Raw genomic sequence first — 141,800 nt, forward strand, 5'->3', positions numbered from 1 at the left:
GTCATGATTCTACCATCGTTCATGAGGGCATGACAAAACTGGGTAGCTCGGGACAAAATACCCAATTAAATTTGATCATTAATGTTGTCGTTGACCTTACGTTACCAAATTATGAATTTAGATTCAAAGATTGTAATTCCAAATCTAAGCCTCCAAATTCCTGGTACTAAACACACGCTTAAAAGTCTCTCTGTAATATTAGTACTCCAATTTATGTTTTATATGCATAACTTTGTTTATAATATTTAAAGTTTCTTTCTATTTTAATACAAACTCATTTGCTTTTAAAGCATTATTAACTTTTATATAAAATCTCATCTATGTAATTAATAGTATAACTCATGCTTTATATGCATAACAATCTCATTTACTTTGAAAAGTCTCATTAATGTAGTAATATTTACTTATATAAAAATTAGTTAATCGAAGAATCGAGTCAAATTAAGCCGGATTGACTCTGCCGCACAAAAGTTTGTATATATGGTGGTGTTCAATTTAATAAATTAAAGAGGATTTCATTTATAAATATTGTTCTCAAAATAGTAGAATCAATTTTATCTTATGAGTGTTAGACCTTCCTCCTTAACAAAATTAATCTCTATTAATTTGGGACCAATTTAATCTTTTGTCAATCATGGAAAATCAAATATATACGTGTATATGTGTGTGAATTATTAGGTGTAGATAGCCCACTTGGCATTACAAGTGGAAATTGGAAAGGTATTAAAGCATTTAATTTTAGAAAGTGAAGTTACTGTTTCTAGGATCTGGTGTAGGATCTCTCCTAGCCTGTTGGTTCATATATTGTGGGGGCAGTAATTTCTAATAACTTTATTTTGTAATCACCAATAATACCACATAGATTAGTTCAAACCCTACAAGATTTTAAAAATAGTAAGTGAAATATTCAATTGTACTGCTATTTAACACTCTTTAAATTTTCACATTTTTTTGTACCAAAGGTGAAAATATTGTGCAAGTTACCTCAAAATGTAGAGTTTGTGTTAGTAGGTGTTAAGTTCTTAAGTTTATAAATGGTTTTATGATAATTAACTAATTCTTATATTTGTTGGGTTATTGTTAAAATATTATACTAAAATATGATTAATAAGCCTATTAACAAGAGACACTAAAACCTCTATACAGTCATCCACAACTCTATACCAATTTTTCAATCATAAATATACTAGTCTCTCCGTTTTTTAAAAATAGAAATTTCGGAAATGACATGACTTTTAATGCAAAATTGATAAAGTAAAATAGATGAAGAGAAAAATAGTTAAGTAAGGGAAAGAAAGAGAAAAAATAATGTAACTATGTTAATGAATTATGAGATCCATTTCCTAAAATGGAGAGTTTGTTAGGAAACTAACTAAAAATGAAAGAATTTTTATTTTTAGGAAATGAAGAATGTGTTAACATGTGAATATGTGATATCATCTTCTCATATTCAGCAACAAACACCAACAATCTGACTACAACTTTATTTTGTAAATTATGAATAATTGAACGAAAAATCAATTAAATGCATTTACAATTAATAAAGAAAATACAGCTTCGTTAAAAATAAAAATACATAATTAAAAATTTTAAAATTAAATATTTGAACTTAATAAATTATGGTATCGTTGTATAATTTTTTTAAAAAAATAAGTTTCAAAAGAAAAGCAAAAAAGGAAAGTAAAATGGCTTAGGCCTTGCCACATCAATAACCGCACCGCACGCTACAAAAACAGTCGCGTTGAGGATGCCCTGAGAAACAAGAATTGACAATACAATTTATAATTCCTTAAAAAATCATTTTACATCATGAATATGTTGCCGAGCATTCATTTAAATCGTGACTCATCTTATTTTCATCATAGTATCCAATAAATAGTGCCAAGATAAATCGTTTTCCTCTTTTATCCAACTAATAGTTTCTTTATGGAATCAATCATCATAAGATTTTTTATTTAGTAGGGAAAAAAATATTCGATATGCCAAAAGTTGGAAAGTTGGAATAATTTAATATTGGCTATTTTTCAAAAGATAATATATGTAAGGTTGAGATATGTTTTGTAGAGCCAAAGTCGATATACTTATATACGGTAGCATCTTTTATTCAATAGTTTCTAGAGCGATGCATCAACTTTTTTTTATTTTTATGAATTGTATGCTGTCCTTTTCACTTTTAATTTAAGTTAATGGTTTATTTGAACTAATTAAAATTATGCTTGCATTACGAGCCAATAAAGAAGAAGTTTGTTTTGTTAAGAACCGAAATATGACTAATAATACGTAATTAATAGGTCATGGTCTACTTAAAAAACGCAATGAATCTATCTACTCCTACTCCACTTTGGATTCTTGGTTACCCCTTATAATTTCACTCTCATTTTTTCAACTTTAGATATCAAAATATGAATTGTTAAGGTGAATCAAGGCTAACCTAGAGACCAACAATACCTTCCTTAGAGTCTCTTACTCTTCGGACTCGGATTCTTCTACTGCTCTAAACGCGAAACTCATGAACAAACACAACCAATAAAACGAACAATATAGCAAGACACAAGAAAGTGAACAACAAAGAATCTGGACTCATTGTCTGGTCTAGCAAAAGTAGAAGAATAGAGTCTTTGTGATGACATGGTTGAGGCGACGACAAAGAAAGTCTTTAGACAAAACTTGATAGAGAGTAGGTGAATCGTTTCCTCTCTTATCAACTCGTTCAACAACTGCTTTCTGCTATACCCTAATTTTCACATAGGTATATCACAGTGAGGAGTGTTTTTCCAAGGATATTGATCATCACTAAGAATTTCTCATTTACTCTAATTATGATAACTTAAAACTTTGGATTTATTAATTGAAATACAATTATCTGACCTAGGATATTAAATTGTGATTGATCGTATACAAGCTTCTTCTGTGGATTGTGGGTGCTTTATGGTGCAGAAATGGTAAAGGTAATCATGGCATATGGGGAGTGGCAAAGTGTTGCTAGCCATATAAAGAACATTAGATTTTTGATAAACCAAATAATTTTGGAGTGCTTGTTGGGGGACCAAAATAATATATTTCTGACTTGCTGTTTATGATGTATTGCCATTCCACTAGAATATATTCAACAATGCTTTCAACTTTTGCTCTTGAAAACTCATCCCACCACTACTCAATTATATTCAAGCTTTTCACATAAAGTTTGATGGGATTTGACTTTTTTTCATTTTCTATGATTTATTTTTATCTTCCAAGTGTTTTGTCATATCTGGTGATATGTTTATTGGGTTTCCTATATTCTCCATTGAATTGTTGTGATTGGAAATTGGTCCTATAATTAAGTTAACTTAAGGCATAATTTATGATATTTTCTCTTTAAAACTAATATATAGTCGGTCTATATGAATGGGTGCGTGACACTAAGAGCATCCACAATGGGGCGCTCTAAAGTCCGCTCTATAGGGCGCCCTATGCTCCGCCACATCAGTATTCTATCCTCCTATCATTCCACCTGCAGTTGGACGCCCTAAAGTCCGCCCTATTGTTTTCACTACTATTTTGTTAATTAATTTTTTATGTTTTCAAATATGTCATGCAAAATTATAAAAAAACACTACGATTAAAGGCAAATCCTACATTACTAAATTTTTTTTACAAGAGTTCGAAATAAAAAATAAGTTCACTAAATCGTACTCCCTCCGTCCCGCACTACTCGCACATTTTCTTTTGGGCACGGAGATTAAGGAATGAGTGATAGACAAAGTCAACAATTACGGCTGTAGGTATAAATTGTTACTAAAAATGGAAAGAGTGCAAATAACTTGGGACGCCCAGAAAGGAAATAAGTGCAAGTAGTGCGGGACGGAGGGAGTACATTACTAATCCTTCATTTCCAGCTTGCGGCGCAGATCATCGATCATCTACTTGAGGTATTTAGCTTTGCCCGGGTCCTCGCACTGGATGAGGGCGTGGTGCGTGTCCAACAACGTCCTCCGGTTGGCGGCCGCCACCAACTCCACGTAGGCATGTCCCGCAGCCGAAGTCGGGGCCGGGGTCGGGGTCGCGGCCAGTGAGGATGTCGCATTCGCCTTGCCCTTGTTCTTGGCAGCCTTGAGCCCAATGGGACGCCGGGAGGACATCGGTGTGCTGAAACTCTCATCCTCGTACATCGGCTGGTTGAGGTCCATCGGAGGTGCACCGCTGTCGCTGCTCGTATAATCACCGGCGGCGGTTAGGGCTGGCAATTTTTGACACGACACGATAACACGACACGAACCGGCACGAAAATAATGGGTTTGGGTCAGAGCTTATTGGGTTCGTGTCCTTATCGGGTCGACCCGTTAAGGACACGAAAATTTCGTGTCGTGTTCGTGTCGGGTTCGTGTTATCCGTTAACAATACGTGTCCGTGTCGTGTTCGTGTTATCCGTTAACAAATAATATTTTAATATTATTAATTCTTATTATTTTCATTTTTAATAGGTTTAACCGTTATCAGGTCGTGTTGTTATCGAGTCGTTATCGTGTCATCTCGTGTACGTGTTGTTATCGTGTCGTGTTGACCCGAATTGGTTCGTGTCGTTAATGGGTTCGTGTCGTGTTCGTGTCGTGTTCGTGTCTGAGGGTTTCGTGTCGTGTTCGTGTTCGTGTTTGAGGTTTTCTTAACGGGTCGTGTTCGTGTTTGTTGTTATCGTGTTCGTGTCGTTATCGTGTCGACACGATAACGACCCGACACGCACGATTTGCCACCCCTAGCGGCGGTGTTTCGTCCTCTTCGCCGCAGCCGATAGGGGCATAATCTCTCCTTTGAACTTCTGCTTATCCTTCAAGAGGAGCCAGGAGTTGTAATGCTTGAAATCGCCGTACAATGAAATGTACGAAGCAAGCGCTTTATCGCGCACATCAGTCAAACTCTCGCCGCTGCCCTGCTCCCTCAAGCACTTCTCGTACTCCGCCGAGAACAAATTAACCTGCTTCTTCACCTGATCTCAGTGCTTGCGGAGCTGCTCCATATGGCGCTTGTAGGCGGCCGCCGGCTTGGCCTCGTTGTAGCGATCAACGATGCGCTCCCAGTACGCGATTTGCTTTTGGTTGTTGGCAAACATTAGGTTCTCCGAAATATCAATCCAACACCTAACCAAGACGATGGTTTCATCCTGGTTGTAGTTCGTCCTCCCTAGGGTGAACTCTTCATTCTTCTCCGGAGGGGGCAACCTCTGCGCCCTTTGCCTGTTCTGCTTCTTCTTTGTGGCTGAGCCCGAGGCGGCGCGGCGGGGTGGGGTGGGGCGTGGGCGCGGGTGGGAGACGGCTCCATGTCTGACACCCCGTACGAATCCGTACTGAAATTGAGATCGTACTGAGTGTTGGAGTCAAAGGGCCGATATTCATCAGGGTCTGTACTCGGCCACCGTGCACCACCACTGCTCGGACTTGGGTAATAACCGGGATTCATTTTTAGTGTATGGAAGAGTGAGAATGGAAGAGTTGAGTGAATGGAAGAGTGAAGTGATGGAAGAGTGATGTTGGGGTGTATATATATAATAAATTTTAAAGAATAAAAAAAAGAAGGAAAACGCGTTGTATCGTCGCGATATCGTCCGCGTGACCCGCAGTGGGGCGAACAATACCGCAGACGATGCGTGGTCGAAGCCCTATCGTCCGCGGACGAAGCATAGGGTGCGGACGATGGATCGTCCGCCAATCCGCCCCACTGTGGATGCACTAATTTCCATTTTATAATTTTAATTTAGGTTTAAATAAATAAAGGATGATTTTCTATTGTAATTAATTCAAAATTTTACAACTTGCAAGAAAGGTTACACCAATTATTTTAAAATTAAAATCATTCAAGATTAGAGTCTTTATGTTTCCTATTTGTGAGTTTTAAGTTTTTTTTTTTGGTTATTTGTGATCATTAGATCTTTTGGTAAATGAGGATGGCGGATAATGGTAGAACTCGTGCTGCAACTTATTTTATTTTATTTTTTGTGTACGTTCATAAATGTGATTTTACACTTAGTAGATTTGGATTGAGCTCTTATTCTATAAGTTGATTTTATTATTATTTTGTTGTTGATTATGTTGTGAATTGTTTTCGTGCTACTATTTTGTTGCTCGCTAATTTTTTTATTAAGAATATTTTTTATGGAGTATGCTCTTTCAAATTGCAATAAAGAACAATTTTTGGTGTTATTTCAATACAGTGTGTAATTCATCCTAAAAATACTTCAATTTTATTTTTTAAAAACTCTAAATAGTTAGATACTGTTGAACATGCTAATTCCCAGTGTCAATCCCTTGCAGCTCCATCTCTTATATCATGATTAGACATCATCATATCATTAGCAGTGGTCAAAGTGAGAAAAATATTAGTACACGTCAATATCTTATTTAACCCAATGTTAATTTAAGATGATAATTGTGAATTAGGCACATTAATACTTTGGCCTAGCTAGTGTGTGACTGATTTGATTGACAAACTATTTCCCCCACTCATAAATGTCCTAATTCCACTTCTTCTGGTATCTATTAAATCAGATTACTACTATTTTAATTGCGGTAAAAAAAATAATTGATGGGCAAAAATTGTCAATTTTTATTGCTAAGAAGTCCGATCAATTAATGTGTTAGGTAATACATATATTTCTAGAAAGGAAATAAATAGTTGGATTTGTTTGAAGGCATTTAGATTGCATTAGGATGCTTTTTCCTTTTCATTTGTCATTGAATAAAGTTGAAGTTTGATTGAGCGAAGCCAATAATGATGTAGAAAGGAACCAAATCTCACTTTTGCCCATTCAAATCCTAGAAAAGATCCCATTGTAGTGCAAGGATCTTTTTTCGAGGATTAGCGTAACGTATGATACATTTAAATTCTAAAAAAAAAACGATCCATGACATAGTTTAATGCTATAGTTCAATTGTTGTTATCATATTCCTATGATGGATGAGGATGGCGGAAAACACAAAAAGAAAAAAACAGAAAGGAATCAACATATATCATCGCGCTATCCGCCAATCTAATCCACCTAAAGAAAATGATTTAACAACAACTTTAAGTCGAAGGAAAAGTTCCAAACAACAATTACAAAATACACAACAAAGCGCCCACCATCCAAATCATATTTTGTGGAAGAAAATACCACAAACGCAAAAGATATAAAAGAGTAACGAAAATACACAAAAGATCGGATAACGATAAAAGCAAGAAACAGAAAACCCACAAAGATAAACAACATATTATAGTTAAACATTAAATCGCAAACTAAAACATACAGTAAATAAATGTAAACTAAATTAGAGATGATAGCAATAGCATGGCTTTATTAAAATCTCGCTAGCCATGTTTCTCCCACCATATAATCCAACTTCATTACTATTATCTAAGTATAGCTACATGTCAATTTTCTTTGGCCATGAAACATGATTAAGACGCCCAATAAATTGATTTAGTAAAATTACTATGAAAATTAGAGGAGTGTTAGGTTGCATGAATGATAAAATTTTGCTAGCAACATAGAAGTTGGCATAATTCTTGAGTTTAACCAAAAAATTCACTTTCATTAAATGTTCCTTTTAGAGAGAGGAGAAATAAACATGGCCCATATATAGATATTAATTCCCAGTGAATCTTTGTATTCTAGCCTTTTTGCCCGGCCTCGTGGCTTAACCATTACCAAGGGTTTACATATATGTACAAAATATACACATTTATAATGTTTCTTTCTTTTTTTTTCTTTTTTTTAATTAGCAAGGGTATACATCGGTGAGCTACTGACTATTTCCCATGCTAATTTGTAGGTGAGCTACTGACTATTTCCCATACTGACTTGTAGGATTTGTAGGTACTTCAATGGGTGAGACAGCTGGCTCTAGGATTTAAAGCTGCTCCATACGTCATACTTGGCTCTAGGATTTAAAGCTGCTCCATACGTCATACCCAAGAGTATGAGATCGATCCCCTGACCATTTAGTTGAGGATGGACGAGTCTGCCACTCGACTACACTCCTTGGATTCATAATATATTTCTTTAGTTACATCACACACACTCCACAAACACGCCCTGGAGATGACTTGAATCCCTGACATATTAGTCGAAGAAAAAATATTTTACCAACTAATTTAGACATCACCGTCAGAAGCCGTGATACCTAGAAATTTAATTATGTAATTCATATTTTATAGTAATATATCTTAATAGTACATATTGATATCTAGAAATTTAATTATATACGTAGCAATACATCTATAGTATAAAATTCGGTAACTTAACACACAATTCATTCAATTTGTATGATCTAGATGTATGAGATTTAGGCTAAAGAATTTAGCAAACAACTCTTTATATATTAAGAATAAGTAAATTTGGACCGTTGGATGAAACTGATGAAATTTGCGCGATTTGAGAGAAAATGAAATCCCGTAAAATCTACTGTTCCATATTGAACTGTATATTGAGTTATATTGAATTGTATATTTATCCCATAGTAAATTTGTATATTGATCCATGTTAGAATTCTAAATCTATAGTTAATGATTTTAAACTTTTTTACAAAACCTCAATTGCCACTAGAATTCGAATCCAAAAGCATTCATCCATCAAGGAAAATCATTAACTATGGATCTTGACAATTCAAAAGATGAAAATGATTATCACGATAAAAGATTTTCATTGACCTCTCCCTATATATAACAATACTATTTCTTTTATGATATTATTAAGTTAAACGCTCGAACAAATTAAATGTAACTAATTAGTACTCCCTCCGTGGCTCCATCTCACGTTACTCGCACTTTTCACTTTAGGCAGTAAATTTGAAATTGATTTTTTAGTGTAATTAAATTAGAATTCTAAGTGTAATGAGACATACCGTAAAAAAAATGCTTGATGCCGACTTGGCGACGTGTGTTGATCGAATAATTTGATTTTCAAGAATCGAATTATACGTAAAAAGATAATAGTGGGAAAAGAACCTCAAATACTTTTGACATGAGAAGTCGGTCTATTCTTGGGCAAACATTTAACATATTTATGAAAAGGAATTGCTAAAAGAAATCAAACATAGATTTATCAAAACGAATTGTGATGTTATAATTGACCCTCATGAAAATGTTATTAGTGGCCACCAACATTTTCAACATTCCTTTCAATTTTCTGGCTGAAAATTACTTCGCACCTAATGTTTTGATTATTATTATTAGTATTATTAGTATTATTATTATTATTAGTATTATTATTATTATTATTATTATTATTATTATTATTATTATTATTATTATTATTATTATTACGTACAGTGCGACGTTAATCTTTATTCAATGTCTTTCTTGCTATTGTTAAGAGTGTTGCTCATTTAATATGCATTATTGATTTTGTTTCGTTTAGATTGTCACTGTTTTTAATGGGCTTTGTTCGTCAGCTCCTGACTTTTATTATTTTTACACTCGTTTAAAAAAGAAAGTGACGTCAATCTACATGATTTTTATCACAGATTTTGAAGCGTTTGTCCGCAAATCATAATTATTATATTAACCATGATTAGGAGATAACTGGAAATTAGTTAGTTTATGAAAATCAATTATTTACAATAAAAATAAAGAATTATATAAGATTGAAATAATGTGTGATGTAATGATATATTTCCCATGTTTTTCACTCTAAAAAACATGAGATTAAGACGATAGTGTGATGATTATTTTTTTTGATAATTTACAATTAAAGAGAGATAATTTGTACGAGTAAATGAAGATGAAAAAGGTCCATCAAGGATTAATCAATAAAGGTAGAAATTTAGCAAATTAGTGACAAATGGTGGTATCCACAAATACCCACTACACACAATTTGTAGAGAATTTTTCCACTTGTGCATATTTCCTAAATATCATACCAAAAGAGCAATAGTGATTTTTCTACTATTACCCTTTTTCTTTAGTCAAAGTCATGATCAATAGCCTAAAGGCCAAATAAGATGAAAACAAACAAAATGGAATGGGATCAATGAATCATCTAAAATAAGGTTACTTGTAGTTTATGGTCTGAACTTTAAACAATTTTTTTATTTGGGGTTTCAACTTTTAGGGATACTTTGTCAAAAATACATTCAAAATGATACCAATTACAATGAAATCAGATCCTAACGCATTATACACTTCAAAAGGATTTCGAACCACATGTTGCACATTGTCATCGACCACCAATATAGTCATAATCGCACACGTTAGGTGCAATTCTGATCACATCGGTGGGTCAATGACAACATGTTGTTTGATTGTTAAAAATTCCTTTAGTGTAGAATACATTAGACACTAGTCATGTGGTGATTGTTGTCGTTTGAGGCTAGAATGGAAGTTGGAACCCATGTGGACTAAGAGATTAGTGATTGAGTTGGGTTTCTTGGTGTGTTTTGTTTGAGTGCGGATTGTTGTTTTGCTTTCGCTAGGGCTTTGGTTAGAGGTGCTTTGAATGTATTGTTGTTACTATTTTTGTTATTGGATGCCTCTAGTTCTATCTTTGTTTGGTCTTTAGTTCCTAGCCTCTTGCGTGGAGATGTTGTTTTCTATTTGCTATCTATTGTGGATGTTAGTTATCTAGCCATTTTAGCATTTTTTTTCATATTTCAGAGGCAAATTTTGCTTGAATTTGTGATGACATGTCTTGTGGCTTTGTCATCCTTGGTTTGAGCATTTTTTGTTTCATACATATGATTACATATAAGAGCATCTACAACGGTGATCACCGCCGCTGTCCGCCGCTGTTAAGGCGCTGCTCGATGCATCGAGCACGTCCGTGCCAGCGAGCAGGCGACGTGGCAGCGTCTAATTGGCAAACGGCTTATCCGTTGGAAAATCTTTTTTTTTTAAAATTTTTTTTAAAAATAAAAAATTATACCAAAAAATAAAAAAAATATTTTCCCAATCCCAAAAAAAAGGCCGTTTTTTCCCGTTTTTCTGTATTTTTTTATTTTTTTTTTAATTTTTTCCCCAAAATCATCTATTAATACACACATTCATCATCCATTTTTCACATCAAATCATCTCTCATTCATCTCTCATTCATATTTTTCATACAACTTATCTACACCTTCATCTCTCACTCAAAACCTCAAATGGATTTCACCCATCTTATTGCGGAAGCGGAACGCGAAGAACAAGAATACTACGAACAACATCGTGCCGCTTATGAAGCATATGTCGCAGCGAATACCCCCGCCCCTCCTCATCAACCAACTAGATCAACTCGCCGATACATCCATCGTGACCGGGAGGGAGCCCACGAAAGGCTCGTTGCCGACTATTTTGCCGACCCGCCGCGGTTTCCGGAAGATTACTTCAGGCGCCGTTTTCGCATGTCAAAGCGCTTGTTTATGCGTATTGTCAACACATTGTCCGCCCGTGTTGAATTCTTCCAAACAGGTCCAAATGCAACCGGTCGGCAAAGTATCTCGGCGTTGCAGAAGTGTATGTGTGCCATCTGACAACTCGCTACTGGGCAAACGGCCGACCTCTTCGACTAGTATTTACATGTCGGTGAGTCCACTCGAATCCTTTGTCTTAAAAATTTTTGCGAGAGCGTTCGTACAGCTTTCGGTGATGAATTCCTTCGGGCACCCATCACCGATGATTGCCAACGGTTGCTTCGTCTTCACGAATCAATCCATGGCTTTCCCGGAATGCTTGGCAGCATTGACTGCATGCATTGGAGGTGGAAGAATTGTCCGACTGCTTGGAGGGGGCAGCACTTAGGCGGCGGCCCAACACTTATCCTTGAAGCGGTCGCCGACTACCGCCTTTGGATTTGGCATGCATATTTCGGCGTTGCCGGATCCAACAACGACTTGAACGTGCTCTATTCTTCACCCCTCTTCAATGATGTGTTAAATGGTGTAGCACCGGCGATCGACTTCACTGTCAACGAAAATACATACCACATGGTTAGTATTGGTTACTATCTCGCCGATGGTATCTACCCAAGGTGGTCGACTTTCGTGAAGACGCTCAGCAACCCGCAAGACCCGAGACGGGTTCTTTTTGCGCATCGTCAAGAGTCCGCGCGAAAAGACATCGAAAGAGCCTTTGGGGTCCTTCAATCCCGATTCAACATTGTGAAGACCCCGGCTCGGCTGTGGTACGTGAATAATATCGTCGACATCATGTACACGTGTATATCTTACACAACATGAATATAGCCGATGAAGGACCGAGGGCGGCTAGCTTCTACGACAATGATGAAGCCGGAAGCTCAACCGCGAGGTCTCCCCCACGCTGATGTGTGCATACGACGGTGGGTGAGAGAATCGAAACAAGGCACACAATGCGCGATACCCGAACCCATATTGAGCTACAAGAAGACCTAATCAAACACATGTGGGCGAAATTCGGCAACGAGTAGTGGGTTTTTTAATTTTACGAATTTTATTATATAATTTTTAATTTTTAAGAGTTAAATTATGAAAATTTTAATTTTATAATTTTTAATTTTTAGGATTTTAATTATGTAATTTTTATTTTTTAGGATTTTAATTATGTAATTTTTAATTTTTAATGTATTTTGTAATATTATTCCGGGTATGTTTAATGAATTTTAATTTTATGGAAATGTTTTTATTTAAATTGAATAATGGAATGGTGGAACCCTTGTGGTCGTCCTTGCGGAAGAGCACGGCTGTGGATGTTGTGCTCTTGCCTAAGAGCAGGCAGAAAAAGTAGGATCGGGCCCACAACCGTACTCATTGGCAAGAGCACGGTTGTGGATGCTCTAACCGTTTTAAATAACAAGGTACATAAAGGGGAAGCTTTTCTTCTGTGGTAATTTTGAATAAAGCATTAGTTTTTATCTATATGATGATTTCATTTGTTGCAGTTTCTATTATGTTTATATTGCTTATATTTGTTCGAATATTTAAAAAAATGAAAAATATATTGAAATCCTAACAATATAATGTCATGGGTGGTTTGGAAATGACGTGTGGGGAACTATGTCTCTAGGTAATAATAAACCTATCTTTGTCCTATACTACTTTCGACATTTATTAATAGTGGCCGAATTTTTTTTATTTAATTTAATTACACAATTTTGTGTGTTGCTGGTTTGCTATGTGAAATGCAATAATTGAGATGTGAACAAAATAAGTGGATTTGAAGTTGAAGTGATATAATTAGGAGAGGTGGTAAGTTTCTCCTTAGACTATACCATAAATAGTAATCTATTTTTAGTGGGGTTTATGTTCAATGCACTGCGTTTGCTCCCCAGTCAACATGCATGCTTAATTTATTCTTCAATTTTATTTACTTCAATTTTTACTATATTAATCGATAATTTTTTATCGTGTTATGTACAACACGAGTTTTAATAATATAATTGGAAGATACATATTTAAAAAGATGGTTGGTAGTAGTAGTATTATAAGCAAAGCCATGGGATATTTAGGAGTGGCGGCTAACTCGTAGACCGGCAGAAGAATCTAATTTTTCCTTAGGATCATTAAAAAATGGCATTATTGCCTCTTTGTTTTGAAGAAGAAGAAGACGTCAAATAATGTCATTTTGTATGTTTTTAAAATTTACATTGTGAAATTATAATTTTATCTCGCTTTATAAAGTATTATTAGTAAAAACCTTTCTCTTTAACTTCTCTGATCATTTGCAAATAATGGATTCCTCAAAATTATACTTCTGGATCCATCACATAAGTCGAGTAAGAGCCTCACTTCAAATCTCGTGCCGAGAAAGAAATGGTTCACTTGTATGAGAGGGAGTATTATCAAAACGAAACCACATTGTAGTTTTTCCAAATGAGGCTCTAAAGGTAAGTCGTACAGCCCATTATGATTAAAAATATTAAAGCCCAAGTTACATTATAACCCATATTCTGTTGGGCCAATAAGTAATTTTTTAATGTTGCAAGGAAAAGATCTTATTAACAGTTCAGATCTCTTTTTTTACAATTGATCTTAACTTGTTGATTCGAAACCAAATTTAATTATTTTGATTAATGATTAGAAGTCGAATATAAAACCCTTCAACAAAATATATTCCATCCATCGTCATTACAAAATAAAATGCAGGTACTATTGTCGAAGCTTAGTTGTTAAGAACAACATTCAAAAACAAGAAAATATCTAGAAATGGAGGTTTTCCGATATGATTTTCCACAATCCTTCATCGACTCTTGCCTTGATTTTTGCCTTCAACGAAATCTCAACGGCGGAGAAAACGCCGTTATTCGATTCGTCACAAGGCTTAACGGGCTTGATGTAAAGCCCGATTCCCTCAACATATTTGCCACAGCGGCCGTGGAATCCGGTCACGACGGCGTCGTTTGCGTTGACGGAAAAATGGGTGCCACAAATGGTTCCGAAAGGGCCATACTGAGTCTTGTTGGTGATGAAGGTGAGAGACGTGACGCTGTTTGGGAAGGAGCAAGCTGAGCCGTGGGTCCCGCTTATGCCGGTAAGATATTCCGACGGAAAATCGATGTTGATCTGTGTAACAACATCATATCCTTAAATTTTAGATGATATGTAGCAATAAGAAAGAAGTTAGAATATGCACGTACAATTATATTTGAAATTTGTATACCTTGAAAGTTTTATCACCGCCGTTTCCACCGAATTTGGAGGTGTGATCTTCTTCGGTGTGTTTGAATGTGATGGAGTCGATGATTGAACCGCATTTTACGATGATTTGTTTGATGACCATTTCTCACCGGTTTGGTATCCCCACGGACCCAAGCTGATGTCTGCTGCGCAACGGCATTGTTTTCCTGCATACAAGGGAGAGAGCAAGCGATGAGGGTGGAAGTAAATTGGAGATGTAAAATGTAATTGTGATATTTAAAGAGATACTCCTATGTGAAAGGATTTGATAGATTGTTGTGTGAAGTTAGATGAGGTTACTTTTTTATTAGTGCATGCATTGGTGTGGCAGTGACCTTTCAAATGCTGCAAACCAAGCCCGCCAATTGGATACACTGCCATGCAATAAAGATCAATAAATTACGATTTCTAATCATTACAGGACTAGTACTACTTTGCCAGCTCTTGCCTTGTTTCATGCAAAGATCATCTATATACTACTACCATGCTACTAGTATTATTTTAGATCATCCACAATGGTTGCCCGAGTGAATTTACCAAAGTGCCCGATGGATCGGGCACTTATTTCAGTGACGTGCCTGAGCCCAATCTCGGGCATTTTGCAATTATTTTAATTTTTTTATTCTTTATTAAATCAATATAAATACCCTATAAGAGCATCAGTAATGGCGGACGTCCACGCGGAATTCCCACCGGCATGCGGGAATTCTGTGGCGGACGTCCGCCATTGAGCGTCCCAGGCACGGATACGGAATTCCGCGAAGGAATTCGCAGTTCTGCGGCGTTCCGAGGAATCCCGCGGGGAATTCCGTGCGGACGTCCGCCATTGCGTTGACGCCTGCGGAATTCCGCTTTTTTTCATTAAATATATTTTTTTTTCAGGAATTCTGCATGAAATTCCGCTACTGTGCAGTGGGAATTTAGTATGACGTGGCATGGCAGTGGGAAGTTCGTATGACGTGGCAGGAGGTGTTTTTGGGAATTCCGTAGGGGATTCCGCTCCACTGCTGATGCTCTAAACCCTAATTCACTTTTCACACACTTTAGTAATTTAGTTTAGTAATGTAGTTTTTTTAAGCTAAGTATGATGTAGTTTTTTTTAATTAAGTTATGTAGTTGTTTTTAAAAATTTGTGGTGTTTAATATAATATATTTTTGTATTTTAGTAATTAAAAATAAAAATAAAAAATAATAATATTAAAAATTAAATGCAAATTGAGTTTAATTGATACGACACTCACCAGGGCTCCCATTAGGGCCAAACCATTGCAGAAAGAAGGGGCATGCTGATGTGGCAACTACTAGGGCTAGGGCTCCCACTAGGGCATCCATTGTGGATGCTCTTAGGGCATCTCCAGTGGCTTTCGTCCAGCAATAGCCCAGCCACAAACTCCTCCTGCCACATCATCAGCACTAAAAATCGTCCTGCCACATCATCAGGACAAGCAAATAGCCCAGCAATAGCCTAGCCACATCACCCCTAATTATATAAAACAAATAATTGACAATCACACAAAATACGGAATTAAATGCACAAATATTAATGCCCAAAAGTTCAATTATGGCCCTAGTGTTTTTGGGCCGATGAGTAACACTATCTAACTTTAAAATTGAACATTATTCAAATAATTTTTTCCAATATAGGAGTAGAATTTATAATGCTATAGTAATATTTTTTTCAAGTTACTATACAAAATTGAGGAACAATTCAAGTTAAGTTTATAACAACTACTACTAAAAAGCAAATGGGCTAATGAATATGTTTGGATCAAACTTTTGGCTTTTCATGATTTCAAAAATAACGTCAAAATTAATCAATAATTTTTTTATCAACTTTTTAGTTTTCTCGGAAAGATCTGATGAAAGTTGCAAGTTTTAAGAATAGATTCGATCAAACTAAAGGAAGACCCCAAATTTCAAGGTTTTTACCAAGTTAGGTGAAATAACAAGAACTAAAATTGCTCATTTTTACATAAAAATATATATTGAGCTTTTAGTTGGGGATCGAGCCATAAAGGGTGTGTCTGTGTAAATCTCAAAATAATAAGTTCATTTTAATAAGTTTTAGAAATATATTTTCCACCCTTCACATAATTTCAAATTGAAATTTGTCTGCACCAATAATCAGGGGCGGATGCAAAAATAAATAACGATAAGGGCTATGATTTCTAAATTTTATTTTAAAGTATACTTTTGCGTGTTTTAGCTTATTTATAAGGGCTTTTATATACTAATTTGCCTTAAATTTAGATAAATTTTAAATATTTATAAAAGAAAAAAGATTAAAAAACCATTTTGCTAAGGGCTTTAGCCCCACTCTAAGTATATATGGGTCCGCCCCTGCCAATAATATTGATGTCGAATACATCCAAGATTTGTATCTCAATGACAAAAAAAATATAAGTGGAGTATTAAATTAAGGTGATACAAAATTTTTAATGGTGCTCTATTAGGATTGTGATTGAGATACAAAATTTTTAATGGTGCTCTATAGACCATCTGCAACGCTGTCTCTTAACCGTCTCATCTCTTAACTATTCATGGGCCCCATTGTACTTTTCACTCCATCTCTTAACTAAGAGACAGCACCTGCAACCCTCCATCTCTTATCCGTCTCTTAACCATCTCATCCCTTAACTATTCATTCAATTTCATTTTCTATTTTTATTTCCAACAAATTCAATTAATAAAAACACACTTCATTAAATAAAATAAAATTACAACTTAAAATCCTAAAAAAAATACATAATTAAATTCATGGCAAAATAAATAAAAAAAGACATAATTTAAAATACAAATTTATAGAAAATATAAAAATTACTCCGCCGGCGAATCATCCCCCAAAGGCGGTGGCGGTGCACCGAATGGAGGCGGAATACCAAGTTGTCTCGCCAGATACACAATGCCGGCATGATGGGCTTGATATTGGGCGGACATCATCCGGGAAGTGTCCGCCATTGTGGCGGTGAAGTACATGGACATTAAGGAGAAGGGCGGCCCTTGGGAACCCGCCTGGCTTGATTCGTCTCGGCCCATCCTCCCTCAAGCCGCCTTCGCCGCCTTGGTCCCTTGCGGCCGACGGCGCCCACGGGAGGACCCCCCTGCATCGTCTGTCGTGCCCTCAACCTCCTGCGAGGCAACCTCTTGTGCAGCGCTGCCTGAACCGCCCCGCTAGACGAGTATTGGTCACCCGCCTTGTGCTTCATGCGTTTCGAGGTCGAGCCCGTGCTGGACTGGACACCGCCGGCCCACCTTTCGACGTCTTTGACGGCCTCCCAGACATCGACATGTTTGAATTCTTTGCCGTTGTCGTCGAAATAGACTCGCAAAGCCGATCTCAGAATGTCGGCTCCAGTGGCTCCGCTTTGGTAATGAGCCGCTTCATTCTCATAGATGCCGCAGAATTTTTTGACCTCTCTGTCGACTCGGTCAAAATGACTTCGGAGCATCTTCAATGTGCGGCGGGGGGACCCCTTCGGCTTAATCTCGTTGTAGGCCTCAGTGACCTTTTCCCAAAAGCACTTCCGGGATTGTTGATTCCCGACGATGGGATCGTACGAGACACTGATCCAGGCGTTGTACAGAGCCATCGTGTCCTTACGGCTGTACGGATGATTACCTACATCCTCCTCCTCCTCGGCCGCCTCCTCCTCTTCCTCCACGGCGTCGAATGTCCTGGAACTTTCACCACCTCGTCCTCCTTCCGGATTGGATTCATCCGGATAATCCTCCCTAATTTGGGATAATCCCTACGAATACCTCGGGGCGGAGGGACGGGCGTATGCATCCACATCAAAATGGGGAGGTTGGTACCCTGCGTGCGTCGACTAGCCTTGGGTGCCCGGCGTCGACGAACCGGAACTGGAACCACCCAAGACATTGTACATGCCCCCCAGTCGCCAAACGCGTTGATGTCAAACCCGCCGGAGCCGCCAGAGTTTCCGTCGTCTGACATTTTGTGATGAAAATTGGAGAGGTTAGATGAAAATTGGAGAGTAAATGAAGGTGATTTGGGAAGAATAGATGTGTGTTTGTGTGTATAATGAGGATGAAATATGAGTATTTATAGAGTAAAAAAACGGTCGAAAACGGTAACATTACCGTTTGAATTTTTAATTTTTAATTTTTTTTAATTTATTTTTTTTTAAAATGATTTATTGCGTCAGCGTAACGAAGCCCACTCGCGGGTCGGCAAGTGGGCGTCACGCCTAGCGCCAGCGCGCGCCAGCCGTCTCGGTGGGACGGGCGTCTAGGCGAGACCGGGACGAGACGGGACGCTGCAACGCGTCTCGCTGCCGCCTAGTCTCGGAGGTACGAGATACGAGACACCCGCGCGACGCGTTGCGGGTGCTCTTAGGATTGTGATTGAGATAAAAAAAATTTTATGGTGCTTTATTAGGATTGATTGAGATACAATTCTTAGATTAATCACAAGGGAACTTTTTCAAGGATTAAAAAAATAGAATATTTGTTTAATTGAGATAGTGAAAAAAGTTATTATTGACGTCCAATGGAAGAGACGGTGTGGCAGTCGTTATTGATAATACAACATAGATGAAGGACAAAATGAACCTTAAAGAGTTAGGGTGGAGTTGCCGCACTGTGGAGTCAAGTGAAGTTGAATTTTTGGAGCTCGGCCAGTCCGATCTTTTAAATTTCACACTAAATTAATTAAAGAATAAATACTTATAATTTTAGGGTAAAGCTATGTGGCCATAATGTGGCTGGCCATAAATGGCATTTCAGTAAATATAGGTATATTTGGATATTAATAATTTAATTGTCTCATTTAATGCTTAATTCAGTTGACAATACTATCCTTAGTCTTTAATTGTAGTTTCTTTTTAATTTATTTATTCCATTCTTTTTTTAGAGTAATTTGTTACTCAACTTTTTTTACTACTTTGTTTTTATTTTTATTATAGTATAGCATATTTAGGAATAAAGAGGGAGAAATTAGTGAGTAGGCTGTGATGACTATGTGGAATTACATTTTCTTATTAGTGAGTAGTCTGTGATATAGTAACACCAAGGTTAAATGTATATGTATTATATTTAAAATTAATTATAAATTTTAAAATATAGTAAATAATTATATTTGAATTATTTTGACAAATTATTATTATTATTATTATTTTTTTATTATTATTATTATTATTATTATTATTATTATTATTATTATTATTATTATTATTATTATTATTATTATTATTATTATTATTATTATTATTATTATTATTACAGTATCAATTTCACAATAAATTAATCTATAGTATAACTATTTGAATTGCTTTTATATCAATACACTGTTGTATTTATATGTAGTCCTAGTTTTACCACCCGTGCTATGCACAGGACAGAAAATTTTTAAATAATAAAGATATATTAATAGCTAAATATATTAAAATAAAGTATATAAAGTAAATAATCACTAATAAAGTATATAGAGTAAATATTTCGGCTGCCATATAGAGTAAATAATATATAGTATAATTAAATTATTTTATTAAACAAGTGAATTTAAACATAAATACTCACTAATAATAGAATTAAAAATATCAGGAATATATTTATTATGATTCAAATTTAATTATTCAGTACATACTATTAAATAATCTGAATAATTTTTGTTACCTCATTTTGTATAATCAAAATATGTACGTGTTTGATTATAAATAAGTGCATGTTGATTACTAAATAATTTTATAATAATTAAAGATTAGAATAGTTAAAATTGATAAAAATAATTAAATTACGTAAGTAAAGTGTATTGTTAAATACTCCATATTCTACTACTACATAAGTAAATAAATACTCCATATTCTACCACATAAAGTATTTAATATTTGAGGATAGATTAGTCTTTAAAAAATTGTTACTCTCTAGATGCATCAATTTCAACTATTAAGCATTAATTGCACAAAAGTTTAATAATATTTTAAGATTATGGCTGGTCATAATATGACCATTTAGCATCACCCATAATTTTAAGCCCCAAAATAATTAACAAAAACAATTTATGCTCGAGTACTTGATCGACAATATAATAATGAAACGACAGGGGAAAAGAAAAGTGAAAAGGACTTATGGTCCAACAATATATATGTCTGTCGAACTTTTTTATTTACTAGATTGTTGAACACATGAAAAAGCAGCTTCAACAAAAAGTAAAAGGGAAATTGTGAAAAAATAAAATAAAATAAAATAAAATTTGAATGAAAAGTGTTATGGCTTAGCAAAGGGTGGGTCGTCATAATAATGCATGCTCTCGTGAAAAGTGGGTTGCACCATCAATTCAATCATTTTGCTTCAAAACATTTTTCAATTTGGTACACAATGGTCAAACAAAAAATGTACTATCAAAATAAGAGTATAATGGTACAAATAATCTATCTAGATTCATTATGGAAACTATATATGATTATTGGGTGTCGTATTATAGAGAGTAGATCAAATCATTTTGTCAGTCCTTTAATACTTAGTGCACTGATCATTGGAACCAGGGATTAGTCATCAAGCTATTAGCTAATGCTTAGTGCACTAATCATTGGAACGAGAGATTAGTCATCTAGCTATCGGCAGCATGAGGGCCACCTTGAGAAACCAAACAAAAAAAAACTAAGAAGAAAATTGGAATTATTTTTAAAATGACCCAAAAAGTTGGAACATATTCTACATGTAACACTATATGCATTTAGATATTAGTAGATCTTGACGTGTTGATTCATAACACAAATTGACCATAGATTAGGTGATTCTGATTAAGGATGGGAGGTCGGATAAAAACCTTTGAACAAGAGGTCCCAATGCAAAGTTGCAAACAAGAATAAATCGATCCTTGATTGTGATAGATTATATTCTTTTTGTATGCTAATAACTATTCTATCATGATCAACAAGAGATTTAAAAAATTTGAAGAAATGTACATGAAAAAAAGCAATAGAATGTGGACTTAGATCTCTGTAGAGTAGTATTTTATATTATATTAATAAAATACTAGTATAAGTTAAAAGAATTGATGGAATTTAAGATCTAATTATTAGTAAAAGTGAAATAAGACCCGTAACAACGAAATTGCAAAGTAGTAGTAAAAATAGGGGAGTATCATACTATTAGATTTTTTTTATTATTATTGTGTTGCATCTCGTTTTCAATTATTGTATAGTGTTGTCTAATTCATAACATGACATTAATTCAATGCACGTAGTGTATGCTAGCCACTAATCATAAAATAGGGATGCAAAAGGGAATGATAATAGAAAATTTGGAATCATTTATGCCTAAACATTGACTAAAATTACGGTAGAATAGGTGGAATGATGTTTTGAGGTGCTTTTGACTTTATTCGACTTATTTAGGGTGAATATTTAACAATCAAGTAAATTACATGTTTTATAATTGCCAATTACATCCTTATAATTACATATAATTGGCGATTACATGCTAAAAACTACTACTCCATGTTTATAAGTGGCAATTACATGCTCATAATTACATACAATTGGCAATTACATGCTAAAAACTACTTCATGTTTATAATTGGCAATTACATGCTTATTTAAATACGAACAGAATGAATTCAGGCATCAGAGTTGTTTCGTGTCCAAATTTATTGTTTTTTAATGAATAATAATATTGTGAATCTAGAAGAGTCTAACAATAATTATCGTATGCAAATTATAACCATTATATTGTATTTTAAGATTAGGAATATGGAGCGGTTAAGTAGATACGCATTAGACACTCTAGACTTAAAAGCAATGCATCCCACAAAAATACTATGCTATTTGATAATTGGTAGGAAAATAACACCACAATCAACTAATTAAATATATGTGTGTATATAATTATTTTAAAAAGAATTTGTCAGTTATATACAAATGGATATTATTGAATTGTACTCCCTCCGTCCCGGACTACTCGCACATTTCCTTTTCGGCACGGAGATTAAGGAATGAGTGTATAGCAAAGTCAACAATTGCGGCTGTAGGTGATAATGTTTACTAAAAATGGAAAGAGTGCAAATAACTTGGGACGCCCAGAAAGGAAATAAGTGCAAGTAGTCCGGGACGGAGGGAGTATAAAGAATGAGACAAAAGAATAGGAAAAACTATATGATCTTATTGTAAGCATTTTTAAATTAGATAGTCTCACTAATCTAGTAATGTAGGAGTTAGTTTTGCAAATTAATCTTATTTAAAGTTTTTCATCTTTCTTTAAAAAAAGTACTTAGTATTATTGTCTAGTGATACAATGGTATGAAAAGAATATTAATAGAGAGATAACACTAGTAATTTGATACGATTATTATTATTATTATTATTATTATTATTATTATTATTATTATTATTATTATTATTATTATTATTATTATTATTATTATTATTATTATTATTATTATTATTATTATTATTATTATTTAGTTAGTTAATTATGGATTTGCATATCTTTTTCATATCTTTTGTCTTGCTCATTAAGTTAGTATCCACTATTATAAATAGTGGACATTGTTCTTTAGTTCGATCATTCAAGAAATATCAATTATCCTTCTATTTTATTTTCTCTTACTCTCTATCCTTTCAAACGTGCAAAACGCACAAAATCATAATTTTGACGCCGGATTGATCGACGGGCAAAAGCTCCCGCGACGTTCGACGCAAAATCTACGAGTTAAGGAACTTCATCCTTAACATAATTAATGAGCACCAACCTTATAGATTCCAATCTTTATAGCATACCCCAATACTCTTATACTCCTATAAAGGTTTTGGCTTCATTATAAAAATTAATCAATATGCTAAAAAAGCAATAACATATATGCTTTGTTAATGGAGTATGCATGTCGTTGCCATCAACCAAATTATTGAATCATAAAAAAATCTTAAATTTATTACAGCTTTCATTTTGTACACCAAAATAATAATCATCAATAATGGAATAAAGTAAAAGTTCATTACTCTCAACCCATTTAAAGAAAAAATAATACTCAATAATGTTTTTTTTTCTTTCTCCTATTGTTGTTTACATGGGAAACTATAATTTTAAGAAATCGAATTTATAAGCAGGGTATGGCTAAAATAAAATATTTCTTATTGTTAGAATCTTATTATCTTGTATTGATCCAATAAAATTATTGAATTCGTTATCAAATTTACCGTAGTAAATTAAAAAATCTTGGCCCACTTCACGAACTCAGATGGTGTATTTATTCAATAAGATAGATGCATTCATTGATCCTTGATACAATAAATTAGCAGAAAAATTAAAAAATTCAATCAAATTCTGGTTCAACCGTATAATTTTATAAATCAATAAAAAATATAAAACGGATTTATTCACAATCATCACGTAACGAAACAATCTAATCATCTATACGTAATACTACTACTTACGTTGGTGTTTTTGAACCGAACAATGTAGTTTTCTCGTATATATGAATAGTCGACATCGATCAAGTCATTAACGGTATCGTCCGCATACAATTTCTGATCACCAGCCACGTTAGATAACGTCCGCATATGATTTTTCATCTCCAATTTTTTCAATTAATTTTAAAAAATACGAGATACACCCAGTTTTAACAAAATTCACCTTTTTCTATAATTGCCAAAATAGAAACAAATAAAATGAAAGTAAAAGTTTGTAAAGTTAAAGAAAAAAAGAGCAACCTACCTAGATTCATACAAATCTTCCATAGCTATCAAAGTTTGCAAGAAGATATCTTTCCCGTTGGCTTCTACTCCCTCCGTCCCGGATAATTCGTCTCACTTTGTCCAGGTACGAGTTTTAAGAAATATAATAAAAAGTGAGTTGAAAAAGTTATTGAAATGTGGGTCCTACTTTTATATATTAGTTTTAGAGTAAAATATGAGTAGGAATATGGAGCCCCTGCCAAAAATGGTAAAAGCGAAACGGGACAAATTATATGGGACGAACCGAAATGGAAAATGAGACAAATTATCGAGTACGGCGGAAGTAATTTACAGCAGAAACAGAAAAAGAAACAAACAAACAAACACCTCTCTCCCTCTCTCTCAACTGTATATATATATATTTAGACAGAGAGAGAAGAGAGACACGGACATGCAAAGGCCAAGTGCTGATGATCAATGTCCTACTTTTGACCCACTCCATTCCCATGAACTCACCGCTCTCTCTCTCTCTTTATCACTCACACCAATTAATCCATCTCTCTTGAATTCAATCTCTCCCTCCCTTCTCATGGCGGAGATGCACCTCGACGCCGTGCTTCAATTCCTCAGGAGAAATGGCCTCTCCGCCTCCGAATCCGCCCTCTTTCAAGACATCACCGACCAGAAATCCACTCACGGCGGCGCCGGAAGTCCAGAGGCCTCCTCCGATGATGATGAATTCGTCAGCTTCGGCTCTTCCGGTAGTAAAGTTTTCCTTTTTTTTTGAAATGTTCGATTGATTTAATTCGAATGCTGCTTTTTTCATCTTGTTTCAGTTTGAAAGTTTGAACTTAGTGTAAAGTTTGTATCTTTCTTGGTGGGCATTTATTGAATTTTTGAATTTGAATGTATTTTTTGAATTTCAAGATCATGTTTTTTTAGAAGACATTTTCCTATGATTCGGTGTGACGAGGCTTTCTGCAAGGGAATTTGAAGAAAAAAGGGGATATTTTGGCGATTTTATAAGAGTTTGTTTTGTAAGAATGCTTCTTTTATTGGTGGGGGCTTGAGCCCCCTCATGTATTAGTTATAAGAAATGTCATTATTTGTATTTTGCATTTATTTGGGTGAATGTTTTCTGTTTTCTTTTCCTATTCTTGATTGTTGCTTCTTCTGTTTTTTTTTAAAAGCAGAGTAATTTGGCTACTAGATTTGTCTAATTAAAGTTGCAGAAAGCCCGATATTTTCGACGATTTCTATTGGAGAAAAAAATGCTTCTTGTGGTTGGTGGGGGCTTAAGCCCCCTCACCTCTGAGTGAACTGCATACATTTTGTGTTGGTGTAATGTGGATTTTTTGCTTTCTTGGATATCTGTGAGCTATTCCGAATTATTCTGTGTTTTGTTGATGCAAATTAGTATAGTAGTATTAATTTGATTGTTAGCTAAGGATATCTACTTGTCTGTGTTGATATTCGACGTATACGAATCCCAGATTTTACGAATCCGTATGCCATACACACCACGCGACCGGGTTCTCAAGCCTCATCGGATAGGCTGTCCCAGTTTGGAACTGCTCGAGACTCCCGTGATTTCGATATGCAGAACGATGCGTTGTGGTACAAGGAGGACGACGGGGACTATGTCATGCCGCCCCTCTTTGATGGTAGGGACTTTGATGGCGACCCCAGCGAAGACAAGTTCGTGATGAGCATGCAAGCAGAGGAGCCCGTTGAGGATGAGACGAAGCGTAGTGTAGTTTATGAGGGAAGAAAACGATGGGGATTGGATTTCGAGGAGCACTTCAAGTGTGAGCCTGATCATGACTGTGATGAAGTGAGTGAGAGCTTTCAGCTTGAAAAGGTTAACAAAGAGTGTGACGAATATTGCGATGGCGTTGAGACGGTCTACACGGACGTATGCAAGGAAGAGAGTCCTACAAAGGCCGGGGTTGTAGGCGTGAACGACACCTACAACATTAAGAAGGAGTCTCGAATTGATGATGATATAATCGGTGGAGCTTCATTGGACACAACGGCTGAAGGGGCTCGTGCAATCCCGGATGAGCTTCTGACCTATGAGAAAGAGGATGATTATGAGATATTCGACCTAAGGATCGTGCACAGAAAGAACCGGTTGGTGAAGCATATCTGAGTAAGTTCGTTTCCGATTTATTGAATCCCTTTTGAAAAAAAAAATTATGCTTAACGCAGGACGGGTTTTGAAGAGAACAAGGAGTTTCCCATTGTTCTGAACAGCGTCATTGCTGGTCGATATCATGTCACGGAAGTTCTTGGATCGGCTGCTTTCAGCAGAGTCGTCCAGGCTCGTGATCTTCACTCGGGGATCGATGTTTGCTTGAAGATCATCAAGAACGACAAGGACTTCTTCGACCAAAGCTTAGACGAGATCAAACTTCTCAAGTTCGTGAACAGGAACGATCCTGCTGACGAGCGCCATATTTTACGCCTCTATGACTACTTCTATCATCAGGTATGATCGATTCTATCGTTTTTAAACTGCTTATTTGACATTTTATAACATATGTATCGCGCTATATATGTGATAGGAGCATCTCTTCATTGTGACTGAGCTTCTTCGAGCAAACTTGTACGAGTTCCAAAAATACAACCGGGAATCGGGAGCAGAGCCCTATTTTACAATGCATAGGCTGCAGGTACTAGTTTTTGAAAACCTTATCTTCAATTCAAATGAAATAAATTTGATGAAAATGGTAATTTGTAGGTAATAATTCAACAATGTTTGGAGGCATTAGTGTATCTTCATGATTTAGGAATAGTTCATTGTGATCTAAAGCCCGAAAACATTCTGATCAAGAGCTACCGAAAGAGTGAGATTAAGGTTATCGACCTTGGCAGCAGTTGCTTTCAGACAGACAATCCGTCCCTGTACGTACAATCGCGTTCGTACAGGGCTCCGGAGGTCATGCTAGGCCTTCCCTACGACCACAAGATCGACTTGTGGTCGCTCGGGTGCATCCTGGCCGAGCTATACTCCGGGGAGGTAATGCACACACGCTTGTTTTTGGCTCGCCTAGTTAGACATTATGCATTTTTGTGTCGATAATTTGTCAAAAATTATGCAGGTGCTATTTCCGAACGAAGAAGTTGTGTTGCTTCTTGTGCGGATGGTGGCAATGCTCGGGCCGATTGATGCGGAGATGCTCCGAGATGGGCAGGAGACGCACAAGTATTTCACGAGAGAATACGATCTTTACTATATAGACGAGGTATGTGGTTTAACTAGTTTTGCACCCGTGCGATGCATAGTAAAATAAATGGTTAAAATTTGAGTAGGAGACGAACGAGGTGGAGTACATAATCCCGGAGGAGATGGCGTTGGAGGAGCATCTGCAGATACCGGATGATCCGGTGTTCGTTGATTTTATGAAGTGCTTGCTCGAAATCAATCCGGCGAGACGGCCTAGTGCTCGGGAGGCGCTGAAGCACCCTTGGCTTTCCCAGATATGAGAGAGTTAGATTTTTGTAGGAGGTGATAGATCATCCTTGATTGTCTTCTCTAGAAATATGAGTATATAACATTTTTATTCAATTGCATTTGAGCCTTATTATTTGTATTCTATCCCATTGTTATAATATGTCTATTCACCAAAAATTCTCTCATTTTTTTTATTTTGAACTTTCCATGAAAATTAATTCAATTTCTCTTTTATGGTACCATTTTTTTTTCTTTTTCCTACTTTACTTATTTTTTTTCATTCAATCTCATATTTTACCAGTTGTATCTTAAAACTTGTCTCCGATGAACTATTTTTATGAATGAAAATAGTATATAATTGGAATGTAAATGTTTGTTCAATCCGAAACCCGTGAGTTGACCCGATTTTTTTTATATAACTGTCTAGTGACCAAGTCTTCGATCAAGTCTTTTGTGTGGGGTAAAACAGACTTAGACCTGGTTTGTTTTTATAATTGACTTTGTATTAATAGAATATGCAAATCCTAGCTGGGATGAGAAATTTCTAAGCTACACTCTCCACGTCAGTCATCTTTATCCAATCCAATTTCATTTAATTTTTGAGTAACATATTCATTTCTTTCTTTTATCCATGGAGTTCATACAATATCTCAACAATTAAAAATATTTTATTAATATATCTGTAATGATACATAGGATTTATAGTCAGTTTAATATATAAAAATTATGTGTAATTATTAGTATTATATTCTTTAATATATATAAAAATTATCTGTGGTTAAATTTTAAATAAAATCCCGAGAGAGGAAAATTGTACTATGAAATGTTGAAATATTGAAAATGATATATTTATATATATAGAGAGAAAAATCCATAAAAATTGAAATGTATATAATTTTTTATAAATAGTTAACTAAATTTTGTTTAAGTGAAAATCTAAACAAGCCATTAAAAATGGTGTAAGCTAAGGAATGTTGATAAGCACAAAAGAAAATAAAAAGCTAAGTGAGTGATAAAGACAAGTAGGAAGGGCTGAGTATGTGTGGATGCTGAGGAAATCTATGCTACTGGCAACTATAAAATAAATTAATAATGTGGGTATATTAATTTATATGTTGAGATTGGTATCTACTAGGGCTGGCAAATCGTGCGGATTGGGTCGTTATCGGGTCAACCTGATAATGACCCAACCCAATAAGGCCTAACCTGAACCCGACCTGTTAAGGAAATTGTAAATCCGAACACGAACCCGACCTGCTACCTTCAAATCCGAACACGACCCGCACCCGACACGAACCCGTTATCGACACGATATAATATGGGTTGACACGACACGATAACAACCCGAACCTGATATTACACGATTAAAACCTAATATTACACGATTAAACCTTATTTTTTAACCTAATTTACACAATTAAAATTCGTTTTATACTATTTAAACCTAATTTATAAGAAATTAAAAAATTAAAGTAATATATATTTTTTGAAATAATAATAAAAATAATAATATTATTTCTTAATGGGTTACCCGTATCCGACCTGCATCCGACCCGAACCCAACCCGAAATTATCGGGTTTTTAATGGGTCAACCCGATAAGAACACGGATCCAATAAGACTTGACCCCAACCCAATAATTTCGTGCGGATTCGTGTCGGATTATCGTGTCGTGTCGAAAATTGCCAGCCTTAGTATCTACATAGTTTAAAAGTATCCACTAGCACGAAAAACTGTCTCTTCTGATTGGCAAAATATTCCTCTTTTTTCTTACTTTTGTTTCCTTCCTCTTTTTCTATTCTTTGGCATTCTTTCTCTCTATTTTACATAGCACATCCAATCCATTATTTGGCTTTTATTATTCCTCTTAATAATCAGACACAATAAAGAAGATCGCCAGCCTTGCTAGAAGGCTTTGCGGAAGGCCAATGGATGAAGAACGGAGCGAACCCCAACCCCAAAGGATGAAGGGAGCTATGCACAATAGGGTTGATAATAGCTTTAAAAATCGAATTTAATGAAATTTTCGGCCATATCTGATAGACGAAACTCATGTTTGGATTCAAAATCATATCAAACACTAAATTTTACATATGACACCCGATATAGATTTGTATCATACCAAGATTGACTTGTGTTACAATCTTAAAGTTGCACATTTTAATTTTTGTAGTGTCTCAATCGTAGTTACACATTTATAAAAATGGAAATATCAATCTATATACTTTATTCTCTCGCCACAAATAACACTACATTAAATTATACTCCATGTTGGAAAGAATACTTCAATTTAAATGGAACAAAAGGAATTGAATACAATGATTTAGATATTGTTTGACTGATAGTAGTGGGGTTAAGAGTTTTAGAATTGTCAAGCAATAGTAAAACTGGTGTTTGTTGAATTTGAATGTCAAATAATGTATGCTAAAGTTGTTGGAAAAATGAGTAAGAAATAATTAATACTATTGGATTTTAAAGAAATTAAACTTGCTCAAGTTATGCTAAAGTTAAAACTCATTGTAATTTGTCATCGTGTTAATAAAAAATATGGCGGATCCAAGTAAGATCGAGAGGGTTGACGACCCTACCGTTTGCCAATGAGGTCCCAAGAGTCTAATTAAATGGCCTACATGAAGATTGCATGTACATCCATTCATAATTAATGGTTATTCTCTATTGCATTAGTTAAATAAGATACCAAATTACCATAGTAATTTGAGAATGGATACCTTGCTATGGAAAGGCATAACTTAACCACCACTTCAACAATAGTTCAATCTAATCAAGATTGCATAAAAACATCAACTTTTTTGTTGGAAAAATAATTTAAGGTATTTTAAAATCATCAACATAAACACATTGGATTGTCGTTGTTAGATGACCCACCACTCGAACAGCATCCAGAGTTTCTTGAACATTATGATAATTTATATTGAACATATCATTAAAAGCATCCTCAACAATGACTATTCTCGCTTAACAGTTGGGCATTTTGTGTGGCTCGTCCCGCTGTGACGAGATGGCCGCTAGCTCTTGCTGCAAGTGCATCTCGTGAATCTTATTTTAACATCGATGCCGAACCCATTTTCGATTGTACCCTAGTCGAAAAAGATGGTCGGGTATATAAGAGGATTTTGTAAAAGATTGTAAACTCTCCTTAAAGATAGAATCATAAATTGCAAATAAATATACAGTAATACATAGCCTATAAATTTTTAAATGAATTGAATCAGTTTTATTATTAATTAGTACAGTACTATATTATTTCATTACTAAATCGCATCTATTTATTTTACTATAACATGACATTAAAAGAGATTTGATTAAAAGATTTATAATAAATCTTAAAATCAATGAAAAAGTTATTCATTTTCTAAATCTGCACATATTTATTTCAAAATTTTAAAATTTTAAAATTATTACAAAGGAGAATAAAAATATATTAATTCAGTTTAAATTCATTAATCTTAATAAACTAATTTTAAATACAATTATAGTACTACAATTTTTATATATTTATGATTTTCGAATTTGAGCTTCCTTACATGACATCCGAATAGTCAGCATTATTACATTGAACACTGATTTATTCTTATCCCAAAGTCTTAATTACAAAAAACTTTGAAACAAACGAAAAATTAATTAAATAATTGAATAATCCCTCCCTAAAATTAAGCACAACTGTATTCATAATGGAGGGAACATCTTTTTAGGTACACAAACTCTACCGAAGTATCATTTTAGGTTCGTAAACTTTAAAAATATCACTTTAGGTCCGTCAACTATAAGTTAATATCATTTGAGGTATTTTGAAATTTTTCTGGACGAAAATGCCCTTAAGGCCTTCAAAGGACAATTTGGACAATTCTTTCGCCACTCATCTTGCGCCAGAGACCTATTGTCCAACAATTTTTAATGGCAAGTTTTTATATTTAAATTTAATTTGGATGGTAATTGATCTCATTCTAAAATTCATATAAATAATACTCCGAATGACAATTCAAATTAATAGCTATCCAATTTTAAAACAAATAAACTAAATATAATTCACAAATCACCTATAGCAAGTTCTTAAAATGCAGTTTAGATTAAAAAAATAAAATAAAATATCTAAGTTTCAATTCACTATCCCTATATAATTGGTCATCTAATAATTAAAAAATGTACTCCTACTATTTTTTACAGCAAATTTTAATTATATTTAAATTCAATTTGGATGGTAATTGAATTAAACAATAGGAAAAAAAAATTGTTGGACTCTAGGTGTTTGACGCAAGATGAGTGGCGAAAAAATTGTTCAAATTGCCCTTTGAAGGCCTTAAGGGCATTTTCGTCCGAAAAAAGTTTAAAATATCTCAAATGATATTAACTTATAATTGACGGGCCTAAAAGGATATTTTCAAAGTTTATGGACCTAAAATGATATTTCGGCAAAGTTCGTAGAGACAAAGGTCGTGGACCTAAAACGATGTTCTCTCTTCGTAATAATACAACTCAATCTCTCCTTTTATGTTTCATCACTCACCCCACTCTCACTCCAGCCGCGTGCCTCCACTCTCTCCCTAAACCTTTTAATTTCAATTTCAATTTCAATTTCAATTTCAATTTATGTAATCTGCATTTTGATCGCAATCGCCATCGCCTCCAATCCTGACCACTCCTCTCCGTCGCCTCTCCGTCGCCTCTCTCTCTCTCTCTCTCTCTCTCTCTCTCTCTCTCTCTCTCTCAGTCTCACGAATTCCGGCGGTTTAATTTCGTCAGTATTCCGTAGATTTTTTGATCGGTGATGGCGGAGCTGGCGGCGGCTGAAGTGTACGCGCCGCGGACGCTGCAGGTGTGGCGCACGCTCCTCAACTGGCTGGTGTTCTTCTTCCAGATCTTCGCGCAGATCCTCCGCGGCACGCCGTCGTTCAACCAGGTCCTGTCGTACGTAGGCCTGCGCCAGGGGTCGCTGCTGTCCTCCGCGCCCCACGCGCCGCCGCAGTTCAAGCCGCTGCCGGTGCTTGAGCTGTCGGATTACTCGGAGGAGCATGAGGAGGCGCCGGGGGTGACGAGCCCTGGGGCGGTTCCGGTGCGCGGCGGCGAAGAGGGGACGGCTGATTCTCTGCCTTTCGGGAAGCTAACGGTAACTTTTATTGTGTTTTGATTTGATTGTGAGTTAATGATGGATGGATATGCAGTTCGTTGCTTTAATTAATCGTGGTTGACTTTGCGAAGTGCTTGCTAAGTGTGTTGTTGTAGATGTAGATTTAGTTTGTTCAGCCGATTTTATGTATATAAGCTTGACGCATAAGAGAAAGCGAATTAAAAGGAAAGATTAAACATAAATTTTAGGATTCAGTTACTATGTTATTGATTGTTTTTTCCTGAACAAGAGGGATTTGACAAAATAGTTTCAAGTCAATGATTTTTTATGAATATGTTGTGCTATTTTGTAACAAAGTTGAAAAAATAGGGATTGGAAGGATTGGATGAAATAATATTACATGGTAGGTTTCTTTCTATCACTAATGTTGAGATTGACTTTATGGCGCTATACTTGTTCCTACAATTTTTTGTTATTGCTAAATTTTTATTTGAGTAAACTTTGATCTTTTGATAAATGGGATGAAAATGATTTTGGATGCATTCAGGTGGTTTTAATCCTTTAGGCAGTCATAGCACTTACTAGGAGTTTACTTCTGCCGATGTCATTTCTTATCATGAGATATGCGATAGTCTGCTAAACTCGTGCTGATGGCATTAGCATATCATAGAGTTAAAAAGTTATTAAGGATCTGAACTGAACGAACCAGTGTGTAGTGGCTTCTGATGTGAAATACCCTACAAGTTGAACTTCAGTTGCTGAGTTATTTGCTGAAGTCCATTTCTGGTAATTATGACCGAGCACAGTTAGGAGAAGTGGAAACAATGAGAAATGTAGGCGAACAAGTTAACTGTTTAGATGTTAATTATATCATGTGCAAGTGCTGCTGTATAGGATAAAAAGAAAACTTGGGATGTTGGAAGAAGTAAAACCCATAACAAGAGTAGGTTAATAAGGTCAAGGAGTATATATTAAACCAGTCTAGTGAAATTGCTTCCTTTAATAGACAAGAATGGAACTTGGGGCATTACTTGAATGATATAGTAATGATTTATTTACTTAATAAAGGAACATAAAGTTTGGATGAAATTTTAACAATCATAGCATATGTTGCCTGCCTTACAATTTTTAAAACTGTTCCTGTATCAGGCTATGAGGGATAAGACTTCATATTTCTGTTTATTTTGCTACATAAAGGTTTATTTTAATTCAAAGCATTTTCATGATCATTTGTGCTTTGGATGCAGGTTGTTCTCGATTTGGACGAAACTCTGGTATGTGCATATGAGACGTCAAGCTTGCCAGCCATGCTACGTAGTCAAGCCACAGAAGCTGGTATAAAATGGTTTGAATTGGAATGCATATCTTCTGACAAAGTAAGTTTCTTGTTTGGTTGACATTAAACTAGTACTTAAGCTATCTAAAGTAATACATTTAGTATTGATTTGCATTGTTTATTTCTCAATGGAACTCCTAGGAATTTGAAGGCAAGCCTAAGATCAACTATGTGACAGTGTTTGAACGTCCTGGACTTAAAGAATTCCTGAAACAACTCAGTGAATTTGCTGATCTTATACTATTTACCGCTGGACTTGAAGGTGTTTTTTTGTTACCTTATTATGATGACATACTTTTCTTGATCTCCAGCTGGAACTTTTTATAATATATATGATATTTACCGGTTGGAGTAAAATTATTTTGTGTTTACAGGCTATGCTAGACCTCTCGTAGATAAAATAGATTCTACAAATCTGTTCAGCCGTAGACTTTACCGGCCTTCTACCATTAGCACGTAAGTTATCTGTTAACTTTGGTGGTACATGCCAGAATATATTAAATCTCTGAAGTGACTGGTTTTGCATTTTCGCTGTTGTTAGATGTGTGAGCCTGTACCTTGTTTCATTTCATTGTGGGAAAGGAAGCTAAAGTACTAATGTGGGTGATATAAATAAAACTTAATGAAGGTAGATATTGTACCCCACTTAATAACAGTCCACCAATACACTCATTACCGAACTCTGTGGCATGAACCTGATGGGACTAAGTAAATGCTAAAATGATGAAGTATGTAATAGATTCTAGAAAGAAATAATACTATAATATTCTACTGATGGGGCTAAGTGATAAGCTTGTTGTATGCATTTTTCTACTGTTACCAATGACTCTTTGGTAGGTCTTGGTATGCTTCCCTTTTTAGCTATATAAGTTAAATTTAGAGTTTTTCTCTTTTTATCTATGCTCTTTTGCCCTCCACCCCGACTCAGTGAAGAAGTTTGGCAGAGTATCAGTAATATAAAGAACTTCCATGTAATAATTCTGAAGCTTTCTTCAGTGCTAATTCTTTTCCAATTCTGTTGTCTGAAGTGCTACCATTCTGCCCCAACTTTTAGAATGTAATACAAGAATGACACAACCTCTTACTCATCGGTTTATTTACATAACTAATTTTACAATATTTAGGTTTCTTTTAATCATGTATTTTTTCAACCATGTTTTTTGATGTTTAGGAAGGTTGTGCGTTGTAAGATTTTTCAGTATGCTGTTCTGCTGTTCATATAATAGCTACTCTCATTTATAATATTTCTTTGCCATAAACAATCTGGACTTATGTTTTGTCTTTTTTTTTCATATATGTTAGCATCTTCTAACTCAACCTCCATGAACTGAAAAATAAGAGAAAAAAATATATAAGAAAGAAAATAGAAATGATCACCCTTTGGTGTACAGTTTGATGACATGCTATATCTGTATCCTGATTTTGAGTGCTTTCCTCAAATTCATCCACCAGAACTCAGCCATTCATTAGTGTATGTTTTGCATAAATCACAGGGAGTATCGTGAACATGTGAAGGATTTATCTTGCTTGTCGAAGGACTTCTGCCGAATTGTTATTGTTGACAATAATCCATTTAGTTTCTTGTTGCAACCATTGAATGGCATCCCTTGCATACCATTCTCTCCTGGGCAACCTCATGATGAACAGGTACGACTATAACCCGACATATAAGTCACTTGCACCGAACCATTACTACACCTTAACTTTTTATCACGATGCAATAAGTGCAAATACTTTATACTTTCAGTTCAATCAGTTCTCACTTGAAAAAGGTTTTTGCTCGAACCTCGTTATCTTCTTTTCCATCCGAATTAATTTGTGAATTCATCTATACAGCTTTTGGACGTCATCCTTCCTTTGCTCAAGAATCTTTCTCAACAAAAGGATGTAAGGCCTATTCTCTACGAAAGGTTCCATATGCCCGAGTGGTTTCAGAAACATGGAATTCCTTCTTCGGGATGGACATAGGAAGGAAACTGTCGGCCGTCATGCATGTCTTTATGTAATATAATGCTTAGGATAATTATATTCTTTTCACAAGGCAGCGTCTCCAACTCGAGAGCCAACAAGTTTTGTACAGCATCGTTCGGTGCAGTGAAGCAGCCGTTGACGAAGCTTCAGCCTTATCACCACCCGAGCATGATCAGAATCATACAATTGTGAAAAGTAAAGTTCTCTGTGTAACGTCGTTGTTCATAGATGCAAAATCATGACGTTGTATCATCCTAGTATTTCATATCTCGATGATACGATCAATTATTTGCAGCGACGGCCGGACCTTTGTTGCTTAATTATATGATAGGTTTGTGGAATGTGAATTATTTGTTTCAGCATCGTTTTGACTATGCTTCAATAGAGAATTTTATAGGTGTTAATATTGTTCTATTTTCCTAATCAAATTAATCGTGTATGTTGAGATCCTCACATCATTTGAGTCTTGAGAGAATCGATTTGAAATATCTTTGATATATTAGTATAGTATTTTCATTGTCCATAGACAATGTCTGGAGTTCTCCAACAGAAATTGAAATTGAAAAACAATATGATCCAAATTTTTGGGACATCCCAAGTTAATACCAGTCGTTTCACCTTTTGGGAGAAATCAACTCTTTTAATTTGCTGCTACTACTTTATTCTGCTTTATTTTCTTCTTGTTTGTCGAGTTTCGAGTTGGTTCATCCAGTCCGACAACCACAACAGACCTTTATACCCGAAATATGCAGAGACGACGACAGCTGCTACAACGATAATCACCAAAAGGATCCGTCGAGCCACACCAACTATTCTCTGCACGACGAAGAAAAATATTCACTACCTATAATTTATCGGCTATAAATGCTACAACCAATCTACCTATTAGCCCAAGAATAGAAGCCAAACCTGCAGCCTTGATGCATTCTCCTCTTCGTGTACCCTTTGCCTCCGTCTCCTCCTTTTCGATACGTTACTAGCCTTATCCGACTCCTTTTCCTTCAAAAGAGAAACAACATAAGCATGTACCGAGCTTTCAAAAAATCATCGTATTGATTAATGAAGTAGAAAGAATTACCTCCTGGGGCTTCACTTGGCGAAGATGCAACTCTGAGTCGGGGGCCTTGACTTTGCTCTTGCAGTCGGAACCACAAGGAAGAAGTCCGACTCCAAATTGATTCTTTGGTATCTCTTTGGGATCACAACCACTACTAATATGTGCCGCTTGTACATCCTTGCATAGCCACTCCTTCTTTAAGGTTTGACACCCACAACGAACGGTTACCTTGCAAAAGATCGAGAAAGTTAACAGAGGCCAATAGATGGGGTGGTAATGAAAACATTCAATTCGAGTTGTCGGATTCCAACATGGTAGATGTTTTTGGTACCTTCTTAGAGCACTTGTCAGGTGATGGGCAGGGGCCGGGATGGCACGTCTCTGGGCATAAGTGTGTACAATTTGGCAACTTCCTGCCAATCAAAAATATTAAAATTGGGGATATGTTATTTAACATTTCAAGATATCAAGATATAAAATAACTCAAAGAATATAACATACAACATAAAAGAAGGATATTCACTACTTATTAGATCTTCTCAGGGAGACACTAAAAAGAGTGATATCGAAAGCATCTAAAGACGAAATGTTCGAAATATTTCGATATCATGATCAGATGGGTATGACATAAGCCGAAACTATTCACACAACTTGAACACAAATTCATAGAAAATAATTAAAAATAAAAACCAAATAGTGTTAGCAAGACTAGCCTCTCCTTGAAGTTATAATCATCAGTTTTCTTTTTCGTTTTTTGGATAGCATTAAGTCAGCTAATTAGGAAGATACTGTATGAAGACTTTTCGAGATTACCTATGGCAAGGCCCTTTGCACGAACGTACAACCATTTGCTCTTTCTCGGACAGGCAGTTGTAATATTTACACTGGAAAACATGCACCATGGACCCACAGTGACACGAACGCTTAATCAGAGTCTTGCAAGGGGGGCATTCTCCAGGATGACATCGCATAGGGCAAGGATGAGGACATTTCGGATCTCTATTCTGAAAGAAGATCAAGGACAAAGAGAAGAAACCATGTGAATTTCACCAACCAACGCCACCAAATTAAAATATTTCATGAATCTGAGTTTTAGATACATTTAAAGCTATTCGAACAAGGCTTGAAACGTACTATTGAATAAGAACAAGTAACCAAAAGCTTTAAGATTTAAGAAATGAAATGGATGAGTATTTACCTTATCACAAGGGAGATTGCAGACTTCGCAGGACTCACCTGTTTTCGAAGAATTATCTTTCAAGGGGTGACATACGTAAGTGCAGTAATGGTTACCACATGGAAGAGGGTTTCCACACAAATTATCACAAGGAAATTCGGGACTATTCGAGCATACCATCTGAGAGGACAAAAAGGTAAAATATTCATCTTTATACGACAGAACAATATAAATATGACGCCCATAGAAAAGGCCTATTTGCTGATGAAGAAACTAACCATCCTTTCTGCTCCTATGTGACGGCCAAAGCACGACCTCAACACAACTTCTGGGCAAGGTGGACATGGGGAGCCAGGTGTAGCTTCACTCAGATAATTTCCCTTCTTCTTTTTGGGTTTTAAAGTAAATTCGGGACGTGGAGGTGGTACAGGTCCATGGCACCTATATATAACATTAAACAATTGAGTTAGAGACCGAGCGGCCTGAGGAGGAGGCAGTTACCAAAGAAGAATTATTTGAGGCAAACCTCAATTGGCATTCATGGCCACATGAGTATTTTTCACCACAAGTTAGCCGACATGGGGGGCAAGCACCATAGTGGCACCGGTGTGGCTGGAGATACATATATGTAAATCGTCATTGGAAACAATTTCTTGTCAAAGTTTGAGCTATATAGCAAAGATCTAGAAAGAAAACTAAATGTCGAATCAAATAAAGCATTTTTTGCTTACTTAACAGTCTGCTATTATCAGTCATGAATTAGATTATTACATTGAGAGGCCAGCCATACCTTAGATTGTGCAGCATGCCTGCATAAAGGAGCTACGGGACATGGTTTGTGACACTTAGGAGGCTTTTGTTCAGTTTCAGTGCCACAAGGAACCTGATTACAAGTTAAAAGACTGAGCAGAACTCTTGCGGAGTATGCAATTTTCATATCAGATAATTGGATAACTTTCAAATTTTGTTCTTAAATCCTCCGTCCACATTCTCCCCGAAAAGCATGCATCGTGATTGAAGTATAATCAGCTTTAAGTTTTTCTTGCTCACAACAGAAGCAAGCAATCAACAAATTTATCAAAATCCTTACTATTTAGTGAATGACATGTCCTTGAATAAGTATAAAATGATATTTTTGTGGGACAGCCACATAGACTCATCTATTAAACACGCGGTGGGCACACTAGTGCCAATTATCCCAATCATACGAGAGATAAAAAGACAAATTTCTAGACTCAAACAAAACAATGCTAACCTCAAAATGTGTGTTGCCACATGCACATGATATCCTCACCATCAGTGGGCAAGGAGCACAAGCACCTCTACAACAACAACAAAAAAACAATCAGCAACGTCCATATGGGTCGAAAAGATCTTAGGTTATACAAATACATTTGTAAATGTTCAATGTTCCCACATGTGTAGATAAATGTCTACGAACCCAACAAGACCTATAAGGTTCTACCAAGGAACCTCTGGTCCACACATTGCACAAAACAATGGCAACAGAATTACCTATGACATGGAGCTGGGCACTTGTGATTTCGACACCGGAGCTTCCGGTCACATATCTGAACTCCAAGATATGTACAAAAGTAAGAAGAATAGTCTCCATTTACAGTACATGTATTAGAGTATAGCAAAAGGCAAGAACCTCTGAGCAAGGAGGGCAGTCCCCATCGCAGCAGCGGCGCTTACAAGCATGCCGACCACAATCCCTAAGCGTTTGGCATTTCCTCTCACAAGTCAACTCTTGATAGCAAGGGACCTATTCTAAATCCAATGAGCCACTCTCCTTATCACAAACATCATACACAAAGACACTAAACACAGAAACACCACAATTAAAAATAAACCATCCAATCCAATACAAAATGTACCTGTTTCTTGAAGCTCCCACACCTACACGGCTTTGTCACGATCATCCTACAATTCTCAACGCAGGGGCCGTGATGGCATCTCTCGGGGCACCTGTGGAAGCCACAGCTCAGCAGCTTATTGCAAGTTGACCCACACAGAGGCAAAGAAACATCACATGCCATCCCTTCATACACTCTCTTCCCACAAGGGCAACTCCTCTTCCCTTGAAACGGGCAATCCCCACACCCGCCCTCGTGGCACCCCTTCTCACAAACATGCCTCCCACAGCTCAACATCTTCTTGCATTCACCATTACACCTAAACTCCCTCTCACAGCACTCCCTCACCATCTCCTCCTTCCCACATTGACATCGAAAACTCCCCTTCGCCCTACACGGCTGGCACGATCCATCATGGCAAACTTCACCACATCTATGAGCTCCACACTCCAATAACTTCCCACACACACCTTTACAAGAAAATTCCTTCAATCCACATCTTCTCACATCCTCCAATTTCCCACAAAAGCACTGATTTTTAATCAATTTCGGGCAGGCCGGGCATGGCCCGGGATGGCAAAGCAGCAGACAGAAATGGCCACAATCATATTTCAACGATCTCCCACAAATCTCGCCGCAAGAATGAGGCAAAACCCACGGATCACGAGGCGGGTCCTCGACCTTCCCACAGAAGCAATAGTAATTCTTGGGGGTTTGGGGCTTGAGATACTCGACGCGGCATTTGGGGCAGGGCCAGGCGAGGGAGCTCTCGTCCGGGGCGACGGCGGCGCGTGCGGAGGCGCGTGAGGCGGCGAGGGTGGTGGACTGGTGGGCCCATGACTGGATGCAGAGGAGGTGGAAGATGGCGAAGCAGCGGGAGGAGCAGGACCAGGTGGGGTCGGTGGGTTTGATGCGCTCGAGGCAGATGAGGCAGGAGAGGCCGCCGGCGCGGGAGGAGGTGAGGAAAGATTGGATTTTTATGAGATCTTGGTGGTGGAGATCGTCGCCGGCAGCGGTGGTGGTGCGGGAACTGGAATGGGAGAGGTAGGATTGGAAGATGGAGGCGGAGAGGTCGGGGTGGCGCTGGTGGGAATGGGAGGGGGAGGATGAATCGGAGTCCGAGTCGGAGGAGAGGTGCTGCGGCAGTGGGGCGGCGGAGGAGAGCATTTTGCGCGGTGGGTTGGGATTTTGACTGATAAAATCTTCGATTCGAGCTGACAAAACTCTTGAGAATTTTGCACTTGTAGTTGTTAGGTTGTAGGAATTATTTTACTTTTGTAATGTTGAATAAATTTAATTTATCATGCAAAGATATGGTTGAATTTACTAGTGTGATTATATAAGAAAATACTTATGTTGGTAAAATTAGCATTATTATTCTATGACACAATTAGCAAGTGATATTGCCAGCCTTATTTTTGGCAAACTATATTATTAACCATATGGACATAGTTGATGGACAAGGCTTGTGGGAGGTTGAACAAGAGGATTGTCGTCAGCGTTGGAAGGTAAAAAGGATGCAACAATCGTTAGTGACAATGGATAGTGGACAAAGAATAAAAGAAAATTTCGAACACTAAAATTTAATGGAGTTCTTTGACACTTGTAAGTTATGAACAAGAATATCAATTATACGAACAAACATAGCTGATGCGGACACAATTTGCCATATAGTTCATTTCAAATTATTCTCTATGAAAAGGGTCTTATTTCCTATGACGATTTCATTCGATATCTTACATTTATAATGTCTCTTATCATTACCTTTTAAAACATTTTTTCCTTAATTATTCATATAATGTCTCAAGTAAAATAACACTAATATGTACTAGTACTACAATTTATACTAGTGAAACAACATAGTGAAGAAAGTTGTTGTCAAAATCAAGAGATAACGTTGATACAACAAGTACGCAACTATAGTTTACAATGAATAGCGGACTGAGAATGAGAATAAACCTCAACCACAAAAGATTAGGTCATCGTTGGATCGGTGTCAACCCCAAGATCCAAATTTAATATATAGGTTTTCAACCGCTACACCTAGACCTGCCATTGGCGGTGGAGGTGGTGGCGGCTGCAAAATTGAGGAGAATGAAGATGGTTATAGTTGACGGGATGTAGTGGGACAATCCCAAACCCTAGAAAGAAGTTTCGAGAATTCAAGAGAAGGTCACGACAACACAATTTGTTTATCATTACGATAGATACAGTAGAAATCAAACGCATCGTGTGATATTTTACATAGATATTCATCACTCTCTCTCTCACACACACACACACACACACACACTCTCACACACTCACTCTCACTCGAGAGTCATGTACATGAATCGACAAATGAACATAAATCAGAGTTCAACAAGGAACTAAACCACGCTTTTCATTATATATACAAATGCATGGTTGACTAATCCAGACCCCAAAGAAAAAAGAGTCATTGCATATCACACAAACTCGAACCGCATAAGAAGCTTCACAGAGTTGTACTTCACCCCCTTGCGGTTGTGCAGTGGAACGGCTCGGATGCCTTTGCAGAGCTCCGTCACCGGCAGGCATGTCTGACCGGCAAAATCATCCTTCTCAGACATATCATACTCGTGGACTTCAATTCGCAGTAATGCCAGTTCCGGAACTCTTAGTGGGAACTCAAACACCTCATCCCAGTTCGGTATCCAGTTATCTTCGAGCGTCTTTGTTTTCTTCATGATGGTATCAGCAGGCACTCCAGCAATTCCAACCTTACAATACAGATTATTGCTGCCAATTAAAAAATTGATACAACAAGGCTTGCTAACTTGCAGGGGAAGATCCAGTTTTCCGGAAACATTGTTTTCAGTTTTATCTACATCATTAGTAAATCTCACACAGAAACAGAGGAAACGACTACGAGAATAGCATATGAGAATACAAAATAATATGGAAGGCCGAATGTAATTAAATCAGACGCAAAAAATAAAGATGGTTGTAGCTGCTTACCCTAGCATAGAAATCTGGGGGAGAATAAGTATCAAAATGCGTATGACGGAAGTCATAGTACCATCCTTCACCCATATAAACAGTCACCTGTTTATGCATGTGCCAAATGTATAAAGCTTCAGTCAATTTAGTAACTAACCAACAACGCGCACACGTACAGTCAAAAGCTATAAGCATTTTCAGCCTACCCTCAAAGTTGTTTTGACAGGTAATGATGCATTAGGATCAAAGACCTCGCCGTATGCATTAGGTTTCAACAAAATGTCAGGCTTTTTAACATATCCGCAACCACCATTGGCCCTGAACATGCCATGCATCACCCAAAGGGATCTTCCATAACCCTGAGAGACAGTAATAATATGTCAGTGATAGAACCAAAATATTTTACGAGTATTCTATGGTTGCTTCTGAAGATATCTTGTGGCTGCCATAGCTGTTGTATTGTTCACCAGAATTTATTTTTCATAGATATCTGTTTAAATCAAGACTAACTACATAGCAACAATAAGCACTTAAGTCTTTCAGCTGTGAGTTGGACTTATTGGTACTACCCATGTATTGAAATTATTAATACGCTATTAAATGTATACATAGTATATTCATCTTGATCTGCGTAAAAAAAGAAGAAATAACAATAAACAAAAAACTTAGGGGATTGTAATTGGAGTTTCTTGTGATTCAATAACCAACCTGCATGTTGAATGCAACCATTTGGGCTCCATGTGACCATGCAATTAGGGGATTGTAATTGGATGAATCAAAACGTATACCCTTAGGGTATACCCTAAGCAAGTTCCTTTGGGTAAACCTGAAGAACAGAAATATGATAAATTAGGTTCAGAAAATGCCTACGTCTGTCAGATACACATTAGCTTTCTCTGAATTAATACCTTGGAGGAGGCTATACATGAGACACCATTGGAGAGGTTAACGTCAGGGGGAGAGTGGTTTATTAGCTCTTTCATGCAAAGACTTGCAGACTTTATATATACCAGTTTAGTTATCAATTGGTTTCAATCTCATGTGTAACACACCATTGTAGAAATCAATGGATAATTACATTTAAATGGTCACACTTGTTTGCCAATATGAACTCTATAAACATCAAAGAGCAGTCTATAGGGAGAGTGAGGTGAAAACTATGCTCAAGGCAATGTATACATCCTACCATGGCCTTTGCCTGCATTACTTGTTAATTTAGAATGGGTACTAGAAAACACGCACTATAATGCCCTATTTTTAAGTGCAATCACCTGACAATGTCTCTTCCGTAATCTACAATGGCCTTCTCAAGTTCTTGCTCGCTCAAGCTAAGACGTCTCACTTTATCAGGGTCAACCCTCAGCCAGTCCTGCATTCCCCCCTTCCCCTTTCCAGCATGAATAGCAATCAACTGCCGATATTCTGGGGCTTCATTTTGCTGTTCCTGAGTATCCTCTTCATCATCTTGATCGTCCTCCCCATCTTCATCATCCTACAAGAAAAGGTATGGCCTACTCAGAAATATACAGGACGGACCTTACTCAGTCTTGAGAGATAGATAAGTTTATAAGTACCTTGTCATTTTTAGCATAGTTTGGCTCACTTCCCCATGCTTCTTCATCCTTTTCCTTTTTTAAACCACCCTCCTGTACTTTAACATCCTTGGCTTTTAAGTACTCTTTTGGTGGTTTGGTCGATATAATAACCCTTTTCTTCAGAAATTCTGGGGAAGGGAAATCTTTCAAGCATTCTGAACCAGGGGCAAACAGGATGTCGCCAAAAGTTTCATTGATCATCTAGATTCAGTAAGAGGAGAAGTGATTACACACAGAAAAATTACTGTACTTAATTTCCCATAAAGCTCCACACACATACCTCAGCCACTTTAGCCTGAAGATCTGGAGTAAGATGATCTTCTAATGTTATTACAAGAGGATATTCAGACGCAACAAACGCATTTTCCTTGATCGACCTCAAACATTTGATGAGCTCAACAGGAGTGGTTAGCGTCCTTAACAAGTACAAAAAAAAGGAAGTATAAGTGTATAACAAGGTGATAACAATACATATCACTCAGATAACAAAAAGATAACAATACATTACAGCTTTTTCAGCACATATAATAACCCTCTAGAGAATGAACGGAAATGAACTATCTGTATCCCCCTTTTCATGGAATTCTACAATTTTCCAAATGAGAAATAATATACTGGAAATGGATATACTTGCTACAGCAGTTTGAAGAAAACTTTGCAGATAATACTGACAGTTACATAGCATCTGTTTACATCCAAATTATGTTAGTTATGCAGTCTGAACCATTAGAACATTTCAATAAAAAGTTGCAAAAGTACAGAGTACAACAATATCCTATTTTCCTTTCCATCTTTACAGAAACAAAGCTTATGTTTCGTATTTATTCTCAGCATTTTTGTATATATGTTTCACTGGTTGATACAGTGCAATTCAACTGAAATATTCATAAGATTTCTAAACCATGCGATCAGCATGGAATTCATGTTAAAAGGTGTAAATGCCCTCTATCATTTCAAACGAGATAAAACTTCAATCAGTTAAGCCATTTTTTGAACTAAAACCTCAATCCTCAATCAATGGGCTTGTTTTTTTCATGTATGTAAATGATTAGTACATTTTGAATTAAGCTTATTTACAGAGTTCTATACAATAATAGGAAAACCTAAACGAGATGTGTAAGTAATGCATACCTTCCATGAAGAACATTGACATTATCACCAGCAGAATTTGGCCATATGTCCAATTCAATAACTCTGACGCCTCTATGCAATGCATTTATGATGGGAACATCACTACAATCACTACTTAGTTGATTCCCCGTCAAATAGGAATTATGGCCCGTGTATATAAAATAATGAGAAAGAGGACCAGTCATATCATGGTGCACCTGAAAAAATGGCAAAATTGTCAAAAAGCAAGGCTAATAGGCTATCACAAAGGACGCTCATAACAGAGGATATCATGAAAACAACTAATAATCAAACTATAAAGTAGAAACTGAAAGATGGTTTAAAGTCCCAATTTGGAAACTGGAGCTCAAATGGTAGTATGTTATTCACAGTGCGAAGACCATCATAGCCCCTTAAAGATGCAGAGGAGCAAATAAATCAAACATTTTTATATAAAAACAAAAATATCCATTTGACTGCTTCACCCATATCTATCTTAAGTAAGAGAGCACTATAATTTTTTTGTTTCAGGCTATCTTTCAGTGAAAAATCATGAAGGTATAGCTAAAAAAGGGTGTAAAAATTGACAGGATGAAATTCATTCAACTTATCAAATTATATTGCTCATTCGATTGCCTAAAAGCACCATCTTCTCCGATATAATCCTTCGACAAGCCTCGTCATTCCAGGCACAGAAAATTACAGTGTCAATTTCTCAAACTTCATAACTTAAAGCCTATCATCACAGAAACGCCTAAAAAACTACCTCTATCGAAACAAAGCTAAACTAAAACCAATTCTCAAAATCTTCTGAAAGTAAAACACCTCATTAATGGCTCGAATCAAAACAAAACCACAGCGATCACTTCAATTGCCTCAAAAACAGAAATTCAGCAATCAGCGAATCACTTCAAAGCTAAACTATAACAAATTCTCAAAATCTTCTGAAAGTAAAACACCTAAATAATGGCTCGAATCAAAACGAAACCACAGCGATCGCTTCAATTGCCTCAAAAACAGAAATTCAGTAATCAACGGAACAAAAAAAGAGAGGCGAAAATTTACCCCAAGCTTGGTGTTAATAGGCTGATTGTCATCAGCAAACAAGTACTTGAAAAAACCCTCGAGATTGAAGCCGCGGCGATGGAAAATACTGAGGTGCTTGAGGCTATCGATAACTGCCTGCGCGTCCTCCACAGTGGCGTCCTTCTGCTGCTGGACATTCTCCATGAATCGGCGCAGGTGCTCGGCGTCCATGACGCCGTTCTCGGAGTACTCCGCGAACAGCTTCTTGACGTCGGGCGGCGCCTCGGAGGCGGCGAGGCGGAAGCGGCGGCGGAAGCAGAAGCACACGCGGTAGGTCTGCTTGGACGACATTTCGGATTTGGGAAGTCGGTTGTTGCGAAAATTGGAAATGAGAGATGAGATGTGATGTGAGAGTGAGGACTATCAGTTGAAGAGGAAAGGATTAGATGCATTGATTGGATTTTGGAAGATTGAGAGGTGGGGCCATCGCGAGGAGGAGGAGGAGGAGGTCAGCTCACCGCGGATTGGCCACGTCTTTGTGATCATCGCCATTGATGTGAACACGTTGCCTTCTTTAACAGTAAATTGCAGTTGTGATTTTTTGAAGAAAAAAATACTACCTCCGTCCCCCAAAATTCGTCCCGGTTTGACCGGGCACGGGTTTTAAGTAATGTAATGGAAAGTGGATTGAAAAAGTTAGTGGAATGTGGGCTTGACTTTTATATATTAGTTTTATAATAAAATGTGAGTAGGAATGAGTTAGTGGAATGTGGGGTCCACTACCAAAAATGGTAAAAGTGAAATGGGACAAATTTTGGGGGACGGACGAAAAAGGAAAGTTGGGACAAATTTTCAGGGACGGAGGGAGTAATAATTAATTGTTTCATTACTATTTCTTCTGTTAGGTAAGTTCAAATAAATAAATGAAGAACTATAGTCTCATATGTCTACACATTAATAAAAATAAAAAGTGATTGATGTAGGAATAATGTCTATAAATAAGTTGAAAAATTTCCGCATCAAATATAGTATTGATAATGATTATAAAATGATTGTGAATAGAGAAAGTAGAAAACAATGTAGTGGATAATTCGGATATTTGACTTATATTAAACCATTTTACATAAATTTTCGTAATGATATAGAGGATTAATTCTTTCAATAAATTGTAACTTGAATTCATTTTACAGCTATCATTTCACGAATCAAATTTTGTTCTTTGACAAATTCGAAAGCTAAGTACAGAAACAAATTAATTAAACAAACTAAATACTCACGAAAAGTATAAGCACATTAGAAGCCGTGTAATATTCATAATACAACAAAGTTAGGTATATTTGAAACGGAATTTAGGTATTAATTTATTATACTATGTTATTTTATGATTTTATTATATTATTGAATCTCTAAAGCAACCACACACAAAACACCATAATAGAATAAATACACTATGGATCAAACAAATTCAAATCTGAGAAGAAGCTTGACACACTTGTATTTTTCTCCCTTGCGTGTGTAGAGTGGGACGGCTCGAATACCTTCCCTGAGCTCCGACACGGGGAGGCACGTCTGGCCGGCAAACATAGTTTTACCAGATACATCTTCCTCAGAAACCTGGAGTCGGAGGAGAGCTAGTTCAGGAACTGTCAATGGGAACTCGAACACCTCATCCCATGACGGGATCCAGTTGTCGTCTATTGTCTTTGTTTTCTTCTTCTTCTTGTCAGCCGGCACTCCCACAATTGCAATCTGCAGTTGAAAATTGTGTAAATCATCAGCAGCAACAGCAACGAGTTTAAGATGTGGAACAACTAGTCGAAGCTTACCTTTGCACGAAAATCCGGGGGAGAGTAGGTATCAAAGTGTGTATGAGAGAAATCATAGTACCATCCTTCACCCATATATACTGTCACCTGTTTCGAAGTAAAGAACTAAGCAAGGGCAAATCATGCATCATCTTCCATTATAGTAGAGAAATTCACTCACTCTCAGAGTAGTTTTGACAGGCAATTCAGCTTCCGGATCGAAGACCTCATCAGCATCCAACAGAAAATCTGGCTTTTTAACATAGCCACACCCGCCATTCGCCCTGAACATCCCGTGCATCAACCATAGTGATTTTCCATAACCCTGTCAAAATTTGTTTTATGCGTGTCAATAGCAGCCTGCATAGCTAATAGGCGAACTATATTGAGTTACGTATCCAGTTTGCTAAGAAATGAAAAGCCTTATCCACATCTGTAGAGTTACATTCCAATGTAAATATGTGTAACAAACTATCAACTAACATCATAGTTTCCATAATATTACGCAAAAGAAAGGTGTTGTATCATCTACATCGCTGTAATAACATACTCTAATACTCTACTATTTTGTACTAGAACAGAATGAGCTAGCACAAGTTGGTGACTGTCAAGCATGATTCACACACAAGTCCATGTCAAGAACATTTTTTCCACATATCAATATGAGTAAGAAAAGATTTGTAATAATAGCAGTATGTTTTAGCTAACCTGCATATTTAACGCAACCATTTGAGCTCCATGCATCAATGCACATAACGGTTTATAATTGGAGGAGTCCAACCGAATAGCTCTGGGGTATATTCTCAATATGTTCTTTTGTGTGGACCTATAAAAGTATCACAATTGGTTCATATTCAAATTGGGTGAAGGAAAATTGTGACATCATGTTACCTCAACACAGACAAAAAGAGAAATATGATCAACAAATTATGGTATATCTGTACCTAACAATGTCTTGTCCATATTCTGAGATCGCATCTTCAAGTTTTTGCTCACTCAAGCTAATACGTCTCACTTTCGTAGGATCAACCCTCAGCCACGCCTGCATGCCTCCCTTTCCCCTTCCAGCAGGGATAGCGATCAAATCCCTGTATTGGGGCGCTGCTTGGCTCCCTACCTTTGGATCCTTCTCATCATCTTCATCTGTTTCCGTGACATCTCTGTTTGCATCATCATCAGCATCATCATCCTAGAGGAGAAGTTTTGGTCACTTAAACTGACAGAAACAAACACATTTTTGTTATAGTGAGGACCTATATAACACCGATACGCCACCCTGTTGCCGTATCACGTATCGGATACGTATCCGATACCGATACGCGACGGATACACCGTCGATACGTATCCTGGGCGTATCCGCGAGCTGGGCCGTATTGGGCCGGGAAACCTCAGATTCGATACGTATCCTTCGGCGTATCCGCGAGCTGGGCCGTATTGGGCCTTCATCCTCCTCTATCTGCAAAGATCTGAGGTTCTCCTCTTCGAAATCAACGTCCATCTCTGTCGAAGAACTTCGCAACTTTCAATTTACGAACTTCAATCCGATTTGGGAACAAAATTGACAGTTAATCGGATATGAAGAAGAAGAAGAAGAAGAAGAAGAAGAAGAAAGGGGAGGCGCCGCTATTGCCTCAACTAGGGATTGAAGAAAATTGGAAATGGGAGAATGAATTGGGCAAGAAGTAGTCACGATGGAAAAGGAGTATATTTGGGGCTCATTTTTTGGGCCAATTTATTACTCCATTAACTTTGTCTAATTTTGTAACTATAAATAAATATTTTGATCAATATTATTGGTAATATGGATAAGTATAACCAAAAAATCGATGTGGTGTAATCGACCATAAAAGAAATTGACTTTAGCTTTTAATATTTTGTAATTTTATTATTTTTATTTGTATAATAACATTAGAATATCTATTTTGTAATTTATTATGCACTATTATTATTTATTAAAAAAATAGTTAAAACGTATCCGCGTATCGGGTTGTTTGGGAAAGAGCCGTATCCGCGTATCCGTATCCTTCGGATACTGATACGCGTATCCGTATCCGTGCCGCATAGGTGAGGACAACTCAACAAGACACCTTATCGTGATCATTTCTTGGTATAAGATCGGGAACTTCTCTAGGATGAGCTCCATCCTCGGACGAACTGTCTGTGCAGCTTTTCTTCGCTTTATCCTCATTTCCTTCTAAGTATTCCTTAGGCGGTTTAGTTGATATGATAATCCGCCTCTTGAGTGATTCCGGGGAGGGAAATTCTCCTAAAAGGCTTGAACCAGGGTGGGTAAACAACATATCTCCAAATGTTTGAACGATCATCTAGAATTAATCAAACAACACTTTAAGCCAAAGATGCACATAATCAATCCCTACAATATAGATCATTTCAATATACCTCAGCTACTAGAGCTTGAAGATTAGCAGTTAAATGATCTTCAAGTGTTATTATGACAGGATACTCCGACGCAGAAAAAGCATGATTCTTAATTGACCTCAAACATCTGATCAGTGATACAGGAGTAGTCAGTGTCCTGCATCATAGATCCAAATTTAACAAATGTGCTAGGGCTAAAACAGCATTCAGATAAATAAATGCATCTAATTCCAAGTTCATACCTCCCATGAAGAACATCCACATTATCTTTTGTAGAATTCGGCCATAAATCCAGCTCAATCCCTCTAACACCGAGCAGCAGCGCACGTACAATAGGAATATCGCTGCTGTCGCTACAGATTTGATTCCCAGTTAAATAGGTATTGTGGCTAGTATATATGAAGTAATGAGAGAGTGGAGCAGTCATGTCATGGTGAACCTGAGAGACAGTGGCATCGCTTCACCGATTCATCAATTAGGTTTTAAACAAGCACGAATCGGTACAATCATACGACAGAAACTCAGAAAAGCTTAATAATTACCCCAATTTTGGGGTCGAGAGGCTGATTTGCATCACTGAACAGATACTTGAAGAACGCCTCCAAATTGAGCCCCCTCCGGTGGAATATGTGGAGATGCTTTAGGGAATCGATGATGCCCTGCGCCTCCTCCGCCGTGGCGTTCGGCTCCGCCTGAACCTCCACCAGGAACCGCCGCAGATCGTCCGCGCTCATCACGCCGTTCTGCGAGTACGCGTCGAACAGCGCCTTCACATCCGGCGGCGCCTCCGCGGCAGTCAGGCGGAACCGGCGCCGGAAGCAGAAGCACACTCTGTAGGTCTGCTTGGACATGGAATTGATCAATTGAGCAGGATTGGATGTGATGGGGTGCGTACTAAACAAGCCCAACAGCAATGACGGCCTATCAGCCCGAAGCCCAAGGAAGAGTATGAGTTCGGCATTACCAAAGAGTTCGGAGGAGTTCGGCATTACCAAAGAGTTCGGCCTCAGCCTACAGCTCGGTAAAAGCCAACCAATCAAGCTCTGCTCTCAGGTCGGCATCAAGCTCTACTCTCAGATCGGCAACCAAAGCAGTTCGGTCTCAGTTTTCGACCGAACAAGGAGTTAGTGGACCCATGCAGGATTTCCACGATTTCCAACATACCCACTACCACGTGGCGTCAACTCAGGCCACGATCTTAGGCCATGACCTACACGACCTCCACGACCTAGAGTGATGATGTAAGCCACGATCTTAGTTCAATGTATAAATAGAACTTAGATCTGATAGAAAAGGGTTAGAATCTCTCTAGAGAAATAATCATATAGCAAGTCTGTGTTGTAAGCTGTAATTCGCAGATCAAGCAATACAAACCTGCCCCCATTTCTCCCCGTGGACGTAGATTTACCTCAGTAAATCGAACCACGTAAAATTCTCTGTGTCGTAATTTATTTTTACGAGCATTTATCATCATCAAAGATTCGCGGAATCATCACTGGCGCCGTCTGTGGGAAACAGAGAACCAAATTTGTGATAAAGCGAATTTTTGACCATTTTTTCAACCCAAAAAATGCATACCAGATCGCAGAGTACCCGTATTCCTGCCCGTGAGAACCAGGAGGAAGCCAATCCACCCCATAGGTCTGGAAAACAGCCTAGGGATAAATCCACCACCAGTTCTCATGGCGGAGGAACAAGCCGCTCCAAAAGCCGTCACACCGAGTCTTCCCAGCAGCCCGATTTGAACGAGGCTGTCAAGCTGTTTCTGGCTGAAAAGCAGGAGGAATTCTTAACCTTCCTGCAGAGAAGCCAAAAGCAGCCGGAGGCGAAAACGGCGGATTCTCCCTCTCCCTCCATACTAGACAGTCACTACCGCAGTAGTGTCATGTCTTCCAGAAGAAAGAATCCTCGGTACCGGAATCACAGGCGAACTCCATCTCCTCCATACCGAAGAAATGTCGGGTTCGCCATGTACGGAGCATTGAGGACTCCGTTCTCGGACGATATTACCCGAACTCCCCTTCCACAGAACTACCGAACTCCGTCGATAACCTATGACGGACTCGTGGATCCTCATGACTTCCTGGGACGCTATCAGTATAATATGGCGAACCAAGGTCTCAATGAGGTCCATATGTGCAAGCTGTTCCCCGAGCTGCTCATCGGGAACGCCAGAAGGTGGTTCGACAGCCTTCCTCAAGGCAGCATTAGATCCTACCGAGATCTGATGGATGCTTTCCACAGGAGGTTCTTTCAGAAAGCGGAAGCCCGAAATACTTCGGCTCAGCTGCTTTCTATACGTCAAGGTCGCGACGAAAAGATCAGCGACTTCCTGACGAGATTCCATAAGGAATGCCTACAGGTAGATAATCTCAATGATCTACTTGTCATTTCGGCATTCCAAAATGGAATCCTGCCCGGAGCTCTCTACAGAAAGCTCGTGGAGTGCGGTCCGCAAACAGCTCAAGAGATGTGGGACATTGCGGACAAGTTTTCTCGTGCCGATGAGGCAGACCGTCGAAAACGGTCTTTAGACAGCTCATCTAGAGAAGACAAAAAGAAGCCCGGTCATAGCGATCAGAGGCATCCTCGCCGAACACCTTCTCCACTAAAGGAGAGATAGCGGTCATCCGAGGTGATCGAAAAAGAGCAAGTGTGTTCGCAGATTGCGCTTAAAAGTGCCGAGCAATCAGTTCGGCACCATCAAGCATAGCAATCACAGCAGCCGGAATCAGAGGCCGGCGAAATGACCGAAGTCACACCGGAGCCGAACTCGATGGTGTACGGCACTGAAGCCGTGATTCGGTTGAGATCAGCATATCCAGTCCCCGAACTCAATTTCTCCTCAGAAATGAATGGTGACGGACTGAGAGCCGAACTAGATCTTGCCGAAGAAAGAAGAGAATTGGCCTGCCTAAAAGCAGCCAAGTACAAGGAGCAAGTAGCCCGGTATTACAACCAAAGGGTGAAGAAGCTGCAATTTCAAGTGGGAGATCTCGTCTTGAGAAACAACGAAGTAAGCCGAGCAGAAAAGCTGGGCGAACTCGAACCCACATAGGAAGGTCCATATCGGGTGTCAGAAGTCCTCGGCAAAGGGTCTTACAAATTGACTCACGCGTCAGGAACACAAGTACCCCGAACATGGTACGTTTCCAACCTCAAAAAGTTCCATTTGTAAGAGACAGTCCGGTCAGTCAGTCTTATGTGTTTTCTTTGTTTTTTACTTGTTCTCGTCTCTACGTGCGTTGTGTCTGTCTATGTGAGTGTCGTCTCTTACAAATAAAACTGAGGTATCTCGTTCTTCAAAGGCTGATCCCCTTTTTTAGAACATACAAGCCAACGATTGTGCGTCAAAGCTTCTAAAGAGGATACAAGACCACAATTCAGCTTAAACAAGCAGTTCGTCTGAAACGAGCTGCAACAAGCCCACGATTGTGTGTCAAAGCTTCTAAAGAGGATACAAGACCACAATTCTGCTTAAGAATCAAGCACTTCGTCTGAAACGAACTGCAACAAAAGTCCGATTCTCGCGATAAAACTTGCCTGAATTAGGACAAGGGAAAGTCCAATCCACGCGATAAAACTCGCCGAATTAGGACGACCAAGTTCGGTCAAAGCAGTTTACCTCATAAGACCGAGGACGACCATGTCTAGTCAAAGAGGTTTACTGCATAAGACCACTTCGGTTAACTGGGAAAGTCCGATCCACGCGATAAAACTCGCCGAATTAGGACAAGGGAAAGTTCGATCCCGGCGACGAAAATCGCCAAATTAGAACACAAAGACGAGTCCGGTCAAAGATGTTTATTTCATCAGACCAAAGACGAGTCCGGTCAAAGATGTTTATTTCATCAGACCAAAGACGAGTCCGGTCAAAGATGTTTATTTCATCAGACCAAAGACGAGTCCGGTCAAAGATGTTTATTTCATCAGACCAAAGACGAGTCCGGTCAAAGATGTTTATTTCATCAGACCAAAGACGAGTCCGGTCAAAGATGTTTATTTCATCAGACCAAAGACGAGTCCGGTCAAAGATGTTTATTTCATCAGACCAAAGACGAGTCCGGTCAAAGATGTTTATTTCATCAGACCAAAGACGAGTCCGGTCAAAGATGTTTATTTCATCAGACCAAAGACAAGTCCGGTCAAAGATGTTTATTTCATCAGACCAAAGACAAGTCCGGTCAAAGAAGTTTACTTCATAAGACCGAGGACAAGTACGATGAAATTTTTTCGCTAAGCTGTAAATACACAGTGTTAGAAGCGAAAACAAAAACAAAATTTCATTTTCAAATCTTGTTCGGCACACAACTCCGCTACCCTACAAGATGGCGTTACGCTATTACAAAGGACTATTCTACTGTCCAGGGTTGCTAAAGTTGAGCCATCTATTCACAAAATCCTCGTGAAGCTGAGTTCGGGCGTTCCAGGCAGCTGCAGAATAAGCAGGTCGACGAGATGCTCTAATCGACCTGCCACCTCTTCTCTGAGCCCGGGAAGCCCTAGCACCTCGGCGGCGAAGAGTCTCTTCACGAAGCATTTGATCTTGCTCACTCATAATCACAGCTCCTCTACGAACTTCAGCCTGTTCTCGTCTTGACGTTTCCGGCTGTTCCAGAGTTCGTTGCTGACTTGGAGTACGGTTTTGAGCAAGTGAATCAAAGGTTTGATCTGGAGTGCGAGCATCTGTTGGCACGATATGCCGAAGGAATCTTTCTATGGAGGGGCGCCGAGAAAGAACAATGTTGTACCGAGAAGCCCAGCGCCGCAATGATGTCACGACTTGTTGGCAAGCCGAGCTCTCCAGCGCATTGTTCCTCCGGAGTACATTATATTCCTCCCACAGTTCGTCAACTCGACTCTGAACATCTGATATGGTCATTCCCCCGCGCACACGGATGTAATCCTCGTACGCAGTCCTCTCAGCAATGGTCGTATTCAGCTCGGCCTCCAGATCATTCTTATCGGACTCTAAGTCCTTATTATCGGCATCCAGCTTCACTAAACGAGCCAGAAGCTCGTCATTCTTCGTCTGATCGGCTATAGCTCTTCTCTCAGCTTCGTCCAAAGCCGAAGAGTACAGCCGTTTCCAGTGAAGTATCTCCATCTCCTTGGGTACAAAGCAGCTATATTAGTTCGGCAGCTGTACCGAGCAGATAGTAAAATACAACAGGAATAAAGGCGAGTACGAAAAGCTATACGAAGACAAGTGTAGAGAATTTTTCATTCACAAGGAAAATTTTTTACACTAGGGCTTCAAGGCCATTTTACAAGGAAGAAACTAGACTAAGAGAAGGGAGACGAAATCATACTCCGCCAGCTTCGTCTCCGGCTCCTCGGTCTGGTACAGCTTCTTTCTCCTGGGCTACCTCAGCCTCGGCCTCGCCTCCTGCCGGCCTCGCCTCCGCCTCCTGATCGGCCTCCTTCTCCGGATGCCCGGCCCGCTCGACTTCGGCCTCCAGCTCCAGCGGCTCGGCCTCACCCTCTCCGTGGTAAGTCGAAGCGGGTGAAACGGGTCCCACAGAGGCAAAGATAGCCTCCAGGTTCTCGTCCCGATCAGCTCGACAACTCCGGACTCGGTCTGCAGAAAGCAGGACCGAGGATGAAGCGAGCTCCTCAAGGAGCGGCAGATTCTGAAGCCGAGCTGCTATCTCTCGGCTGTACAGAGGCAGCACGACGTCGGCCCCCTGCTCGCCCTTATCGGCAATTAGCCTTACCAGACTACCGACAAAGGCCGAGAACTGGCTGCTCAAAAAGAGTTTCTCCGTGTAAACACGGAGACCCTCTCCTTGGGCAACCACGGCGGCAGCATCACTCCGTTTCGTCTGCTCTCGCTGGATGACGAGCTGGTTTTTGGCAAACTGAGCTTCATCCTGGGCCGAAATCCTAGCAGCTCTGGCCTTCTCAAAGTTAGCCTCAGCCTGTTCGGCCCGATGACAAGCAGCCGCCAACTTCCTCTGCATCTCAGCATAGTCATTGGACGCTTTGGAGAGCTCGACGGCGACGAGCTTGGAGAGCATATCGTTCCTCTGAAAATGGATAAAGAAAAAAGTCAACAAAGGGGCCACAAAAAATACAGGAAAAAAGCAAGACCATAAAGTCAAGAAGAGAATTCACCTCGGCAAAGTCCGTGGGCCATAAAAACGGCTCACAGATATGTTCCGAAGGAGGCGCCAAGACCACGTCCTTTTCTGGCGCTCTCGGGGGCTTCTGGGCCCTCCCCTTCCCCTCTGCCGAAGTCGACTCCGGCTTCTTCGGATCCGAAGAGGTTTTTGCCTTTTCGGAGTCCTCTCGGCATCAGACGCCGAGCTGGTGGTTTTCGGCCTCTCCGGCTCCTGGGACTCCGAAGATTTTCGGGTAGCCTTGTTCAGCATGAACACTGCCAAAAAGCAAGAAAACAAGGTTAGTTTTCTTCGTTAAAGCAGTAGAGCATAAAGATAAAGAGAAATCCTCACCCTCGGCCTCTTCGTCCGAAGACGAGATATTGAACACGAGGTCGCCCTTGACGAGCTCAGTTTCCGAATACTGTTTCCTAATCATAGGAATCTTATTGAGCTCGCCCTCGAGCTCGGCCAACGGTTCTAACCGAGGATGGGGAATCACGGACTTCGGCCTTCTCCAAGGAAAGCCCGGAGCCGAAGTCCTATTATAAAAAAAGAAACGGTTTTGCCATTTCGGCCACTTGGTTTTGCAGAAGGCCCTAAAAGGCTGCAAGGGGATCAAGTAAAACCAAGATCCTTTCCTTTTAAACTGGAAAAAATTAAGGATTGCCCTCAGAGACAGATCCTTATCTAGCCTACGCAGTTCGGCAGCAAAAGCCGATAAGTGCCTCCAAGAGTTCGGAGTCACCTGACCTAAAGGGAGTTGAAAAAAATCAAGAAGCTCTACAAAAGGTGGGGGAAGAGGAAAACGAAGCCCGCATTCTAAGCAGGCTTCGTAAACGGTGGCATAACCCTCCGGCAGGTCGTTAGCCCTATGATCATCATCGGGAACCACCGCTTTCCCCCCAGGAAAAGAGTATTTTTCATGAAGGGATATCACAGTATCCTTACTCAAGATACTGTGAAAATACTCTACGGTCTTCTCCCCGGATTCTTTCCGGCTAGAAGACCCCTTACCCCCTTTTCCACCGCTACCAGACTCAGACGAAGAAGAAGCAGACATGGTCCTTACTCTTTGCAAAATCTGAGGAAATCTTTGAAAGCGGAAGGAAATTTTTCACGCAAAAGATAGAGAGTGCAGAAGAAGCCAATAGCAAAGGTGTTCAAAAGATGAAGAAAGGCGGTATTTATCAGATTTGGAAAAGATTTCAAATCATCGCACCGTTTCATATCCCACCTTTTTAGGATTCTACGGCCGGATTTTACTGTCGCATTTAATGCCGCATTTAATGCAGTCACGCGCAGGGCACGTCCCCTGACTTCAGCCTCCCCCGTACCATTCTCAGAATGCCGAAGTGACTCACTTCGCCGAAGTGATTCACTTCGCTTTTCGGGGGGGGTAGTGATGGGGTGCGTACTAAACAAGCCCAACAGCAATGACGGCCCATCAGCCCGAAGCCCAAGGAAGAGTATGAGTTCGGCATTACCAAAGAGTTCGGAGGAGTTCGGCATTACCAAAGAGTTCGGCCTCAGCCTACAGCTCGGTAAAAGCCAACCAATCAAGCTCTGCTCTCAGGTCGGCATCAAGCTCTACTCTCAGATCGGCAACCAAAGCAGTTCGGTCTCAGTTTTCGACCGAACAAGGAGTTAGTGGACCCATGCAGGATTTCCACGACTTCCAACATACCCACTACCACGTGGCGTCAACTCAGGCCACGATCTTAGGCCATGACCTACACGACCTCCACGACCTAGAGTGATGATGTAAGCCACGATCTTAGTTCAATGTATAAATAGAACTTAGATCTGATAGAAAAGGGTTAGAATCTCTCTAGAGAAATAATCATATAGCAAGTCTGTGTTGTAAGCTGTAATTCGCAGATCAAGCAATACAAACCTGCCCCCATTTCTCCCCGTGGACGTAGATTTACCTCAGTAAATCGAACCACGTAAAATTCTCTGTGTCGTAATTTATTTTTACGAGCATTTATCATCATCAAAAATTCGCGGAATCATCAGGATGCACAGGCGAAATTGAATTAGCAGAAATCGGAAGTGATCGAGGAAACTGTGATTCAGTGATTTGAATCGACGGCAAAAGTGTGATCGGCTCTCCATATTTGTGTGGATCAAATAAAGTTAAAAAGGTGAAGGAGTGGAATGATTATTCGTGGAAAGTCATAAAATTATAAGTACAGATGAATTGCGCGGGAATTGTTTAATCACATTGCTGTTTCTTTTGAGGAAGAGAATAGATTCTCAGAATTCGAATAAAATGCTGAAATGACTTTTTTCTTATTTTAATTGCACTGTTAAAGTAGTAAAGATGCTAGTAACATCCAACATCTAAATATATATTATTAACAAAATTTTATTTTCCTCAATCAACAAAATAAAATAGTTTGGAGGTATAACAATAACATATAGAGTACCTTGGGGTTTAGGGGCTACTATATTTTTCAAAAAGCCACGAGGGGACCTAGAAAAAAAACTCGTGTAGGGGCTATATGTTCCAAATACTAATTGAAAGTATATTTTGTATAACAATTTACACAAACTTTAGATAAATTAAAAAAAATATTTAAGAAAATAGTTAAAAGAATGAGTTGATTAGGGGCTTGTGCCCCTTGTCTCCTTCGCCTAGTTCCGCCAATGCTTCGAGCTCGTTTCGATAGATAAACCTATACATCCAAATAATTAGTGTTTTCTATAACAACTAGTTGCGATGGAGGAATGACGCAAGTGAGACGATTATACTAAAAGAGGTGATGATATTCCTCTATGGGAGGAGAATAAGACCTTTCAAGTATGTGAATACCTGGGAGAAGGTTCGTTACTGCGAAAAAATGGGCGTGCAGAAGAGAAGCGACCAGAACTAAGATAACGAAGTACCCAATAGCCAACTGTGGCAAACCAAAAGGAAGAATCATCCCAAAAGACTATCTTGTTAGAAGAGAGAACTCGTTTAGTATACAAACCCCACACCAGTTATTTTCACATCCGTTGCGAGACATTGAGTCCATAATAGTTAACACCAACTCTCTAATAGTGACAATGCCGATCCCTTTCCAAGAGACAATGCGGGTGGGAGCGTTAGTATGGAGACTGGACTAGACAAAACGAAGGATAAGGTGGCTAGAAGTAGTGCATCATCAAATGATCTCAAGGGTACTCGAACAACACTTAGATGATACGTCAAGAGTTAGAGTTAGAGTTAGAGTTGCGAAATTTGTATATTATTACAAATCCAATATAATAAAGACACTTTTTTATGTAAGTTTAGTAAATGCACTAAAATGATCAAACCCTCAACAAAAGATGAGCAAAGTTACAAACAAATAAAAGAAAACAAAACAACAAATAAAATAAACTTAAAGCACTAGTGCACCACGTACACCAAGCTAAAACAGTATAGACAAATAAATTGCCATTGGTCTAACAACAATAAAGACACATCTTAGGTGAACTAGTAGAAATTGCTAAAGCACCTCATGTTTCCAGAAGTCTCAAGAAGAAATTGAAATTCTTTTAATTCAGCTATTGTTTTTAAATTATGTAACTTTATATATTTTGACCAAATTCGAATTTTTCGAGTATTCACAAGTGAGAATATAATCGCAGTTGTAAATTATAAAGTACGAAGGAATTAAAAATAAGAGAGATTGAATAGTGTTAAGTAAAGTGTAATTTTGTGTTCTGGATTGTGAGATATAAAGTTCAAGACAATACAAATGAAATGCAATTTTAGTACATGTGTTTGCTCATACACTAATAATTATAGCTAATCATTTAAATCAAAACTTGATATGTCTTGAAGTTGTCTAGGCTCGAGGTAGCACTTTTTGCTTTGCTTTGCTTTGCTTTGCTTTGCTTTATAAGGTGCTTTAAAGTTAGCAAATTGTCACTTTTTCTGATAGCATCTCTATTCTCTCACTAAGAGCATCCACAACCGTGCTCTTGCCAGCGGCACGGTTGTGGGCCCGGGCGGTACTATTCATGCCTGCTCTCTGGCAAGAGCACAACACCCACAACTGTGCTCTTCCGCAAGGACGAGCACAATTAATATAAAATTCAATTACACAAAAACATTTCCATAATATTAAAATTCATTTAAAACCCACAATAAATATTACAAATGACAAATAAAATTAAACATTGCATAATTAAAATCCTAAAAATTAAAATTACATAATTAAAATCCTAAAAATTAAAAATTACATAATTAAAAATCCATTTGAGATTTTGAGTGGGTGATGAATGTGTTGATAGTTTGTATGAGAATTATGAATGAGAGATGATTTGATGTGATAAATGGATGATGAATGTGTGTATTTATAGATGATTTTGGGGAAAAAAAAATAAAAATAAATAAAAAAATTCAGAAAAAACGGGAAAAAACGGCCATATTTTTGGGATTTGGAAAATATTTTTTTTTTTATTTTTTAGCATTATTTATAATTAAATACCGATTTTTAAAAAAAAAATAAAAAAAGTTTAAACACAACGGCTATGCCGTTGACGAATGGGAGCGCGCCACGTGTGCGTCCGCTGGCACGGACGTGCTCGATACATCGAGCAGCGCCGTGCCAGCGGCGCGGCTGCAGCGGCGGCGGTCCTGCGCCTTGCCAACGGCGGTGGCGTCTTTCGCCACCGCTGCGGATGCTCTAAGTAATGTTCTCTTTATAGAGAGAAAAAAAAGTGTGAAAGTTGTTTTATGAAAAAAATGCCAAACTTGCACATCAAATAACGGAAAGGAGGTTCTCTCTATTTGTTAGAGTCTAGAATCAAAATTCAGAAAGAGTAAAAAATGAGTAAATTTTACAAAAATACATGTACACAAATTTGAACAAAAATACACTTCATTCAAACCTAAACCGCATAAGAAGCCTAACAGATTTGAATTTCCGACCCTTCCTGTCATATAGTGGAACTGCTCGAATGCCCGGTCTCAACTCCGACACCGGTAAACACGCCTGCCCTCCGAAATCATCCTTGTCCGATCTATCATGTTCGCGGACTTCTATTCGCAGGAGAGCTAGCTCAGGAATTCTTAATGGAAAAGTGAACTCTTGATCCCAGTAAGGCGCCCAGTCGTCTTCTATTATCCTCGTTTTACACTTGGCGGCATCTAGTGGCACACCGATGATGTATATCTGCAACCTCACAATCATAGGATCAAACGGAGATACTCGTGGATGAAGAATTCTATCATAATTGTAGTTAGCAACATTTTGGTGTGTAACTAAGATGAGTGATCACTGTCTATGTCAAATATGAGGGACTCTTTATCTTAGACCATTTAGCTCAAGCTCAGCTCGAGCTAGATTGACCTGTTTTGACACCTCTAATCACCGGACATGAGCTTAGAGCATCCGCAGCGGTGGCGAAAGACGCCACCGCCGTCCGCGCCGTTGGCAAGGCGCAGGACCGCCGCCGCTGCAGCCGCGCCGCTGGCACGGCGCTGCTCGATGTATCGAGCACGTCCGTGCCAGCGGACGCACACGTGGCGCGCTCCCATTCGTCAACGGCATAGCCGTTGTGTTTAAACTTTTTTTTATTTTTTTATTTTTAAATCGGTATTTAATTATAAATAATGCTAAAAAATAAAAAAAAAATATTTTCCAAATCCCAAAAATATGGCCATTTTTTTCCCGTTTTTTCTGAATTTTTTTGATTTTTTTTTTTTTTTTCCCCAAAATCATCTATAAATACACACATTCATCATCCATTTATCACATCAAATCATCTCTCATTCATCTCTCATTCATAATTCTCATACAAACTATCAACACATTCATCACCCACTCAAAATCTCAAATGGATTTCACCCATATTATGGCGGAAGCGGAACGCGAAGAACAAGAATAATATCGCCGACATCATGTTCACGTGTATTATATTACACAACATGATTATAGCCGACGAAGGGCCGAGGGCGGCTAGCTTCTACGACGAGGACGAAGCCGGAAGCTCAACAGCGAGGTCTCCCCTACGCCGAGGCGAGCATACGACGGTTGGCCAGAGGATCGAGACAAGACACACAATGCGCGATACTCGAATCCACAATCAACTACAAGAAGACCTAATCAACCACATGTGGGCGAAATTCGGCAACGAGTAGTGTCATTTTTAATTTTTAGGATTTTAATTATGTAATTTTTAATTTTTAGGATTTTAATTATGTAATTTTTAATTTTTAGGATTTTAATTATGCAATGTTTAATTTTATTTGTCATTTGTAATATTTATTGTGGGTTTTAAATGAATTTTAATATTATGGAAATGTTTTTGTGTAATTGAATTTTATATTAATTGTGCTCGTCCTTGCGGAAGAGCACAGTTGTGGGTGTTGTGCTCTTGCCAGAGAGCAGGCATGAATAGTACCGCCCGGGCCCACAACCGTGCCGCTGGCAAGAGCACGGTTGTGGATGCTCTTATGTTCGGATATGGGTACTGTCTAACTAACTAGCATGACTCGTCAAATCATAAGATTTCATAAGTTCTAGCTTACCTTCGTGTAGAAGTCCGGTGGTGAGTACGTATCAAAATGCGTGTGGCTGAAATCCAGACGCCACCCATCTCCCATGTACACGACCACCTGTGAAATCGAGAATGATTCATAAGAAACTCTACCACAAGATTTCACTAACAAGAGGACTTAAATGGATAGAGCTTGCAGATAGCATTAAAGGAAAAAGGATCGACGGGTTGTGGCTTTCCGGTCACCTTTAATGTCATCCTCACAGGCCATGGCAGTTTGGGATCAAACACATCGCCGTTTGAGTTCTTGCTCATAAGCAAATGTGGTTTCTTGAAATAACCGCAGCCTCCATTCGCCCGGAAAAATCCATGCATCGTCCAAAGAGCTTTTCCGTATCCCTATTAAATCAAAGAAGAAAACAACAATTTCAGCAAGAAACTTATCAGTACTTTAAAAAGGAAGAATAAATGCTCATCCATCCTAAGACAAAAACCAAAAAGGGGTGGCTAGCTAAATGCACCATATATCCATGGAAAACAAAACTAACCTGCATATTAAACGCGACCATCTGTGCTCCGTGCATCCACGCGATGATTGGACCAAAATTTGATGAAGTTACCCGCGTGCCCTTAGGAAACACCCTTAACAAGTGCTTTTGTGTGAACCTAGAGTATGTTCAGGAAGTAGAAACAGGTAACTATGATCAGAAGATGGTTGCAATAAAAAGCATAAACAAAATACGAGATAAGTATACTTCACGACATCGCTAGCATACAAGGATGCAGCCCTCTCAAGCTCTTGCTCGCTTAAACTAAGCCGTCTAGCTCTGTCAATTCTGACTCTCAGCACCTGCCTCAAGCACTTCTTCTTGGCATTCCCAGCATGAATGGCAATCAGACGTTTGTACTCCGGTGCTGCCACATTGCCCGATGTTCTACCACAGTTGTCGTAATCCTCATAATCACTGTCGCTTTCTAGCTGAAAATAAAGAAAGCTGGTTAGCATCAAGACAGTTGAAACAGTGAACAGAACAAAATTCAGTTTAACAATATTTTACCTTATCATCAGCTTCGGATTCAGCTTCAGTCTCGTCATCAGAAAAATCTTTATACTTTGGTGAGGAGGTTTCTCCTTCCTTGCTATGATTGGAACCGAGATACTCCTTAGGTGGCTTTGTCGAGAGTATAATCTTATACTTCAAGGACTCAACTGCAGGAAAGTCCTCCGTGTATCCTGATTCGGGGCAATACAACAAGTCTCCAAAAATTCGAATCGCCATCTAAGATATGGAGAATTCTCATAAACAACCATGTCTTGATAAATTCAGAACAATTCAATCTAGAAAAAGCAGAAAGTAGTTACCTCCGCCACTCTAGCCTGGAGGTTCGGAGTGAGATGATCCTCTAACGTGATTATGACAGGATACGGCGACTTAACAAAGGCATGCTCTTTTATAGACTTGAAGCATTTGAAGAGGGGAACTGGAGCCGTAAGCGTTCTGCCAATTTATCCTCAACAATCAAAACGTAGACTACAAACATACTCGAGGATTTTGACAGCTTAAATCTTGAACACAAGCGATCAACTGCGACGTCTGGAAATAGAGGAATGTAAACAAAGAAGCTTACCATACCTTCCATGAAGCACATGCACACTATCTTTGGTAGAATTGGGCCATAAATCAAGCTCAATCCCCCTCACACCGTTTTCAAGAGCTTTTGCGATAGGGATTTCACTACAGTCACTGCTCAACTGGTTCCCGGTTAAGTAGGAATTGTGACCTGTATATATGAAATAATGATGCAACGGAGCAGTCATGTCATGGTGTACCTGGAATTGTGCAAATTGCCAATGTAAATATGAATTGTATAATTTCTCAAATAAACCTGTCCATCTCTACTTTTTCACAGTATTACAATGGTTTGAGACTGCAAATATTTGAAAATCCACTAATTTCTTGAAAGCATTAAATCAAAACACGGCAGGGAATTCTGTCAATTCATTAAGTAAAACAAGAAACAAAAAGAAAAACAAATCTTGCTCCCATTTAACTACTATATTCTTATTGCTTTTTCATAACAATGAAAAGAAAGAAAACATGGATGTACCAACTAAGCACCAATCTCCATCTTTCTACAAGCATTTGCTACTAATTTCTTCGAATTTATCAGTCATATTCCCTCATCAACCTCTAGTCCAACAATATGCAACAAAACGAATAAAACACTAGAAACTAATTACAAATTCATCTCACAATGACATTGTCCTCCTGGTTTTCCATCCACCTCTGTATCCCAATCTACCTTAAAATCTCCAAATCCGTATGAACATATATTCTACTACCAATGCCCACAACCAATAATCTTGTTTGTACATTTTTGGTTCGTCCACAAAAATTAGTTGTCTTCTATTTTGGAAAGTTTTTCTCTCTAATTCGGTGGATCACATTCTCTACTAACAATGCCCTCAATCACTATTCGACTAGTACTCGTCTAGTTATTTTCAAAATCTCAAAGAATGCTCACAACCTCCGTACTCCAACTTATTGTTTCATAATCTTATAAGCAGCAATCATATTATTTCTAATATATATACTTTTTCAACTTCATTTCTCTTCAATTTCAATTCCTTCTCTAACAAATAAGATGCGTCATCCCAATATTTTGACAATTTACAAGCTCTGTTAAATAAGCTTAGCCAAACAGCTCCTAATAGAGAAATTGGGGATTTTAAAATTGAATCAGAGAGAGACCTGGGGATTGATAGGGCCATTGAGATCATCTTGAAAGAGGAAGTAGAAGAAGTCCTCGAGTGTGAAACTGAGGCTCGGCATCTCCAATTCGTGGTGGCGCCGGTGGAACACGTGCCGCATAATGTCGGCCACGTCCACGGCGGTGCAATTGTACTCCTCCTGGTGCTGCACCATGAACTTGAGCAGCTGCTCCGCCGTCATCTGCTGTGCCCCCGCCGAGTACCGCCAGAACGCCTCCTTCACGTCCGGCGGCGGCTCCGACTCGCTGATTTTGAACTTCCGGTTGAAGCAACCGAACATCTTGTAATAATTGTAGCTCCCCATTCGCATCCACCGTTTCCCTCTCTAATTACTATCTCCTTCCCTCTCTTATCGCGGAAACTCTGCGTGCATTTATATGCATACATGATCTCTGCGATCTCTATCCGTTTGGATTCAATTTTCTCGGCGCCATTGTCGATCGAAATCATGTAGCCATGAATCGTTTGAACGAAACAAAAAATCAAATTAAGAAAGGTGGAGAGAGATGATCAGATTGATCGATCGATTGATGAAATTAATGTGATTAGTTTTGGGATTAAGAAGGTGGTGGGAATGATCATGTAATCATGGAATTTTTACGCCAAAAAAATCGAAAAATTGGGGAAAATGATGAAAAATGGATGAATAATGTGGTTTTGGGAAGAAGAAAGTTGTTGGAATTGGATTGAGGAAGAAGAAGATGGCTAAAATTAAGGATAATGAGAGGTTGGATTATTGTTAATGCAGCTTTATTACTACGAACTAATTACTTCATTAACTGCTCCATTTTTTGGTTTATTTATTGTTTTATTATAACTTTATGATTATGAGTACTATTCTTTTTTTTAAGTTAATGATAATTTTCTAGTACTATAAGACTATTTTCACCTTGATAATTTATTACTGGTTCAATATTTTAAAACATGAAATCTAGCCTTTCCCTCCAATTTTTATTTGACAAATTCTAGTCTTCCCTCCAATTTTTATTTGATAAATTACTTTAAAAAGTACGATCAGATATCTCATGCTTAAACATATTCCGGCTTCCATAAAGGAAATGGCGGTTCTGATATTTTAGCTGATTTTAACCCATTTTTCCCAAGTTTCCAAACGATTTCTTATAATTTTTTCCTTGATTTTAGGCCAATATCAACGATGAAACACCGATTATGGTAACATAAGTAAATAAACGGATACTTACATTATTCCGATTAAACCAAAGAGAGATGGCTACGATTCAAAAACTAGAACATGCATTCCGATTCTGCGTTGAACCAACGATTACGGTATGCATCTCCTGACTCTTATAATTTATCTTGCTTCGCAATTATTTAAAGTGTTGCGCAATTCTTTAGTTAATTTTTCAAGTCGTCACAAATCATGCTATGAAAGCATAACGCAAACACGTACGAAGCTGATGGTCAAATTCTAACATATTTGTATCATGAACAAGTAACACAAGAGCATGATAATTTCATGTTTTTGTATAACACAATAATTTTGCATCATATTTTGTACTATGTCAACATGATAATATTGTGTCGACATGATAACGATATCACACGTTAAGTTATCGTTGCTGCTTGGTAACACACAGGCTGGTCCTTCATTGCCTTCATTTTTTTGCCTTCTATTTTTGGCCTGCATTTAATGAGTGCTAAAACAATCTTGAAGACATTTTCCACATTTTTGAAGAATTTTGTTACCTCTCACACTTGAGCTCAAGTCAACCAAGACCAAAGTCTTGATAGCTCGAGCTCTGAGTCACCGTACTTCAAGCCAAGTTTTGGGCTCGTTTTGATAATAGTTTATTCTCATAGGTCGAGAATCGAGGAAAGTTGGATGAACAGCATTCAAGAAACTAAGAACTATTCATAAGAAAAAGTACATATTTTCACAAAACATCAAATTATTCACCTGCAAAGGACCATATACTGTCTTCAACATATATCTCTCTCTGTCTTCATTCAGTTAGAAATGAAAGATAACAAAACCCTTCAAACCTAATCAAGTTTCGTGAACACCTCACTTACCAATCATCACCTATCATTTTGAACAGAATTAGACACTTTCTTTCAAAGGAGATTCAGTCACCCTCAGCCACCATCCTTCAAATCACCCTTGTTTCTTTATAGCAAAAATGCCAAGTACTAAACAGGTTAACGATTCGATCGAATCGCCACTGCTTGTACTCAACACATCCTGCTCACAAAGTCATATGCAACAAAGAGCACATACCAGAAGAACTACAGAGCCCATCAGTTTGCTCTGGTATGGAAGGAGCAGACTAGTCCAACACAAGTGAGACATATTTTAATCTGGAAGCATCGCATAAATGAACGACACAAGTATCCATCCATGCCATAAAACGGCCGATCACATGATTAAAAACACATTCTACTCATTCCAGTCAGTCGTAACAGAAATCATCAGATAGCATGTTCTGAGCCATACAGAAATCAAATGTCAAATACGATTAATAATGGAGCAAAAATTTGACTCCAAAACTAATGGTAGATCCATAAAATCTGTCTTTCAGCAAAAAAAAACTGATGACAACAGCTCACCCTTCAAACAAAGGGACAACCCTCCAGCAAACATCATACAAAAGAAGAGGAAGATTCAGACCTTTTTCTTGAACAAACCCCGGCTGAAAGAACAGTGGAGAACATTGTGCTAAAAATAGTAAACTGCAGTGGCTACCGAACAAAAATAGTAGATAAGAGTTGCAACACGAGTTGGCACTGTTTTAAGTAGTGATATTTTCTTTAGGCTCAAGCTTCCACAAGATCACAATATACAGAGCACCCTATCAATCTGAATGCAACTTGTGATGAAATCTTTATTATTACGTAAAAAAACTCCATCCATTGAGCACCAAGATTGGACCTAAGGCAAACTATTGGAGGTTCCATCTGAGAATTTACAAGTGATGAGCACCAACATAAAAAGACTCGAAACAATAACTTAGGAACTTCACTCATGATGCTGCAATGAACCCATGTATAGGCCAATAACACGAATTCCTGCCTGCACCACCAGGAAAATCAGAGCACTTAGAAGAGCCAACTTTTTCAAGGGACCTGCCAAGCATTTAACAACAGACTCATGTTGCCGATCAAGATATTAATTGTTAGTACATTATTTTTCCAGAATCTCAGCTCCTTATACCAATCTTAGGTGAGCAAAGCTGGGTGACCCTTGTTTTCCATGAAGTTACCATACTGACATCTTGATGCCCCTTCTCTTCCAGCAAACTTCACGCACATGCAGAAATTGCTGCTTGCATCGGATGCTGCTACATCCAAGCATAAAAAAGGGCAGAAGCAACTCAAAATCTTCTTCTTTTCACTCTAGCCTCAGCAAATCCTTCATCATGCCATACCCTTTCGACAGGAGGTCTGTAATTTCCATCCTGCTGCTCTTCCATATTTCTCATTCTCCGTGGTACAGCAAGAGATGGATGCTTGGCTCGCCCATCAAATTCCCTTTCCCGGCCATTACTTCTCTCAAATTCTGTATCTGCATCTGGACAGAATCTGAATGTCCTGGGTCCATCGTTCATATGAAATCTAAAATTTTCATTATCATTGTTAAAATTTGGTCGAAACGAACGGATAGGTCCTCTCCTTTCTATGAACTTTCTTCTATCATCCATGCTGCCATCACCACCACGAAGCTCATGAAACTTACTGGAATGCGATGGCCCATTCAAGTACTCTTCACCATCTCCCATCTCTCGAGAATCTAATGCATCAGCTCTCCTAGTATTTCTAGGAAAAAAAAGTCCAGGTGAGTCTCTCCTATTAGAATCAGTAGTCCTAGGATGAATGTGCTCCCTTCCAGAATCAACTTCTCTCATGTCATTATTATGCCTTGCAACATAGGAGGGAGATCCTCGCCTTCTAGCAACCATGTCATTATGAAAACAACCATGGTCAGGAGATCTCATCCTCCCCATTCTATACAACGCTGGAGACTGGTGCTGAACAAGTTCTGGAAGTCCATTGGGAGATCTCCTGCGAGGAGATGACCACGGACCAGGAGAACGTGTTCGAGATCTAACTGGAGATTTTGAGTGAATTCGAGGATAGCCTTTTCTTTGCAGGGTAGTAGAGAAGTTCCTGTTCCCACGCACAAGCTGATTATCAAGTTCTTCATACAAAGCTTGTGGTTGAGCATAGACAGGATTACCAACATCATCAGATAAATGCTGCATAAACTTCTCATCGTTTTGAAGTCCCATCATATTGGAACCAGCCTCACCAGAACAGCGTCTTGGACTTGAATTTCTTGGGATTCTGTGAATCATCTGAAAGCCCCTTGCCACAGGACCATCTCTATCGCCAGAAGAGACTCTCCTCAAGGATGCACGGCGTAGTGAAGAAAATTCATCATTCATTGTCTTCCTTCTGTTACCACCAAAAGAGGTATTATCTTGTGGAATATTATAGCCACCACGTTCAAGATCAGCATCAGACATGGATGAAGCATGTTTACGCCTGATGACTCGATAATCAGATTGGCCATAAGAACTTTCTGGTGCAAAGTTGTGATCAGAATCCCATTCACCACGGAACGAGCCAAAACGGCCACCGGTTCTCCCTTTTCCACGCATGAAATTTGGTGTAGAATTCCTGACCGATTGATCATAGGCCCTATCTTTCACAAATTTATTTGAACCGCCAGTATAGAATTCATCACTGCTAGATAAGATAAGCCACAGGAAATGAAAAATATAAACAACATTCTTGGAAAAAAGGAATAGACTAATTAGAAAATGAAATGGAAAAAAAAAAAGACACGAAGATATATTCACCTATCGCCTCTTGGTTGCATCCCTCCATCAAAATCAGAATATCTTTCTTTCCCACTTCGTGTCGTCTGTGACCTATTTGAATAGTGTTTTGTTTTGAAAGGAGCTGTCATAACTGAAGGGCGTGATAAATTTATGATGCGGCTTTTATTACTAGCATTGTTGGAATCCTTAGCGGCATCATGGCCATCTAGACATGCTCCGACATCAGACAAAGTCAAATCACCCTCACCTTCATGGATGCAGTTTTCTCTAACAGCCTTGGCCTCGTCACCAATTCCAACATCAATCCCATGGCTTCGATCAGTTGGAATATCAGAAGAAACTTCTCTTTCGAGCATATCTTCTACTGACATATCAAGTTGTCCATCAAGAGTGACACTGGTTGCTCTTTTCTCTTCAGCAACCACTTCAGACACTTCATATGACTCATGCAACGAGTTATCTTCAATGTCAGGCTCACAACAAGCACCAACATGATCATTGGTCGGGTCACCTTGAGTTCCATCAATATTTTCCTCTACAACATCTTTTTCCTTGAATACAGATGTACTCATGCTTTGGCCGACTGAAGGATCACCAGGCTGCAAATTTTGAGAATCAAATGCGACGAGTTTTAAATCACCATTGCCCTTTCCCTCAACAATAGGAGCTCCTTCAGCTGAATGTTGCACATGCTCTCGAACCTCGCCATCTTCATATTCTTCATCTTCCTTTTGACGAACAGTACCAGCGGCACGAATTTGTTCAGATTCAGTATCAGACCCAGAGGAATCTTCTTCAAGAGTATCATTAGATATGTCCATATCTACCTCACCATTTTCAGATGTGTTGTCATTTTGGAATGATTCAACTGCATGTTCATCAATCCGAGCCAATGCACACTTACCCTCGTCTACAACACTCAAACTCCCTAACTGAGACGTTCTTAATTGGTTGTTGTCCTTTCTGATAGGCATATCGTTTGGCTCATCAGGCTTGTTGTCACTGCTCTGAGATTCCTTACTATGAATGGATTGTTCAGATTGATTTAAAAAATCTCTATTTGTAGTTACCTCTGAACAAGTTGTTAACCGTGCAGGAGATATACTCTGAGGCAACAAAGAAACTGGCATGGCAGAAGAGGATGCACAGCTCTCTTGATGCTGCATAACTCTTGTAACAGGTGGAGTAGCAGCATCAATTGTCTTGCAGACTTCTTGCTTGCAATCCTGAACCACTTCAGACTTTATCGGTATACGGTCATCTAATTTCTCAAGACTTAGGGATGACTGCAATATTGTTTGGCTGTGGTTAATGGCACATTCTCTTTTAACTGAACTGAACTTTGAAGATTCCATATTGGTACTGCTAGAACTACCTATGCTACAGTCACGTTTCGAATTATCATCTATAGGTTCCGTTTTCACAGCCCTACTCACATTCACGATGGGTAGTTGCACCTGTTTCGAACTCAAATTTGGACTGGCACTAGTAAGGGCTAAGTTATCAGATAAAGATGAGCGCACATTGCTGGTATCCATAAACGGCATAGCGAGTCTAAGACCAAGTGAATCATCCACCTTGCGCTGTTGTGGAGATAATAACTTAAAAGAACTGGATGTGTGACCATCTAATATATGTTTTCCTTTATTATAACCAGGACGAGTCAAACTGGCCATAGTCAACAAAGATTTATCATCGCGATGACTATCACTCTTGTTGAACCCACCAATATTACCAAGCCCCTGAGTGAATGCATCGCTACATGTAGAACCTTCCCATACATCCATAGTCGTGTTCAAATCCCAATTTGATCGATTAGCAGATACCGGATTGCTGGAGTCAGCAGCAATATCTTTCTTGTCACGCGAAACAAGCTTTTCCTCATGTAAAGCCAAACTCAACAAAGATTCTAATTTGTCAGATTTACGGAAATTAACTTCCTTTTGTTGGTGTTCCAAAGCATGAACAACCGATTCTTGTGGTCCTAATGACAATTCAACATTCATTTTTTCAGTAGAAAGTTGAAGTCCAAAGGTACCTTCAATTTGTCCACCAACAATTTCCTGCTTCACATGTGCTGAAGATCTCTCACTCTGCTCGACGACCTTTTTGTTTCCTGAATCATCTAGAAGACCTGAACTAATTCCGGGCTTTGCCTCCACAGGCTTGGATGCAGCAACATCCACATTAGCTAGCTTCAATGGATCAACTTCCTTTTTCACAGAGTTAACCAAAGAATCAGATTTCATTGCCTCACTTGACGGCATCCCTCCTCCATCTTGACCTTTAGATTCTTCTTTTTGCTTTGAATCGCAATCCTCCAAAGCTGAAGGATTTTCTTCTCGGGGAGGAGAACAAGGCTGGAATACCGGAATCCGCCTCTTCTTTATAGGGATACTGCTAGAAAAACTAAGAGACCGCTGCTGATGTACACAAAACTAAAGATATTAGACAACAAAAAATCTCAAACTTGAAAAATTAACAACGAATAAACTAAAGATGGATCGAAAACCTCTGCATTTCCTGGAATAGACATGAGTCCAAATACAACACCCCCTGCGATAAAACAGCTGACGGATCAAAAACTAGCTCAATTCACCAAAATACTCTCTAATAATTAGCAATCGGAAGGATTAATTATAAAGTTAATATATTTATTGTTCTAATTCTGCAAGACAATACTCTCCATATGACCTACTTGATTTATCAATTAATACAAGTTGCACAAATTAAAGAGAATTAGACTAACAAAACATCAAAAATCAGAGAGAGAGAAAGGAGAAGACCGACAGCGTTATCTCTTCCCAGCGGAAATAAACACCATAAATAAAAGTGGACAAAAAATCGAAAAGGAATCTTAGCCTATCGCTAACACCTTAACCTAGCTCTCCAATAAATCAAATTAAACATGATTTAAATCATGATTCACGCTAAGATAGGAGAAAAACACGTAGTTCGTGAATCAGCTGGGCAAGCAAAAAACGAAGAAGAGAAAAAAATTCAGATCGGTGGCAGAGACATCGATGGAAAATCCACACCGTATAACAAAATTGTGTGGAAAAATAATTACCTAGGGATATTGAGGAAAGAAACAGAGAAACAAGAGAAAATTGGAGATGGTAGAGAGAGAAAGAGAGGAGTATGGAGAAGGGTTTGTAGTGAGATAATGAGACGAGGAAATGAAGAAGATGACTGATGAAAAGGTGGTTTCCATTAAATAAATAAATATAGTTTGTCCTTTTCTGCAATTATTATTAATATTGTTATATGGTCCCATTCTAAATTAAATACTTTGATCTGGATCCACGATTTAAAATCTCACTTTAATAAATATATGAAAATAGTTAGAAATTTTGAGTGAACTTGAATATTCATTTTTATATAGTACTTCCTCCGTTCTAAAGAAAACAATCATTTTCTTGGACGACACAAGTTTTATGCAGTTTTATTTTATCTGTTAGGCGAATAGAATAAAGTAGAGATAATGGGTTTTTATTTTAATGGATCATCTTGGGTATGACAAACCAGAAAGAAAAGTTTGTTATCTTTAGTAGGGTGGAGGGAATATTACTTTTATAATTAAATATGAGTGTAATAATTTAGTAGGTATAAGATCCACTTAGGAAATATAATAATAAATGGAACTTTAAATTATAGATAACGAAATGACAAAATTATACTTTTATTGTGGACGGAGTGAGCATTTTTTCGGATCGGATTTTATGTACTTTTGTATTAAGCGGAAAGAAAATAAAATAAATATAGTGTTTTTGTTTTTAAAAATGTATCCCTTATGGGACGAATGACGTAAATTATTATTTAAATGGGACGAATGGAATAAATTGTTATCATTATGTAAGTACTATATATTTGCAATATTAGATTTAAAAACTCGAACTCATTACTAGCTTTATCTTATGTCAATTGAGATTTATGTATGGCATGGGATTTAGGAATGTGATATTTTACTTCTAGATATTTATTTTAAGTTTATGATTTGAGATTTGTTTATTTCCATTTTTATGCTTTTGAATGGACTAGTTTAGGGGTCGAATATTTTATAATTTGAGATTTGTTATTTGCGTAATTATTTTTTGGAAATGACTAATCTGATTTGCTTTAGTCACCAAAATAAAACAATCAAATTAGGAAAAAAAAAATTGGAAAATTCTACAAAATTTTGTGACCTCAGTTGTCTGTGTCACAACTGTCATTGGATATTTTAGGTTTTTAGATAATTTTTAATATAGAATATTTTTTTATAAAATAACATAAAAATGTATTAAGGGAATTAGTAAGAGCATCCAAAATAGGGGCGGGCGAACTATAGTGGAGAAAGCGTCCTCCCAAACGTGAACGGATGGGAGGGGCGGAAGGGCCATCGCCGAGGATTCGGCGAGGACGCGGCGGTGGGGGAGCGCCGCGACGATCGGCGCTGGCGGTGGAATTGGCGGAGGCGGAGCTCCCTCGTGCGATTCATCATCGTCGGACAATCCCACGAGACCATAGCGGAGCGCACCAGCGGCTGATGGCAGACTACTTTGGCGATAACCCCCGTTACCCACCAGAGATTTTTCGTCGGCGTTTCAGAATGTCGAAAAAGCTCTTCACCCATATAGCTACGACATAGAATTAAAATATATAAAGAATAAAATAAAGTGAGATGTGGCAAAAAAAGTGTCCACTATTGTTGTGAAAACTTTTTTTTTGTGACTGTGGACAAAAAAAGTGGCGGGGCGGGAGGAAGTGTCCACACTATTGTGGATACTCTAATAGTCGGATTTTCCGCCGGCCAAATCCCTGCTATTGCAACGGGAGAATCGAGCGGCGGCCAGGCATATTTGGCCGCTGGGTCTGCGGATCACCACGGGCAGCAGTTTGCGCCGCAACTAGAATCAATTTACGTACTCTTGATTTTTTTTCTTTTTACAATTTAAAACATATTCCCCTTCTATTTGATATAGGGACTAAAATCAAATAAAATATAGGAATTTTAATTAAATAAAAATATATCATTGTAGTGTTTTTTTTAATAGTATTGTTCATTTTAATTTATGTTATTTGTTTTCTAAATAAAAAAATAAAATACTAAAAGATTAAAAATAGTAAAATAGGTCGTGGCTGATTTTAGGGTTGCCTTAATTTCTTGTTAAATGCTACAAATTTCTTTTTAGGATATACTTGTTTTCTTTTCTTTTTTTGGCATTTTTTCTATTATTCTTTCCTCTTAACGTTATTTTCTATCTACTTAACTAACAAAATCACATATTCCTAAATTTTATGCCGAAAATAAATGTCTCTCTTAGCGAGGGATGGAGAGAGCATTTTCTTTTCGATCTGCCTATTGTTACACTTAGTATTTAACTTTATATATGTCCATTCGTCTTATAATATATGTCATTTTTTTGTAGTTTGTCCCGTAAAAGATAGGAGTATCATATTTTCTTTTATAGAAAAGGTTTTCTTTCGTACTAATATAAATATATGTATTTAGTAAGTGAGTCACACATTCTATTAACTCATTTCATCATATTTGAATATAAAATATATTTATAAAAATAAGATTTATATTTTATTAACCTTTTATACCTATTGTTTTTATTTTTAAATCCAAGCTAAACTAAAATGCGATCAATATTCATAGATGGAGAAAGAATATTTTAAAATTACTAATAATCCAAGAATGATAGGTGGTGGCAAGTCGCATCGTGGAGACATGTGCCGACACGTTTACTTCGAGATGGATGCATTTCATGACTTTTTATTACAGTATTATGTTTTAGATTTTATTCATAAAACTAAAAGTGTGTGTTGTTATGATGATTGTGTGTTTTCTCTTGGGATGCTTTCATAATCTTTATCTTCTCTCTTTGTTTATTGGAAGACTACTCTTTTTGATAGGCATGCCATGATGGTTGAGATTTGAGGGAGACTCAAAATTACTTTTTTCGAAGTTGTTGTAATTTGTTTGGAATTTAATAATAAAAAATTAATTATTTAGCTAAATAACTTATATACGTGACACCGAAACTACCGCTAAAGAGTCAATAAGATAAAATGTAGACTATAACAAAATGTCATGTTGATATGCAAAAAGTGTAGGAATCTATTTTAAAAACTATGGAAAATAAGAAAATCTTAACAAATATTTAAGGAAAACTAAGTTACATGTAAGAGTAAGAGTTTATGTAGTAGCTAAAAATATAAAGCTCATATTTCGTACTATATTTAAAAGAATTAAATACAAATGTTGGCGTATTTCCACGTTTGTGTACAGTGACGAACATATAAAATAACACGAGATTTTTAAAAATATTATTTTGTGTGTTAAATGAAAGAGAAATATATTTTTGTACATTGATGTGAGAAATAATTTTTTTAATAAAATAAATGTAATATTTTTTTTGAGACAAATTAAAATAAAAGTATGATGTTTACATTGGGGACATAAGAATTACTGTTTTTATAATTTTTTAAAGATAAATTTTAGTTGGAGTATACTGAAAAATTGTGTTTTTTTAACAATAGAATAGAAGTCATAAAATAATTGGTAGGAGTTTTAATCCTCTCTAATAATTCAAATATTTAATTATGTGGTTATCGTATTGAATACACACGAATTGCTAGCACATACTCAAACTAGATATACCTTGACAATCTTACACGTTTTATCCTTGGTCATGCACGAAAAATTCTACTAATAAACTAAATTAAACTATAGTACTATTAATGATGATATTAATAGTACTATATTATTTTGTAATAAATTAAAATAATGAACAGATAGCAAAAGGAAAAGTCGTCAAACACGTCGTTATAATTAATTGAACTTTTTCAACTTTAGTTGGCAAAAGCAGCATTAAAAGTCCAACTCCCACTTTAATAATCGAACAACCTTGCTAGTATGCCAAAAGCTGCATTAAAATTCCTACCCCCACTTTAATAATTTAAGTATTGAACCATACCTAATAAAATAGTTTTGCATTTAGAGAAAAGCAAATCCTCCATAGCTTGATAAAACCCACAATCCAAACGCCCACAATATTAACATTGCTTGATAAAATTTACAACCAAACGCCCACAATATTAAGTCACAAATTAGGTCAGATTTATAGACATGAAGTGCACGAGTGTAAAAACTAAAGACGTGATTGGCTAAGTGTATTAGACGACATCGATTAAATAGCTGAACGTTATGCCGACATAGTCTTTTCTATCTACCATAACATAGATAATTTTCCCAAATAAAACATTCTGAGAAAATTGAAAAAATGTTAAAATTATGATATGATCGGTCATTTCTTAAAGATTCGAGACGTACCAAAAACTGATCAAATTTGGTGGTTTTCCAACAATCCACCCTTCTATTTATTGCCCCCACTTTGTCATACAACTTGGACCGTTCTATAGTCTGCTAGATGGTCCTTGCATAGGCCTGCAAATCACGTCACTCCCCTTACAACGACACTACATTGCCATGAGATAATTGAAAAAAATGTTAAAATTATGATATAATCGGCCATTCTTTTAAATTGAAAGATTAATTAAAATCTGACCAAATATGATGATTTTTTGATAATTTTTCCTTTTTATTTATGGTCGCACTTTCATCATGCGACTTTAACTACTCTGCAGTCCATACAAGAGATCCATCCTAAGAGCATCTCCAATAGCAATAGGTCAGTCATAGTCTAGCCACAAACTCCTCATGCCACATCATCAGCACTAAAAACTCCTCTGTCACATCATCAGGACAAGCAACTGGACAAGCAATAGGCTAGCCACAATAAATAAAATTATAAAAAACAAATAATTAACACTCACACAAAATACGGAATTAAATTTACGACACAAATACAGAAAATTTCTATAATAATATTTAATTTAAAAAAAGTACATTAATTAAAAAAAAGGTATATTAAAAAAATTGCATAATTAAGATAGAGAGAAAACTCGTTAAAACAAGTGGCGCGAATGAAAATGACGTGCAAATCGCGTATATATAGTGTTTCAAAAAATAATAAATAAATAAAATGGGCTGGTCGATCGCTCGCCGATCGGGAGTCTGCAATGGCAGCCAGCCGACCGGCGAGCGGATCGGCCAGCGCCCGAAAATCGGCGTGCGCTCGCCGATTTTCTCGCCGAATTGCCGCTCGCCGCTCGCCGCCTGCAATGGTTCGGCGAGCGAACCGGCCAGCGCCGGGAATCGGCTAGCCGGTCCGCTCGCCGTCATTGTGGATGCTTTAAGCCCTCCGGTCCGGCTCAATTTTTGGTGCCGTTGTGAGCTATGATGAGACAAGAATTATTCTTAACCTTTAGCCTTTTTTTATTTTCCTCCTCCTTTTCCACCATTTATTTCTTATTAGAAATTCGACTCCCACAAATATCTCATACTATTAGATATTCGATATTTCGAATCCCACAAATACCAATATGTTGATATTTCACAGCATATGCAAAACCATTCAAGAATCTAATAACTTTGTCTCTAGTCATTAACTTTTCTGTCAAAGGAATGCACATGGATCCAATCTTTATGTCTCCTCTTTTTGTGATAGTGTGATACATTTCACGCATTATACCATTTTTGTTAATATAAAGTGTTTAGGAAATGTAAATTCCTAATTAAGTTTGGGCTTATATAATATTCTGTTGGCCTGTCAATAGTTGTTTTATTACCCATATAGAGTATAATTATAGAGTTGGTCCAATCAAGATTTATATAACCCATCTGATGGGGAATAAGAAATCAACTTCATGCACATGCCTTAAGACTTTTCTTTGTCACATGGCTTCAATATTGTGAACCAATAATCTTTCATTAGTAACAGATTTTTTAGTGGAAACCTTTCATTACTTAAATAGGTTAAACTGTAGGAGCAAGTCTTTTTTTTTGTTTCACTCAATGCAACACAATTTTGTTCGACACGAAATTTTATACAATGTTATTATTGTTTAGTGGAAGGTTAGTATAGTTTTTCTTTTTAAAAAATATCACTATAAATAAATTGCGATGAAAAATACGATAACAAAACTTGCGCAATTTGAAGCCATGTATGAAAATTTTCTTATGTCTAGGTGTATGGTTTGAATACTACACTCTTTGTCCCAACTTAAGAGTCCAAGTTTTACTTGACACGGGTTTTAAATAATGTGTGATGAGTGAAATAATTATGCGAGTAAAAAAAATTACTCCCTCTGTGCCTTCATAGTTGAGTCATTTTTCCATTTCGGGAAGTTCCCTCATAGTTGAGTCATTTTCATATATAGTACTCCTTCCGTCCCATAATAGATGTCACACTTTCCTTTTTAGTTTGTTCCACAAAAGATGTCACATTTCCTTTTTTGGAAAAAGTTTCCTCTCACATTAATATAAAATATATTATTTTTTTCTTTCCACTTAACACACGAAACAACGCCTCCTAAAATCACGTGCCAATCCCCAAGTGTGACATCTACTGTGGGACGGAGGGAGTAACTTTTTTCTCTTTCTTATTTTACTCTCTCTTACTTTATTCTCTCTACTTTATTCACTTTTTACTTTATTCTATCTATTTTTTTTCACTTTCTTACTTTTTTATTTATTTATTTAACACACTCAACATTCTTTTCTTAAACTCCGTGCCGAAAAGTTTCGCCTCAATTATGAGGGAACGGAGGGAGAAGTAGAATGTGAATATTATGGTATTAGTTTTATGATGAAATGTGAATGCAATAGGTTAACAGAATATGAGATTTAGTTACCATAGATAATAAAAATGAAATAAAACAATTAATAGCGGACAAACCAAAATGGTAAAATGAGACTTGTAATCGCGGACGAAGAGAGTAGTTTTTAGTGGAATAAGTTTGCAAAAAATATGGAGACCACTTACAGAATTAGTAAAAGCAGATTGAGACTCTCAAAATTGGGACGAACCAAAGTGAAAAATTCGGACTTTGAAGCTAGGAAGAAGGGAGTATTTAGAAAGAACTCTAATAGTACAGTAATAAGTTCTCTCTGTAATAAATTTAGTACCTTAATATTTCAGCCATTAAACACACATTGATCATATATGCTTAAAGAAGTGTTACAACATCAAATGATTGAGCCTATTGCATATTTGGGTAACTCATAGCAATGATCCTAGTAGCGGTGAGACCAAGACTTACTCCCATTGGATTTCTCTGTGGTAAGCCCATTCTGAGGGATTCAAGGTTCTTTCTCCATCGGCTGCAACAAGATCGTAAGGCGAGTCCTCCGAATATTCAGTAGCCATTGATTTCCAATGTAGACTAGGCTCCCACTCGGCTTCCTTGATCACCTTAAGTATTTCCTCCGCGACTATCTTACTGCCCTCCGCGGACAAGTGAACTCCATCTCTGCGCGTGAAAAGGGGTTTTTCTCCGGTTAACATAGCCTCAACGAAGTATAAACAATGCAGTGTACTCACTCTATGAAGCAAGCATCTTGCCAATCTTCTCGTTTCTGGATTGCAGTACAAAGATCGATTGCATTTATACCCAACTCCTTGCATAGCTCCATAAGAGCTGCGGAATATGTGCGACATAGCTCATTTGTCCGGACCAGCTCACTGAAATATACACTGGCACGGGGGGGAGATGCCAAAGAAGCACCCTTAGAATGAAAGGGGGTGAAAAAAAAGAGGTGTAGGATATCGTTATAACGCTAATATGCTCAAGGAATCGTTAACTGTGAGGCAGGAGGTGTACCTGTTGACACGAACCTTGGCTTCATTGATAGGAGGACAAGTAAGAAATATTACACGAGTTTTGTCTGAGAGGCTCTGGAGTCAAAAGCAGTGTTTGTGATGAACTGTGGATAGAAATATCCTTGAAATAGTTCTGAATTTTGTATTGATAGATTCACTATAATACCAAAAGATGTATCATTGCAATCAATAGAACTGTCACACTGATTATTGACTGTTACTAACATATCACCTTGAGATAGGTTCCAATTTTCTTCATGTTCTCAATGTATTCTGGAAGAGGGACGTGAGGACCTCTTCCGGATGAATGAGGTCCCGTGGAATCATTGCCACCAAAATACACAATCACCAACGATGGCTGAATTTCAGCTTCCTGAAATGGCACAATCATATGTTATGATATTCGATGTCATCTCATCGTACAATTTCTAAATGAATCGGTTTTCTACTTTCTACAGTAAATCATGAAGACCATAACCCACATATCATGTGTACTTCCAAGGAGATTCTATAATAGCAGTACCACCATGTACCTTTGGGAAAACTTGATCAAGGATTTGGAGAGCTCGTCGTGAATTCCAACCGAAGTAGCCTCTGGTAATTATATCAGCCTACAAAAGAAGGGCTTATAAGATGATGATGCAAATGCAAAGAGCCAAAAGTAGGATTACAATGAAGTAGTAATTGATTAAAATAAAAAAATACAACTGATACGGAACGGAGGCACCGGATCATCTACAAATGCAACTGATATGCAGCGGAATGCAGTCAATTATCAATGAAGATCAAGTCACCATGCATGAATTTCCCCTTTACGTTTATCAAGTCCTTTCATCTATGCAAGGGTTCATCTTCATCTGTACTCCCTCCGTCCCAGATAATTTGTCCCATTTTTCCATTTCGTCCCGTGCCCGGTCAAAGTGAGACGAATTATCCGGGACGGAGGGAGTATTATATTCAGTTCCGCATTCACAGAAACACATTTAAATTCAGTCAGCCTTTTCAACAAACAACTTGAATACATTTCGATAACTCTGCTCTCTATTTGAGATATTCACTTAAAACACTAACAGAATTGGAAGAAACATGTGCTAGTAAGTAACCACTCTGATCTCCAATTATTAAGGAAACACCGATACCAATTAGCTATTCTCCCCAATTTCACACAAATGCAAGCATCCGCAGCTACGGATCACAACAACACAGAATGCAATTCGAAATTCAGCTGCGATGCGACGACGTTCATCGATTGAATTTGACAAAAATGAAAACTACCAAACTGCATTGCATTGTCAAATAAGCATCTCATTTGGTTTTGAAAAAAAAGTGGAGAAGAAACCGACATACTTTACGAGCGTAGATTTCGGAGAGGATAGCACCCCAGCCTCCATTGCAGAAGCTGATCTGAACTATAGATGATCCAAACAATACAAACAATGGTCTCACTGGTCCTACCATCTCTCCGATTCTCTCTCTCCTCTCCTCGACGTTGCCGTTCCGATTATTTGATCTTCATGCTAGTCAGTTGCAGTTGATCAATGCGTCGAAGCAATCCAGAATCTTATCCATTTCACTTGCTGCAGCAATCAAGTCAGTACAGTGTGTGTGTGTGTGGTTTTGTTTTTGTTTTTTTTGTTTTTTTTCGTCGGTGAGTGAGAGAATGTGTGTGGAGAGTGACTTTTCAATTTCGGCCCAATGTTGAACTCTCTTACCAATTTATGTAATTAATTTTAAAGCCCAATTGACTTAAGGCATGATGTATATTTAAGGCCCAACTTTTGGAATCACATTACAGCTTTGAAACTCATTGTCAATTTTGGGATAATTAATAATCAAATTTATCTCAACCTATATTAATTATATTTATTCTACTTTGGTATTTATCAATTCTATTAGGCTGATAGCCGTAAATATACAGAAACTATGTGGCGTGTCGATGAATCGATTAATTTTTGGTGGAAATGTATAGTCTATTATACTGGAATGGAATTAATAAGTTGAAAATATTAAGATTTACTCTAATCGATATAATTATTAGTCTTTCTTTTACTTTATTAGATATATGATTTCAACTAGTCTTTCTTTTACTGTCACGCCCGCATTTCCTAAGGATAGGAAGTACGGTGGACCGCGACTAGGGGAGGAACAAAGAAACGGGGAAGAAAGGGGAGAACAAGATTATTTGACCCAAAAACATTTATTAAAAGAAGTTCACTTCAAAACATTGTACTAAGGTTAAAGTAAACAGAGTTTAAATAAAAACATTGTATCGGATTACAAAGCAGCGGAAAAGACCAAGAGACAGATGATGCCGGGTATGGCGACACGACACCATCCAAAAGACAAAGTAAAACACTGATTTGGCTTTCACTGCTCAACATCCGTCATCCCCATCGCCGCACAACCTGCACATTAAGAAAACAACATGCAGGGCTGAGTACTTGTTGCACTCAGTGGACACACGCCAAAAACATGGTTTGTCATGCCATAACAGTGTAACATTGGGGTTTTGAGTGTAATGAAAATCGCCCAAGTACACAAAAATATATTTCATAAACTCGACTGCGCAGTCATTTTCAGATATTGCCACCCTTATCTCCACCATCATACACTATCTGATCCAACGGTGACAAGGGGCGTGGCCACACCCCAGGTCATCTAGACCGGCCAACTTGCTCTCAGATGGCTCCCGGTCTCGTGTACACTAGCCTGAGGGTTCGCAGCCCAACAGACCCGAATTCGATTAAACATATGTGGTAAACCACTTCAGATAGGTTTCAAATCAAAACAGTTGGCAAGACAAGCAATTCACCTCCATAAACATTTCCGGAACGAAGTCCGTATTAAAGATAACCCACATAAAATAGTAGGGTAGAAAAGCCCACCTCGATTGCTTAGCTTTTAAAATAGTTCCCTTCAACCACACTTTCCTCGTAAAAGATCACCCTTTTTGAAAGATAAATAAATCATGATTAGAGTCAGGGTAGACGATGTTTAACGACAATGCATGATTCCTACTTGGATGACTTCAACATCTAGCACGTTACACGTACACACACTTAACAACATCTCATAAGCCAATCACACAAAAACACACGCCCGAAAACACACCCCGCACGCACCCGACACGCATACGACGTACCCAAAACGCGCACACGACACACACACAACACTCATACTCCTGGCATACCCTTACTGTGCAACGGCTCACTTGGCTCGGAAAAGGTTCGGAAAAAGCTCGGAAAAAGGATCGGCGTCTCGGCCTGGCTCGGTGTCTCGGCCGCCTGGCTCGGCACCTCGGCCGGCTGTCTCGGCCGCCTGGCTCGGTGTCTCGGCCGCCTGGCTCGGTGTCTCGGCCGCCTGGCTCGGTGTCTCGGCCGCCTGGCTCGGTGTCTCGGCCGACCGTCTCGGCCGCCTGGCTCGGCACCTCGGCCGACCGTCTCGGCCGCCTGGTTCGGCACCTCGGCCGACCGTCTCGGCCGCCTGGCTCGGCACCTCGGCCGCCTGGCTCGGCACCTCGGCCGACCGTCTCGGCCGCCTGGCTCGGCACCTGTCTCGGCACATGGCTCGGCCCTGGCTCGGCACGGCTCGGCACCTGTCTCGGCACATGGCTCGGCACCTGGCTCGGCGTCTGTCTCGGCGTCTGGCTCGGCACTGGCTCGATCATGTGTACACCCGTTTTTCCCCAACCAACGATTCTCAAACCCTATACGACAACCACACCACACATTCTACATCCCAAAACACACCCAAACACCTGGGATCAACCCTTCAACACTCTCCACCACACTGCCCTAGGCCGAACCCTAAAACTCTCGGCCAACACACACGAAACCCTCGAACCAAACGCTGATTCCTCCGAGCCATCTCTTGGCCAAACACACCCACAGACTTCACAAAAACGAAGCACTCAGACACACCCTCATTGCACACACATACATCACCCAGAACACACAACTCGCAGAACTGCGCAGTTTACTTGCGAAAATCATAATAAAATCATACGACCTCCAAAGAAGCTGAAATTTACACACCATACCCAAGACACATCCAAGTTTATACAGTTAAAATTTCGTATCAAAAGGAGATCTTTTGCTCAGTCAAAAAGGGGTCGGAACCCACTGTCAGTTATCACCGAAAACATGTTCAACACAAACACATAGCCACAAATCCTATTCGACATCTAAACCATCCAAAAACGTCCTACATGCATGTTTTTCGAAATTATCATGAGTTAGGGTATCGGGTTACCTTTCCCGGATAGTTCAACGTAATTCACACGCTTTACTTCTTCTTCCGACTCCGATTCACAACGAGAGTGCGTAACACCTTGAATAATCCACCATTCGATGAGAGGGAGTGAAAGAAAAAGATGAGAACCGAGAGGGAGAAAGGAGAGAAGCTTACCGATGAGAGAACCCTTCGAGAGAGATGAGAGATTGAGTGATGAGGGAGGGAGAGATTGAGAGAGAGTAGATAGCCACGGTTGTGAGGAGTGGGAGGAGGTTGAGAAATTAGTGGGAGAGGGGGGGGGTTTCGAAAAAACAGAGGAAGAGGGAGAGGAAAAAAAAAGAATTTAGTTAATTAGGATTTTAATTCATGATTTATTAATTATCCCAATTATAAAATGCCTAGGTAAATTATATCCCATCCACAACAATAAAATAAATCAATTAAGATTTTCCACACCATGTTTTAAACAAGAAAACACAAAAAGATTAACCATTAATTAAAAGAATAAAAATTCAAAAAAAACATAAGCATATTTTTTTTTCGGATGTTACATTTACTTTATTAGATATATGATTTCAACTATTTTTTTAAACTCGTGTCATTCCAAGTAGCCTCTTTCTATGAGACAGTGGAATTAAAAGTTAGGTTAGAATTAATAAACTTTAAAGATTGAAATGATTTAATAAAACTATAAAAAATTAAGATAAATTTGATCGTTATCCTTAAATTTTAGTAACACTTTTTTATTAGAACGAAAAAAATCATAGCTCTGCTATGCTATCGTAATCATATATAGAAGTGTAAAATCGTGCGAAATAGACAAGAATATATGTGATTGATAGATAGAGACAAAATGTTTATGAAATTAAAGGTGACGTATAAATGTTCTAGAAATTCAAGAAGTGTGCAAAACTGGCCCCACATGTTTTCGTGTTAGTTAATTCATCGTGTCTAAACCGTGTACGTGTTTTTTTAAAAAGAATTAATGGACACTTCTTCGACAAGAAAAAAGTATCACGAATCATCTTTTCGTCGAAAAAAAACTTCAATTTCATTTTTATGGGTATTATCAATGTCGATGCAATCTTGTTTCCAAAATTAATTATTTCTAATTCCGGGTTTCGATTTAGATAGGGTCATTTTACACGAGACAAAAACATGATATAAACGTGCACGAATTTAAGGAATTAGTGTTAAATGTTATGATTTTGGCGTCTTGACACGAAATTATCATCTCGAGTTTGTCTTGTTCCGTGTTGAATTTGTATAACCCGTACTATTAATAATATTTTTTATTGAGTATTCTAATTCTTAGTTTACTACTTGTGATTTGCTCGATTTGCAAGATTCTATGTCGTGATTGAAGAAATCAAAACTCTGCAAAACTATTGTGTCATGTTGTGTTACTAGCAAAGTCATTTAAATGTTGTGTTACTAATTATGTGATACGATGATTATTATTATTATTATTTAGTTAGTTAGTTAATTATGGATTTGCATATCTTTTTCATATCTTTTATCTTGCTCATTAAGTTAGTATTCACTATTATAAATAGTGGACATTGTTATTCATATTATTCATTCAAGAAATATCAATTATCCTTCTATTTTATTTTCTCTTACTCTCTTTCCTTTCAAACGTGCAAAACGCACAAAATCATAATTTTGACGCCGGATTGATCGACGGGCAAAAGCTCCCGCGACGTTCGACGCAAAATCTACGAATTAAGGAACTTCATCCTTAACAAGTGGTGCTTTCATTCTCGAACTCATGGCCGAAGTCAATCTTCATTCATGGCCAGAGATATCGCAAGCATCCGAAGGCTTGCAACTGAATTCAACAGCAGCAACGTGGGAGTATATCCACGCTCGTCTCACCCGACTCGAGACCCGATTAGTTGAGCATAAGCGCAAGGTAGCAGCAACGCTCCCTCCGTTGCAACCCGAACCGGACCCACCGGGTGGCCCCCCGTTGTACACCATCGCACAGCAGCAATTCCAGATCACCTGCTACCAGCCGCCGCCTCCAATCAGCCGCCCACTGCTGCGACCCCCACCAAACCCACCTAACGGACAACCGTGGAACTACGTCCAGCCCCGTCCCAACCAGCAAGTCCCGACCTATGGTCTTGTATCGGCGTATGATCCTGAGCTTTACCGCCACCAGTTCAACCCTCCCGCAGCCCCGCAGCCGCCCTACACCTACATGAATTCGCACGCGTTGCTGCGAAGTCCTTATGACGGACCTCAGAATCCACCGCTGCCTCCATACAAGCCGGACAGAGACCAATTGCACCACGACCACCAGCCCATCGACTATCAACAACTACCGCTGACAGCAGGCGCCGCCGCAAACCTACCCCACCAAAACTACCAGCCCGTTGGACAGCAGCGCTGCACCAGGAAGCCCCCACTCGACTGGCCACAACCACCCCCGCAACACTCACCGTCCTGCTGGTGTCCACCGACAGCCACGCCGCTGCCCACTGTTGTTGTCCCGATCTCAACCCCTGCCAATGGGTTTGTTGAAATCCAACATTTGCCGTGTCCGCCGGAGCATGCCCAATTTCAGATTTTCGGTGAACCTATCTCTGATTCCAGTGACGTAGAGATGCTGATCATGGAAGAGGTTCGGACAGAAGAATTGCCTCCGATTGAGGTGATAGACGAGGAGGATGGCTCCATTGAGGATGGATTTGATTATTCCACCGAGAGGATTCTTGATTCTTATGCTGGTTTTTGTGGAGTTGAAAAGGCTGAGAATGAGACGAAACCCAGTCAGGATCACAAGCGCGAGGAGGAACAAGTTCAAGGGCAGTTTGAGTGCTCGCTGCAACTGAATGATTTTCCAATCAAGGTTCTTTCGGCTAAGGTTGATTTGGGTATTTCCATGAGGTACAACACGTCAATGGAATTATTGAGTGATTCATCACATGTTAAGAATGTTGCAAATATGAATCATCGATTAACATCACTCGATGCCGATGCCCGGTTGATTCCTCCGCAAATGACACTCTATGCTTGAGAATTCATGGACGCATTCAGAAGATTTTAGAACTGAATTATCGTGTCCATAAGGGTAATCCCTTTGTGATTTTTGATGGAGATGATCCAGAGAGACGCTCAACTATTCGGTGTATGTTTGACCCAGGAGGATTCCTCTACGCTCATCGTTGCTTCATGGTTCCCACCTTGAGGACAAGGTGGATTTCAACCATGGGGGAGTTGATACGATGATTATTATTATTATTATTTAGTTAGTTAGTTAATTATGGATTTGCATATCTTTTTCATATCTTTTATCTTGCTCATTAAGTTAGTATTCACTATTATAAATAGTGGACATTGTTATTCATATTATTCATTCAAGAAATATCAATTATCCTTCTATTTTATTTTCTCTTACTCTCTTTCCTTTCAAACGTGCAAAACGCACAAAATCATAATTTTGACGCCGGATTGATCGACGGGCAAAAGCTCCCGCGACGTTCGACGCAAAATCTACGAGTTAAGTAACTTCATCCTTAACATTATGATTGTTGTGTGTCTATGAGTTTTGTTGTGTCTGAGTTCATGTTGGGTTCTCCTATCGTGTAGTGTTAGAATATAATCTTATTATACCAATGTGATAACGCTTAGACAAGCAACGAGTCTTGCTTAGGCAACCATTGACAATTATATGAATTTATTTCAACTATTAACCTAATTTTAGTTTTGATTTTATGAACGCGTGAATTATATGGTATTTGTCCTTTTGCAATATGAGAAGTTTGAAATAGTATGAAAGAAAAATGAACCCATAAAATATGAAATGATTTAAACTCAATTAGTAGTTTTTTTAGTTACCATATCTATATTCGATATTGATTATGTTAATGATGGAACCTATCACTCAATAAAGCTTATTTAATTTGGTGGATAAATATTGATACAAGTGGTGTATAAGAAATCACCCCATTTGTCCGACCTAGATTATGTAGGATTTGAGTGATTAAATGGAGTACTATGTGTCTCATTTGAATAGGAGGATGTGATTTATACTTTTTCTTCTTCTGAATATTTGACAGTTACTAGTTTTATGACTTTATCATTTTCAAAATCATATCAACAAATAAGATATCATCAAAGTGTACAAACAAGCTCACTATACAAAATTAACATCATCTAGATGAACTTGGAAATCAGTTTTAGTGTGGTTGGAATATAAAATTGCGATAAATTTAAGACAAAAACCTAGATCAAAGTGTCCTAGTACCTATAATTTATTTCATTCAATAGTCATATCTCATATGTAAAATAAAATTAATCCAGAATCTCGCAATCTTCCAACTATTAACTACTTAAATAGCTTGTTTGCTCTATGAGAAAAATAATATTGTTAGAGAAGATGATTTAATGGAAATATGATTTTGTTAGGATTTTTTATTTTAAACTTTATTAGGTAAATTCAATTAACAAAGTAGGTACTATAATAATTAAATTATAACATATCTTTTTCTAATAAGTAGAGTAATATCTCCTTAATAAAATTATTAATTGATAATAATAATTATTATAATACTTTTATTAAAATACTTATTGCTTTGCTCATTATAGTTTATATTTAATAAATAATAAAAAATAATAGCAAATTAAGTAAATAAGTAAAAATTCTTAGATAAAAAAACCCAGGGAACAAGAATTCTAAAAAAATCATAAATTTTTATTTTGAAGATTCTTATACATTTTTTTCTTAGATAAACAACATAACATATTATTTTGAAAATTAGAAATATGTTCCAAAGCAAAATCATGCCAAACAACCATGAAACATTAGAGCATCCACTACGCGGCGCGTACTATTTACAAAATAAAAATTGAAGATATTTAAAGAAAGTTAACATCTACACATAAAAAATGAAATAAAAAATAAATAAGTAGTGATGGCACGTGGGAGATGGATGGGATAGAAACCTTCAGTTGTAATTGCTACCACCCAAAGGGCCATCCATTAGATTTTTCCTAGTCACCTTGATAGAGAGATATTAGAGAGGGCCTATGAGATTTTGATAATTGTCTGGTTAATTAGAGTAAATCTAATTGCTTTCCGACAAAGATTCATGTCTAAATATCATGGTCACAAATCACAATCCAATACTCATCGCTTCCAAATGTAAAATGGTAATTGACTGATCACTTACACACGTCATGTTAGTTTTTGTTCACAATTTTTAATGATCCATACAATATATTAGTAGTAGTATTCTGGGATTGAAGATTTACATGCAAATATTAAATTTATAGTAGTATTAAATTTAATAATCCGTAAATAACTAAATTACTTCAAGTTTAGATGTCTCATAAAAAATAAAATAAAAAAACTACAATTTTAGATTTAACTTCGAAAGCAACTATATTGAACGATGTAGTAGATTGATGAAATGGAAAATTGATTAGAGACAAGTTTCTTAAACTCAAATTATGTGCTGAATAAAAGGGGAATTATTTATTTTATAATGAAATTAAAAGTGAATTAGATTGGTAAAAAAGTCATTTTCATGCTGCATAACATTTTCTCATTTAGATAAAAGAAAAATAAAAAAAAAAGTTTTTGTATGACCCAGGCTATATAATAAACCTCAACTTGATTTTCCAACGTAAACATCAAAACTGAACTGGTTGACATTTTTGGTTGAATTTAATTAACAAATGACAAAAAAAATCTCCATAAATTCAATAAACTCCGCTCAGAATAATTAATTAGCTTTATTTCAAAAGTATCTTTCCTTTTATATTAGTCCGCTTCTATTTTTGGTTGGTTTTTATTTCTTGTGAGTTAGACTTTACTATCCATTGACAATATGCAAACAATTTTTATTTTTTATCTTTCTCATATTTCACCAATTACGCGTTAAAATTTATATCATCGCTAAAATCTATATTTTAAATAGACTAATGTAGTACTTAGGTATGCTTTTAAAAGTAATACTTTGCCCGTATCCTAAATAAACACAAATTTTGAGAATGATACACGATTTAATGCGGAATTATTAAATTTGAAAGATTGGATAACAAAATCCACACCAACATTAGTGTAATGTGTGGTAAAATAGTTTTCAAAAATAAAAATGGACTCAACCCAGCGAGCCGCCGAAACTGCACACCCCTCAACAAGCCGGCGGGTCGCCGAGTTCGACGGCATGCAAACCCGGTGACTCGTCGGGAGTCTACTGCTCTCCTCAAAGTGGAGACCAAATAAAGTGTGCGAAAGAAAAATAATTTTTTTTACCGAAGAATGAAATAGCTCAGTTGACTTATGAAGATCTGAAAAAAAAAATAGAAGTGCTCCATGATTCAATTATTTTGGAGAAATATCTCACGGTATTATTTATAATCATAGAAAACTATAATAAGAAACAAAGCAGTAGTTCAATGGCGGCTACCATCACCTTGAGAAGTTTGACCACTTCAAATATGCACATACACAGATTTGATATGACTACAATTTTGACTTCAATTTTGCCGCCAAATATACTGTAACTACATAAACTGTTCTTATTTTTCACGTGATATATTTAGGCTTTTTGGTAACATCACTTGATATAAAATTGATTATATTGGTTATTTAATAGTACTATGTTACTCTTGAAACTTGAGACTTTGTACTTATTTTATATTGCATGTTTCTTTTTTTAACACATACTGTATATGATTCTTGATAAGTAGTACTATTAATTAAATAATTATAAAAACATGATTTATAATTAATGTGTTCCAATCAAGTCAAGAAGGGTCATGAGAAATCATGATTCATGGCTACCTCCACCCTCCCCCCCCAACCCCACCCCTCTATGTATATTTTCTCATGAAGAAAATAAATAAAAATCCTTTTTATACATGATCTCTATGCTTAAAGAAATTTTCATAAGAAAATAAATTAATCTCGTTTTTATGCATTATCTATATGCTAAAAGAAATTCTTTTTTTTTGGGGGATGGAAAAAGGCATTAACCATGAAACAATGTCAAGCTGCATATATGCCTTGGCTGATTTGAATATATGAATATGTAAATATAGAGAAATGATGTTATATTATGTACTTTTATGTAAATTAGCATTTATATATTAGCTAATACCATTCTCATTTGGTCTATGCTAGCATTATTTATTTTATTTTATGGAGTATTACTTTTCTACTCTCGAAAAGTATTATTGGCATCATTAAGTCAACATTAATTAAAAACCAAAGTCTGCCCTTCTATTTCTGTAATCTCAAATACCTAGATAAAATAACAAATCAAACTTTAAGAAACTTGTAATAACAATTTCAATAATAATTTTTAAATTATTGCAGTATAATTAAACTAAATATGTAAAAAACAATACTAAATCATACAATAAAGAATACATAATATTTATATACATATAATATTATTTATTGTCTAATATTATCACCCATGACCAATAAATTATTACTGATAGTAACTCTTAATTTCTTTTTTTTTTATCAATTGAAATAGGAAACTATATGGCGAATTGACAAAAGATAAGAGTTTTCAACTTCTAGAAGCTATAAAGATTATGATTGTGAAATTAAATAAGTTATCATAAATAAGTATTCACACACGTATAGTACTAGTATGAAAGAAGAAAAAAATATGGAAATAGGAATCTTGCGCCGCAACTATTTCTTGGTCAATTGCAATTTCGGCTCTTCCTTTTTATTTATTTAGTCCTTCTTTTTCCTCTTGATAACTTAGAGGATCCCGGCTTATGGGACATCTGGTTTTGCATGTTCATGTTCTTGTTTTTGAATCCTAATCACTTTTGGGCTAAGATCATATTTTGGGAACATTATATTTTAAGCTTATTCACGAGTAGGGGGTCTGCCTAAACCCCGCCCACAATGGGCGTTTTTGATTAAAAAAAATTACTAGAAACTTCCACCTAAGCAAGGCAAAAACTAACGCCCAATAAACATAGTTATTCTGATTGAAGTTTATTTAGGGTGCAACATATTCCGAAGACCAAAATCAATCACGCTATATTATAATTTCTCTGTCCACATTTAAATAAATGAAATTAATATTCCTTATTTTTCACTATAAAAATTATATATATAGTTGTGTAAAATTTAATTTTTATTACAATAAGGAAATAGTCAATGTGCTCAAGCTATTTTTTTTATCAATTTAAGCACACTTTTTGTAGAAATTTTATTTTTATTTTTTGGGTTTACGAGGTTTGGTTTTCGATCGCTTGTCTGAATCCTTTGCTCGCGGAACATTTTTCTTTTAATAAAAAAAAATTGTTACGGTGGATAATAAAATACAAAATTATCACGAACATTTGAAATAATTAATTGCACATTAATTAATTGTTTGGTTAAAACTTAAATATGGGCTTAAGAAATGAGGCATGTGCCCACACATGGTTGATCCGGGTCGGTTCCACCATACCCGCTTAACTGATTATAACCTTCCACTAATATATTAGTGGTATAGTCAAATACATGAACCAATATTTCGTTATCTTCAATTATAGGGATTCTTAATTACAACAAAATTATTCACCAAATACTTCAAGATGTTACAATATTTTGAGGTCATATGAATATTAACAATTAAATATTATTATAATTATTCGCCAGTACTCATCCGGCCATCTATAAAAAAAAAGAGTTATGATTTTACCGCAACTTTAAATAAAATGAAAAAATCCAATAATAAATTTAAACCAGTTACTGATTGTCGTTTATCCATACATAAAATGCGGACCAACTTGTATTGGCCATTACATCTTAAATATAAAAGTGGGTCTCTAATGATTATAAAAAAAAGCATAAAAACAATAACTAGTGAGAAGAAAATTCAGAAGACAAACAAAAATAATCTAAAACCCTAAATTGCAGTAGTGACAATTTTCTAAAAATTAGATACCCATACAAGAAACATTATTTATAAATAAGTACAAAAATTATATGTTGGAATCTAACAAGTGCAACCATACACCACACACATGTATGATCTGGCTATAAGCCAAACATTGAGAATATCACAAGAAAATTAGTTAGGTTTGACCATTAATTGTTGATGAGAATCCAATGGCAAACAAGGTTCATATGGGGAGACGCCTAATTCATCATTTATAAAATAACTAGCTATTAAAAATACTAGTACTAGTGTTTATGAGACCACTCATATATTAATATATTGATTTAAATAATTAAGAACTAATTTATATCGAGGAAAGAATGTATAGGTGTGAATATTTTCATAAACAAGGATACTAAACACATGAATCAATATGAAAATAAGTCAAGAAACGAACATACGTATGTACTTACTCCGTCCAAGGAAAATATGTCTACGAATGAACGACGCAAATTTTAATGAGATATTGGTAAAAGTAAAGAGAAGGAGAAAATGTGGAAGTATGAGAGAAACTTTTCATTTTTAGAATGAGATTATTTCTCGTGGACCATAAATACAACAATATTTTAATAGAATGATAATCTGCAAATAAAAATATCTTATGTTGTTTACACAACAAATGTGCACAAGATATTAGGGTGATAAAATTGATGATATCTTGTTCAATTTATTATACATTGTGTAAACTGTTAAATTATGAACAAGATTTGATTAACTTATTTTAAGTTTAAATGGTGTGTGTCAAATTCGTCCAATATTAATGTAATAAAACAAAATCAAGTTCTCAACAAAAATAAATTACAACAAAATTGAGCTAGCAATCTATATGATATTTTGCTGATTTGGATTCCTTAGTTCACAACACAAATTCTATAAATAAACACATCAAGAATAAACTATTAAAAAAAGTACTACGGAAATATGAATAAGTTATATGGGTTGTGATCAATGTCGAACCAATTTTAAAGATCGAACTAGAGACCAAATCTGGGCCATTAGATCTAGTTTTTTTTATGAGATGTGCTGCTGTGTAAATTTTTCGGTCTTCATTACAAGCCCATCTTACTTCATTGTATAGATTTATTACTTCATTCCGTACGTAATACCTTGAAACTACAACATGTTTTTACTTTCTTCCAGTAGATTTTGAAATGATTCAACATATGTTTCATTTGAATTCATTGACCTTAGTTTTTACTTTATTTACATTAAAAAATGCAATTTATTCAAGTGCGTTTATTACTTCATTCAGAAACGTTATTACTTCATTGGATAAGGTTTTTACTTCATTCCAGTAGGACTTCACATACTTCATTCCAATAATTTATTGCATCATTCCATGTGTTTATTATATCATATCAGCGTTGTGGCGGTGGTGATAGATATTGTAGAGAGAAAGAACGACACGCGACGGCGAAACCGCATTTACGTACTGGAATGAAGTAATAATCCTACTGGAATGAAGTAATAACCTACTGGAATGAAGTAAAAACCTACTGGAATGAATTTAAATCTTTGTAACATGTTTGTATGACTTATTTACCTTCGGATGAATTAAACTAGGCTCGTGATAAAGGTGAAAATAAATTATAAATTTGTGCCTCTCATCCATAAAAAACTAGATCAAAAAACCCTAATTTGGTATGGTTCGGTGGTTCGGTCTTTAAGTGTGGATTTGTGAATAATGGGACTCTATATACGCCATTTGATGTAAAGCTACAATTACAACTATATATGCCCACTAATATAAATTAATACTCCTATAAGAATAAATTCCGTCTACACTTCCATTGGTGGCATGAATAGCAAGTCTTATAATCGGCCTTGATTTTTAGTAAATTCCAAATTTTGTAATTAATCCATAAATTTTATCCTCAGATATTTATTTTAAAATATAATAAAAGAAAATATTAACATTTTCTTCAACTTATTTGAAAGAAAAATAATAGGTCTATTCTAACACGTTATGCTTTCATTAAAGGGTTGCGATATAAATAAAAAAAAAGTTGAAAAAATTATGGTACAATTGATATATTTATAACAAATTAAATTCAATAACTAACCCAAAAAATATTTTATCAACTTAAAAAAATGGTTTAGAGCCGTAGTTGAATTCATATACTACCATCTTTGGATATATATACCAACTACATATAGGTATCATGTGTGATTAACATTTATAATAGTGTTATAAACCGAAATAAGGAATCCAACAAATCCTTGTCTTTAGTTTAAATATAAAATAGACATTACTCCCTATCACTCCTTAATTTAAAAAACTTTTAGAACGACGTCACTTTTAACCTAAAATCGTTGAAGTTAAGTAATGCTAGTGAATAGTGAAATCTACACTGTTTTCTCATGTACAAAAAATTGCCATATTTTTTTCATTTTGTTCCGTCCATTGTTACGAATCGAGTCTCTTTAGACTAATATTTTTTTTGAAAAGGGAGATTTTGACGAAAATGAGATTTTTTTGAAACAGTACAGCACTAATATATGAAAAGAATAATGTGACTAAATTAGACCCAACTTTCAAAAGGAATAAAAATCAATGATAGTAAACAAATACCCGAATATAATTAGGAAAAAACCCACTGGCTGCATAATTCTTACTTTGACTAATATTCGTAATTAACAGTAGGAATATCTAAATTATTTCCAATAATATTCTCGAAGCTTTTGGGTATTGCAGTTAAAAAAAAACTTTTCTACAAAGAGATAGAAATAGAGATATAGAGATAGAAACAAATACTGTATATATAAATAGAGAGAGAAGAAGCCTTCCCTATTTGACCACAACCGTTCGCGCATATATTTTTCAGTCAAATTTCTCTCAATTCCGCCATCTCCATTCTCCCCTCTTTCCCCTCACTTTCTCTCTCTTCCCCCCTTTTTCTCCCTCTCTCTCCGAATCAGAGCGCACACACACGCAGTGGGAGCTCCAGCGGCAGCTATGCGATTCTCCAAAGACGAGAAAAAGCTCAGCAAGGCAGCGGCGGCGCTCGCGATTCCGAGATGGATCAGAACACTTTTTTTCCTCATCACGATGCTGCTATCTCTTCTAATCTTCTCCGCTCCGATCCTCCTAATCGTCGCCGACGCGCTCCTCCCCTCCGCCTTCCTCTCCGCCGCCATCCCAATCAACCTCCAGACGCTCTCCTCGCACCTCTCCAACTACGACTTCCGCTACTCTCTAATCGACATCCCCCTCGTCTCAATTGTCCGCTCCGCCATCATCCTATGTAAGTTTTTCCTCACCACGAGCTAAAATCAATCAACCAGTCGATCAATTAGGGCTCCGATGCTCCGATCTAGTTTTTGATTCGTCGAATTGAGAGGTGATGCGTTGAAATTGGGGGAAATTTCAGGTGTTTACAGCTTCTGCGACGGGCCGGGGCTGTCGAGGGGGCCGTACCTGGCGATCGCGACGGTGTGCTCGGCGGCGTCGCTGGTGTACGTGTCGCTGAAGGCGTCGTACGTGTTCGTGATCGGCGGGAGGGGCGCGGGAGCGATGGAGATGGCGCTGTTCGTGTCGTCGTGGGTGCTGGCGATTGGGCACGTCGTGGTGGCCTACAGGACTAGCTGTAGAGAGAGAAGAAAGCTTCTCGTTTACAAGATCGACATTGAGGCTGTAAGTCAATTCTCTCACCTAAACATCTCCTCTCTCTAGGGACTTCCTCGTCATTTCACTATTTCCATTTATTTATTTTGTTTTTTGCCTCTAAATATCAGAACTTTCTAGAAATTCTAATTTTACTATCAAGTGCAAATAACTAAGATTAGATGGAGTATTGATTAGTGTTGATATAACTTGCTGATAATCAACATTGAATTTCACTTCACATTAGGAAGCCAGCCATGTAAGCATTAATATTCATATAAATCTTAGTCCATTTAACCAAATAAAAGGTTTAGAATCCAAAATTGGGTGAAACTGGTAGTAATTTAGAATAAAATAAAGCTTATTTTAGGATAATATCCAATTAAATTACAAAGTTTAGCCAAAAATAGAATTATAAAAATTTCAATTTTGTTCAATTATTTTGTGTTTCAGTAGATGATGAGACAATTAAGAAAAAAATTGAAACTTTATGATTTAAAATCGAGATTGTTGTTCTAAAACTCATGTGCAAAATCTAAACCGGCCAAAAAAATTCGGGTATTTTGACTTTTGAGAATGTGAGAGTAGTTATTGGGGGGCCCCACTTTAGTTGAGAATGGGAAAGCAAGAAACAGAAAAGGTAAAAAAAATACGCATTTTGATGAGCATTCTATAGAGGACCCCTACTGCAGTTGAGATATGAAATATGAATGCGCCATTAAACAACTTATCTATTTGTCACACGGAACCTAAAAAGGGTTATATTTTTTCATTGATGATGTATGTCTGTTGGGAAATATAAATGGAGAAATCTTGTCCTTTATTTGCAGCTATTTCCACTATATTTCTGAGTGGTATGTTGCTTACTAGGCTTAGAAATGCTACTTTGAACTTTCCCTGTGGCATCTAATCTTTTCATAGAAATTTCATCAAGTGAAAGGGTATGGATTGAATATCTTTGTATGCTTTGGAATTTTAGCTTTGTTTATAATTTCATCCAAGAAAATGAAGGTTTATGTGGCTTGTTTGCAGGTTTCAGCTTGCAAGAATGGGTTTCCATATCACAAAATACTGCAAGAAGCAAGAAAAAAGTGAAGAAAACTAATTAGTCTATTCGTTTTGCGATGCTTCAGGTAAAAACTACTAACATCAATCTTGGATTGCCAAACTCCTTGTTTCTGAGTTGAGTATAGTTGACTAACTCTCTGCCTCTTCTCCGACAGGTTTCTCCGAAGGAGAACCGCGAAAGCTGTAGAGTAGGAGAGTGTATGTGTATATACACGACATTTTTGTATAGCGTATACGCGTGCGTGTGTAGCGTGTGGCGTATACGTGTGAATGTAAAGTGTGGTGATTGGGGTCGTGAGTGGGCAGAGGGAGTGTTGTTCACATGTAAATATACAGAAATTATGGTGTTTCTCAGAACTGATGCAGGTGTTTTCTCATGTAATTGATTGTGAGATTGTGCTTGCTGCGAGTTCATTTATTTAAGAATGTGAAATTTATTTACAAGGAAATTTGGTCCAATATCTTGATTCTGATTCTAAACTTCTCCTCTATTTGTTTACAATAGAGAAATAGGAGTATAAATTAACTTTTTTTGTATTAATTAATTACTATTAATTTTACTGTTATTGATTAAACCTCAATATCCTGATTTAGGCCATCTATATTTAAGATTTTACTAGTATTTATATTCACACATATGTATGCAGATGCTTATTGCTTGCATACATGTGATTTTTTTAAGAAAGAAAATGATGTGAAACAAATCAATCCTAGCATTATGCTCTAGTTACACATATGAACCATTATTCCAAAAACATTCAAAACTACTACTATTTTCCTAAAGGTCATCAAACAAAACAAGAATTTATGAAATACACATCACACAACTCCAAAGAAGAACCTTTTCTTTTGCATTTGCTTAGTTGTTCTTTGATGGATAAGCAAACTTGGAAAGAAATTCTTACACCCAACAACCCAATAAAATAATGAATGAAATCTTTACATGCCCCAGTTTTTAGCTAAAAGCATCAATCTCCCACATGGCTACACAAAAAATAAGTATATATAAATATTCAAGTGATATACAAGCATGGATAAGACACCTTTATAAAGTAGAGAATCTAACGCTTCCAACAAGCAAAAGGAGGGCAGTTGCAAAATGCCAGCCAAATTTTAGAAAAAAACTATTGCACCTACTTCCAACTCATATGTCATTAACAACCTCCTTTCTTGTTTTTATATTATTATTATTAGTACTATTATCACATATTAGTATTTTTTTCATAAAATGGCATACATCATGGCTATAACAGGTCATGGACATTGATAAATTTTGTTGATGCGTCACAAAATGCTCAAACCAAAGAAATGGAGAAGAACAAAGTATTGGTACACGTACAATTTATACAAAGTAGTTAAAAAGGAGGAGTGGTCTCACATCAAACTCCTAGCAAAGAAGAAGTTCTAGTGAATGATCACAAAAGAATGAGATAATAGTAATTTAGATCACAATTTATCCATAATGTTTGAAAGTAGAATATTAGTACATCACAAAATTCCAATTTTTCTAAGTCGTCTCATCTGTGTGCAAATTGGCGTCTTCTGGTATGTTCGAAACGACATAGTTTCATTAAAGTAAATATTTTTTTTCTTTATTTCTTTTCTTATCTTATTTATTTAAACAATGATGTTTGAGCATCATCGAAGACGTTTTTTACATGGTTGTAATAGTTGAAATTTCTTAATTTAATACTCCTCTTTCTCTATAGAAATAGGCTAATTGAGAATGACATGAGTTTTAATGCGCAATTGGTAAAGTAAAATAGAAGGAGAAAAAATAGTTGAAATATTATAGTGGATGACGGGACCCATAAATGATAAAGTAAAAAGGGGAAAATGTTTGATAAATGATGTGGACAATTTCTAAGGATGGACGAAAAAGATAATTCAACTTATTTCTACGAGACTGAATGAATATTTCTTTTTCATTTAATTATAGCAAAACAAATACTCCCTCCGTCCCACATAATTTGGGACACTTTGACCGGGCACGGGTTTTAAGAAATATAATGAAAAGTGAGTTGAAAAAGTTAGTGGAATGTGGGTCTCACTTTTATATTAGTTTTATAATTAAATGTAAGTATGAATGAGTTAGTGGAATATGAGGTCCACTACCAAAAATGATAAAAGTGAAATGGGTCAAATTATGTGGGACGGCCTAAAATGAAAAACTGGATCAAATTATGTGGGACGGAGGGAGTAAGATATTGATACCTTGTTTGCCAAAAAAAATAGTTTTAGGGCATGTCCCCATGAAAAGCTGCCTATGTGCTGGGAGATCACAACAGTGAAGCCCAATTGGTTTGTTGATATGACCACTATCAAATTTATGTAGGGTTGGGATTTTATTCATAAAAAGAGTAGTATTTCCAACTCCAACTTGGCTAGGCTATTAATTAGGCTTTTATTCAATTATTTAAACCAATTTAAAGACATCTGAAATCAATGGCCGATCCACATATGGTCGACGATCCCAGCTTCGAAACTTCACTAAATTCGACCTTTGGATCTATTGACCCTTCACCCTAGCTACTGACATCACAAGTTTCGTTTTCTAGACTCGCCATTGCTTAAAGTGAAATAAAGATGTTTTTACATTTTTTAGGTAAGAATTTTTTACTCTCATCAACATATTTTAGTCCGTGTATTATTGATGACATTTTATAAACATTGTGCTACCAACATATGATAAATTAAAATATCTTTGATTAAATGACAACAAATGCATGGTCCCATAGTGTGGGATTGAGATCAGAAATTAATAGGTTAAGCAGCATCTGGCTGCACGAACCAATGCCAACTAATTTGAATATTTGACGGTAGTAAATATTGAATTGTGTTACATTGTTTTCTAATTTTTTAAATTCAAATAATATCTTTTGACTGAGGTGCCAATTTTGGATTTACATGGTGGATTTTTTGAATATCTTTTTTTTTTACAGAAAATTGAAATAAATCTATTAGGAATGAGACATGATTCTTACAAGTGTCTTCTTACCTTTGTGTGTGTGAACTTGAAGGTGCTAGTTTAATTTTAATACCGTCATGCTCAAGCTAAGGTCGATTAATATCGAGCCGAGCTTTATTTGTCGGATACTTTGAGAGTTAGAAGCAGTTTCGAGGCATGCTTGAATATTAATACCGTCATGCTCAACAGTGGCGGACGCAGAAATAAATTTTGGCAGGGGCTTCACTAAAAATTTTCATACTCCCTCCGTCCCCTAAAAATAGAAATTCTTTTGTTTTTTTGTCTGTCCCCTAAAAATAGAAACTTTCCATTTTAGGAAATTTTTTCTCTCATTAAGGATCCATTTTCCACTAACACATTTTATTTCTATTCATTTCTTATTTTACCAAATTTGCATTAAAATTCGAGCAGGTGAACAATGGGACATTTATTCATGGATGAATATAATTTTATATTAACAAAAAGAAAAATAAAATTGTTGTGTTTGTTTTGCTAAAGCAATAAGTATCTAATATTACATAAAAAAAATGCATAATTATCTCGTAAATTTTAAAATTTGAATATAAATATATGAACTTTTGATTTTTATAACTTTTCTCCTTGATCTAAAATCAAAACATAGGTGGCAAATTAAAGCTTATGTGGCAATCAAAACTACACAAATATGTTTATATTAATTAAAAATATGAATTTGAATTTGTGAACTATGACAAAAGAAAAGGAAAAAACTGACCTGACCTAACCCATTAAAGTGGTAAAGAAGACAAGTTGTAATTCTCGTTTGAAATTTGTGGGAGAAAAATTCAATAATTTTTTGTTCTACCGTTTGGAATAAATTTAAATGGAGTGTGGCTGTATAAGGGAAAAACTTTTTTAGTTTTCGGTAAATTACGTTGTTCAATAGAAAAATGTTTCTTGCAAATTTAGGAAACAATTTTTAAAGTTTTATTATTATAAGTAAGATCATTAAAATGTAGTTACACTTGCAAGATCGTGCCACCGTTTAACTAGGGAATAGGGATTCACTTTTTCAATATTATTATCATATTGTATTCATTTAAGTTTAACAGCTTTTATTTATTTCTATCTTCTTCTTCCCATTATATGTGGTTGTCATGGTTCCAAGACGTTTTCTCGGTGATTTTATTTTTTCAGCCCCTCCTTCCCATTAAATCTTCTTCCCATTAAACCCCAAAAATATTAGCTTGGGAAGGGCTTCAGATAATTTCTAAGAAAGTTGAAATTTTTTATAGTATAAATTTATTATAAAAAAAAAGTTTGGGAGGGGCTTAAGCCCCTCACCCCCTCCACTTGTGTCCGCCACTGATGCTCAAGCTAAGGTCGATTAATATCGAGCCGAGCTTTATTTGTCGGATACTTTGAGAGTTAGAAGCAGTTTCGAGGCATGCTTGAATATTACTTTATCCATCCCACTGTGGTTGCGTCGTATTTTTTTTATAGTCATTTTTTATCTTTCTTACTTATTATGCATCCTACATTTTTCTTTATTAGTAACTTGTTACGTTATTTTCTCTCATTCTTAATTCTCTTCTAACTTTTTATTTTATTTTTTTCACTTAATTTATTAAATATTTTACTTGTTGAAAAGAAATGCTTAAATCATAGTAAGACGAATAGATCAAGAAATGCTTAAATCATAGTAAGACGAATAGAGTACTTAACGCCTTGTAAACTTTATCTAGAGTCTATTTATAATTTTATACAAATACTTGTAATTTGAAATCCGTATCAACATGTACGAAAATTGAAATATAATTTATCAAATTTCATCACCCGAACATCGTCGGAACATATGCAATTGAGACCTCATTGGAATCCTTATAAAATTATCTTATTTGATATATTTTTTGCTAAAAAATAATTTAAATCGAGAGAGTTACGTAAATTTAAAGTTTTGAGATTATTATGATGAGACAGAATTGACATTAAACCCTTTAAATTTATTTAATAATTTTTTAAATTTAAAATATAATTCATGTGACATTATTTCAACCACTAGATCTCCTAATCTAATAACTAAGATTTGGTCTTAATTTGTGATTGCTAATTAGTTAGCAATTGATCACTCCCCTATTAAGCACTACTTATTAATTAGTACGAACCCAATTAATTAATTAATTAACTTTTATAAAAATCAGAATATATATTCAACATACTAAACCATGATACAAATATGATTTTTAAAATTTTTGAAAAACTTCGTCATAAACAGATATTAAATAAATAACATTTACAGTTGAATCACAGGCAACCTCACCATCATTACAAACTAAAATTATTAAACCTTAAAATAGCATGAAAAAACAACCTTTTTAAAAGGGCATAATATGCATATATTAGACTTTAAGAAAATAATTTAATTTCAACAAATCATGCATCCTACTTGATGTAAATCTTACCCTTCGATATTACTTAGGAAATTCTGAAACTTCCGAAACCTCCTATCTCCCTCGGCCCAACACTCAGGTTTCTTATCTTGGCCCATCATTTATCAAAGAGCAGGCCCAATAGCACTCACATTTGATTTAATTCGTCGGCCCACTAAAAGAAATCTTAGCCCAATTATTTTAATCCCAACACTTCTCAATATTTTAACCGCGGTACTGGGCAGATTGATCTCCTTTGTGCTCCAGATACAAAATTGGGCTCAAAAGCAATATTAATAGAAATTGGGCTCTTACCAAACGTTTTCTCAATAAAAGATTTGGGTTTCCAAAATTACTTCATTTAATAGAAATATTTGTTTTGGCCCAAAATCTAAATTCATTTTTCCATCGTCGCTATCACATGTCACATTCTTTGGTTTCCATTCGGATCTTTCTCACTGGTCGTAAATAGAGTCCCTCAACGTATAACGAACTTGTGCTTAAAAAAAATTCCGGTTGTACAAACAACGTCTTCACGAACAAATAAAAAGGTAGAAAAAGTCAGGGTATACACATTAGGATCATCTATATTAGCATAATCATCATTTGGCCCTCCAATAACTCCATCTCCAAAGATGCAATCCAATCCAAAAATTCTTTCAACTTCGATGCCTCGTCAAATTCAACACAAAAAAATCTCATATTGTTGGGTCAACCTAAAATTATGCCGGAAAGTTGTCTTACAAAACCTTAATAATTTATATCCACAATAATCATATTGTTATTAATGGGAGTGTGGGACGAAACAAGTATGTATAAATAGAATAATATGAAAACTAAATAATATATATTGCTGCTAGGAAAATTAAATATAGAGCAATTTACACCTGTGGTTTATTGGGCTTGCTACAAATTTAAAGTAATTGTTCCTAGATCTCTTCATCGATGTCTATAATTGACTCAATAATAATCTTTATTCCTCAACACCTCGTTTTAGCCTTCGAATAGTGATTGGATACCTCTTTTGAGTTCTTGTTGTTGGAAAGAAAACTACCTTGTCTTGTTCCGTTGCCTCCCAACTGAATAACATAAAACAATTTAATCACCAAATAAACCTAAATTTTAAATATTTTGTCACAAAGCCATAATGGTCTTGATGGTATACCTAAATTGAGTGACCAATCGATGAAGAAAAACCGAAAGCTCGACCCTAGCAAGCTCAGCTCCGGGGCAACGTCTAGGGCCTCCCCCAAACGGATTGAACATGTTTGTCGCACTCGTTGCGCCTAAACCATTCTGTTGACCCTGACCAAAATTCAATCACAAGTTGTGTAATTAGTAGTTAGAGATTGGTAAGGAAAGTGTAAGTGCGTACGAAGTGAATATACCTGCCACCTCCATGGGTTAAAAGCCCTAGCATCTTTGAAGTGGTGATGATCCATGTGTACCCCTCGGAGAGAGGCAAACACCTTGTATCCCTTTGGAATTGTATAACCTTCTAATTTATATTTTAAAAAATATTATTTGTTAGAAAATATTTAGCACATTTCTTTAATATTGAAACAATTTGAAACTCACCTTTGATGGTCACATCGGTCATTGCACGCCTAAACACACCACTAATTATATTAGCTACTCGTAGTGTTTCGTTTACCACCTAAAATAAAAAGAAACAAAAACTTAAAACTCAATAAAGCAAAATGAGTTTTACTTTTAATTCAAAAATGAACTTACACATTGAGTGAAACACATGGCTTTGTAATCTTCCCATTGAAGAGCTTCATTTTCTCCCCTTTTCGCCTTGATTTCTTCATGCTCATCCTGTCAAGAGAGATTTTTTTTTAGAATAAAGTTAATTAACAAGTATATTTTAAAATAATTAATACAACATTTGAACATAATCTTCAGCATATAAACAGTTACTCCACTATAAATCACCTTGTTACCAAAATAAATAAAATAAAAGAGTCCGTTTTTATCAATGTCCATAAAAGGAATGTTATCGACATAAAACATTAGGTTATAACTGCAAGTAATAATGAAACAAAGTGTTAGAAATAGTAGTAAAATACAAGAAGGTGAAATGACAAAAGTATCCCTAGGAGTATTAGTTCTGACAAGGCTGAGACATAGGTGTGCAGAGTGTTTGTCTTGTGGTGGCGACCATTAACGTTGTCTGTCTACACAAAACTTTGACTATATGCTCCGTTAACTTTGCCTATTTTTTTGACCATACCACTATGGCACCTCCTTTATACTCCCTCCGTCCCGAACTACTCGCACATTTCTTTTTCGGCACGAAGGTTAAGGAATGAGTGTATAGCAAAGTCAACAATTGCGGCTGTAGGTGATAATTTTTACTAAAAATGGAAAGAGTGCAAATAACTTGGGACGCCCAGAAAGGAAATAAGTGCAAGTAGTCCGGGACGGAGGGAGTATTTCATAATGTAAAGTTTGAAAAATGAAATATAGGAGATTGAATATTGGAAAAGAGTCATTCTCAGCGTCGGAAAATAGAGACAGTGCGACCGATCATCACGGACAATAATTGGCGAAGAAGAACTGAAGGGAAATTGTGAAACATCGCATCGTGTGTGGAGTCAGCTCTAAAATAGTTGTATATTTGATTTATCACAAATATTATTCTCATAATTCACAATGTGAAGTAGAAAAAATCAAAGTAATGATTGATATACGAAATAGAATTTGTCAAAACAATGAAACAAGATCGTCGTTGACATCAAACAATAGAGGTAGTAGTGCGACTGTCTCGACCCACTTGAAGTCGATCCCCTTAGATCCGGATAATGGATCCAAGGAGATTGTGGGAATAGAAAAAGGGGAAATATAGTTATGGGTTGATAATGATATACGACATAACATGCGCACGTGTGAACACGAAAGTTGGGGACTTTGAATAGTGAACTATCCTTTTCATTGAAATTGACGTTACCCTAAAATTTCTCACTCACTTTTTCTTTACCACTGCTTTTTCTTCTATTATATATTTTGTAGTTAATGTTTATATGAACAAAAAATTAATATATTTGTCCAGTGGCAGGAACAAGTTTGGCGCATGTAGCATCATCCTACGCCACTCGTGTGGTTGTCTGTAAATAAATATCAACATTTAACTTCTTTTATTCTTGATTTGTCCTTTTCTACAAAAGAATTTACATAATTAGAAAACGAAAATTCCTAGTGGTATTAATTGATCGGTTCGATTAATAAACTGATTAGTCGATTAGCCAAATTCCTTCCACTCCGATGGTAACAGAACCATCTAATTAAATGGTTAGTCAATTAATTCTTACTAGGATTGCCCCTTTAAATAATACTACTCTCTCAATGATATCACCTCAAATTGGTGATAACTTTGGTCCCACTCCCACTTATAGGATTATCCCAATTCTACCCAACAAGTAATTTTGTTCAAAGTTACCAATTCAATTAATTAGCCCAAGTCAAGTTATGGTTTATTTCTAGAAATTAAAAAAGTTAATACTTATGATTAGGGATGTTTCTTGGTACTGAATTAGTGAGGTGTAGTAATTTTATAACCAAACGACAGGCCCGCACCGTGCAAACTGCCAAATTATAATTAATTAGTGTGGGATCACATCACCTAAAACTAGAAAAATTTACACCAACTTCAACCTTTTACCTAATTGATTAGGAATTCAAGTGTATTAATTTGAATTATGTAATATTTATAAAAGCATAATGACAGATGTTAGGTTTTATTTCGTTTTATGTAAATTGATTTTGTGAGTTGTTAGAATTTTGTTGGATGAGATTTTGGATAAGATTGAAGTCTTGGGTCCACCAACAATGGTTGGCTCCTCTTTTAATACTTCTAGGATTTTTTTTATAGAATTATTTCATTCTTCAATAATAAGTATGTGTCACAGTTTTACATAAAGTATAATAATAGAGGGGTTTTAATGTGAATATAAAGTAACCATAAAAATGAACTTCACTTATTCATGCAACACTAAATCTCATAATAGTTATATAACCTGAGATCTCAACACACAAGACATTAATTATATATGCATGATGATTTATTCACTTTATGAAAAAATCAACGTCCGAGATTGCTCTTACCATAAATTAAAAAATAATGACTATTTAAATCATGAGTATTGGTTTAACGAACATACAATGTTATTTTTCGCAATTATCCCATTAAGTCAAAATCGAAACAAATATATGATAGAATCAAACTAGTGTGACAACAAATAATGTCATTTTTCATTTGTTATCATTTTTCAGCTCTCCATAAAAACCACACCAGTTTTGATTTTGCCTTAATAGGAAGATCACAAAAAAAATGAATTTCTTAGATAATTCATTATTTTCGGAAAAAATAACATTAGAAATGTAGAGAGTTACCTTGAGTTGGGCTAGGGCAAGGGGATGCTCGGTAAGGAATTTAACGGCGAGAGTCATAATAGTAGAAGTGGTTTCATAGCCGGCCACCAACAACGCCAGCATAAAATCCACTATTTCCTCATCGGAAAACCCGCCGCCTCCGCCTTCCTCATCCAATAGTGCCGCCAGCATATCGTTCTTTATCTCTCCTACTTCAACCTCTCTCCTCCTATCCCTCACCACCAAACTCAGCGCCTCCGCCACCTTTCCCCTAGCCTAAAAACACACATTATTTCAAAAATATCAAAAAAATCATACTACCTCCGTCCACCAAAATTCGTCCCAGTTTGACCGGGCACGGGTTTTAAGAAATGTAATGGAAAGTGGGTTGAAAAAGTTAGTGAAATGGGCTTGACTTTTATATATTAGTTTTATAATAAAATGTGAGTAGGAATGAGTTAGTGGAATGTGGGGTCTACTACCAAAAATGGTAAAAGTGAAATGAGACAAATTTTGGGGGACGGACGAAAGAGGAAAGATGGGACAAATTTTCAGGGATGGAGGGAGTACTAGCACAAATTTTAATCGATGTGAGTTGAAAAGATTTGTGTAATTAATGTGGGTCCCCGCTTATTATTCATGGTAAAAGTCAAGGAAATTTCCATTGCCAAATAGATAACAATGACAAAATGAGACTCCATTTATTGGACGCATAAGGAATAGTATAATTTAATTGAAATACTTAAATGGTATTCTTACTTTAATAGCTCTTCGGTATGTGGTGGAAAAAATGGGGAGAGGAATGGTGAAAAAGCCTTCGATTACTAGCATGTACTCTTTCATGAGATTCTCTGTCCATTCACAAGGATCAAAGCTCATCAATTGCTTCACTGTTAACTGAAATGTTATCTGCACATTCATCAATTTAATTAAATTAGATCATGTATAGTAAAAAAAATTATAAAAAGATTAAATCCCATGTCACAAAAAAGCATGTATAGGGGTATAGAACCTTCCTTAGCATATCCATACAATGATGAGAAAACAAAAGATAATGGGCCAAAAGGCTAAGAGAATCAATGGGTCACACTTCATGCACATGTGTGTGGGTTCATTGTGCTGCTAAAGCTCAATCACTCATAATATAGGCAACATCAACAAAAGCACATAAAAGAAAGATTTTTTTTACTAAAAACACACACACCCGCTCGGATGTGTGTGGTTGATTCTATGCTGCTGCGATACAATCGCATCGCAACAGCATAAAAAATATTAATTTTTTTACAAAATCTTAAAATTCATTTTCAAATACTATCAATATTTTTTCTGCGTTTGCTCCTACCAATACGTATGGGAATCCGAGTCACCAATTCCTATTTTGTTTTATTATTATGATATTTTTAACAAGCAAAAAAGTGCCTCCTAACATGAAATCATCACGCATGCACTCAAAACTCTCCCACTCCATGAAACTCGATTGCGTGCTAACGTACGCCTATATCTTTACACCCAAGTTCTAACATGCGCCGCCTTTAGTTTTTTTTTTTTTTTTTAAATCTAAATTAACCACTCTACCACATTGGACCAACAGATGTAGTATTAAATTTAATTATTTTCTGATGTAAACATTAATTTGTATTATTACCTTTTTAGACTCCTCCATGAGGAGGACTCGGTCGGACCAGGATTCCATATTGAGGCGCACGAGGCGGTCGACGTCGAGGAGGAGATGATCGCGGATGATGGCGTTGTTGGCGAAGCTCATGGTGAGGGAGTGCATCCGCTTGTGGAGGCTCCCTCTCATGAGGAGGAGCGAGTGCCGGCCCAGGAGATTCGATATCGAGCCCGGGTAGCTCGACTCGAAGAGCCGGCCCTCGTTCTGGAGGATGAGCCGGTTCGTCTCCGGGTCGGCTGAAAACACGGTCGGCTCGCCGAAAAGGTGGGTCGTGAAGACCGGGCCGTATCTCGCGACCCGGTCGTCGATAAACGGCTCGGGATTCTCCGTCTTGTAGGCGGAGATGAGCTGGAGGGTCTCCCCGATGAAGGGGAGGCCCAGACTGCCCGGCGGCAGGCGACCCTGGCGCCGGGCAGTGGAGCGGAGGAGGAGGAGAAGGAGGAAGAAGAGGGAGAGGAGGAGAGAGAAAAGGAGCATGGTTGTTGATGATGCGTAATGAGAGCACACGGGTGGATATATATATATATATATATATATATATATATCTGTGAAAGGAAAACTGTGTGTAGGAACAGAAGGGAAAAAGAGAGTTGGGATGCGAACGAAATAAATGTCGGAATTTAACGTTTTATTTAAAAATTATATCAAATCATTCTTGTAATTAATTATTTTTTGTATATTGTGATAAAATGGGATATAAAAAGGAATTAATGAGCTTGTCATATGTGAGAATTGTGAATTTATTAAATTAATGATTCCGCGGCGATTAATAAACATACTAGTAATTAATTGGTTAGATTATGTGATTCGGTTCTTTAATTGAATTGCTTGTGATTTTTATTTATACGGCAGAGTGATTAAAAGTTAATTTTGCATATCAACTTTAAAGTTTGGTTGATATTTATAGATGAATCATTTATGTGTGATTTATTGTGTGCTTATATTTTGTATATCAACTTTAGAATCTGTTTTGATTGGTTTGATATGATTTTGCAAACAATCAAGATTTTGAAAATTGATATGACTTGATTACTTACTTATGTGACACTATTTGACATCAATAAAAACGATATCATATTGTAGGCAACGAAATCACATTGTATTGCATTATTTTAAATAATTTCAATTAACCTGCTCCCTTCCATATCGTTTGTCGTTTTTAATTTCTTGTTTCCTCTTCCATTTCATTCTCTTTTGGTATAAATTTAAATTTAAATAAAATTATTCAGACCGTCTAACACAGCGTCAACTTAGTCAACGAACAAATTAATAGTTCAGTAATTTAAAGAAAGATTACAAAACTGATATGCAAAATCAGGATAAAATTTAAAAATTTAAAGCAAATTACCATAAATTATGCATTTACATGTTAAACCTTTCTCTTCATACAGCGAATCATAAAAAGGGACACTACATGCGTATTTATTGATATCAGATTTCATACTTAAGTTAGTCGTAAGTTTATAAACTACGCCAAATATTTTTTCTATTTTTGGGATTATATTAATTATTATTCTATTTGTTTATAAATTAAACTACAATAATGACATGCGAAGTGCCACTAAACTATTACTACTATTTTCGACGCGGACGAAACTAATATCACTACAAAATAATAATTTTAGTAACGATAGCGATGTATAAGTAAAGAGATACGTGTAGGTCTTAAGTACTAATTCCATAATTTTCTTGAAATATTTCTTCATGAAATATCTAAAATAAAATATCTACTATCCAAATTGACTGATCATGTCAAAAATTAAATCAACACTAGTACGATGGAGACCAGAGTTAATTTAATTTTACATCAATAGTAGTTGTGGAATAGTATATTTTGCATAAATAAAAGTAGTATATTTCAAGAAAATTAGTTTAGAATACACTTACCAAATAAAATAGTCTCGCTTATATATTTGAATATATAATCCATTGCAAAAGCACTCGATCACGTGCTGTTTACAAGGAGTATGATTAAGACGAGATTTAAAGTAATTTTTTATTTAGTTTGCTTATTTTTATATATTTGGTGAAACATTGTAATGTAATTAATTAATGTGAAGTGTGACTCCATCATATCAAATTTATTGTTTAAAAATGGGACCGGCCCGGGTTTGACCCTACCTGACCTAGTTCAACTTTTCCCCTTTTTAAAAAAAATATTTTTTATTAAGAAAAATAATTACTTTCACATTAATCACTTTTAATCACAAGAGTCAACCAATTTTTACTTGAAATGTAGTGTTACTTTTATTTATAAAAACAAATATTTTTATTTAAAGAGTAAATTCTGTTATTTACAACAACAATCACTATAATCATTATAAATAACGTATTCTTGATCTCGTGATAATAAGAGGTAGCTCACAACAGTTTTTTCTTACTTTGTTGACTTGTTTGTTTTTTGCTCGCCGACTCTTAAGTTTTAGTCTTTTATTTTTATTAAAAAAAGTACTACTATAACTAAAGTGAATTTGTTTGTGCAAAAATCGATACAGTGCACCTGCTTTGCTTTGAGTTGCTATTCACCAAATTATGAATAATTTAGTAAAATTTTATTTTATTTTGTGTTACAAAATGTTTAAATAAACAAGATGGTAAGTAGCGAGAAAGTAGCAATATATATGATTCTAATTATTACTTACCATATGATTGTGGTCTGAGATTTTGTGCTTAGTAAAAAAATTGTAATTTAATTAATAGATACATTTATAATTTAGTAAATTTTAATATTATATTATTTTATCGGATGCAAATATACATAGAATATTAAGCTCCATAATTATATCAATTGAGTCAAAATTGTATACACAATACTGTACCAATTAAAATAGAGACAAAAATTATTCAAATATATAGAATCTTTTTGGTTTACACACACACAAACATTCTATGCCATCAGACATTATGTCATCGATTATAGATTAATTAAATTAAACCAATCAACAGAGTTCAAAATATACTCTTGATTCTATGGTATCTCTAAAGTGGGGATGAGATAGTCCAACTACTTCCACTGAAATTCACAATATAGACTACAAAATTGTTTTTAGTGGATATAAAACTTTATTATTAATTAACTAATAAGATTAGTAGTTGATTTGAGACAGATTACCACTCATTACTAATTCTGGGATTTGGACAAATCAACACTTTCCAGTTGGACGATTATTTATTTTTTATTTTTATTAATATTGGGGAGAATGCTTTTTCATGGGACAATTAATTTATATTTAATCCAGTTCATGAAATTATTGCTAGCATTGGATCTTTTGCCAGCCTTGTATAAGTTGGATTTGGACACTAATGAAAAATGTTTATATAGTTTATCAATTTAGATTTGATTGGTATATTTCATTAATGTCCATATACCAACTTAGTGATATCTTTTACATAAATTGAAAATGTAGGCCACAATAACCCTTATCGTAAAATTGCTTAAATGGTTCAAAGAAGTGCCAAATAAGATTGATTTTTGTTTGTTTTACATTATTGTTAAATATTAAGTTCGTTAAACTTCTTCTCTATAATTTAGGAGAGAGGATTATTTTGACATAAAAAGGATGGATGAATTAAACCTTGGTCATTTTTCTTAGTTTTATTCTCGTCACGAATAAAAATAATTATTGTTATAACTAAAAACCAATTTAGAATTAAGTTCGACCATCTGAATTTCAGAAAATATTTCAAAAAAAATATTTCACTTCATTTTTAAAATTAAATAAAAATGACATCTTCCTAGCTTTTTGGAGAGGCATGTACTTAAAGTTAAGTTTGAATCTGATCGGTATCGATAGCTCATAAGCCATAATTAATGAATCTGAGACTTATAATTGTATATGAATTGGCTGTTTCACACCTTAATTAATTCCAAATTTGAATTCAAATTTGATCTAGTAACGCTTTCTTTATTTGTAAAGATGGTTTATCTTGTATCTCTGCAGAGGGACAAACTGAGTACAAATTCGTCAGAATTATTGATGAAGCAAAGTGATTTGATATGTCTTTCATAATTTGGTTTAATCTTTCTCTTGTTTGCAAGATTTGATAATGATGATGGTATCCTTCACACCTCCAAGATTCGATTTTGATTGAAATTGGCATGTGGCAATACTTAAAACGAAATTTAATCGATCTTAATTCAATAAACCAATTCTAATTTTAGATCCATGTGTCATTTTCAAAAGAATTAGTTCATCATGGATAGCTATAACAATAAACTAATTTCATCGTAACTAGCTGAAGTGACATAAACGTCCAATTATATAGTTTAATACATCAGTAGATTAAGCTATGTAAACACTGACAGATCTAGATGGGGTCGACTGACCCCACACCGACCTATGAATGTGTGAAAATTCCATTAAATTTATCATTGGAGTTGTCGTCGATCTCACGGTATAACAGTTCCACCCCAATCTTTACTTGTCCTCCATCGTCAATGATGAGTCTTGTACCACCTCTTTCTTTTGACGTTGGTGAGGACCTAGCTTATTCAATTTAATTTATCCTATCTAACTAGTTCAATTTTCTGAATCCGGAATTGCGTGTAGACATTTGAGACGTCAACAACAAAAATAATTTGGAGACAATTAATGACCTTGTGAAAATTTAAACAATTAAAAGTTCGTGTATTTAATTAGAAGAATAAATTCAATTTATATGTGAAATAAAAATTCGATAAAAGTTCGTGTATCTAGGTTCATTTACCCCTTACACTAATATCCAGTCTAATTTCAAAGATTATTATGAATAAAAAAATGAAATGTACAATAAATTTTGTGTATCTATCATTTTCAGATATCATTAATGGTATCTCTTGTTTTTACTCTTACAATTCTGTGTAGTTGCCGGTTTGTCGGTTTTTTTATTCTTCTTCACGAAACTACCCTATTTCCCCACTGCCCCTCTTCAAAGTACATCTATTTTTAATTCAATTATTTATCAATGAGTATAAAACTTTGAAATAAAAATAGAACCTAAGAATGAAGAATGCATTTATCATGATTGATTAAAGTATTGTTATATTATATGTTTGATTTTGTTGTATTTTAATTGTTGTTTCTATTTTGAACTCGGTATGTACTGTTATTTAGAGTTACTTGTAAATTTTTGACACTAACATTCTGATTTTTTAAACAAATGATAAATAAATAACATCAATGGCTATCATAGCTAGAGATCTTGAAGGTTGTTCAAATGATGGCTATCTTGTTCTCTTTCTCATGTTGTTATGTAATGATTATATTAATTGAATTTCACTATTTCGTTTCGATTGTGTAAAGCCATTCAACATGAAGTTGTATTATTTTTGTTTTTGTTTCTACATTTAACAAAAATGAGAGGAAATTAGTTATACTTTCTATCAAAATTTTAAAATGGTCCTTATGACCCTTTAGGTATGTTATACCAAAACATCAAAATAGGTTACAAATTTACAATGGTTCTTGATATTTCTTATATCCAATGGGAAGTTAGCAATGTAGCTCATAGATTACCAAAACTTGCTATTCCTTCTCCAAATATAATGGGAAGTTAGCAATCATACTCTTCTTTGTTTGTATATGATGCATCCCTCAATCCGCCATTTCAATGACAAAATTAAGGGGATGGAAGGGGGCGATCGACCCACGAGACTGTCCAATGAGTCTAAATATCCCCCGAGTCAAGTCGAAAAATATCATAATCGTCCTGTCTGAGTATAATTTATTTGCAATGCATATTTGATATTTATATAAGATTCAATATACTAATAGTTAAGCTATCAGAAACAACGTATTATTACCAAATAAACTCTTAAAATATTTTATAGAATCCAATTTTTTGGCGAACACTACCGAAAATTCACCTAGCACCACACGAATACACCCAATATTGCACCCCCACTCTCGAGTCTTATGTTATTCTGCTCCTCTATTTTTAATTTCTGAATCCGTCACTGAGCTATTCCGTTCCTTCTTTATCCACCATTGAGCTCCAGTTATAGACACTATAGAGTAGTAGAACTCGAACAATATAGGGGAACATAAAGTAGGCAGAGATGTAATGTAGAAATGAATTTAACCAAAATGAAAAAGTTGTGTGGAAGGGATTGAATTAGAGATATAGATGGCAGGGGTAGACCCTAGTTTTCCATCTCTCTCTCCACAATATATATCTACAAGAAGCTATTTATGAGATGGGGCCAATTCTTTGAAGCCATCAGTCACACCCCAAATTGGCATTCCACACACTCCTATTTATATCTTTATCACAATCCATTAAAAATCTTTATTTATTAAAAAATATCTCAATTCGAGTTGAAGTACCTGAAAGATAACGTTTCTTGCCGGAGCGAGCAAAAAAGAAGAAATTGAGAGAGTCAAAGTCATAGTTGGGAAAGGAATCAAGCACAAGATACGAGGACTGGGTATGCACATGTGTGCAAGGACATGATGTAGTTCTAAAATCAAAGTCTAGATTGTCTATGCCACTCTATGTATAAATTTAAAATAAAATGAAATAAAAAAGGGAGTCCCTCTCTCTCTCTTTCTGCAATGAATTGATTATGATGTTTTACTTACTGCAATATGCCATTTCCCAATGAATTATCGAATGGGCCTCTGCCCATGTGCACGTACGTGTGAATTGTGATACCACTGCTATCAATAATAGATCTTTATTGAAAATATATTATTATTATTATTATTATTATTATTATTATTATTATTAAGAACAAAATGAAAATACAAAAATATGAGGTAACTTCTTCTATTCATATCGTAACACCGACAATGAAACTCGTAGAATCAGATACAATGGAAAAAGTTATCATTATCATTAGAAGGCGAAGGCTGTGTGACAGCAATCAAAGGCAATAGATGATAGACAACAATGTATATGAACCTCGGCCTTGAAGAAGGGGAAGTTGTCGCATCATGGGTCAACAGCAGTCCCGAAAACATAATTTCATATAGTTTTTTGCTCTCGTCTACCTAACTTGAATCTGTTATTGCCTAACTCATTATTTACAAATATTAGAAATTGACCACTTACCCTTTAAAAGGCTATATAAGGAAAATGATTATCCATATTTTTATAAGTGAGCGAGGATCGTTACCAAGTCGATGTGGGAGATATTAAGAATTTTAACAAGTAAGGTTTTCATAATATCATTCCCTAAACCCTATACAATGAGAGATATGTTGAAATAGTACTTTAGAGCATCTGTAACATCATGGGCCGGGCCGCAAATCGCGAGTCCCGGCTCGTCCCATGCATTACACGGAAGGGCGGCACAGCTCAGACCCATCCCGGGGCCTCGTTCCCGGCCTGGGGAGCGTCCCGCGTCCCGGCCCGGGACGGGGTTGCATGGTGACGGGCTGCATGTCCCATGTCCCAGCCCAGCGTTACACGCTCTTCGGGCCGGGCCGTAAATCCAATTTTTTTTAATTCGATGTCTAGAAATACGAGCATGCGTTCCATCCATTTCAATCCCGCGTTCCATTTCAATACTCTATTATACCCTTTGTTTCGGCGCCAATGGATTGGTTCAACATCGATCAACGTAGAGGAATGAAATGTTAATTTCTAATGAAATGTTATTTCAAATTTGCTTCGTCTAGTAATGTAATGTTAATTTCTAATGAACAATGCATTTTCCCGGTTTCAATTGTTCAACGAATTGCGTTTACGAGTTAAATAGGTTGGAGTTGTGAATAATGTCATTTATTAGTTGCGGCCCGGGCCGCAACCTGCAGGGTTACAGCAGTTGGGGTCTGGGCCGCAACTGTAGAGGAATGATGACGTGGAGGGGACTTGAGGCCGGAAATGGGGACGGAGTTAATGATGCCCTTAAGATCAATCCATTACGCATCTAATACCAACCATATCCTTTTCGAAACATGATTTCATTTTGAATCATGAAATGTATGACTATACATGTGACGTATCTCACTGCGTTGATCGGAGCATTCATATACTGTAGGGGTCGAAGACAAGTAGTAGTAAGGCCATCCACAACGCTTTTCCTATACCGTTCCTATACCGTTTCTTAAATCACTATTTGAGGGCCTCACTGTACTTTTTTACTCCGTTCCTTAACTAAGGAACGGAACCTGCAACCCTCCGTTCCTTAACCGTTCCTTAAATTACTATTCATTCAATTTCATTTTTATTATTTCCAACTAAATTCAATTAAAAAAACACACTTTATTAAAAAACAAACACACTTTATTAAAAAACACACAATATTAAAAAAAATTACAACTTAAACTTAAAAAATAAAAAGCACACAATTAAAATCCCGGTTACGATGGATGTACGTACGGGAGCGTCGTTGGGGCGGCGCGGCTTCTTCGGCCTCCCGTCGTCGATCTTCTTCAAGTAATTGTTGCAATATTTGACACATTTGTTCAAAAGGATCCATTAGTTTGATTAAATTTGGGAGAAGGAAAGTAGAGTTGATTTGAGATGAAAATTGGGGTGGAAATAGAGAGGAATAGATGTGTGTTTGTGATTGAAATGAGTATGAAATAGGAGTATTTATAGAGTAAATAAATAAATAAAAAAAATACAAAACGGATATAAAAAAAACGGTCACATTACCGTTGCAAAATTTTTTTTTTATTAAATTCGAATTTTTTAAAAAAAATTTGAATTATTGCGTCACCGGGACGAAGCCCACTCGCGGGGCAGCGAGTGGGCTTCACGCTTCGAATGGGAGGCCGCCACGTCGCCTCGGCACGTGGCGGAACGTTTCGTTCCGCGTTCATCCGGAACGGAACGCGACAGGGCATAGGAACGGCATGGGCACGGAATGGCGACGGAACGGAGCCTGCAACGCGTGCCGCCGCGGAACCATTCCGCCGGAACGGCATAGGAACAGCAACGGCACAGCGTTGCGGGTGCCCTAAGCTATTTATACCAAACATTAGAGCATCCACTATAGGGAAAATGGGGCGGACGCCCCGTAGGGGGGGGCGACAGGACGGCCTATAGTGGGAGGGACGTCCTCCCCGGGGCGGACGAAAAAATGGGGGCGAGGACGGGGCGGACGATGGATCGGTGATAAGGGGGCGAGGACGGGGCAGTTGGGGCGAGGCGGGGCGATAGGCGGGGCTATATATAGTGGGGCGGCGGGGCGATAGGTGTCCGCCCCCTTGAATTTTTATTTTTATTTTGAAAATTTCCCCTATAAATACCACTCCTCTACCATCCATTTATCCCATTTTCACACACTCCCACTTCATTCACTATCTACACTTTCACTCTCTAAAAATATACGGTGGAGACGACGAATCTCAATTACCTTTGCCAATACAATGAATATTCGGTCACAATTACCTCGTTTTATAATTATTTCAATTCAGATGATTTAAAAACGAAACGAAAAAATTAAAATGAAAATTGGTTATAAAATTTCGGGGCTATTGGAAGTGTCCACCTATAATGAGGCTGTGGATAAAAAAATTAGGGTTATGGAAAAAAAAGGGGCGGGGCTATTGGGGAAAGCCGCCTATGCTCTTATTCTTATGACTTAGATTCAATCTCCTAGTCCATATGAAAAGAAAAGGGAATTTTATGATCATCTTTTCTGAACCATGGAATCTTCGGTTTTCAGTTTTTTTTTTGAATAAATAAATTTCCCAATCTATAATTTGAAATATAAAATAATTGATTGAGGAATTAATGACTCCATCACCCTAACACCCAACTATTAACATAGCCATTTACGATTATCCTAATTATTAATTTTTGATAGAAAATTTATGTGGAATTCAAACCTAAATTGGTTGTTTAAATTCTTACAGAATCAGTAAATAGGACTATAGGGGTGTTAGCTAATTTGAACTAAAGCTTGGCATTCTAATTTGAATACTACTTTTGTTTTTATTATCCTCAAAAAATTTCAAAAAAAAAAGCTCTCGCACCATTTTAAAATAAATAAAAAATTTCGAAACACTTTTATCATACTTCTTTCAAAACAAATAAAAAAAAGCTCTCACACCATTTTTATTTGTAAGGCCATCCACAATAGGAATAGCCCAGCAATAGCCCAGCCATAGCCTAGCCACTGCCACATCATCAGCACTAACAATCCTCCTGCCACATCATCAAAACAAGCAAATAGCCCAGCAATAGCCTAGCCACATACTATCCACATCACTATTAACAAATATGTACAAAATGAAATAATTAACAATCACACAATATACGGAATTAAATTTACGACACAAAAACGATAAAATTCACTAATATTAATAAAATTTAAAAAGTACATTAATTTAAAAAAATTACATAATTAAAAAAAAACTAACGTCGTGCAGTCCTCCGCGCCCATAACTCTTCAATTAAATCCTTTTGGAGTCGAATATGAGCCTCCGTTTGGCGCATGTCGGCATGTGCTTGGAGGCAGCCGTCTTCATCGTGGGGTACCCAACTCCGTACGTTAGGGGCGGCAACGCCGTGGCTTGGACCAGCTTCATTATCGTCGTTGGCCCAATAAGTCAGTTGTCCACCTTCATCTTCGACAATCATGTTGTGCATGATTGTACAGGCGTACATTATATCAGCAATGCAGTCGACGTGCGACAAACGCGTTGGCCCCTTAACTGCCGCCCATCAAGCCTGGAGCACACCAAATGCGCGTTCCACGTCCTTGCGCGCCGACTCCTGCCGTGCCGCAAAGTAGGCCTTCTTCTCATCTCCTGGGCATCGGATCGTCTTCACAAAGACGGGCCACCTAGGGTATATCCCATCCGCCAAGTAGTAGCCCATATCATGTCGGTTGTCGTTGGCGACAAAACTGATGGCCGGACCGACACCCTGACACTGCTCGTTGAAAAGTGGCGACGAGTTGAGGACGTTGAGGTCGTTGTTCGAACCAGCTATCCCAAAATATGCATGCCAAATCCACAGCCGGTAATCAGCTACGGCCTCGTGGATCATCGTGGGATTCTTTCCCTTGTAGCCGGTAGTGTACATCCCCTTCCAGGCGGCGGGGCAGTTCTTCCACTCCCAATGCATACAATCTATGCTGCCTAACATCCCTGGGAACCCATGCTGTTCCCCGTGCATCCGCAGCAGATCCCGGCAGTCATCGGGGGTAGGGCTTCGAAGGTACTTATCACCGAATATTTCAATCACGCCCTGACAGAAATACTTCATACACTCCAGGGCAGTCGTCTCACCGATGTGGAGGTACTCGTCCCACATGTCTGCAGCGCCTCCGTAGGCCAACTGCCGGATTGCCGCAGTGCACTTTTGAATAGGAGTGTGGTCGGGTCTGCCAGCCGCAACGTGCCTAAAGCGGAAATACAGATATCGTTGCTCCAATCCGTTAACAATACGCATAAACAGGGACCTGCGCATCCTAAAACGGCGCCTGAAAAGGTTGGCGTTGAACCGCGGCTCCTGTGCGAAGTAGTCTTCGTATAGGCGCTGATGTGCAGCTACGTGATCACGATCAATCACCACTCGGCGGTGTACCACTGGTCGAGGTCGAGGTACCGCCGGCTGCAAGGCCCTCTGCATCCATTGATCAATCTCACAGTTCGTATAGGCCTCTAGCGCTTCGTTCATTATACGCTCGTACTCCTCAGCATCCCCACCACTCCCACCGGCGTTACTCATTTCTAGGTGTTGATCTTGTACAAAAATTAAGATAGAGAGAGTACTCGTTAATACAAGTGGTGCGAATGAAAATGACGGGCAAGTCGCGTATATATAGTGTTTCGGAAACAAAAAAAAATTAAAAATTCGCAATAGGCGGTGCGCTAGGCGATCCGGACGCTGCAATAGCGCCTAGCGGATCGCCTAGCGCACCGCCTAGCGCCACGGAACCGCCGAGCGCTAGGCGGTTTTTTTTCGCGAAAATCGCTGGGCGGCTGCAATAGACCGCCTAGCACCGGCGCTCGGATAGGCGGTGCGCTAGGCGCTATTGTGGATGCTCTAAATCGCTATAACTAATATAGTAGCAAATTAAATTGGAGTTTAATAAAGTAATTAATTATGCAACCAAACAACTGAAAAGATTCTATTAATTTTGTTTGTTTTACCTAGAACAGAGTTTTTAGTATAACAAACTTGATCTTACTGTTACATTTAATTTTTGCTCCAACAAATTAAAAGACTAGCATAAGTGGAAGTATATGAACTACCGACTATTCCTTTTCCTATAATAATTAAAAAAATCATAATGCATAACCAAAGACTAAATATAATCCATTATATCAATAAATCAAGTGCCTAGATTATATCTTGGGTATCATTTTGTAATGTATTTAAATGTCATTTTAGAGGTATATTAGTCATGATGATTTTCGGTTAATTGGTTCAGTTAAGGAATATAAAAAATTAAGGATTGAATTTATTTTTTAAAATAATTTTGACTCAGTTATGGAATATAAAAAATTAAGGATTGAAATTATTTTTTAAAATAATTTTGACTACCACCTAATTCATAACGTGGTAAAGTGGGTAATTACAAAATATAAATCAAATTATATGCATATATGATATGTAAGTTAGTTTTTCAGATGTCGTACAAAGTTGGAGTACTACATAATTTTAGTATGTACTATTGGAAAAATTGAGGTACAAAATATGAAAGTAAAAATTAAATCATTTAAAAACCCATGATAAATGGGCTTTTTAGCAAGTGTGTTGGGCCATAAAATCTCTAAATACTCCACTATTTTCTACATGGGCTTTATTTTACTATACACACGATTTTATAACCTTTTGACTCTTACCCTGAATTATTTTTTAATTAAATACAGAAAGTAAAGTGGATATTTTCTCTTATTGCTCTTATCATTTCAACACAACTTTTGAAATATTAAGTTTTCCATCCATTACATTAGTACTAATTGAATTCAATCTTCCAAAATAAAGTTGCAATGAGTGCAGTGGTAGAAGAGGGAACCGACACAATGAAATTGAAGCAAAAGTTGTATACCCATAAATGAAACAAATCAGAAACAATGTTGTTAAGTTTATCACATCATCTTCAATTTTTCCACATTAATATCGATTTTGACCGATTGTTAAAAATATCGATTTCAAATTCAAATTTTGAAAGATATAGTACAAACTAGTTCAAATTCCGTGATTTTGAAGTCTTACCCCCAAAAACTAGTTTAAATCACGAAATTTGAACTATTTTTTACATGTTTTTGGGGATTAGACTTTACTTGATATGGCTGAATATTGCATGATTTTAGTATATTTCAATCAATATTCCTACAAATCGGTTGTTTTAGTATTTAGATGTGTCCAAAGCCAGAAATATCTCACTAAATGAAAAATATGGGGATTCAAAATGTGTCCAAAGGCCATGGGCCGTGACTCCGCGTCGGCCCCTCCGGCCGCCTTGGCCGCCGCCTCGTTCCTCTTCAACGCGTTCTGGCACCTGACCATCTCCTGGCGGCAATCGCGGCCATCCCCATGGCCTCCCTGCGTGCGGCCGTGGGTTTGGTGGGGGCCTCGGTGGCCACGGCCTTCCTCTTCGCTGGTGTGAGAGAGGTGCGGTCCGCGTTGACCAAGCAGTCCTGGACCGCGTCCCGCGTTGACCAAGCAGTCCTGGACCGCGTCCCGCGTTGACCAAGCAGTCCTGGACCGCGTCCCGCGTTGCGTTGCCCTTGGCCCCCTTCCCCACGGGCCCCATCATGAGGGCTCGCAACGCGTCCACTTTCTCGCCCGCGGCCTTGGAGGCGGCCAAACCAATTACTCTAATTCACTATATAATTTTCGGATACATAATAATACAATGAGAATGAACTTAATCATGATCTAGTTGGATTAATTGCCGTTATCGAAGATTTATTACTTTTCTTGCTTTCAAACTCCATAATCAATTGTACTAGGATGTTGTAGTTAAGTTGACATGTAACTACCTGCAATCTCAATTTAGCCGAATTATCATGGGATTGATTTGAATTGAACATAAATCGTAAAATCTATTTTCTCAAAAGGGGTTGTGTTGCTTCTTAATAAATAGTTCCTCTGTTTTCTATAAAAGAATTAATTTTTTTTCAATAAAAACCGCGCCAAAAAAGACACCATATATTCAATCCACCGAAAAACACGCATTGCAACAATCCCTAGCTGAAAAAACGGATAACATAACTATAAAAACAAACAATCACTATTTCCAATTTCCACAATTACAAAAATGGGCAAATCCATCTTACTCATGTGTCCCTTCGTCCTTCTCGTCCTCCTTGTCCCCGCGGCATCCGCAGGGAACCCCAGCGCTGGGCTGGACGTGGCATGCAAGAAGACCCAAAACCCGCCCTTCTGCACGCTCCTCCTCCAGCCCAGCGCGGTCGAGTTCACCACCAACGACCCTAAGCAAATGGGGTTCGCCGCCATCAACGCCACCCTCGACAAAGTCAAGGGCGTCCGGACCTTCATGATGGGGAAGGCCAAGAAGGGCGCAACGAACAAGGAGCTCAAGGGCGCGATCAACGACTGCATCGACCAGGTCGGCCGCGCCGAGATGGCCCTCAGGATGGCGATTGGCGGCCCCAGCGGCAGCGAGGCCCCCTCGACCAACGCGCCGCGGAAGCTCGGTGCCAAGTCCGTCCCCATCAAGGAGCTCGGCACCGCCACCCAGGAGCTGACGACGTGCCGTGCAGCGCTGCAGAAAAATGTGGACACCGAGGCGCCGCCCGACGAGAACGTCAAAACCGGGACCGAAGCCCTCCGCGCAGCGAAGGAGTCGATCCTCGCTTGTGATATCTCCAAATCGCTCTTTATGCCCTAGATTCGGGTTGTGTTTAGTCTGATTAATTAGATAAGATTAGTGTTGAACTATTGGATAGATATCTAAATGCTTTAACTCCACTAGGATAAAATGAAGTTAGTACATATACATGTATAATATTTTGTTTATTTTTCTTTTTGTTTTTAGCTTAAAGAAATTAGTAATGTACATGTTCAGATTTTAATTTTAGTAATGGATAGATGTTCACTTGGAAAATATTTTAGGCCGTTTAGCTAGTCATTCAAATTTTTTAATCCGAATTCATCATCATATTTTGAAATTATTACATTCTAGTTATTAACTATTCTATCAAAATAAATTAATAAAATATTCATTTTACTATTTATTTCGGTTACATAGAGTACATTTTTCCAAAAAAAAATCAATATATTAAGTTTTATAATTTTTATAAAAAGAAAATGCTCAAGCCATAATTGTATTGTTATCTTCTCTTTTGTTGTTTGAATTGAGTCTGCACCTCATTAATTAGTCTATCTAGAATCACGGCTCTTATATAAGAATAATCTTACTATTTTTATTTCTCCTATTCTCGTGAGGAGTATTAAATAAATATTTCTTCGAAGCAATATATAATAAAAATCAAATTATAAAATTAACTAGTACTAGCATTTTTAAATTTTACAAAGAGCTAAATGATCGAAATCAGGGGAAAATCTCATCTAAAAAATCAATTTCTAAATATCGATGGAGCAAAGTTACTAATCAAGTCAAAATCGCACGAGCAACAAAGCACGCCTTAACGGAATCTTCCGTCAACTCAAAAGCTTTCCTGATTACGTCATCGTGCGCGTGCTTTTTCAGCGATTCCGCGCACGCACTAAGCTCCGCCGCGGCGCCACCTATCATCTTCAACACCTCATCCCTCTCGGCGCCCCGGGTATCGTTGAGCGTCTGCAGCGCCACCTCGAGGGCGCCCTCGCCGTTGCCGACGTTGCCGAGGCAGCGGCCCAGCGGCCCAGCGTGTCCAGCTCCTCGGGGGTCGACTGCTCCCGCACGGCCTCGTCGACCATGAACTTCCGCAGCGCATCCACGCGCCCGAGGGTCGCGTTCACGGCCACCGTCCCCGTCTCCAAGCCGCTCGCGTCCGAAAATTCGGACGCGTGCGGCTGCAGGAGCGACGCACAGAATTGGGCGTCCGGGGCCTTCCCGCATGCCGCGTCGACGCCGCCGCCAGCAGCGGCGGCGATATGGAGGAGGAGGATTGTCGCCGGTAGTAAGACGTGTTTTGCCATTTTGTTTAATTTTTTTTCGTTTAGTTTTTTCTAGTGGTGGATTTGTGATATGATGGATTGATTGCTTCGTATTTTCCGCAACCTCTCATTGTCGCACATTTATTTCACATTTAAAATTAACCCGAATAAAAAACAGCTTGATTAGCTAAATGTTCAAAAAAAATTACACAGATATAGTGACTAGATCGGATTAATATCCCCCATTTTTGGTAAATACTCACTCCCTATTCTTTTGGTCACATTTATTTAGGAGAATAATTTCTATTTTTAGTAAATAATCATCTCTCTTACTAGGATAGATTTATTTTAGAAACATGTATTTAGGAGAGTTTAAATCACTATAAAGTGGTACGAAAAATACAAGTATAATAGTAAATGTGTTTTAAAAATATGGCATGTTATATGAAACATCTTAAAAAGAAATGTGTTATGAATAATGGAACAATAGAAATATGTCACACGTGCCATAGAGTCACATACTATACTATACTTACTTTGTTCAAACTTATTAGACACATTTGAATCGGCACAAATTTTGTAATTACTTTTATAATCTAAGAGTGAAATACCTGTATTTAATTGGGACAACCCATATGACAAAATGATTGAGTCTATTAAATTGGGACTTTGAAATTATTAAACACGATCTATTCTTAAAAAAAAACTCTTTTCATCCACGATAAAATATTTAATTTTGCCAAACTGAAGCGTCCACTATTAAATGACACATTTAACAATCTATGTTAGTACATTTTTAGTATATCATTTCACTCAGATTTAACATAAATTTGAGAATTTATTCCTCTAAATCCTTCTTCCATTGCACAGCTGCAAAGCTAAATCAATAGGTATTCAATCTAAATTCATGAACCTATACGCAAAAATAGAACATGAAATCTGATTGAATAACATTAGGCGAATTACATGGAATCAGAAGTTGAAACAGGAGCAGAATTAAGAGATCCGCAGCACTGCTCATTTCCGTAAATAGAAGAAAGATATGATGCGAAAGATCATCGATTCATCAATCCAGCGTCTTCATAGAGGATTTTCAGCCAAATCCGCAGCTTCCCGTGATCTGGATGGAGAAAAGAGGCGATTTTTGGGCACGCCCACGATTGATTTCAGCTGCATACACTGCTCAGACGATGCCGTCCGCTTGTTTCGCGAGATGATTTCGATGTCGCCGCAGCCTTCTGTCCCTGCATTCAACAAGCTGTTGAGCTGCGCGGTCAAATTGGGGGAATACCGAGTTTCCTTCAACTTGTTCGACAAAATGCGCCAATGGGGCGTCGAGGTGAATTTGTGCTCAATGAGTATCGCAATCAATTGCTGCTGCCTTCTACATCGAGTGGAGTTAGGTTTTTCGATTTTGGGCAGCTTGTTCAAGCTCGGCTGCGAACCGAATCTTACGATTTTAAGCACTCTTTTGAAAGGGCTAGTTTTAGTTGGCAAGATTGGTGAGGCAGAAGGATTGTTTAGAAAGATTCTAACTTTGAAACTCTGTGTGCCCAACGATGTTATGATTCTAACCTTGATGAACGGGCTGTGCAGGAACGGGCAAAGTCGAACTGCCCGTGATCTTCTTCAGGTAATGGAGAAAACTAGATTTGGACCTAATGTTAAAGCTTATAGTGCTGTGGTTGATGGTTTGTGCAAGAATGGAATGGTTGATGATGCAATGTTGCTTGTTTCTGAAATGATTGGAAAGGGCGTTTCGCCCAATATTATCACGTATAACTCGATTATTCAGGGCTTTTGCAATCTAGGTAGATGGGATGAGGTGAAATACTTGTTATTAGTTGAAACGGTTGATCACGGGATGCCTTTAGATTTGGTCACTTTTAATACATTGGTAGACGCATTGTGCAAGAATGGGAAGTTAGACGAGGCTGAGGAGGTTTTGCAGCTTATGGTAAGAGCATATGTTGGTCCTGATGTATTTACATACACTTCTCTTATATGTGGGTATTGCTCGCGGGGGAGACCGGAAAAGGCGAAGGAGGCATTCGACTCCATAGGTAAGAGGGGTCTAAGGCATAACCTTATGAGTTATGCCAGTATGATCAACGGATATTGCAAGAACGGAGCTGTGGATGAAGCCCGGCTTCTCTTTGATGAGATTCCGCGGATAGGGTTGCGGCATAGTACAGCTTCTTACAACATCATGATGGATGGGCTTTTTAGTGCAGATAGATTTGATGAAGGGTGGAAGCTTTTTAACGACATGGAAGCTTCACGAGTAATCCCTGATTTGCATTCATATAACATTTTATTGGAAGGTTTGTGTGGGAATCTGCAAGTTATTGAGGCGATCCCGATTTTGAGAGTGATGAAGGAGAAAGGTGTCGTTTGTGATATAGTGACATATAATATCCTCATTAACGGTCTGTGCAAGGTTAGGGAGTTTGATGCTGCTCGGAGTCTTCTTGACCTTCTTCCATCCGAGGGATTGGAGGCGAATGTGGTAACGTATACCACTATTATCGGCTCCCTTTACCAAGAAGGGCGCGATGAGGAGGGGAAGGCTCTGCTTCTTGAAATGGAGCAGAAGGGAATCCCACCTAATCGTGTGACTTACAACGCGATCATATGCAGTTTTGCAAAGAGAAACGAGCTTCACAAGGCCGTGCCATTCTTTGAGGAAATGTACAGACGAGGATTCTCTGCGTCTCCAGGTACTACATCCGTCCTATCGGATAAGCTGCGAGAAGCAGATGTGGATGATAATCTGTTGGAAATTATGAAGAAAGTTGTGCCACAATTGAGAAATGAATGACTTCTTTTGTTTGGTTTTTGCTGATCAAAGTTAGTGATTGATTGTTTGTTTGTTGAAATTAGTTGATGGAGTATAGTTAGTGATTGATTTCATACAGATGGGGGGATAAGAATAATTTTAGCAATGTTCATCTCCATATAACTATCATCTTGACATGCTAATAATGAAATTTATTCATGAAATCTCCTTTGTGTGTAATTATAAATCTTTGAGGTGTAGTTAGAGAAATGCTATCTCGTTTGATCCACGTTATCATTAGTTTTTTGTTTTATCAAATAGATTTGATTCCTAATTTCCTATAGATTAAAAGTTGTTATTGACATCATTAATTTTATAAATTATAGGAGTATAAAAGCAAAGTTTGATTTCTTTTCCTTACTCATTCATGTTATGTAGATAAAATGTATAAATCGAGTTTTGAATTTTATATAATTAGTAAAAGTAATGATGTTAGTGTTCCTAAAATTTAAATTGAGCCACACCCAATTATTTAAACTGATTTTATTGATAATTATATAACTTATTCACCAAATTAATTTGATACGAAAGATTTATGATAAATTCACATATTTTAAGTTTGATTTAGAGATAATTACACAAATACCCAATGAAGAATTTAATTGTCTCCTACCAATTTGAAAAAAATACTAAGCTTTTCCTAAACTATTACAACAATAAAAAAAAATCAAACGGATTTACATTCATAAACAAATTTAAAATACTAAAATTACCATAAAAAGAGTCCAAACATTTCGTCCAAAAATGACACTATTTTTTTAGATTTATCATTAAAAGAAAAAGAAGTAATTAAAGAAAAGTAGTAGAAAACTATTTCAACCGCTTAAAACAGTTGAACCTTGGAGTACAACCCTTAAAGCAGTCGCCTCAACAAATTTCATTTGCCGCTATTTCTCTTCTCATAGAAGCTAAAAGAACCCTCCACAAACACACAGTAAGCACGCAGTGAGAGTGAATGGAGCGATACCAGAGGGTGGTGAAGCCCAAACCGGAGCAACCCGTCAACGAAAATGAAATCCGCGTCACGGCTCAGGGCCTCATCCGCAATTACGTCACTTACGCAACTTCCTTGTTCCAGGTTTTTCATTTCATTTTTCGTTTCTGCAAATTTTATGAGAGATTGCTGAAATTGAACTGTTCATAGCGATTTGTATGAGGAAAAGGTCGAGTCGTGATGTGTATGAAGATATTTGCTTGGTTTGGGTTGGAAATTGGAATATCAGGTGTTAAAGGTGGAATCTTGCAGAGTTAGTGAGGGATTTGGGATATGGAGTTTTGTTTGTGTTTGGAATGTGTATGTTAGCTATGATCCTGAATTCTGGCTTATGATTCTATATATGAGTTGTGAAACTGGTGTTGTGTTCACTTGTTCTTGATTTAGGGGTTTGGGAATAGATGGCCGGAGAGTCGATCTTAGTGGCGTTGAGCGTGAGAGCTTCGAGGAGGGTATAACTTCATACATGCTTCGAATATGGGTTGTATTTCCGGATAAGGAAAATGTAGAGGGCGATGAGTGAAACCCGTGATCTTGTTTGTTTATTGCTAATAAGAGGTTAAGTGGTTTCGGGGTAAGAGTTGAGGCGATAATGAACAGTGGATTAGTATACATTAAGACCATCGAAAGCCTTAGAGTTCTTGTTATACTCTTTTTTCTCGGAAAAAATGATGTTTTTGGGTTGGTGAGCTCATTCTTTAGTAGAAACTGAAAACCAGGAAGAGTCTCTTTATAGGAGTTCTGTTTCTAGATATTATACATTCGAGAGTTGATGCTCGGTGTTGACACAAGAGTCGTATGTTTGTTCTTGTGCTAATTTGCCATTTTTGTTGTTCGTCTAATTTCATCTCATTGGTTTGCAAAACCTTTTATCATCTACTAGTATTTTATTGTGTTAGATATCGAGACTGTAACGATCTATACTTCTATGTTTAGGACAAGAACGAGAAGGAGGTCGTATTGAAGGCAATGGGGCAGGCTATTAGTAAGGCCGTGGCTATTGGAGAGATTATCAAGGTCCTTTAATTTAGATATTTGTTTTCTGCTTAATCTAGTGGCTGTTATTTTATAAACTCATAAAATACTTTTCATTTAACCAACAAGATGTGAGAATCGCATATTGTATTTGTGAATAAATGCAGAATAGAATTCCCGGGTTACATCAAAACATATCTACTAGCTCTACAACTATAACTGATGCCTATGAGCCCATCGAAGAGGGCTTGAATCCGTGAGTTCTTGCAATCAGTTGTTCAAAATTCCCAAAAAACATGTTTCCATTTTGGAGTTCTGTTGACACCCGAATCTTGCAGATTGGAGATGAGGCGACAGGTCTCTCTGATTAGTATTGCTTTATCAACTATCGAGCTGAACAAGACCTCTCCAGGGTAAACAGAAGACGTATCTTTTGATCATTGAAGATACACCTTTTTCCTTGTTAAATTCTTTGTTTACGTATCTCAAACGACGGGATTGCGTGTTTGTAGGTACCAAGCTCCAACCGTGAAGCAGGTAGAAGGCCGAAATCAGCAAGAGCTGGAGAATAAACAATCTATTGTTTCTTCTACAGCTGTCGGTGAAGGTAGCTTGATTTCTTTGATTGGGCCGTCTTTGTCCAAGTCCATGTTCGCGTAGATGGAGCCTCAATAATAATTCTTAATAAAACTCTACAATCTATGATGTGCAGATAACATTGAAGGCGGCTTGCAAGGTAGAGGTGGAGACCAAGGCAGAGGTCGTGGTAGAGGCAGAGGCAGAGGCAGAGGCCATGGTCGAGGGAGGGGTTGGTATGGTGATTATCAAGGTGCTGTTTTGCCCTTGATTTTAGTGCAATTTCTTCGTTCCGGAGTTCTCTTCACTAATCTATTCTACTAGCAGAGAATAGCGGGGGATATTATTATTGGGGAGCTGGGGGGCAACGAGGCCGAGGTGGAGGCGGAAACTGGGGATACCGTGGTAAGTTTGTATCACATATTTTCCGAGATTAATGGAGTTCTTTTTTAACATACCCCTTGATTTCGTTTATCATATTTTTCGTTGCATCACATTTAGATGTGTCAAAAGATTATGCTGGTGATTGTCCGGCTGCTAGCATTTGATACGTCAAATTTAACGCAGTCTAATCGACTCGATTGCTTTTACTTTCCGTTGGCAGGGGCAGGATACCAAAGAGGCAGAGGTGATGGTCGAGGAAGAGGCCGAGGTTACAGCTACGGCGGAGGAAGGGGCCGAGGGTACAGCTACGGCTATGGTGGTGAACGAGGAGGCTGGGGGTACGGCGGCTATGGTGGAGGAAGAGGCCGTGGCTACGGAGGTGGAAGGGGCCGGAGCTACGGTGGAAGGGGCCGGGGTGATCAAGAATAGTTAGACCAAAGATTGGCTGCTCCAGTTTTACTAGTATAACTTGTTATGAAGGTATATATATATATATATATATATATATATATATATATATAGGGTTTTGATCTATGCAAAACTAGATTTAAATACAGAAACGCAGAACAATATCATAATTAGGTCACTTTTAGGTCATAATTAGGTAATTTTTAGGTCATGCTAACAAAGAATGACCTAAAACGATCTTATCATGACATTAAACCCAAATATTATAATATGACCTAAAATTGCTTAATTATGACCTTCCGTGTTTTTGGTTAATTATTGACCATTAGATCATCTAATCCTAGGGCCAAGATTTGGTCTGCATTTCTGGATTTAAACACATACTTATTTTGATCATCTCCCTATATATATATATATATATATATATATATATATATATATATATATATATATATAATGGAACTGTTAATTAGTGTAGCAACTTATTTTGTTGTAATTTGCTAGTACTAGGGGTGTGCATTCGGGTTTCGGTTCGGTTTTTTGCCAAAACCGAACCAAAACCGAAAAACCGAATTTAGTTCAAAATCCAAATCGAACTGAACCCGAAAAACCGAAAACCGAACTAAAAAAACCGAAAAACCCGAACAAAATCGAAAAACCCGAAAAAAAAACCGAAAAACCTGAAAAAAATAAATATAATATAAATATATATTTATATATGTGTATTTTATTTTATTTTATATATACTAATAGAATATTTATATATAATATAAAATTAATAATACATATAATATATATTATATAGTAGAATATATTAAAAGAATATATATATTATATACAATATAATATATTAAATTAATAGAATATATATATAATTCGGTTTTTCGGTTTTTTTCTTCGCCCGAACCGAAAAACTGAATTTTTTTTTATTTTTAAAACCGAACCAAAAAACTGAAAAAACCGAACCGAATTTCAAAATTTCTGTTTGGTTCGGTTCGGATATTCGGTTTCCGGTTTTTTAGCTCACCCTTAGCTAGTACAATTATATTTTGTATATTTTCATGCATGTTTAAATCAAAAATGAAAATTTGATAATTGAGAAGCAGATAATTTTTCATATTTTGTCTAAATACAGAAAAAGCCCTAACATGAAATCATCATGTAATCTAATTAAACAAATTAAAGTTTATAAAAGCTTAACATGAAAAAGCATAAAGATATATAGAGTATTGTCAAGAGCTGGAATAGTGAGAAGACAAATTCGTGATGCACTTTCATGAATCCCGTGCTCAAGCTATTTAGGACTAGTTTTGTTCAATTTGTTTTCATCCAATCATGATGTTAATATTTATTTTTATATAGACTACTATAATACAATTATTGAATTATACCATCAATACTAAAATACTTTAGAAATTTTAGAATTACGAATTAAAAAAATTAAAATTAATATATAAAATTATTTTCAACTTAAAATTATATTAAGTCGTTAAATTAATAGTACTACTTGTTTCCATCTCCAATCAATAGTTTTGCTTTTACTTTTTTTTGAGTTGTTCATAAATCTTAATCACTTTTTAATTTTAGTAAATATTTTCTCTAATGAAAATTTCAACTATTTTATGTCAATTACCGAAATTATTGACAATGAATAGAACTAGTAAAAGCTTAATCTATGGATCGCAAAATTTCAGCAAATTATATTGCGATAGGTGTGACTTGTGAGCCCACTTGAGAGAGAGAAGAAAAATGGATTAATTAATTAATTATTGTGTCGATGTGTTTCCACAGTATATCGATGAGTGTTATGGACTAATCATCTTCGATTCAAGATTATATAGCTGATGCCATTCCTTCTCTTAGCCCACATTCTAAGCTTTTCCTGTCCACACTTGGCTTTATTGAATCTTGAGGTAAGCACCTATTTCAATAGTTTCTGCCCCTTTTAATTAATCAATCAATTTCTGATTCTGTGCGGCTTCCTCTTTTCTTGATCAATTTCTGGGAAAACCCTTTGTCTAAATTGTTTGTGTTTCAATTGTTTGGTGGAGAGAATCGAAATTAGATTGAGAAATGGGGAGGGTTTTTGTGCTGAATCTTGAAGGGAAGGTCTACAGCTGCAAGTACTGTGGGACCCACCTCGCTGTGAGTGAGGACATCGTCTCCAAGGTTTGTTTGTGCTTTCCCCCCTTTCAAGATTCAGTCTTGCCGCTTTAGTTGATGAAGATTGGTGCTCAATTTGTTGTTTTGATGAATATCATCAGTGTTTCTTGACGTTGGAAAATATGTGTTGTGGTTTTTCTTTATTCTGAATTGCTAAGGATCTACTCTTTTTTGGGGGTGTTTGGTTGAATTTGATGCAGTTTGAGCTCTGATTTTTTGCAGATATGAGTGTTTATTGTGTAGTGAGTGAGGCCTGCTGTTAAATTGTTGTCTAGCTTTGAACAATCCATGTTTAGGCATTCTTCTTGTTTGGCATATGCTGTATTGTATGAATTGAGTGTACGGGGAGATCCTCGGGTGATGATTATGATGAATTAATTTGCATTAGATATGATTTCTTGTGCGGCTTATGATGGAACGTAAAAGGGGTTGTTGTTGTTGTTTCTACATTGTGATTGAATTCGATCTAGTGATGCTTTTGCAATGAACAGTTTAAGCTCGATTTTTGGAAGATATGAATGTTTACCGTGTAGTGAGTAAAGGCCTGTTGTTAAATTGTTGTCTAGCTTTGAACAATCCATGTGTAGGCATTCTTCTTGGGTGATGATTATGGTGAATCAATTTGCGTTAAATATGATTTCTTGTTGACGAATATTTGGTATAGTTTTGCTGCTTACATCGTCTACTTTCAGTTTTAGACCTCCCGTGCTGTTTATGATGAGATTTTCTTCCTATTTATGTCTTCCATCAATGAAGTGAATTGCAAAACCTTCCAATGTGATGCTTAGCTGACCGTTAGTTCTACTTTTCCCTTTTCTAGTGTCGAAAGTGACATCATATTTGTTTTTTGTAGTTCTCTAGGTAGGCTGATTTACTGGTCACTGCTTATTAACTACGGAGTATATAAAATCGTTGATTTCTTCTAAATTTTGGAGAACATGATATCTTGAGTTCATTTACGGGTGATTGCTTTTATGTTTCTTGATTCTGTTAGTTGATGACTCAATGTATAGGATGCTGATCTTTAAGCTTTCAATGCGTTCGAAAATTAGCTTTGCAAGCATAAGCATATTTGACTGATTTTCATTTTCTTTCTATATTATTTTCCCTTCAGTCTTTCCAATCCAAGCATGGGAAGGCTTACCTCTTCAACAAGGTGTAAGTTTCTTGATTCTTCGCTAACTAAACTATCCGTCTTGGATCTATCACTAATGCGAAAATACGACTTCTTAAACTCATAGAGTTACATCAGTGGTATTCTTTTTGATCCAATTCTATTTCTCATTCCAATTCAAGACTTAATAACTCACGAAATCTCGCAATTTCTTAAATGCCACTCCCCAACAATAATTAGGAACTTAAGTGCAGTCGGAAACGGGGGGCTAGATGTTCAAGTGCATCGTGACTAAGAATTTCTCATATCCACGTGCAGATCTAACGTGACTCTCGGGGAGAAAGAAGAGAGGCTGATGATGACTGGAGCTCACACCGTTGCTGATCTATACTGCGTCCAGTGTGGTTCGATTGTTGGGTGGAAATATGTAATGCACCACACGATTTATAATCACAGACACACTTGTTTTGAGTCTTCCAACACATAATCCGATTGATTGTCTATCTTTAGGAAATGGCGCACGAGAAGAGTCAAAAGTACAAGGAAGGAAAATCTGTTCTGGAGCGGTCTGTCGAGCTTCTAGATCTGCAAAATTACGGTTTAAGGTAGTCTTACTGTTGATGGATTTGCCTTGTTTTTGTGTTGAACAGGTTCAAGATGTCTGGTCCAGATGGCAGCAATTATTGGGGGAACCACGAGGCACATGCCGTTGGGGGCAGTGACACGGACGACGTCTGATTCGAATCTTGATTCAAATCTATGGCTCACAATTGTATATATTTTAGCCCTCCCAAGATTTGTGATTCTTGAAATGCTAGAAATTCCTCATTTTGAAGCTTTCCATGGAGTATCATATATTGGTGTCTAAAGACTTTGTTGTGTACATATTTTACTTGAAACAATTTCAACATTGTTCTTCATTCCCTACTTCGACAAGTATTTGCAATTTATGGCATGAGATTTTCTAATTTTCTACTTCTTGTGGGTTGTGATTTTTTTTATTGGTGGTGTGTTAGTTTTGTTGTTGTCCCTTCGAGGACATCCGATAAAATTGGAACGATATAGAGAAGATCAACATGACCTCGCAAGGATGACATGCATATCCTTCTTTGCGAACGTGAGCATAGGTGTATACACATGAAAATAAGGGGTACAATTATACCCTAAAAATTAAGTATAATATAATATCATTATGAATTACTATTATAAATAAAATATTGCATCCTTGGTTTTAATTCACAACTCATTTCTTCTATATCCATGCTTAATAGCACATTTATTTAATATCCATAACAAAAGAATAGGAGGAGAGGCGGGCGAGAATTTAAATATCGAGTGAGAAAGACGAAAAGAAGGAACAAATGAAAAAGAAAGTTGTTGTTGCGCTATACAACTGCATGTCGACTGTCACTCGATATTAACACTACGCCAACTGCTCTGCCAACACCTCCTTCTGGTCTAATTATTTATCACGCATCTAAATCAAAAATCCTGGACACACCATCGAATGCAATAGACACAAATCTCCATAGATTATAAACTTTTTTTTCCTCTATCATTTTTATACGTAACACTTATTTTATCTAAGTTCTCAGTATTGGGCCGACATAGTTAGTATTCAAGGCCCAAGTATAATAGTACACAATTAAAATCACAAAAATGAATACATTGTAAAGCCCAATATCTTATTATTTCAGACTTATATTTTACTTGACAATCATTATCAACAACAAAAATAGTTTTCGACAAATCTTAACTGTTAACTACACATTCTTATAATCAATAATTAATTAATGGTAGGTTAAGAATTAATATGTCTATGATTTAACATTGAGTTGCATCGCTGTAACCTTAAAACATATTACAAACCCAGTTTAGAGTATGCTTTAAGGATAAATAATAAATGGATTAAACAAAAATAGATTCTGTTTTAAAGTATTTAATCCTGGTCATAATGGTTGGAGGTGGTTACGAATGTTTGGTGAGACATTATTAATAAACAAATCTAATTAAATCGGAATAAAACAAGAAGTAGGTGGCCTTGATAACATTGGTTAGTGTCTCAGTGCCTGTACAAGACATTCTTTACTGCAATAAATCAATTATTGCAATAATGGATAATATATAATACCCTCGTCCATGGACAAATACGGTGTTTTGACTTAGGTACATATTTAAATAAATAAATAAAAATTATTTAAAAAGTCAATAAAAACATAGAGAGTGGAATGAGTTAGTGAAATATAAATTATATTTATTAGAGATCAAATTTTATAAAAATCATGATTTTTTTTTGTTGAATTTCGGCTCGTCCTGTAATTTTAAATATCAGCAGAAAAAATCATAAAATATGGATCTGTTCTCAATTATCGTAGAAAAAATACAGTGATTGCAAGTAAAATATAGATGATGTTTATCAATCAAATAATGATATTTTTTTATGTATTGACAACGTCATTTAAGTCACTGGTAATGACGTATGTGTATAATTTTTAATGCAATATAAGATACAATTTTATGTTAAATTTTCATTATTGAATAATTGAGAAAAAAAAATAATTATTATGTTGAATGATTTTCCAAATATTAAAATTACGTGACCAGATTTGACTAAACTTTATAATTCTTTGAACAATTTGTCTTCTACCATAAAATAGAAATATTTAATAACGGGTGAAGAAATATGATATTTAAATAATGTGCGTGTAGTTGAAAGATTCATCATTTTTATAATATAAAGTGTAAAGTACAAAATGTGAAACTCCACGTATCAGATTTATCAAATTCAGAACAATTGACATTTGTATCTGTCCTTATTTTAAATATTTATATTAGTATTATATTTTAGTTTATTATTTAATTTATTTTTTTGATAGAGATAGTCATCATGTTGCATACCCTTTGAAGTAAACTGAATGCTATGGATGATGCTATCTTGCTTCCTACTTATGGAGCCCCCCATCTTCTCTCTAACTTGGCCAAATAATGATTGAAAAGACCGACATATATGTAATCTAAAATATCAAATAATGCATTACATAAATTATGAAAATTGCATATTTACATATGTATTTAAATATGTTAGTAGTCTACAAATTTATGAAAAATATGTCATTTTTTGTTTGTCTCACACCTTTTAAAAATTTGAACGGAAAATTGCAAATTTTCAAATTCGTAATTGTCACATCTGACCAATTTTTATATTGATTAGTTTCTTAGCATCAAACACTGTCGTTCCATGTCGTCATATTACTACACATTTGTGTTACTATACATCCATATCATAAAAAAATGTTACGTATGTACTTCAACTAGGATCAGATTTTAAGAAATACTACTCCATAAAAGAAAATATGTGAAAAAATAAAGTGAATTGAGACTCCTAATCACCGACGAATCAAAATGGCAAACTGGGACTCATAATCTCAAATGGAGGGAGTATTATCTATTGAATTTCTTTTTATGTATATTAATGCACATAAGTTAACATTATCGTCTATGCCAACGTCCATATTCTATTTATTGAATTCTTCTTCATAATATAGCCTGAATTATTTCAACTATAATTAATGATATGTAGACAAAATTTGACATTGAAACATAAATTCTAATACTTCCAAAATTGTAGTTATTGCACTTATGGGAGCTCTTGCAAAAAAAGTTCGTGGACAAAATTTATGCGTTGTGCATTCATAGACAAAATGTGTCACATCTAATTCTAGGAGAAGAATGCCATAGAGGTGGATTATCAAGACATTTTCCAACTCATTAGGAAAAATGTTAAAAAGGAAAATCGAGATATGAAATTTCATCTATGTTATAGTGAGCAAGTTTTCATTGAGAGACTTAACTAATCAATTATTCTCCTCTCTTTAAAAGTGAAAAGTCTTGAATTTAACCTCATTACTCCTTAGGCCATCTATAACTCATACAAAAAAATTAAGCCAAAAATTATTATTCACCTTTTGAGGCCGATATTTTAAAATTTAGCCACAATATCAACAATTCAGTCACAAACAATAATACTACTAGTTATCTCTTTAAATTCATTATTTTTTTTATTAATCTCTAATTTTATATATTTCTTTAAATTGCGATATTTGTACATACATTTATCTATATTGTGAATGATTGGAAATAGAGTATCATTTATCTATAAGGATTTGTAAGATAATGATATATTCTTTGGATATCATAGTTAAAAATTAAAATGTAGGATTAATCGTATATGTCCAACATGAATTGGAATTAAAAAAAATTATTGAGAGAACACGTGGAATATCAATGCACTACTTCTTAATTAATTATGTATCCATACATGTACAATATGTGGAAGTATATATGGTTATAATTTCACATTCCATGGAAAAATTATTTTGTCTTGTTCTTTATATGCGGTGTACGTATTGGCAAATAATTATTGTATAATTAATAATAATGGTACCACTTTATCCAAATTAACTTCGAGTGGTCATCAGTATTTTCTTCCATGATGATGAATGTAAGTACAAATCAATGAATTATAGAACCTTTCACATCTTATAAATTATTGTCTAGTACAACCGTTGTAGCTTGTAATTAATTAAGTACTACTACTAATTAATGAATTATTGAACCTTTCCCATCTTATAAATTATTGTCTTGTAGTATATATATATAACCGTTGTAACTTGTAATTTGGATTATTCTCATTTAATTGAAGACAATTTTTCATCAGTGATTATGTACCAAAATTATGAGCTACATTAATTTAATGGCAGTTCAAGAGAGTAAAAGTTTGTTCAATATTCACTTTGACCTATAGCAACAAAAAATTAAAAATAAGGTCCGAAATATTATCTCACCAAACACAAATAGCTAGAAAATGTGACAGATAACAAAGAAAATAGAAATATACATAAAAATTGGAGTATAAAAATGGGCTTATCCCATAAGATAAATTGGACCTTTTCCAACTTCCTACATCAAATTTTCCAATCACAAGTATCTCTCATAATTTCTCTCGTGATGGACCACCTACTTTATTCAACCCCTCCCAATTAAATTTCTGAATTTAATATCGCATTTCTAATTATTTAAATATGTATTTATTTCATCCGCAATCAATAGTAATGTATTTTTCATATTGATTCGGAAAAAAAAATTCTTTCATAGTAAAATTATTCTCTCTGATTAGACTGAGTCTTATTTATATCTCGCTTATACTTTACCAAATTTTTCGTTAAAACTTATATCGTCCACTATTACTACTATTGATATTTAATGTATGTAGTAA

General features: G+C 36.7%; 13 protein-coding genes and 1 pseudogene across 23 annotated transcripts; 7 read left to right on the plus strand and 7 right to left on the minus strand.

Moving 5' to 3' along the window:
- The first annotated feature begins 24,654 nt into the window (after positions 1-24,654).
- LOC121773219 (dual specificity tyrosine-phosphorylation-regulated kinase 2-like) lies at positions 24,655-27,842 on the plus strand. Its single transcript, XM_042170031.1, has 7 exons — positions 24,655-24,969; positions 25,702-26,341; positions 26,420-26,699; positions 26,776-26,883; positions 26,952-27,230; positions 27,313-27,456; positions 27,524-27,842. Exons 1-7 carry the CDS (start codon positions 24,660-24,662, stop codon positions 27,695-27,697), a joined length of 1,935 nt encoding a protein of 644 aa, XP_042025965.1. The 5' UTR covers positions 24,655-24,659; the 3' UTR covers positions 27,698-27,842.
- A 4,370-nt stretch (positions 27,843-32,212) lies between these two features.
- On the plus strand, positions 32,213-36,461 carry LOC121774716 (CTD nuclear envelope phosphatase 1 homolog). Its single transcript, XM_042171586.1, has 6 exons — positions 32,213-32,789; positions 33,998-34,126; positions 34,228-34,348; positions 34,461-34,542; positions 35,580-35,733; positions 35,923-36,461. The coding sequence occupies exons 1-6, from the start codon at positions 32,451-32,453 to the stop codon at positions 36,052-36,054; spliced, it is 957 nt and encodes a 318-aa protein (XP_042027520.1). The 5' UTR covers positions 32,213-32,450; the 3' UTR covers positions 36,055-36,461.
- Positions 36,462-36,523: 62 nt separating this feature from the next.
- On the minus strand, positions 36,524-41,420 carry LOC121774715 (NF-X1-type zinc finger protein NFXL2-like). The gene is made up of 13 exons (XM_042171584.1): positions 40,172-41,420; positions 39,946-40,059; positions 39,807-39,862; positions 39,547-39,613; positions 39,082-39,174; positions 38,818-38,903; positions 38,570-38,732; positions 38,313-38,471; positions 37,928-38,118; positions 37,446-37,527; positions 37,136-37,342; positions 36,967-37,056; positions 36,524-36,873 (listed from the first exon to the last, which is right to left on the minus strand). The coding sequence occupies exons 1-13, from the start codon at positions 41,315-41,317 to the stop codon at positions 36,727-36,729; spliced, it is 2,601 nt and encodes an 866-aa protein (XP_042027518.1). The 5' UTR covers positions 41,318-41,420; the 3' UTR covers positions 36,524-36,726.
- Positions 41,421-42,323: 903 nt separating this feature from the next.
- LOC121775109 (phosphoinositide phospholipase C 2-like) lies at positions 42,324-47,401 on the minus strand. The gene is made up of 9 exons (XM_042172082.1): positions 46,882-47,401; positions 45,838-46,034; positions 44,987-45,122; positions 44,686-44,907; positions 44,383-44,603; positions 43,820-43,937; positions 43,318-43,470; positions 43,130-43,216; positions 42,324-42,891 (listed from the first exon to the last, which is right to left on the minus strand). The coding sequence occupies exons 1-9, from the start codon at positions 47,191-47,193 to the stop codon at positions 42,598-42,600; spliced, it is 1,740 nt and encodes a 579-aa protein (XP_042028016.1). The 5' UTR covers positions 47,194-47,401; the 3' UTR covers positions 42,324-42,597.
- Positions 47,402-48,112: 711 nt separating this feature from the next.
- Positions 48,113-59,279, minus strand: LOC121774804 (phosphoinositide phospholipase C 2-like). Of its 3 annotated transcripts, XM_042171660.1 has the most exons (10): positions 59,150-59,279; positions 51,569-51,905; positions 51,269-51,465; positions 51,048-51,183; positions 50,735-50,971; positions 49,592-49,836; positions 49,356-49,473; positions 48,829-48,972; positions 48,669-48,755; positions 48,113-48,591 (listed from the first exon to the last, which is right to left on the minus strand). In XM_042171660.1, exons 2-10 carry the CDS (start codon positions 51,875-51,877, stop codon positions 48,298-48,300), a joined length of 1,767 nt encoding a protein of 588 aa, XP_042027594.1. In that variant the 5' UTR covers positions 51,878-51,905; positions 59,150-59,279; the 3' UTR covers positions 48,113-48,297. The 3 variants fall into 3 exon arrangements, with proteins under 3 accessions (XP_042027594.1, XP_042027595.1, XP_042027596.1); XM_042171661.1 differs by lacking the exon at positions 59,150-59,279 and having other exon boundaries at positions 51,269-51,484; positions 51,569-51,737; XM_042171662.1 differs by lacking the exons at positions 51,569-51,905; positions 59,150-59,279 and adding an exon at positions 51,466-51,484 and having other exon boundaries at positions 51,269-51,379.
- Positions 59,280-61,907: 2,628 nt separating this feature from the next.
- LOC121774805 (phosphoinositide phospholipase C 6-like) lies at positions 61,908-67,069 on the minus strand. Its single transcript, XM_042171663.1, has 9 exons — positions 66,361-67,069; positions 65,242-65,438; positions 64,971-65,106; positions 64,666-64,887; positions 64,363-64,586; positions 64,156-64,273; positions 63,854-64,006; positions 63,639-63,725; positions 61,908-62,280 (listed from the first exon to the last, which is right to left on the minus strand). The coding sequence occupies exons 1-9, from the start codon at positions 66,688-66,690 to the stop codon at positions 61,987-61,989; spliced, it is 1,761 nt and encodes a 586-aa protein (XP_042027597.1). The 5' UTR covers positions 66,691-67,069; the 3' UTR covers positions 61,908-61,986.
- A 1,164-nt stretch (positions 67,070-68,233) lies between these two features.
- Positions 68,234-74,379, minus strand: LOC121775344. Its single transcript, XM_042172422.1, has 4 exons — positions 74,253-74,379; positions 73,695-73,738; positions 71,201-73,605; positions 68,234-71,087 (listed from the first exon to the last, which is right to left on the minus strand). The coding sequence occupies exons 2-4, from the start codon at positions 73,716-73,718 to the stop codon at positions 69,713-69,715; spliced, it is 3,804 nt and encodes a 1,267-aa protein (XP_042028356.1). The 5' UTR covers positions 73,719-73,738; positions 74,253-74,379; the 3' UTR covers positions 68,234-69,712.
- A 6,782-nt stretch (positions 74,380-81,161) lies between these two features.
- On the minus strand, positions 81,162-83,538 carry LOC121773598 (GDSL esterase/lipase CPRD49-like). Of its 2 annotated transcripts, none has more exons than XM_042170491.1 (6): positions 83,242-83,538; positions 82,428-82,505; positions 82,127-82,267; positions 81,896-81,969; positions 81,616-81,756; positions 81,162-81,544 (listed from the first exon to the last, which is right to left on the minus strand). In XM_042170491.1, exons 1-6 carry the CDS (start codon positions 83,350-83,352, stop codon positions 81,331-81,333), a joined length of 759 nt encoding a protein of 252 aa, XP_042026425.1. In that variant the 5' UTR covers positions 83,353-83,538; the 3' UTR covers positions 81,162-81,330. The 2 variants fall into 2 exon arrangements, with proteins under 2 accessions (XP_042026425.1, XP_042026423.1); XM_042170489.1 differs by having other exon boundaries at positions 81,616-81,768; positions 83,242-83,533.
- Positions 83,539-97,705: 14,167 nt separating this feature from the next.
- LOC121774973 lies at positions 97,706-100,160 on the plus strand. Of its 4 annotated transcripts, XR_006045078.1 has the most exons (5): positions 97,706-98,284; positions 98,411-98,673; positions 99,474-99,584; positions 99,676-99,776; positions 99,867-100,160. XR_006045078.1 is itself a non-coding variant. In XM_042171902.1 (4 exons), the coding sequence occupies exons 1-3, from the start codon at positions 97,996-97,998 to the stop codon at positions 99,736-99,738; spliced, it is 615 nt and encodes a 204-aa protein (XP_042027836.1). In that variant the 5' UTR covers positions 97,709-97,995; the 3' UTR covers positions 99,739-99,776; positions 99,867-100,160. The 4 variants fall into 4 exon arrangements, 1 of the variants encoding a protein (XP_042027836.1); XR_006045077.1 differs by having other exon boundaries at positions 99,474-99,776; XR_006045076.1 differs by having other exon boundaries at positions 97,707-98,284; positions 98,411-99,584.
- A 5,731-nt stretch (positions 100,161-105,891) lies between these two features.
- LOC121773410 (cytochrome P450 90A1-like) lies at positions 105,892-111,628 on the minus strand. Of its 3 annotated transcripts, none has more exons than XM_042170266.1 (8): positions 111,086-111,628; positions 110,200-110,349; positions 109,462-109,716; positions 106,801-106,887; positions 106,645-106,723; positions 106,455-106,561; positions 106,232-106,362; positions 105,892-106,145 (listed from the first exon to the last, which is right to left on the minus strand). In XM_042170266.1, exons 1-8 carry the CDS (start codon positions 111,590-111,592, stop codon positions 106,040-106,042), a joined length of 1,422 nt encoding a protein of 473 aa, XP_042026200.1. In that variant the 5' UTR covers positions 111,593-111,628; the 3' UTR covers positions 105,892-106,039. The 3 variants fall into 3 exon arrangements, with proteins under 3 accessions (XP_042026200.1, XP_042026199.1, XP_042026198.1); XM_042170265.1 differs by having other exon boundaries at positions 106,455-106,564; XM_042170264.1 differs by having other exon boundaries at positions 106,232-106,371; positions 106,455-106,564; positions 111,086-111,627.
- Positions 111,629-127,890: 16,262 nt separating this feature from the next.
- On the plus strand, positions 127,891-130,075 carry LOC121773492 (pentatricopeptide repeat-containing protein At1g12300, mitochondrial-like). Its single transcript, XM_042170363.1, has one exon. It carries the CDS (start codon positions 128,115-128,117, stop codon positions 129,891-129,893), a length of 1,779 nt encoding a protein of 592 aa, XP_042026297.1. The 5' UTR covers positions 127,891-128,114; the 3' UTR covers positions 129,894-130,075.
- A 707-nt stretch (positions 130,076-130,782) lies between these two features.
- On the plus strand, positions 130,783-133,396 carry LOC121773805 (heterogeneous nuclear ribonucleoprotein A3 homolog 1-like). The gene is made up of 8 exons (XM_042170721.1): positions 130,783-130,989; positions 131,842-131,922; positions 132,048-132,136; positions 132,219-132,293; positions 132,393-132,487; positions 132,593-132,709; positions 132,784-132,861; positions 133,061-133,396. The coding sequence occupies exons 1-8, from the start codon at positions 130,867-130,869 to the stop codon at positions 133,267-133,269; spliced, it is 867 nt and encodes a 288-aa protein (XP_042026655.1). The 5' UTR covers positions 130,783-130,866; the 3' UTR covers positions 133,270-133,396.
- A 1,602-nt stretch (positions 133,397-134,998) lies between these two features.
- LOC121774953 (protein yippee-like) lies at positions 134,999-137,500 on the plus strand. Of its 3 annotated transcripts, none has more exons than XM_042171873.1 (6): positions 134,999-135,161; positions 135,295-135,417; positions 136,526-136,569; positions 136,844-136,952; positions 137,036-137,091; positions 137,176-137,500. In XM_042171873.1, exons 2-6 carry the CDS (start codon positions 135,322-135,324, stop codon positions 137,261-137,263), a joined length of 393 nt encoding a protein of 130 aa, XP_042027807.1. In that variant the 5' UTR covers positions 134,999-135,161; positions 135,295-135,321; the 3' UTR covers positions 137,264-137,500. The 3 variants fall into 3 exon arrangements, with proteins under 3 accessions (XP_042027807.1, XP_042027806.1, XP_042027808.1); XM_042171872.1 differs by having other exon boundaries at positions 135,302-135,417; XM_042171874.1 differs by having other exon boundaries at positions 135,314-135,417.
- A 51-nt stretch (positions 137,501-137,551) lies between these two features.
- Positions 137,552-137,636, plus strand: LOC121775621 (annotated as a pseudogene).
- The last annotated feature ends 4,164 nt before the right edge of the window (positions 137,637-141,800 follow it).

This window comes from Salvia splendens, chromosome 17, assembly GCF_004379255.2.
Source record: "Salvia splendens isolate huo1 chromosome 17, SspV2, whole genome shotgun sequence".
Lineage (NCBI taxonomy): Eukaryota > Viridiplantae > Streptophyta > Magnoliopsida > Lamiales > Lamiaceae > Salvia > Salvia splendens.

What these genes read in the sequence shown, in the direction of transcription:
- LOC121773805 (XM_042170721.1), top strand. Translation starts at nt 130,867, where the DNA reads ATGGAGCGATACCAGAGGGTGGTGAAGCCCAAACCGGAGCAACCCGTC. An exon ending in ATCGAAGAGGGCTTGAATCC is followed by an intron (nt 132,137 to 132,218) that starts GTGAGTTCTTGC and finishes CGAATCTTGCAG; the next exon opens with ATTGGAGATGAGGCGACAGG. An exon ending in CTGAACAAGACCTCTCCAGG is followed by an intron (nt 132,294 to 132,392) that starts GTAAACAGAAGA and finishes GCGTGTTTGTAG; the next exon opens with GTACCAAGCTCCAACCGTGA.
- LOC121773410 (XM_042170264.1), bottom strand. Translation starts at nt 111,592, where the DNA reads ATGCTCCTTTTCTCTCTCCTCCTCTCCCTCTTCTTCCTCCTTCTCCTC. An exon ending in TTAACCCATGGAGGTGGCAG is followed by an intron (nt 106,372 to 106,454) that starts GTATATTCACTT and finishes AATTTTGGTCAG; the next exon opens with GGTCAACAGAATGGTTTAGG. An exon ending in CGATTGGTCACTCAATTTAG is followed by an intron (nt 106,146 to 106,231) that starts GTATACCATCAA and finishes TATGTTATTCAG; the next exon opens with TTGGGAGGCAACGGAACAAG.
- LOC121774716 (XM_042171586.1), top strand. Translation starts at nt 32,451, where the DNA reads ATGGCGGAGCTGGCGGCGGCTGAAGTGTACGCGCCGCGGACGCTGCAG. An exon ending in TGCCTTTCGGGAAGCTAACG is followed by an intron (nt 32,790 to 33,997) that starts GTAACTTTTATT and finishes CTTTGGATGCAG; the next exon opens with GTTGTTCTCGATTTGGACGA. An exon ending in GGCAACCTCATGATGAACAG is followed by an intron (nt 35,734 to 35,922) that starts GTACGACTATAA and finishes TCATCTATACAG; the next exon opens with CTTTTGGACGTCATCCTTCC.
- LOC121773492 (XM_042170363.1), top strand. Translation starts at nt 128,115, where the DNA reads ATGATGCGAAAGATCATCGATTCATCAATCCAGCGTCTTCATAGAGGA.
- LOC121774804 (XM_042171660.1), bottom strand. Translation starts at nt 51,877, where the DNA reads ATGTCCAAGCAGACCTACAGAGTGTGCTTCTGCTTCCGGCGCCGGTTC. An exon ending in GTGGATGTTCTTCATGGGAG is followed by an intron (nt 51,184 to 51,268) that starts GTATGAACTTGG and finishes TCTATGATGCAG; the next exon opens with GACACTGACTACTCCTGTAT. An exon ending in TGGTTGCGTTAAATATGCAG is followed by an intron (nt 48,973 to 49,355) that starts GTTAGCTAAAAC and finishes AAATTTTGACAG; the next exon opens with GGTTATGGAAAATCACTATG.
- LOC121774715 (XM_042171584.1), bottom strand. Translation starts at nt 41,317, where the DNA reads ATGCTCTCCTCCGCCGCCCCACTGCCGCAGCACCTCTCCTCCGACTCG. An exon ending in GTGGCAACACACATTTTGAG is followed by an intron (nt 39,175 to 39,546) that starts GTTAGCATTGTT and finishes ACTTGTAATCAG; the next exon opens with GTTCCTTGTGGCACTGAAAC. An exon ending in CTGACAAGTGCTCTAAGAAG is followed by an intron (nt 37,343 to 37,445) that starts GTACCAAAAACA and finishes ATCTTTTGCAAG; the next exon opens with GTAACCGTTCGTTGTGGGTG.
- LOC121773598 (XM_042170489.1), bottom strand. Translation starts at nt 83,352, where the DNA reads ATGGTAGGACCAGTGAGACCATTGTTTGTATTGTTTGGATCATCTATA. An exon ending in AAATTGGAACCTATCTCAAG is followed by an intron (nt 81,970 to 82,126) that starts GTGATATGTTAG and finishes TTTTGACTCCAG; the next exon opens with AGCCTCTCAGACAAAACTCG. An exon ending in GCCAAGGTTCGTGTCAACAG is followed by an intron (nt 81,769 to 81,895) that starts GTACACCTCCTG and finishes CCCCCGTGCCAG; the next exon opens with TGTATATTTCAGTGAGCTGG.
- LOC121774805 (XM_042171663.1), bottom strand. Translation starts at nt 66,690, where the DNA reads ATGCGAATGGGGAGCTACAATTATTACAAGATGTTCGGTTGCTTCAAC. An exon ending in TCCAGGCTAGAGTGGCGGAG is followed by an intron (nt 64,888 to 64,970) that starts GTAACTACTTTC and finishes TCCATATCTTAG; the next exon opens with ATGGCGATTCGAATTTTTGG. An exon ending in CTGTGAGGATGACATTAAAG is followed by an intron (nt 63,726 to 63,853) that starts GTGACCGGAAAG and finishes TCGATTTCACAG; the next exon opens with GTGGTCGTGTACATGGGAGA.
- LOC121775344 (XM_042172422.1), bottom strand. Translation starts at nt 73,718, where the DNA reads ATGTCTATTCCAGGAAATGCAGAG. An exon ending in CTATTCCAGGAAATGCAGAG is followed by an intron (nt 73,606 to 73,694) that starts GTTTTCGATCCA and finishes TGTGTACATCAG; the next exon opens with CAGCGGTCTCTTAGTTTTTC. An exon ending in ATGCAACCAAGAGGCGATAG is followed by an intron (nt 71,088 to 71,200) that starts GTGAATATATCT and finishes TATCTTATCTAG; the next exon opens with CAGTGATGAATTCTATACTG.
- LOC121774953 (XM_042171873.1), top strand. Translation starts at nt 135,322, where the DNA reads ATGGGGAGGGTTTTTGTGCTGAATCTTGAAGGGAAGGTCTACAGCTGC. An exon ending in GTGAGGACATCGTCTCCAAG is followed by an intron (nt 135,418 to 136,525) that starts GTTTGTTTGTGC and finishes TTTTCCCTTCAG; the next exon opens with TCTTTCCAATCCAAGCATGG. An exon ending in CGATTGTTGGGTGGAAATAT is followed by an intron (nt 136,953 to 137,035) that starts GTAATGCACCAC and finishes GTCTATCTTTAG; the next exon opens with GAAATGGCGCACGAGAAGAG.
- LOC121774973 (XM_042171902.1), top strand. Translation starts at nt 97,996, where the DNA reads ATGCGATTCTCCAAAGACGAGAAAAAGCTCAGCAAGGCAGCGGCGGCG. An exon ending in CCGCTCCGCCATCATCCTAT is followed by an intron (nt 98,285 to 98,410) that starts GTAAGTTTTTCC and finishes GGGAAATTTCAG; the next exon opens with GTGTTTACAGCTTCTGCGAC. An exon ending in ACAAGATCGACATTGAGGCT is followed by an intron (nt 98,674 to 99,675) that starts GTAAGTCAATTC and finishes GCTTGTTTGCAG; the next exon opens with GTTTCAGCTTGCAAGAATGG.
- LOC121773219 (XM_042170031.1), top strand. Translation starts at nt 24,660, where the DNA reads ATGCAAAGGCCAAGTGCTGATGATCAATGTCCTACTTTTGACCCACTC. An exon ending in ATCGTGCACAGAAAGAACCG is followed by an intron (nt 26,342 to 26,419) that starts GTTGGTGAAGCA and finishes TGCTTAACGCAG; the next exon opens with GACGGGTTTTGAAGAGAACA. An exon ending in ATGACTACTTCTATCATCAG is followed by an intron (nt 26,700 to 26,775) that starts GTATGATCGATT and finishes TATATGTGATAG; the next exon opens with GAGCATCTCTTCATTGTGAC.
- LOC121775109 (XM_042172082.1), bottom strand. Translation starts at nt 47,193, where the DNA reads ATGTCGTCCAAGCAGACCTACCGCGTGTGCTTCTGCTTCCGCCGCCGC. An exon ending in TGGTTGCATTCAACATGCAG is followed by an intron (nt 43,471 to 43,819) that starts GTTGGTTATTGA and finishes ACTGTCTCTCAG; the next exon opens with GGTTATGGAAGATCCCTTTG. An exon ending in CCCCAGATTTCTATGCTAGG is followed by an intron (nt 42,892 to 43,129) that starts GTAAGCAGCTAC and finishes CTGTATTGTAAG; the next exon opens with GTTGGAATTGCTGGAGTGCC.